This window comes from Anomaloglossus baeobatrachus, chromosome 5, assembly GCF_048569485.1.
Source record: "Anomaloglossus baeobatrachus isolate aAnoBae1 chromosome 5, aAnoBae1.hap1, whole genome shotgun sequence".
NCBI lineage: Eukaryota > Metazoa > Chordata > Amphibia > Anura > Aromobatidae > Anomaloglossus > Anomaloglossus baeobatrachus.
This window is the reverse complement of record NC_134357.1, coordinates 441,034,177-441,163,380: the sequence shown is the minus strand read 5'-3', so window position 1 is coordinate 441,163,380 and position 129,204 is coordinate 441,034,177. Positions and strand designations below refer to the sequence as shown.

At 48.6% G+C, this 129,204-nt stretch overlaps 2 protein-coding genes across 3 annotated transcripts; both read right to left on the bottom strand.

Annotated features, from left to right (window-relative positions):
* Window positions 1-7,803: 7,803 nt before the first annotated feature.
* LOC142310279 (uncharacterized) lies at window positions 7,804-77,222 on the bottom strand. 2 transcript variants are annotated; one of them, XM_075347780.1, is made up of 15 exons: window positions 77,126-77,222; window positions 73,767-73,858; window positions 54,943-55,137; window positions 47,377-47,475; window positions 45,729-45,815; window positions 43,173-43,239; window positions 42,872-42,950; window positions 41,351-41,417; window positions 40,902-41,050; window positions 39,475-39,763; window positions 13,224-13,290; window positions 12,898-12,976; window positions 12,714-12,780; window positions 10,752-10,900; window positions 7,804-8,466 (listed from the first exon to the last, which is right to left on the bottom strand). In XM_075347780.1, the coding sequence occupies exons 2-15, from the start codon at window positions 73,767-73,769 to the stop codon at window positions 8,142-8,144; spliced, it is 1,722 nt and encodes a 573-aa protein (XP_075203895.1). In that variant the 5' UTR covers window positions 73,770-73,858; window positions 77,126-77,222; the 3' UTR covers window positions 7,804-8,141. The 2 variants fall into 2 exon arrangements, with proteins under 2 accessions (XP_075203895.1, XP_075203896.1); XM_075347781.1 differs by lacking the exon at window positions 54,943-55,137.
* Window positions 77,223-91,301: 14,079 nt separating this feature from the next.
* Window positions 91,302-105,510, bottom strand: MRGBP (MRG domain binding protein). Its single transcript, XM_075347779.1, has 5 exons — window positions 105,312-105,510; window positions 100,361-100,482; window positions 99,912-99,993; window positions 93,167-93,241; window positions 91,302-92,996 (listed from the first exon to the last, which is right to left on the bottom strand). Exons 1-5 carry the CDS (start codon window positions 105,448-105,450, stop codon window positions 92,806-92,808), a joined length of 609 nt encoding a protein of 202 aa, XP_075203894.1. The 5' UTR covers window positions 105,451-105,510; the 3' UTR covers window positions 91,302-92,805.
* Window positions 105,511-129,204: the final 23,694 nt, after the last annotated feature.

Here is a 129,204-nt window from a genome sequence, read left to right as displayed (position 1 = left end):
GGCTGAAGGAAGGGTTAAATGGAAACAGGAACGAGGGGCAGGTGTGCCGGGTGTGAGGGAGTGATCACAACTCCCTGAGTCTCTGCTGGAGAGACATGTATATTGCTGTGGATTTTTGTTTGGACATTAAACACCGTGTGCTGTGAAACTTAATGCCTGGATCCCGTGTCTTCTGCTGCGCAGCCGACCGCGCTACCTCACATATGGTGGAGAATGCGGGCATGCCAGCCCGGTGAGGTGTACTTCCTTTTCTGGTGATCCGGTAGCACATGTCCTGGATTCAAGCAGCTATACTACGGCCCAAACCCAGCGACGCCATGGAGGACATACTAAGGCATTTGGCGCAGGCTAATGCACAGCAGCAGCAGGCTAATGCACAACAACAAGAGGCTAATGCACAGCAACAACAGGTGAATACCCACCTGCTCCGGACGTTGGAGCAACAGCAGCAACAGCACCAGCAATCCTTGAAATTGCAGGAAAAAAGGCACCAAGAACAGATGGTTCTCCTGGCCAAGTCAATCCGTGCCGGACCGGCAGCAACAACCCCGGGACCGGGTGACGACGGCAGCGTCCGGAAAGCGGTGAGACAAGCGTTGCAAAAGATGACCCCGGGGGATGATGTGGAAGCGTTCCTGGCAGTGTTTGAGCGGGTGGCCGAGCGGGAAAAGCTGCCGACCCCCCAGTGGGCTGAGGTATTGTCGCCCTATCTGACGGGGGAACCCCAAAAAGCGTACCTGGACCTCGGTACCGAGGACGCCATTGACTATGTGACCCTGAAAGCCGAAATACTGGCTCGGTTGGGGGTGAATACCTATGTACGGGCTCAGCGGGTAAATCGGTGGTTCTATGAGGAAGCCAAACCCGTACGCTCCCAGGCCTATGACTTATTACATCTTGTAAAAAAGTGGTTGCAGCCTGACACTCTGAGCCCGGCGCAAATGGTGGAAAGGGTAGTAGTGGATCGTTTTGTGCGCACTTTACCCGTCACCGTTCAACGGTGGGTAGGACAGGGTGACCCGAGTACCCTGGACCAATTAGTGTCCCTGGTAGAGCGGCATGTGGCTACGCAGGACTTGATACGGGACACTGAGACTTTGCGTACCGCCCGTCGGTCCGGCCCCTCCAAGCCTAGGGCCAAGGACCCACCGCCGACACCGGTACAGGAGTCCGCTACCATCCTGGCTGAGGCCGCGCCCGCCGTTCCTGAGGTCCGGAAGGCCATGTACCCTAAACGACAACTTGTCAAGGGGGTTTCCTTCCCTATTAGATGTTGGCGGTGCCAGCGGGTGGGACATATGGAAGCCCAGTGTCCCCTGACCACGGAGCCCATGGATTGTGGGGTTACCCGGCGGGGTTCAATGTATGCTCAGGTGGTGTGTACCGCTGACCTGGTTCCCCCAGAGACTGAGCCCCACTTGTGCCAAATACAGGTGAATGGATGTCCGGTTACAGGATTGTTGGATTCCGGAAGCTTAGTGACCCTTGTGCGATCCACCTTGAGGGCTAAAGTAAAGGCCACAGGACGTACCGTGGGGGTGGTTTGCATACATGGGGACCGCCGAGACTATCCCACGGGGATTGTCACCATCACAGCACCTTGCGGTCAGGTGCAACATGAGGTGGGACTGCTTAACACTCTTCCTTATGACGTGATCCTAGGACGGGATCTGCCCTATTTTTGGACTTTATGGAAGGGAACCCCTAGATCCCCTCCGATATTGGTCAGTCCGGGGCCTGAGCCCTACAATCCTGAATCCGGGACACCTGCCGTAGGGGTCCCCATGATAGGGACAGAATGTGAACCCGATAGGTCGCCCCTAGAGGTATTGGCAGGAGAGGCTGAGACGGTCGAGCCCATCCCGGACTTGGAGGCATCCCCGGATGCGTTTGGGACAGCCCAACTCCAGGACCCTACGTTAATACATGCCCGGAATAGGGTGTTAGTAATTGACGGGGTGGCCCAGCTGCCCGGTGCCCAGGTAAGGTACCCCCATTTCGCTCTTAAACAGGATTTACTCTACCGGGTAGATGAAATACGGGGCGTGGGGGTGGAGCAGTTGGTGGTGCCCCAGCCGTATCGCCGGCGGGTCCTCGACTTGGCTCATAAACATCTGATGAGTGGCCACCTAGGGGTCAAGAAAACGCAGGAGCGAATATTGCAAAGGTTCTATTGGCCCGGGGTCTTTGGGGAGGTAAAACGGTTCTGCGAAACCTGCCCGGAGTGTCAGCTTACCGCACCACTGGTCCACTTTCGCAGTCCGTTGGTGCCGTTACCCATTATAGAAGTCCCTTTTGAACGGATAGGGATGGATCTGGTGGGGCCCCTCGTAAAGTCTGCTCGAGGGCACCAACACATCCTAGTGATCGTTGACTATGCCACCCGGTATCCAGAGGCGATACCTCTCAGACATACTGCGGCAAAGCTTATAGCTCGGGAGTTGTTTTCTGTGTTCTGCCGGGTGGGGTTGCCCAAGGAGATCCTTACGGATCAGGGGACCCCATTCATGTCTAAAGTGACCAAAGAACTATGCCGGCTACTCCAGATCAAGCAGTTGCGTACGTCTGTGTATCATCCTCAGACGGATGGGTTAGTAGAACGATTCAATAAAACCCTGAAAACCATGCTAAAAAGGGTGATCTCCAAAGACGGGAAGGACTGGGATATGATGCTTCCCTATTTGATGTTTGCCATCCGAGAGGTGCCACAGGCATCCACGGGGTTTTCGCCTTTTGAATTGTTATACGGGCGACATCCTCGGGGATTGTTGGACCTGGCAAAGGAAACATGGGAGCAAGAGCCCACCCCCCATAAAAGTGTGATTGAACACATTTTAGGAATGCAGAACCGCATAAGCGCGGTCATGCCAATTGTGAAGGAGCATTTACAGGAGGCTCAGGCCGCGCAAAGCGGCCGCTATAATAGACAAGCCACCGTGCGGACCTTTAAACCCGGGGATCGGGTGTTGGTATTAATCCCCACGGCGGAGAGTAAATTCCTGGCTCAGTGGCAAGGCCCCTACGAGATAAAGGAAAAAGTCGGGGTGGTCAACTATAAAGTATTGCAGCCCGGTAGGCGGAAACCTGAACAAATATACCATGTCAACCTATTAAAACCGTGGCAGGAACGGGAAAGCCTGATGGTTGAGTTTCCCCCATCTCCCTCCTCTTCGGGTCGTTCACTCCCAGCTTCAGCGACCTCCGGAGAGGACGAACCGGAAGTAAGGATCGGAGAAGCCCTCACCAAGCAACAGAGGCGAGAGGCCAGACGGCTGGTTCAGCAGAGTCTGATACGACATGACATTGTCACCGAGCCCCACCTGAAGGTACGCCTGAAGTCATACCGCGTGCCGGAGGCTCGAAGACAAGCCATATCAGAAGAAGTGAAGACAATGCTACGCCTGGGGGTCATCGAAAAATCCCGGAGTGAATGGGCTAGTCCCATTGTCCTAATACCAAAACCCGATGGCTCCTTAAGGTTCTGCAATGACTTCCGGAGATTGAACGAAATATCCAAGTTCGATCTCTACCCCATGCCCCGGGTGGATGAGCTGATTGATAGGCTGGGACAGGCGCGATATTTCACCACGCTCGACCTGACCAAGGGGTACTGGCAGGTGCCACTGACGGAGTCCGCCAAGGAGAAAACCGCTTTTGTTACGCCGGAGGGTCTCTTCCACTATGTTGTCTTGCCTTTTGGGTTACATGGCGCTCCGGCCACGTTCCAGAGGTTGATGGACTTGGTGCTGGAACCCCACCAGGCGTATGCATCAGCGTACCTTGATGACATCATTATTTACAGCTCCGATTGGCAGACCCACTTGGAACAGGTACAAGCGGTGGTGGACGCGCTTCGAACAGCCGGATTGACAGCCAATCCCAAGAAATGTGCGTTGGGACTCACGGAAGCCCGCTACTTGGGCTACGTGATAGGCCAAGGAGTGATTAAGCCCCAAATTAACAAGGTTGAGGCGATCCAGAAGTGGCCTAGACCCCTGACCACGAAGCAGGTTAGGGCCTTCCTGGGTATCGTGGGGTACTACAGGAGGTTTGTAAAGGATTTTGCGGGACTATCAGCCCCCTTGACGGACCTTCTCAAAGGCAAGAAGTCCGTCATGGTACGCTGGACTCCGCAGGCCGAGGACTCCTTCCGGGCCCTGAAGGGGGTCCTGTGCGGACAGCCCGTTCTCGTACACCCTGATTTCCGGAAGGAGTTCATAGTACAGACTGACGCCTCAGAGGTCGGCCTGGGGGCAGTGCTGTCTCAGGTGGTTCAGGGGGAGGAACACCCCGTCACCTTCTTAAGTAGGAAGCTCACCCCTCCCGAGCGGAATTATAGCGTAGTGGAGAAGGAGTGCCTGGCGATCAAGTGGGCCTTGGAGTCCCTACGCTATTACCTGCTGGGACGGCAGTTTCGCTTGGTGACGGATCACTCTCCACTGGTCTGGATGAGGTCCGCCAAGGAACGGAATGCCCGGGTTACCCGGTGGTTCCTTTCTCTGCAGAACTTCCGGTTTACGGTTGAACACCGGGCCGGTAGGTTGCAGGGCAACGCCGATGCCTTGTCCCGCGGCCCGTGTTTGCTGGCAGGAGTTCAACCCCACTCGCTTGAACTGAGGGGGGGGGGTATGTGAGACTGTGACCGGGGTTATCTATGACGGCCGGTATGTCTCGCCCCGGTTGTGCTCACTCCATGATAGAAAGTAAATCCACTCTAGGGTTAATGCTGTTTCCCTACAGGCTGAAGGAAGGGTTAAATGGAAACAGGAACGAGGGGCAGGTGTGCCGGGTGTGAGGGAGTGATCACAACTCCCTGAGTCTCTGCTGGAGAGACATGTATATTGCTGTGGATTTTTGTTTGGACATTAAACACCGTGTGCTGTGAAACTTAATGCCTGGATCCCGTGTCTTCTGCTGCGCAGCCGACCGCGCTACCTCACAGTTGCCATCTCAGTCAGGAAACTAGGATTCCAGTTACCTGCTCCAGAAGGGATCAAAAATCCAGATTGTTCTTATCTTGGAAATCCAAGGATACCAAGATACCTATTCCCAGATAGGGAAATAGCAGCGGAGGACAAGTACACTACAACCATACAGCAGAGAAGCCAAACTCCCATCAGGGCAGGAAGGACTCCCATCATTGGATGCTGTCTTAATATACTGCTGAGCTCCAGTAAAAAGGTAAATGCTCCCTGTCCTGTCTCTGACTGAATTATGCCCTGCTGCGCCATCCCTACCTCAACATATCCCACAGGAACCAGCCCTAGTTGGGGGGGGGCAAGAGGACAACCCTGTGGCACTGCGCTTCACCACCTAACTCTTGGGGCCCACCAGCAGTGCCTGGCCATGTTACAGCCGAACATCCCAACAGGCGTCACAAACTCTTTATTTATTTTATTTTTCTTTCTCCCCTTTTTAAATATTGTTTTCATTCCCCATTACAAAAAGCCTGTCGCCCTAGCCTGATACGGCCACATCACCACTCGGAGCCACCGCCGTGACATCAGAGGCCTCCGGGACGGCACACACTTCTAGACTGCTATACTGCTGAATGACATAGAAAATCAGGACCCAGTAACCTCAAAGGAAGGAGACACTCCTGACTATGAAAATAAACGGTTGTTTAGTAAAGGTATAGCAGGTAAGAGCTATCAAACTTGACTTTAGCATCTTCTGAAAAATACAGAGGTTCACGCTTCATTTTTTCAGGTGATGGCACATATTTTGAGAACAAGATCTTGAGCTTGTCTCTTCCACAGCTCTGTCTCTCGCAGTACTCTCACAGTGTAGCGAACATGGATATGATATCCCAGTATTACCATTGCTCCCAATTCTGGCCTGGGCTTCAACCTCAGCCCCTCCATTCCATTTTGCCGTCTCAGATTTCCCAGTAACCCACAGCTACCTTCTTTAAGATTTCCGGCTCTACACTTCAGAAGCTCACAAACAAGGTACCTCGGCTTGCCAGCTGTCTTCAGAAAACCTGCCATTTCTGATATCTCCTCCTTAACTCCTCCACCTGCATCTCCTCCTTAATGGGAACCTATCACCAGATTTTGGGCCAATAAGCTGCGGCCACCACCAGTGGGCTCTTATATACAGCATTCTAACATGCTTTATATAAGAGCCCAGGCTGCTGTGTAGAATGTAAAAATCACTGTTTAATACCTAAACGATCGCTGCGGTGGAGTTGGGTCATATGGGAGTCTCCTCTTTCGGCCATCTTTGTCGTCCTTCTTCTGAAGCCGGCGTGAATAACGCATCCTATGTAATCCACATTCGCCGGCATTGAGTTCTTGCGCAGGTGTGACGCCCTGGACCCCAGGGGTCACAGGTAACAACACCTACCACATTACACACACACACCCATCCCTTGTGAGGACACAACCGTCACCCGAAAGGGAGACCTGATGCCTCCCACAGAGCAAGTTGGGCACACCAGGTGGGCGGAGTCAGGTGGAAAGACACGCCCACCGAGGAGACTACTGTCCTGAGGCAGGAAATACAGTCAGTTTGGAGTTGATGGTTAAGTGAAGTGAAGGAGTAAAGCTGTCAGGGACCCGGGTTGGAGCCTGGGATCCCCGTAACGTCAGGCAGGCAGACGGTGGTGGCCTCCTGCAGGAGTACCGGTGTAGCGACCGGCGGAACCGTAAGGACCGGGTCAGGGTTGGAGCCCGCCGGACCTGAACCGGGGAGTCAACAGCTACCCAGAGCACCAGTAACCGGGTACTCAGACCCCGTCCTAGCTTAGAAGCCACTGAGTTTAGGCAAATTCACTGATTGCAGTCTGGACCTCACAGGTTCATCCTCACCCAAAGTCCCGAAAGAAGGCAACAGCCCACCGATACCGGGTGAGAGCCACCGCCAAGGGCCAAACACCCGACGGGCCAGCACCAGCGGGCAACCGAGGGCTCTTCCGGCAGCTAAACGCTGGGGAGCGGGCTACCACTGCCCAGGCAGGGGAGCCAAAAGTCAAAACAGGAGGTGCAAGGGAAAGGGGCCACCATCAGCCTCACAAGGGACACAAGTAGCCGGCTGCAGGACCCGACCATACCCGAACTTTGGTTTACCAGTGACTCAGAGTGTGAATTAATAGTGAGTACACCAGTGCCATCCGGGCACAACACTGCACCGCAGCACGGCACCCTGCACCCCGACATCATCGCCATCTCCCACCGGGCCCCGGGACACACCGCCCCTACCCACGGAGGGGCTAACATCTAGGCTGCGGCCACAACACTGCTCCCGGGAGCCCCCTTCATTCCAGCCGCAGCGGTGGTGCATCCCGTCACGACAACCCGTGGGTGGCGTCACGATTCATCCAGCAATAACGCGGCCTCCCGGATGCGAACCCTGTCCTACATCGCCAGCCCCCACTGCCTCCCCTTAACAGAGCGACGTGGCCCCCGGTCCGGAGGCACTCGAGCCACCGACAACCCGAGCCCGGACCTCGAGCCCAGGCACGGAGCAGCCGAGCCCCTCTCAGGGCGGTACACAGGCACACTTTGATCTTACCTGAGCAGGGTAGATCAAAGTATTGTAGTGCGCCTGCGCGGGACCGGCGAGTGTGTATGACGTAGGACGCGTCATGCACACAGGCTTCAGAAGGAGGACAAAGATGGCCGAAAGAGGAGGCGTCGGCACTGGAGAACGGAGACGCCCATATGACCCAACTCCACTGCAGTGACTGTTTAGGTAAGTATTATAAGTGATTTTTACGTTCTACACAGCAACCTGGGCTAACATTCTAACATGCTGTATATAAGAGCCCACTGGTGGAGGCTGCAGCTTATAGGCCCCAAATCTGCTGACAGATTCCCTTTAACACACATACTTATATATAGCAATGTCACCTTCTTCACTTCTCCTATTAACTACAACCAGGATCTAACTTCATCGCTCCACATATCCTCCTATTAACTAGGCTTGACTAATTTCTCACCCCTTTTCAACCCGCCCAATGTGAGATATTGTGGAGAATCATGTTACACGGCACATAACAATGTCAAATTTAGAATCATATCCTTATAAAACACAATTACTCCCTTTCGGGAGAATGTTTCCTCTTCCTGGTCACAAATCTATTCTCAGGTCAAAAAAGAGTGACAAGAAATGGGCAAAGAAGGGCAGAAAGACTTGAGTTAATGGAGGCAACTGTTTTTCCAAAAAGCAAACGCACGAGAGGTTTGCTTTCCCCAACGCTGTATCTTCTTGTCTTCTCCATTGACCTGTCTCTTCTTGGATTTGCAGGTCTGGTGGACAAAGTCCTCCAGCTTTCTATGCTCTTGGGCGTCCTTCACAGTGCGCATAAAATAGTCCAATGCGCTCTGTTTTACATTGGGTAGGTGGCTGTCACACAAGGTCTCCTGCAGAAAAAATTTGACTAGTGGGGCCTGGAAGTGATTGTAGCCCATTTCCCTCAAACACTTGAGTATTCGGGTGATCCTCATGTTGTTGTGGCTGTGACTGTAAACAAAGAGAAATATATTGTTCATCTGTATATCTGGGAGGTTTGGACGGCGTATAGATGAGGTTTGCCCACTGCCTGTGACATGCATGCTGCTGCACAGGGCTCAGCCAGGGCCGGCGTCAGCACCCGGCATACCCGGGCAAATGCCGGGGCCCTGGAGAGCCGGGGGGGCCCACTCGGCCTCGTCAGCTCTGGTGCACCTTGGCCGGGGCCCACTCTCCTTAGTTCTGCGGTCCCCGGGCGAGTTCCGGGGACCGCAGTCCTCGGCAGGAATCTGCGGCGCCGTCTCTTTAAGGCGCGCAGACTTCCTGGTTTGAACTTCATCTGTGGGCGGAGCTACAGACCGGCATCCTGCTCAGTCCCACAGATGAGAGTTGCAGTGCCAGCCAGCGACCCCCAGCACAGCGTGTCCCTCCGGCGCTGTGTGGGCCCCCTCTCCACCGTGACCTGAGCGGTATGTGCCCTCCCCAACCCCGATTTATGCCCCCCCCCCCCGGAGCCGCGCGTGTCTGTCTCTGTCTGTATGTAGCAGAGCTAGGTGTGTATGTATATAGCAGAGCTATATGTGTATGTATATAGCAGAGCTATGTGTGTATGTAGCAGAGCTAGGTGTGTATGTATATAGCACAGCTATGTGTGTATGTATATAGCAGAGCTATGTGTGTATGTATATAGCAGAGCTATGTGTGTATGTATATAGCAGAGCTATGTGTGCATGTATATAGCAGAGCTATGTGTGTATGTATATAGCAGAGCTATGTGTGTATGTATATAGCAGAGCTAGGTGTGCATGTATATAGCAGAGCTAGGTGTGTATGTATATAGCAGAGCTAGGTGTGTATGTATATAGCAGAGCTATGTGTGTATGTAGCAGAGCTAGGTGTGTATGTATATAGCAGAGCTATGTGTGTATGTATATAGCAGAGCTATGTGTGTATGTAGCAGAGCTAGGTGTGTATGTATATAGCAGAGCTATGTGTGTATGTATATAGCAGAGCTAGGTGTGTATGTATATAGCAGAGCTAGGTGTGTATGTATATAGCAGAGCTATGTGTGCATGTATATAGCAGAGCTATGTGTGTATGTATATAGCAGAGCTATGTGTGTATGTATATAGCAGAGCTATGTGTGTATGTATATAGCAGAGCTAGGTGTGTATGTATATAGCAGAGCTATGTGTGCATGTATATAGCAGAGCTATGTGTGTATGTATATAGCAGAGCTATGTGTGTATGTATATAGCAGAGCTATGTGTGTATGTATATAGCAGAGCTATGTGTGTATGTATATAGCGAGCTAGGTGTGTATGTATATAGCAGAGCTATGTGTGCATGTATATAGCAGAGCTATGTGTGCATGTATATAGCAGAGCTATGTGTGTATGTATATAGCAGAGCTATGTGTGTATGTATATAGCAGAGCTATGTGTGTATGTATATAGCAGAGCTATGTGTGTATGTATATAGCAGAGCTATGTGTGTATGTATATAGCAGAGCTATGTGTGTATGTATATAGCAGAGCTAGGTGTGTATGTATATAGCAGAGCTAGGTGTGTATGTATATAGCAGAGCTATGTGTGCATGTATATAGCAGAGCTATGTGTGCATGTATATAGCAGAGCTATGTGTGCATGTATATAGCAGAGCTATGTGTGTATGTATATAGCAGAGCTATGTGTGCATGTATATAGCAGAGCTATGTGTGTATGTATGTAGCAGAGCTATGTATGTAGCAGAGCTATGTATGTAGCAGAGCTATGTGTGCATGTATATAGCAGAGCTATGTGTGTATGTATGTGGCAGAGCTATGTGTGTATGTATGTAGCAGTGCTGTGTCTGTATGTATGTATCCAGCAGAGCTGTGTGTGTTTGTCTGTATGCATGTATGATGTGTATCTATGTATGTCAGTGTATATGACTGTATAGATGTGTCAGTTCTATATGTATTTTTGTGAGTTTGTCGTTAAATATGTATATGTATGTGTACGTATGTGTGTCTGCGTGTGGATGGGGCCCACTGGGACTCTTCCGCCCGGGGCCCACAAAAACCTGGAGCCGGCCCTGGGCTCAGCTGCTTTAGTCCTGTGTCTGCAGTTCACTAGTCTGCACAGAAATCTGGTAGAAATGTATAGATGTAATGGGAAAGAAAACAGAATGCGGGAAGAAAAAGAAAAGAAAGAAGGAAATGGGAGAGCTGAAAAGTGGGATTGAAGTAAGGAAGTGACAGATAGCCATAGAATGAAGGAGGACAGAGAGAGAAAGGATAATACGGAGTATGTACCTGTTCAAGTTCCAAAATCTTTCCCTCCAGTTTTCTGCTTTCGTCACCTTCCCAGTTTCAGAGTCCTGGAGTTTGATGCCATAAAATCCCAGCATGAGATTGTATGCCGCCATAAACCTTCTCATGACTTCTCTGTCTCGCTTCATCATCTAGAATGTACAGTATTTCAGAATTTAGCAATACTGCACAGAATGGGATTTGAACTGTAAAGGTTGCCATATTTTGAATTCTTATAAATTCTTATAGTGGTAACTGGAGAATGGAGAAGATTGTGTATTAATAGTGCCTACAAGAAAGACATTCAGGAGGCCACTCTAATCAAAACAGGAGGTGGGACCTCTATCTATCATATCCCCTGCACATTTCATTAGATGGAAATACCCCTTTAGGCCCTGTGCGCACTTGCCGTTTTTTCCCGCGGATTTCCTGCGGTTTTGCTGCATGTTTCGCTGCATGTTATGTTCATAACATCTCTGCAGTGATTCACCAGCAAAACCTATGGGAAAAAAAAATGCTGTGCGCACTATGCGGATTTCGACAGCTGCATGTTTTGCTGCGGGATTCCCGCAGCAAAAACAATTGCATGTCACTTCTTTTCCGCACGTCGCTGCGGCATTTCAGTCCATTGACTGCCATGTAATCGTGAAATCCCGCAGGGAATAACGCAGGCAGCAAATTCTGTGTGGTTAATTGCGGTTTCCTGTGTTATTCCTTCCGGTATTTTGTGGTTTACCTGCGGTAATGTACATCGCTGCCTGCGGTTTGCAGGGAAATGATGTCATTATGACAGGAAGAGGAAGCAGAGTAGAGTAAACACACACATCACAGACAGATCAGATAGAATACACACATATCACACTCACACACAGACATATAGAGAATAGATCTATACAGAATACACATAGAAAGCAAACGGACATATAGAAAAAAAAACACGTGGGCTCCGCCGTATTTTTAGCGTCCAGCCAAGGTAAGCACACAGCGGCGGCCCAGTATTCTCAGGCTGGGGAGGGCGAGGGGCAGGGTTAATGTCCCCCGCCCCCCTCCCCCCTCCCGCAGCCGAGAATATCCATCCGCAGCTGCCCCCGGGACTGTCGCATCCATTATGCGACAGTACTGGAGTGTCCCCAGCTTTTCCTGTTGCCGTGACGCGGTGGCAGTCAGGGTAATATAAGGAGTTAATGGCGGCGGATCGCCGCCACTAAGTCCAGGCTTGATCATGGCAGCGTCTATGAGACAGCTGACATGATCAACCCGTAAGTAAAGTGAAAGAACACACACACCGAAAAATCCTTTATTTTAAATAAAACACACCGAAAAATCCTTTATTTTAAATAAAACACAAAAAAGCTCCTGGTTCACCCCTTTATTAAACCCCCCGAAACACACTGCTCCGGCGTAATTCACGTCCTGCGATGCTTGCATCCAGCCGCGACTGACACACTGCTGAATGCAGCCTCGCAATGAGACAGCACAGGTAACCACAGGTTATTTCCCACGGCTGGTAATGTGAACACATTACCGACCGTGAGAAATGCAGCGTGTGCTCACAGGGGCTCTATCTATCCCTCTATCTATCCCTCTATCTAATCTTCTGTCTATTTATCTATCTGCTTTCTATCTCAGAAAGAAATTACTTTTTTTTTTTTTCCCAATGTGCTTTATTGCATCGAATGCATTAAAGCACACGTACCAACCCGCACGCGGCAAAACCGCGGCAATACCACGAACAATGCCGCGGTAAAACCTTGGCAAACCGCATGCGGTTTTCGGGAGCGTTTGCTGCGTTTTTTTACCGCGGGTGCGGTAATCTTTCAGACCCTGCGGAATTTTCTTAAGAAAATTCCGTTTTCCAGTGCGCACAGGGCCTTAAGGCCAACATAAAAATGTAGCGGATGGTAGCAAAATGGCCCAGATACACATTCTGCAGGGCTATTTCTGAGCATGGAGATGGTCAAGTACCTGGATCTCATCGTTGGTCAGTGGTATGGCATTTGAATTAAGACCTTGTGTTGGTAGTGGAAAAAGCCTACAATAGAACAAGTAAAAATACATTATGAGAATACAGGCCAAAAACCAACTACAGGCATTAAAATGGCTGCCATATGTGAATGTTCCTGAGCAACTGCGACATGAATAAACTCACCACTGGATGTAGGAAGGATTCCTCTCCAATCTGTCATAGTCAGTCCTCCAGTCAGTAAGTAGCGTATCGATGTGCACTCCTGAAAGACGGAGACGGGGTCACACCTTATATACATCCTATAATGGACGCAGCACATCATAGAAGATCATATAACTACTACATGGATTTATAACTACCATACATAACTTGGGAGGATTTTCCATTCAGGACTCTGAAAAATCATTGTAATAATAGTGCAAACCATATGGTGGTCATAAAGCACACTGAGAAACATATGTAAGTAAGCAATGGCTAAATTGGCCACCTGAATATTGACCCTCACTGACCATTTGGCTTGAAGGGCTCCTTGTTTTGGTAGAAATCTAGATTAGGTGTAAGGTATGAAGATTTATCCTAAGAAAAAAGAACAGAGAAGTAACAAATAAATGATGCAATGATGCATAATGGGCAAGAAAACCAAATTTCCATGATTTAATCTATCGAAATGGAACATGCTTGGACATCAAGAGTGGTGAAGTAGTGGAATTTGTTAAAGAGAAACTGTTAGGACTAATAAGTTATTTACCTACAAATATAAGGTTAATCTGCAGGCTAACAGCAGTAAAAAGGTGCCCAGCTGCTGTACTGAAAGTGCGGGTCCCAGGAGAAAATTAACTGTATTCCTCCATGAAGATGCCAGCTTTCAGTCATACTGGTGGCTACAGTCTCCACTCACAGCACTGTGAGCAGTGGTTGTAAGTATACATCGGCATTGTGACTGACAGCTGGCTCGGCAGTATATCAGTGTAGAGCCAACTGTCCATCACAGTTCTGTGAGCCGAGACCCTAACCTCCATGTATGACTGAAAGCTGGCAGCTTCCAGGAGGAATAAAGTTAATTTTCTCCTGGGAGCCACATTTTCAGTATGGGGTCTGGCACTTTTTTAATGTTATTAATATGTCGATTATCTCCATATCTGTACGTAAATAGCATTATCCAACTTGACTGCTTCCTTTTAACAGTAATCTTCCTGGCTGAATGACATTCTTGGTGCTCTAGATTAATAAGAACATCCTCTAGAATATGAGAGGGTTAATGGTAACATACCTGGTGGTCTAGGGTTGTAGTGTGGCACCCCAGTGGTCCTGGAAGTCACAGTGGCATTGTTCTCATCACCGAGAGCAATGCCATGCTTGGAAACAGTGGGGAAATCTTTGCCAGGTACACTAATATGCAACACCACTTCCTTCTCCAGACCAGTAGGGCGAGCTCATAAACTGTGTTGAAGGGAGCCTCTCTGGACATACTGACTTGGAGGAGGGATTAGGGAGTAACAGGAAGCCAGACCTCAGAACAGTAGTACAAAGTAAAGAGGACGGTCACTGTCTGAGAGCAGCTCACCAGCTCTCCAGGACCGAGCGCATAAAGCGGGACACCGGCGTCCCAGGCTACTGGGTGCTAACGGATGAGTAGTAAGGCCGGAGGGCAGAATAGTTCACCTCCTCTGGCCCACCTAAAATCTGGAGGCAAAGTGGCAAGAAAGAGCCTGGGGTCACTGCTACAGAGTGGGCCCCAGTACCGACTCACGCTACCCGTCAGACGGAAGACTTAACACACTTAGAAAAAGGGATGCTGTGCAGCTTCAGGCCACAGCGACCTACAACTGCGCATAGAACGAGGTTTATAACCACCGAGCATAGAGAAACTCCCCTGCTGCCTCCAGGCTGACCGGGCCACCAACTCCTGGACTTCACCGGATACCAGTAAAAGGAGTATTCAACCTGTGTCGTCCAGTTCTTGTCGTCGCTCTCAGCCCTGCACCCCCAACGTATTATTCCGTTTCACCGTCATTTTATATCTGGGGCCTAGCTTCACCTGCGGGAAGCAAATATACCCCAACAGCAGAGACATCTGTGACGCCCTGGACCCCAGGGGTCACAGGTAACAACACCACCAACACCACACACACACCCCCATCCCTTGGGAGGACAAAAGGGAGACCTGATGCCTCCCTGAGGGCAAGTAGGGCACACCAGGTGGGCGGAGTGAGGTGGAAAGACACGCCTACCGAGGAGACTACTGTCCTGAGGCAGGAAATACAAACAGTGGAGTTTTGGAGTTCGAGTTGTAGAGTGACAGTGACAGGAGGTGTAGAGGAGTAGAGCTGTCAGGGACCCGGGTAGGAGCCTGGGACCCTTGAAACGTCAGGCAGGCAGACGGTGGTGGCCACCTGCAGGAGTACCGGTATAGCGACTGGTGGAACCGTAGGGACCGGGCCAGGGTTGGAGCCCGCTGGCCCTGAACCGGGGAGTCAACAGCTAATCGGAGCACCAGTAACCGGGTACTCAGACCCCGTCCTAGCTTGGAAGCCACTGAGTGTAGGCAAATTAACTGATTGCAGTCTGGACCTCACGGGTCCATCCTCACCAAAAGTCCCGAAAGAAGGCAACAGCCCACCGATACCGGGTGAGAGCAACCGCCAAGGGCCAAACACCCGACGGGCCAGCGCCTGCGGGCAACCGAGGGCTCCTCCGGCAGTTAAACGCCGGGGAGAAGGCTACCACTGTCCAGGCAGGGGAGCCAACAGCCAAAACAAGAGGTGCAAGGGAAAGGGGCCACCATCAGCCTCACAAGGGACACAAGTAGCCGGCTGCGGGACCCGACCATACCCGACCTTTGGTTTACCAGTGACTCTGAGTGTGAATTAATAGTGAGTACACCAGTGCCATCCGGGCACAGCATCACACCGCAGTATGGCACCTTGCACCCCGACTCCACCGTCGCCCGTCCCACCGGGCCCCGGGACACACCGCCCCTACCCACGGAGAGGCTAACATCCAGGCTGCGCCTTCAACACCGATCCCGGGAGCCCCCTCCACCCCTGCCGCAGCGGTGGTGCATCCTGTCACCACGACCCGTGGGTGGCGTCACGACCCGTCCAACGACAACGCGGCCCCCGGCTGCGAACCTCGTCCCACACCACCACCCCACTGCCTCCCCTTAACAGAGCGACGTGGCCCCCGGTCCGGAGGCGCTCGAGCCACCGACAACCCAAGCCCGGACCTCGAGCAGCTCGGCCCCAACCGAAGGAGCAGCCGAACCCTCTCAGGGCAGTACACATCCGCCCCAGAGGACAGTGACAGCAGCAGCGGCTGTTACCTGGCCGCATACAGCAGGTGGCGTCATGATCATCTAAAGACTTTCCTTCCTACCACCCGCCACCCTCCTTTCTGTACACCTAGGAGTTACGAAACCGGGTCAGGCCACCCCGTTATGACGCAGAGGATCTGCACCACCAGCCCGCGACGGGATGGGTTTAAACCCCTCGACCCCTGGGCGCTACATGAGCATGGTGTTTCATACTGGTAGGCTCCACCTGTTGCAGGAATGATCTCATCAAACTTCTTCACTGATGATTCTGAGAACTGTGGTCTGGACCAGTAATATCAGTCTCCCTTTACTACTGGTCTCTTTGTTCTCCCAATGTGTAATTGCCGCCCCACCTCCCCAAGCCCTCAAGCAATAGTTGATTTTCATGAGCTTGTATATTTTTAATGCAATTGAGGATTGTCTAATTTAGAAACCAGCAGAATATTTCTGCCACAAGTCATCTGTATTCGTGCAGCACATGATAAGAACAAATGCAGAAGCTACAGTACTCGATGTCTTATAGACTTTTCATATTTTGTTTTGCCTCAGTTAATGGGACATAAACAAGTCTGTGAACCTGGAGAGGTACTCTACTGAAAAAACCCTATAGCCGATAACGAGGGGTTGCCATGGTCGCACAGGCATGAAAAAGTTCAGTGAAGGAGTTTGCTGGTAAGGAAAGGGTTAACGTATTAGATAATGGTGAGGTGAGGTGACGTAACATGGACAGCTGAGTAAACTGGTTTGAACCAGCTGTTGCGCGCCTTTTTTACTTAAATATGATTGGTGGTTATGGTATTTGTACGGGAAAATATTGGTATATATATGAGTGACTAACCGGTCAGCTGGCAGTCCAGCTGATGAAGATTGAAGAAACAAGACATGGAAGATCTCCTGCAGCAGCTATTGAGAAGAGCCGGAGAATGAGGCGGCGAGGAATGGCTGAGATCCTGCCTGGAAGTCGCTGATCCGTCGGCATCGTTGGAGCTAGCTGAAGCGGAGCGGCTGGCGGACGTGCTGTCAGTCGTGAATGCAGGGGCGGCGGAGGAGTCGGCGGACGAAAATCTGCGGAGGAAGAGAAAAAGGATAGAAGCATACTCACGTCCGGCGGCTTCATCACGGAAGAGTACAGCCAAGCGGAAGAAGACGTCGGGAGTCAAGTCTCGTGGGGCGACATCGCGAGAGCGGCAGCGTCATCGATCCGGGACTGGCGCCACCCCGGCAGGAAGTGGCGCTAGGTCAGCTGACACGAGTGACAGGAAGAAGATGGCGGCGCCCAGGGAACTGGGGCGCAGCAAAGGCCAGAGTGTTCAGCCGCTGCCCAAGCAAAAGAGCAATTCTAGGGCAGCTGCGGCGGCACTCGGGGCCTGGGTAGGCGGAACGCCTGCTTCAGCGGCGGGGCATGAAGAGGAGCCTGGAGTCCGGAGTTGCCCTGAAGAGGATCTGTCTGCTGCTGGGACTGGGTCCAGTGACGACGGGTCGGATGGAAGCCTTCAGCAACAGGACGGCAGGAGGGGTGAGATGCCTTCTACCCCTTTCCCTGTGCAGAACATTTTCCCTAATAATTTTAAAGATGTTGTATTTAATACACTAGTGGATATTTTAAAAGGAAATAGTCAGGAGGTGCCTTTAGTAAACTCCTTGAACAGTAATAGAGTCCAGGGTATTCCTGATTCTTTCCTTAAGGAGGCTATCACATGTGATTTGTCGCCGCTTGGCTTTCATTTGAGTACCTCGGTTAAGGAAAGAATCTGGAATGGGGAATTTATTGATTTATTTACGTTATTACCACTAGGTAGGGAACAGCAGCAAAGGTCGGATAAGAGGGATGATAAGCAGTAGGCTGATGATAGAAAAAAGTCTTTTAAGTCATTTAACAGCTGGATCCAAGCTTTTTCGATTTATGCTGCTGTTCTAGGGGAAAAGAGGTCTGAATGGTGTAGCGGTTTATTTCAACATGTGGACATCATACTGGAGGCCTACCGCAATTTTGGTGGCATAGCATGGTTGATCTACGATGAATTGTTCAGGCAAAAGATGGCGGTTCATTCACACATTAAATGGGGGGTAAAATATGTAGGGCTCTGGTTAAATCTGATGCTCCCACAGAGAAACAATCCGGTAAGACATAATTCTCAGGGTATGAAGAAAGGGGTGTGTCGCGGGCGGGGAGGAGGGTGTCAGCACACTACGCTCACCCCTTCTGCTCGGGTCCGGCGGCTGCTGCTCAGTGGTGGCTCGAGCGGTGGGCCGGATCCCGGGGGTTTCTCGAGCGGCACTCCTCGCCCGTGAGTGAAAGGGGGGTTGTTGGGTGTGGGGATGATTATTGTCCGTGACGCCACCCACGGTTGTGGTGATTTCACCACCGCTGCTCAGTACAGGGGTCCCGGGGATGGTGATGCGAAGCAGCCAGGTGTTGTGTTGCCCCTCCGTGGGTAGGGGTTGGTGATCCCGGGGCCCGGTGATGGTTTGGGAGGTGCAGGGCCTGGTGGGCGCAGGGACGCGGGGGCAGCGCTGTGCCTTGCGGCACTGTGGTACTCACTCAGCCTGAGACGTTGACACAGTTTTTACGGTAAACCAAACGGCTGGTAAGACGGTCCCACGGACGGCTGCACTTGCTCTCCCGGTAGGTGACGGTGATGTCCCTCTTCCTTGCACCTTTGTGTACTTGTTGGTTGCGATGGGTCCCCACCGGTAACCCGCTCCCCGGCTTCAAGCTGGACCGGGGGAGCTCTACTCTTTGCCCGCAGGCGCTGGCCCTAAGAAACGGGTGCCTTGGCGGTGGCGGTGTCTCTTCTACACTGGCTGGGCTGTTGCCTTCGATCGGGACTTTGTTGTTGGGGGATCTACGTCCCCTTCACTGACGGATTCGGCAAATTATGGCGACTCCAAGCCTTGCCGGGGTCCGAGAGGCCCCTGCCCTGGTGCTGACTGTCCTTCGGAACACTGCTCCAGACCGCCGGGCACACAGCCAACGGGGTCCTTCCAGGAACTTCCAAACGGTCCCCCTCCAGACAGTCACCGCCGTCGCTCACCTTGCTGACCTGGTCCTACACACAGCTGGACCCTTCAGGCTTTTGCACGCTCTTTCTGTTCTGTCGCCTCACTTGCTTTCCTCCTTTTCCACTTTTCTACTCTCACTTTCACTTCCTTAGCTCATCTTAGCTGTCTACTCCTTCACTTAGCTCCTCACTCCTGCTCCTCCCTGAGCTTTCTGCCTGGTTTCTCCCGCCTCCAGAGCTGTGACCTCCTCGGTGGGCGGAGCCAACCGCCTGGCCCACCCCCTGGTGTGAATCATCAGCCTCTGGAGGAAGGCAACAAGGATTTTTGGTTAGCTTAGATGTTCCTACCTGGGATGTAGGGTGTGGTGGTGTGTGACCTGTGTCCCCTGGCTTGCCCAGGGCGACACATTCCCCCTTAGCAAAATGCAGACCGTCCGCGGGCTACCGTCCAACACCGGTTTTATTTTTTCTGAAAAAGATAACATAGTAATATAACATATTTACATTTCTTTTAACGTTGCATAACGGTTTACGGTTACGGTTTCCGCTCTCTCCCACCCAAGCAACCTGGCCCTGATGCTGCCCCTAAAGCCCAGGCAGCACCCCTTGACCCACAGTCCAGCACAAGTTACCCGAGCGGGATCTGTCCTTCCCTCCAGAGGGTAGCCACCGGTTCCTTTGGTGGCTGGGCCCCAGCCTGCTCTGCTGAGGGCCCTCCCTCCAACTTGCCTCTCCGGAGGCGGCATTGCGGAAAACGGTAACGGTAAACAACATATTTACAAGCCACTTAACGTTTGTGGTTGCCCTGCAAGTTCACGGGCTTGTCCATGGATAGTTCCCATGCAAAACTTTAAACGGTCCCCACGGGGACAACGGTGCCGGCTCCAGCCGGTTGAAAATCATGGTAAATCAGGTGAGGTACTTGGTATCATTTTCTTATCATTCTTTCAACTTTTAAACAAACAAACAAACAACCACTCCTTTTCATTTCCGGACCCCTTTTACTCACAGAACGGTCTCCCTGTACCTAAGTGGGGGTCTACCTAGGTTGGGTCGGGTGGACCTTCGGGGCCCGGTGTCAGTGGTGCCAGACAGTGGGACAGAGGGAACAATTGGTTCCTCCTCCCTGCTATAGTGTGGGGCAGGCGGAGGTGTAGGGGAGCTGGGTACAGGTTCATCCCTGGGCACTGGCACTGGTTCTGGCTCACGGTTAACCGCTTCCACTACTTCTTCATCCACGGGTTGTGGGAACAGTATCACTGGAAGAATCACCGCGCCGTTCTGTGTAGGCCAGTTTGCTTGGAAGTCACCCATTACAGTGTGGATTACCTCTGCTGCCTTCTCTGCTGGTGGAGGAACCGGTACTTCAGCCTCTGCCTTCAACGCTGGCGGGCACCTTTTTAGATGGTCCCGGGAAACTGTGGCCAGGGTGCCCCCTTGGTCACGGCTGATCTGGTAGGCTTTCCCATCTCCCCATTCTGTGGGTTGTATGACGTAAGGGACTTGCTCCCACTGATCATCCAGCTTGTGGGCCTTCCTCTTCCGTTTCAACACTACATCTCCTGGCTGGAAAGGACCCGCGGATGCCTTCTGATTGAACCGGTGCTCCTGCTGTTCTCGACTTCGATTGTGGTTTTTCTCCACATATTCCTGGATTTGCCGGTATTGTGCTCTCCTCCGACTTTCCCACTCTGCCGTCGACGGGAGTGCTTCTGGGGCCTCCAACCCCATCTCCAGATCCACCGGCAGGCGGCCAGGCCGAGCCCTCATCAGATACGCTGGGGTGCACTTCGTCGAGCTGGACGGGATATTATTGTACATGTCGACCAAGTCGGGTAACTTTTCCGGCCACATGTTCCGTTCTTCCAGGGGTAGCGTCTTGAGGAGCCCCAGGACCAAGTGATTCATTTTCTCGCACATGCCGTTGGTTTGGGCGTGGTACGGGGTGGTCCGGATCTTCTTGCAGCCGTACAACTGGCAGAATTCGTGGAACACCTCTGCTTCAAAGGCCGGGCCTTGGTCAGTCAGCACCTTTTCAGGGTACCCATGGGGTCGGCAAAAATAAGCCTGGAACGCTCGAGCAGCAGTTCGACCAGTCAGGTCCTTAACGGGGACCACCACCATAAATCTTGAGTAGTGGTCTACCATGGTCAATGCGTAGGTGTACCCACTTCGGCTAGGGGTGAGCTTGACATGGTCTAGGGCGACCAGCTCCAGCGGCTGATGGGTGATTATTGGATGCAAGGGTGCCTTCTGGCTAGTCTCATCCTTTCTCCTCAGCGTACAAGGACCGCACTCTCGGCACCAGGCTTCCACCGATTCACGCATCCCACTCCAATAGAACCACTCCCTCAACAGCATCTCCAGCTTCTTCCACCCGAAGTGGCCAGCACCATCATGATAGGCCCGCAGGACAGTAGCGACGTCAGCTTGAGGAACGACCAACTGGCATATTTTCTCATGGGTTTTCGGGTTGATCAGCTCACGGTACAGCCTCCCTTGGTGCAGGTAAAGCCGTTTCCATTCTTTCCACAAGCGTTGGGCTTCAGCTGGAGCGGCAGGGTCTATTCCCACAGCACCTTGTTCCACCAGAGTCTTGACAAGGCGAACAGCCGGCGCTTGGTCCTGAGCTTCCTGCCACTCTTGACTGGGCCGTGGGTCCAGATCCACCCGTTGCTGATGTACTTATACCCTCTCAGTAGGCGGCTGGTGAAACGCAGGCAACTCGATCTCCTCGAGGTCGTCATCCTCGCACTCCTCTTCTGACAAATGGGGCATTCGGGAGAGTGCATCCGCATTTATGTTCACACGACCAGCTCGGTACTTTATGGTGAAATCATAGTTGGCTAGCCGGGCTACCCACCGCTGCTCCAGTGCGCCCAACTTGGCCGTGTTCAGGTGAGTCAGCGGATTGTTGTCCGTAAACGCGGTGAATGTTGCTGCCGCCAAGTAGTGGCGGAACCGCTCCGTGATAGCCCATACCAACGCCAACAGCTCGAGCTTGAAGGAGCTGTAATTCTCAGGGTTCCTTTCGGTCGGCCGGAGTTTTCGGCTAGCATAGGCAATCACCTTCTCCTTTCCATCCTGGACCTGGGATAGGACCGCTCCTAGCCCCACGTTACTGGCGTCCGTGTGGAGGATAAACGGGTGCCCATAATCAGGGTACGCCAGGACCTCTTCTCCGGTCAAGGCCGCCTTCAACTGGCAAAAGGACTCCTCATGCTCGTCCTCCCACGACAGTGGGGCTCCAGTGGGTCTACCACCTTTGGTCTGTCCCACGAGGAGGTCCTGCATGGAGGCAGCCATCTTCGTGTACCCTTCTATAAAGCGCCGGTAGTACCCCACCAGACCCAGAAACTGCCTTACTTCCCTCACTGTAGTTGGTCTCGGCCAGCTCTGGATGGCAGTGATCTTCTCAGGGTCGGGAGCGACACCGTCCGCACTCACCACATGCCCTAGGTACTGCACCCTGGGTTTCAGCAGGTGGCATTTAGAGGGCTTCAATTTCATCCCGTACTTGGCAAGGGACGCGAACACCTCAGCCAGGTGCTCTAGATGGGCCTCGTACGTCTGGGAATAAACAATCACATCATCCAAGTACAACAGGACGGTCTCGAAGTTTAAATGTCCCAGACAGCACTCCATCAGCCGTTGGAAGGTTCCAGGGGCATTGCACAGCCCAAACGGCATGCTATTGAATTCGCAGAGCCCCATCGGGGTGGTGAAGGCGGTCTTCTCCCGGTCCTCTGGGGCCACGGCCACTTGCCAGTATCCGCTGGTAAGATCAAGGGTCGAGAAGTAGTTTGCAGTTCTCAGTGCAGCCAAAGACTCTTCAATATGAGGTAATGGATAGGCATCTTTATGGGTTATCTGGTTGATCTTCCGGTAGTCCACACACATCCGCATGGTACCATCCTTCTTCTTGACCAGTACCAACGGAGCGGCCCAGGGACTACAGCTGTCCCGAATAACCCCTGCCTCCTTCATATTCCTCAACATATCTTTGGCACACTGGGAGTGTGCAGGGGGAATAGGTCTATACCTCTCTTTGATAGGGGGATGTTCACCGGTGGGGATGTGGTGCTGGACCCCCTTGATCTGCCCGAAGTCTAGGGGGTGCTTACTGAAAACCTGTTCGTACTCCTGCACCACCCTATATACCCCCGCCCTGTGATGTGTAGGGGTGTCATCAGTGCCTACATGTAGCTGTTGGTGCCACTCTTTTGTCTCCCGCTGGGGTGGGGAAGTGCTGGTTGTAGGTGGGAGTGTGGATGGACTGGCTTCATGGATAGTGTGAGGGTCCAGGGTGAGCAGCTTGGCAATGGTGGCATACCGGGGAAGCCTGACTTCTTTCTCTCCACAGTTCAACACCCTCACAGGCACTCTCCCTTTCTTCACATCCACCACCCCTCGGGCGGCCATTACAGTGGGCCAGTGCTCGGAAGGCATGGGCTCCATCATCGCAGGGTAGTCACGCCCCTGAGGCCCTACTGCTGCCCTACACCAGATCATCATCTCACTCCTAGGGGGCACAGTCAATGGAGCAACATCCATCACTCTCACTCCACCAATCTCCCCTCCTGTTGAGCTTACATGCTGGCGGTACATCAGAGCTCGGATCTCACGCTGCACAGCTCTCTGCCGGCTCCCTGCTGCTGTGGCGGCCAGCTGTTGCAATAGGGTCAACACATCAGCCATGCAGTGTTCCATTACATTGGTTCCCAGCACTATTTTCGGGTTATGATCACTGGGTTCATTCATGATCACAATCATACCCTGGTGTTGTAGTTCAGCTTGCCCCACTGTCATAGCCACTTGTTTATACCCCACCTGGGTGAATGGAAGTCCATTAGCGGCAATCAACGTTATACTATTGTCTGGGGGCGCCAGCTCGTCTATGGCCCAATACCGCTGGTACAACGTGTACGGTATGGTAGTTACCTGTGATCCAGTGTCCAAGAGAGCCATCACTGGTATGCCGTCCACAGCCACGGGGATGATGGGGCGGGCCCCGATATATCGGTCTCGCCAGTCCGGGGGGCCACGGTGTTCTACTCCTGAGGATTGGCCCGGGGCCCCAGGGGTTGCTCGTTTAACGGGCACTGTCGGAAGTAATGGCCCGGCTTACGGCACTTGTAGCAGATTGGAGGTCTGCTCCGCGGGTTGTTAGCACTTTTCCGCTGCATCCAGGGAACATCCTCGGGACTGTCAGCAAGCTGTATCTGTGCTGGAGGCTGAGATCTGGTCAGAGGTTGCAGTGCAGCAAGGATTTTGGCAAGGTCTCCGTCCATTTGACGGACCTGGGCTGCCAGCTCTTCTACTGTGCTGCTCGGAGCTGCAGGTATTGGGGAGGTTGGTTTGGCTGAGGCCGCCACAACGGGAGCTGTCTCGACGGGCCACGGGACGGGTTCCAGAACTTCGGCAGCTGGGGGCTGTAGTGCTTTGATAGCCCGCTCCTTTAACACAGCAAAGTCCACATCAGGGTGTTCCAGGGCCCACAGCCGGAGATGTTTACGATCCTCAGGGGACCTCATCCCCTGCGCAAATTGCTCCACTAACATCTTGTTGCTGTCCGCCTCACTGATAGAGTTCACCCGCTTCAGCGTGCGGAGGGCGGTCTGCAGACGTAGAGCATAGTCCCGAATGCTATCCCCAGCTCGTTGCCGGCACTGGTAAAACTGCATCCTCAGCTCAGCTTCAGTCCGGGTCTCGAAGGCAGTCTGTAGCTTCTCAAAGATGGTGGCTACAGAGAGCCGGTCCCCCTCGGCCCAGGTCTCCGCTTCCTGCTCCGCCGCACCGGTTAACTGGCCTAGCACTATCGCTGCACGTTGCTTATCAGTCAGGGGGTACAGCTCTAGCAACGGGTTAAGCTTTTTCTGGAAAACCTGTAGGGCATCCGGTTTCCCGTCATACTGCGGTAGCCAGGCAGCTCCGGGTGCATAGGGCAAGGAAAACGGATGACCTGAGCAAGTGCGGGGGCCGCGGCACCTCCCGCCGGTACGGCCGGGACCTGGGCAGGCCCATTCCCATCCGCGGGTGCCGCTGCGGCTGCGACCACCGCTCCTCCAACGGCTCCGTCGGGCGCAGACATCTTGTTTCCGTCCCCCTTAGCTCTTTCCGGCCCCTCCTCTCTCGGGGCAGGGTTTTTGGCCTTCGCGCCTCTACTACTCGAGAAGACGCTCGAGCGGGAACTTTTCGCGCCAAAGATGGCGGCTTCTGAAATTTTCCTGCCGGATACCTCCGGCGGTAACAAGGCGCACCTCTACCAGACGGCAGAGCGGTAAGATCCTGTTCGTGACGCCAAGTTGTCGCGGGCGGGGAGGAGGGTGTCAGCACACTACGCTCACCCCTTCTGCTCGGGTCCGGCGGCTGCTGCTCAGTGGTGGCTCGAGCGGTGGGCCGGATCCCGGGGGTTTCTCGAGCGGCACTCCTCGCCCGTGAGTGAAAGGGGGGTTGTTGGGTGTGGGGATGATTATTGTCCGTGACGCCACCCACGGTTGTGGTGATTTCACCACCGCTGCTCAGTACAGGGGTCCCGGGGATGGTGATGCGAAGCAGCCAGGTGTTGTGTTGCCCCTCCGTGGGTAGGGGTTGGTGATCCCGGGGCCCGGTGATGGTTTGGGGGGAGGTGCAGGGCCTGGTGGGCGCAGGGACGCGGGGGCAGCGCTGTGCCTTGCGGCACTGTGGTACTCACTCAGCCTGAGACGTTGACACAGTTTTTACGGTAAACCAAACGGCTGGTAAGACGGTCCCACGGACGGCTGCACTTGCTCTCCCGGTAGGTGACGGTGATGTCCCTCTTCCTTGCACCTTTGTGTACTTGTTGGTTGCGATGGGTCCCCACCGGTAACCCGCTCCCCGGCTTCAAGCTGGACCGGGGGAGCTCTACTCTTTGCCCGCAGGCGCTGGCCCTAAGAAACGGGTGCCTTGGTGGTGGCGGTGTCTCTTCTACACTGGCTGGGCTGTTGCCTTCGATCGGGACTTTATTGTTGGGGGATCTACGTCCCCTTCACTGACAGATTCGGCAAATTATGGCGACTCCAAGCCTTGCCGGGGTCCGAGAGGCCCCTGCCCTGGTGCTGCCTGTCCTTCGGAACACTGCTCCAGACCGCCGGGCACACAGCCAACGGGGTCCTTCCAGGAACTTCCAAACGGTCCCCCTCCAGACAGTCACCGCCGTCGCTGACCTTGCTGACCTGGTCCTACACACAGCTGGACCCCTTCAGGCTTTTGCACGCTCTTTCTGTTCTGTCGCCTCACTTGCTTTCCTCCTTTTCCACTTTTCTACTCTCACTTTCACTTCCTTAGCTCATCTTAGCTGTCTACTCCTTCACTTAGCTCCTCACTCCTGCTCCTCCCTGAGCTTTCTGCCTGGTTTCTCCCGCCTCCAGAGCTGACCTCCTCGGTGGGCGGAGCCAACCGCCTGGCCCACCCCCTGGTGTGAATCATCAGCCTCTGGAGGAAGGCAACAAGGATTTTTGGTTAGCTTAGATCAGTCATGGCGAACCTTTTACAGGCCGAGTGCCCAAACTGTAGCCCTAAACCCATTTTTTTTTCCGAAGTGCCAACCAATCCTATTATATAAAGAATTGATTGTAACCTTACCTTTGCCGTCTTCTCCTCAGCAGGGGACATCATACTCATGCTTACCACACACTGAAGCTGAGCCCCTGCCCTTTCCAGACACAGCAGTTGGATTGATCTTTCTGGAAAAAATTGCAGCATATTAGTCAGAGATTTTAGCCTGGAATGCAATCAGATGTCGCCCTGTAATCCACATCTACATTTCAAAGTCTGAACACCCTGAAATCCCATGAAGACGTACGAGTTGCCCCCTCCCCTTCATTGTGGTGTAGTTCTGTCCCCCTTCCTGGCCACTTCCTGGTAAACATCACCCCCATCCCCATCCTGATATATATTTCCTACATTCTGGTATATTTGTCCCCATCATGGCCCCATCCTGGTAAATGTCCTCCACTCTGGTAAATGTACCCCATCATTGTAAATGTATCCCATCCTGGCATGTTCCCCCATGCTGTTAAATGACCCCATCCTAGTAAATGTACTTCATCCAGGCATGTGGCCTTATCCTGGTAAATGTCCCCTTTCCTGGTAAATGTCTCCTTTCCTGGTAATTGTACCCCTTCCTGCTAAATGTTCCCCATCCTGGCATTTGTCCTCATCCTGGCATGTTCATGTACCCCCATCCTGGCATATTTCCCCCCATCCTGGTAAATGTATCCCCCATCCTGGTAAATGTACCCCTTACTGGCATGTTCCCCTTCCTGCTAAATGTACCCCATCCTTGCATGTTTCCCCCCATCCTTGCAGTCATGTTTCCCCCCATCCTTGCAGCCATGTTTCCCCCCATCCTTGCAGTCATGTTTCCCCCCATCCTTGCAGCCATGTTTCCCCCCATCCTTGCATCCATGTTTCCCCCCATCCTTGCAGCCATGTTTCCCCCCATCCTTGCAGCCATGTTTCCCCCCATCCTTGCAGCCATGTTTCCCCCCATCCTTGCAGTCATGTTTCCCCCCATCCTTGCAGCCATGTTTCCCCCCATCCTTGCAGCCATGTTTCCCCCCCACCCTTGCAGCCATGTTTCCCCCCATCCTTGCAGCCATGTTTCCCCCCATCCTTGCAGTCATGTTTCCCCCATCCTTGCACGTTTCCCCCACCTTTGCAGCCATGTATGCCCCGTGCTCTGTTTGCCCCGGGCTCTGTTTGCTTGCCCCCGTGCTCTGTCGGTTTGCCACCGTGCTCCGTCGGTTTGCCCCCGTGCTCCTATGTTTGCTCCCCATGTGTCCCCCGTGCGCTCCATGTTTGCCCCGTGCTTGCTCTGTCCCCTGTGCTCCCATGTTTCCCCCGTGCGCTCCATGTTCCCCCGGTGCTGGCTCTGTCCCCTGTGCTCCCATGTTCCCCCGTGCGCTCCATGTTCCTCCGGTGCTGGCTCTGTCCCCTGTGCTCCCATGTTCCCCCGTGCGCTCCATGTTCCCCCGGTGCTGGCTCTGTCCCCTGTGCTCCCATGTTCCCCCGTGCGCTCCATGTTCCCCCGTGCGCTCCATGTTCCCCCGGTGCTGGCTCTGTCCCCTGTGTTTCCATGTTCCCCCGTTGCTGGCTCTGTCCCCTGTGCTCCCATGTTCCCCCGTGCGCTCCATGTTCCCCCGGTGCTGGCTCTGTCCCCTGTGCTCCCATGTTCCCCCGTGCGCTCCATGTTCCCCCGGTGCTGGCTCTGTCCCCTGTGCTCCCATGTTCCCCCGTGCGCTCCATGTTCCCCCGGTGCTGGCTCTGTCCCCTGTGCTTCCATGTTCCCCCGGTGCTGGCTCTGTCCCCTGTGCTCCCATGTTCCCCCGTGCGCTCCATGTTGCCCCGGTGCTGGCTCTGTCCCCTGTGCTTCCATGTTCCCCCGGTGCTGGCTCTGTCCCCTGTGCTCCCATGTTCCCCCGTGCGCTCCATGTTCCCCCGGTGCTGGCTCTGTCCCCTGTGCTTCCATGTTCCCCCAGTGCTGGCTCTGTCCCCTGTGCTCCCATGTTCCCCCGTGCGCTCCATGTTCTCCCGGTGCTGGCTCTGTCCCCTGTGCTTCCATGTTCCCCCGGTGCTGGCTCTGTCCCCTGTGCTCCCATGTTCCCCCGTGCGCTCCATGTTGCCCCGGTGCTGGCTCTGTCCCCTGTGCTTCCATGTTCCCCCGGTGCTGGCTCTGTCCCCTGTGCTCCCATGTTCCCCCGTGCGCTCCATGTTCCCCCGGTGCTGGCTCTGTCCCCTGTGCTTCCATGTTCCCCCGGTGCTGGCTCTGTCCCCTGTGCTCCCATGTTCCCCCGTGCGCTCCATGTTCCCCCGGTGCTGGCTCTGTCCCCTGTGCTTCCATGTTCCCCCGGTGCTGGCTCTGTCCCCTGTGCTCCCATGTTCCCCCGTGCGCTCCATGTTCCCCCGGTGCTGGCTCTGTCCCCTGTGCTTCCATGTTCCCCCGGTGCTGGCTCTGTCCCCTGTGCTTCCATGTTCCCCCGGTGCTGGCTCTGTCCCCTGTGCTCCCATGTTCCCCCGTGCGCTCCATGTTCCCCCGGTGCTGGCTCTGTCCCCTGTGCTTCCATGTTCCCCCGGTGCTGGCTCTGTCCCCTGTGCTCCCATGTTCCCCCGTGCGCTCCATGTTCCCCCGTGCGCTCCATGTTCCCCCGGTGCTGGCTCTGTCCCCTGTGCTCCCATGTTTCCCCGTGCGCTCCATGTTCCCCCGTGCGCTCCATGTTCCCCCGGTGCTGGCTCTGTCCCCTGTGCTCCCATGTTCCCCCGTGCGCTCCATGTTCCCCCGTGCGCTCCATGTTCCCCCGGTGCTGGCTCTGTCCCCTGTGCTCCCATGTTCCCCCGTGCGCTCCATGTTCCCCCGTGCGCTCCATGTTCCCCCGTGCGCTCCATGTTCCCCCGGTGCTGGCTCTGTCCCCCACACCTTGGCACAGCCGCACACCGCTTAAAAATAAAAAAAAAAACTCACCTTGCAACACCCGCGCCATCGCTGCGTCCTCAGTTCAGTTCCCGCGCGGCCACAAGATATCGGCACCGCCTACTGACGCTCCTCCGTCTCCTAGGCAACAGGCCTGCGGCCCAGGAGAGGAGGCGTGTCAGAAGGAGCAGAGATGTCCTCTGCTAAACACCAATTTGCACTGTTGGCGCGACCACACCAATAGTGTAAATTGGTGCAGTGTGGCGACAGCGCGCGTGCCAACAAAAAGGGCTCTGCGTGCCCAGTCTGGCACGCGTGCCATAGGTTCGCCATCACTGGCTTAGATGTTCCTACCTGGGATGTAGGGTGTGGTGGTGTGTGACCTGTGTCCCCTGGCTTGCCCAGGGCGACACAGGTGTGTTTTGCATATAATGAGACGACATGTAAATGGTTAAACAATTGTCAATTTCGACATGAGTGCTCATTTTGCGGGGGAACACATCCCATGGCTAAGTGCTTTAAAAAGAATGCCCAAACCAGTGCCCAAGGGACTTCACTTAAAGAACAACTTAGTAAAAGCATTGACGCCAGTGAGGGTGGAAAAAATGCGTCCATGGCTCGACCTTTTTCCAGACAAGGTGAAGCGTGAATTGGTACTGAAAGGTTTCACGGAGGGATTTTTTGTACCAGAGTTTAAGGGTTTAGGTTGTTGTATGTTTGAAAATCTGGCTTCGGTAAAGGAGCTTCCTAATATTGTGAAGGAAAAAATTGAAAAGGAAGTGGAGGCCGGCAGAGTTGCTGGGCCATTTAGTTCTCCTCCGTTTGCTAATTTTAGAGTCTCCCTATTAGGTTTAGTGCCCAAAAAAGAGAAGGGTAGTTTCAGACTTATTCATCATCTGTCATACTCGGTGGGTGGCTCTTTAAATGATGAGATTGATACTGCAAGTACGTCTGTAAAATACGCGTCTTTTGATATGGCGGTAGATTTGCTCCGACTTGTTGGTAGGAATGCTTTATTGGCAAACGCTGATATAAAAACAGCATTTTGTTTGTTGCCAGTGAATCCATCCGTTTTAATTCGTTAGGTTTTTGTTTTGAAGGTAAGTTTTATTTTGATATGTGTTTACCTATGGGTTTCTCTTTATCTTGTTTGTATTTTGAAGCTTTTTCATCTTTTTTGCAATGGGCGTTACAATATGAGGTTTCAGTAGGGGGAGTTATTCATTATTTAGACGATTTTTTGTTCATTGGTTGTAGTCAGTCGTCAGTGTGTTTAGAGTTCTTATTAAAGTTTATAGATATGGCTAAGTTGTTTGGTGTTCCGTTAGCAGACGAAAAGACTGTGTTTCCGTGCTGCAGGTTGGAGTTTTTAGGGATTGTGATAGATTCTGAAAAAATGGAGTGTAGGATACCTGAGGAGAAGGTCTCTAAGCTGAAAAGATTGATTGGTGAGATGTCTGTTAAAGAGAAAGTAGGGTTGAAAGATTTACAGTCATTGCTTGGATCATTGAACTTTGCCTTAGGGATCATCCCGATGGGCAGAGTGTTTTCTAGGAGCCTTTATGACGCAACGAGAGGGGCTAAATCCCCAAGGACGCATATTAGGGTTACTAGGAACATGAAAGATGATTTGGCTATTTGGATTGATTTTCTTCAGGATTTTAACGGTATAGCTTGTTGGCAAGAAGAGTTTCAGTCATCTGAAGCTTTGTCCTTTTCTGCTGGTGTCGATAGTTCTCTGGGTTATGGGATAGTTCTCCATAACCGCTGGTCTGTTGGTTGCTGGCCCAAGTCATGGGTCCAGAACATGGTGATTCAGAATGTTACGGTGCTGGATTTGTTTTTAATCCTGGTAGCAGTGGTGATCTGGGGAAAAATTTTAGCGAACAAAAGGATTATTTTTCTTTCCGACAACCAAGGGTTGGTCTTTTGTATCAACACACTGTCTTCAAAATGTTTTTGGGCGTCAAAGATATTGAGACATCTTGTTTTAATTTGCTTAAAGTTTAATATTTGGTTAAAAGCAGCATTTAATATGAATAAGAACAGGAATACTGTGGCTGATTGTCTTTCTCACCAGCAGTGGGCGAAGTTTAGGCATCTGGTTCCCGATGCCGATCAAGATGGCACCCCTTGCCCTCGTCATCTGTGGGACATTCTATAGGTTTGATTGGTGGGGCAATCAAAAATTCAGTGGCTAGTAGAACATGGGCTGGTTATTCGGTCGCATGGAAAAAATTGTGTGATTTCTGTTTTGTAAAGAATGTAAAGGTTTCTGCAGTAAATATGGATACAGCTTTATTATTTCTAAGTGTTTTATTAAATGAAAACATTAGTTATGCTTCACTGGCAAGGGTTATTGCCGGGGTTTCATTTTTTCTAAAACTGCATGGCAGTCCCCCATTGAATAGTTACTTTGCGGTGAAGCAGGTATTAAAGGGTTTAAAAAGATCAGGGTGTCACCCTGATAAAAGATGTCCAATTTCCTTTGAATTACTTGGGAAGTTATGAGAAGTATTACCATTTGTATGTTTTGACTCGTTCGAAACATGCTTATTTAGAACGGCTTTCATTCTGATGTTTTTTGCTGCATTGAAAATCAGTGAGTTAGTAGCTATTAGTAAAAATCAGTTATCTGGTTTATCGGTGAGCGATGTAGTATTATCTAATGACCGATTATTGATCACTCTTCGGAGATCAATTGGGTAAAGGTCGGGTCATTTCATTAAATAAAGTGCTGGATTCAGAGTTATGTCCGGTTAGTAATGTGCATAAATGGTTTCACTATCGTTCCATGGTGCCTGGCTCTTTTTTGGTTCATGCCAATGGGGAACCAACTACCATATTCCAGTTTAATAGTGTTCTAAAGAAATGTCTTGCTAAATTGAATATTAGCTCCCAAAAAATTTCTTCCCATTCATTTAGGATCGGAGCTGCCACTGAAGCAGCAATGCTCGGGCTAGGCGATGACACAATTAAGTGCATTGGCCGTTGGGAATCGAGGAGGTTCAAGGCATACATTCGTCCTAACTTATTGTTTTAATCATTTTCAATTTTAGGACCTTTGACGGTATGGATTGCAGGACACTCTTATATTTTTATATAGCAGGAGCTACACTGAAAATGTATCATTCCAACAGGAATCTATTCAATTTTTTTGGTTTGGGTTCAGGGGCCTACGGTGGGTAAATTTGGTTAATGTTTTGAATGACTTGATCTTGAAGGCCCCGCTTCCCGATTTAATCATCATTCATTTGGGAGGCAATGATATTGGTAAACTAAATACTCTCGAAATGTTATTTAGGATGCTTAGGGATTTAATGAGTATAAAAACCAGGTTCCCAGACACTGCATTGGTGTATTCTGAGATGGTACCGCGTTTAGTGTGGAGTATAGAGGGGTGCTCGTTCATGAACAAGATTAAAAAAAAGGATTAATAGGGAGCTGGAAAAATTGTTTAATGTTTTGTGTGGTTTCTCTTACCGGCACATTGATTTAGAGGGTTTTACTCCAGGGTTATTTAGGCAAGATTGGGTTTACCTGTCAGACATAGGTTTGGATATTTTTAGTCTGTGGTTGAGAAGTGGCTGAGTGGTTTGGGGGCGGGGGACTTTTTAGTCGTGTCCTTGTGGAAAAATCACCCAGGTCTCCTGGGTGGATTTGCTTGGTAATGGTGTATTTTTTGGTTGCATGATGGTGTAACATTATGCATTTATGTTTAAAATATATTTATAGGTTTGTTGGTATCTTTGATGTTTATTTGGATTGTATTGGTTACTCTTAATAAACCATCACGGCCACTTTTCATCCACACTCTGTCTGTGTCTATTTATTTATTTATTAAGATATTTATTTAATTTATTAAAGTAAATGGGTATTTAACTATGCCTTGTGCTACCATGTACAGTGGACAAAGAGTTCTCTCACCACTTTGGTACATAGTACACATCTTCAAATGGTGGTAACCGAGACTAGATGCCAATGAATTTTAGTGAATCTAAAATTCAGCCCTCTCAGTATTCATGGCTGGGATTTTATTGGTTGTTATGGATATAATCGGGGGTGGACGAGCCATCTGGTAAATACTAGATTCACTGGTCTGGCTGTTTTGATTGAGTCACTTTTAACAGTAGTGGCATCCTCAATACAATGGTACGTACTACCAACTGTGGTGAAGAACAGAGCCATAAGCTCCGTGTTCAATCATTTACTCTAGCAACATGTAGGCTACTTCCGGCCTGTTGGAGTCCGGCACCACGCAGGGGACGTCGAGCGGTGCTATGCCTCACTGCATGGCGCTGTCTGCATCCACTTCGAGACAGAAGATAGAATCAGAGATGGCAGCTGCAATGGTCGGGGTGCCTGTATTAGGTGAGTATAAGATTTTTTTATGGGCGGTATTGACAATGATACTGTTATGGGGGACCATCAAACTGTGGGTAGTACTGTGCATAGGGAAGCATTATATCTTGTGGGGGGGAGCTATGTGGAAGAACCTTAAAACTATAAAAGGGGGTTGTGGGAGGATCTTCATACTGTATGGTGGACTCTGTGGGACATAATACTGTATATGGGGCTGTGTTTGGGGAATTACACTATATGGGTGGCTGTGGAAGGATGATCATACTGTATTAGTGGTTATTAGAGAATAATCATACTGTATGGAAGGCTATGGAACGGCAATCATGCTGTATGCTGGCTGTATGAGGGGACCATCATATTGTAGGTGGGGCTGTGTGGATGGACCATGAAACTGTGTGGGGGGATCATCTTACTGTGCAGGTGGAGAAATGTGAGAACATCATTCTGTGTGGGGACATTTTTTGCGGAATCATACTCTAACAGAGCCATGGAACTGACACTAAGGGGTTACGGTATGGGCAAAATAACATATAAATAATGTAAGTGTGGCAATACATATACAGTACAGACCAAACGTTTGGACACACCTTCTCATCTCTAGATCTCTAGAACAACTGTTAAAGAGGAGACTTTGTGCAGCAGGCCTTCATGGTAAAATAGCTGCTAGGAAACCACTGCTAAGGACAGGTAACAAGCAGAAGAGACTTGTTTGGGCTAAAGAACACAAGGAATGGACATTAGACCAGTGGAAATCTGTGCTTTGGTCTGATGAGTCCAAATTTGAGATCTTTGCATCCAACCACCATGTCTTTGTGGAAAAGGTGAACGGATGGACTCTACATGCCTGGTTCCCACTGTGAAGCATGGAGGAGGAGGTGTGATGGTGTGGGGGTGCTTTGCTCGTGACACTGTTGGGGAGTTATTCAAAATTGAAGGCATACTGAATCAGCATGCCTACCACAGCATCTTGCAGCGGCGTGCTATTCCATCCGGTTTGCGTTTAGTTGGGCCATCATTTATTTTTCAACAGGACAATGACCCAAAACACACCTCAAGGCTGTGTAAGGGATATTTGACTAAGAAGGAGAGTGATGGGGTGCTACACCAGATGACCTGGTCTCCACAGTCACCAGACATGAACCCAATCAAGATGGTTTGGGGTGAGCTGGACCGCAGAGTGAAGGCAAAAGGGCCAACAAGTGCTAAGCATTTCTGGGAACTCCTTCAAGACTGTTGGAAGACCATTTCCGGTGACTACCTCTTGAAGCTCATCAAGAGAATGCCAAGAGTGTGCAAAGCAATAATGAAAGCAAAAGGTGGCTACTTTGAAGAACCTAGAATATAAGACATATTTTCAGTTGTTTCACACATTTTTAAGTATTTCATTCCACATGTGTTAATTTATACTTTTGATGCCTTCAATGTGAGTCTACAATTTTCAGAGTCCTGAAAATAAAGAAAACTCTTTGAATGAGAAGGTGTGTTCAAACTTTTGGTCTGTACTGTACTTCTCAGGTATCTTAAAAAATTGTGAGGAATGACCTTCTATGGCTGCACTTATGTGCAGTGGTAGACTTTTTGGTGGCGTGTCCAATCATTCATATGTAGGCTCCTGCCCAGGAGTAATATATTGATATAAAGATGCATTGAGGGTTATTATCAGAAAACAGAGGAGTATTGTTGTTCACTGAGAGTGCATTATGAAAGTCTAGGGCAGTGGTTATAGCACTTTATGGTTAGACGTGGGACAATGTGAGGAGGGTCATAGAAAAGTAGTAAGCCAAAGTTGTCTCTGTGTTCCATTTTGCAGGGACGACTTATGGTGGAACAAGTGATCATGGTGGTCTGCACCAAATGGGAAAGAAAAGGGAAAGTTAATAACTAAGATCCTCCAGAAGATCACTGGTGAGGACCTGCACAGCAGTCACATATGATCTGCAGAGCACTGGTGTAGAACCGTAGGCCTTGTTCACATGCAGCATTTTTTATATAAAGGAGACGTTGATTTTTACAGTACAAGCAAAAGCTTTATTTCCCTGTGTGAATTAGAGAGCAGCAGTGTTTTTGAGATCTGCAGCATCTCAGTTCTTTAAAGTGGTTTTCCGGCTTATTTTACTTATTTTTTGTTATTTCACTATTGGGCTACATTGGAGCTAGTAAGTAAATAGTAACTACCTACCTGCCCTGCTGTCAGCCCCTCTCCCCCGGCCCAGAGCAATGTGACTGCTCCTGCCGGGATTTTGCTACTTCCTGTGATGATACGTCAACAGGAGCTGGACCTTGTTGACGGACATCACAGCTGACGTCATGTTGCCGCCCTGCAGCCGACCAGATACAGTGCGATGAGCTCCTGCCCCTCTCATCCTTCCCCGCCCCCTCCCCACATTCTGTACTCTCCCCCGCTCCCTGTGCGCTGCTATCTGTGCCCTGTATGTGCCCAGGTCCTGGACAAAAAGCATCGCCCTCTCTGTCTAGGACACTGTCAGCGCTGTTTGCCACAGCTCATTGTGATATACAGTATGGGCCCGGGTAACTGTGTCCCCCCCTGCCCCGTGCGGTATCTCTCTCCTCACACTGTGATGAATACAGCCAAGAACAGAGAGCAGGGACATCACTTGACACCAGTAAACAACAGCACTGAGCTCTGCATCACCTAGCTGTAAGCAGGCTGCACTCATCACAGCACGGAGGAGAAGATAAAGCATGGGTGAGAGAGGGGGTGCAGAGAACAGAGTGCAGAGGGAGAGAACAGAGTGCATGGGTGAGAGACAGAGTGGGTGGGTGGCAGAGAAGAGAGTGCAGGCGGAGACAAGACACTGCCCAGGTGAGAGACAGAGCGGGGGGCGGCAGAGAAGAGAGTGCAGGGGGAGAGAAGACAGTGCACGGGTGAGAGACAGAGGGGGCAGAGAAGAAAGTGTAGGGGGAGAGAAGACAGTGCACGGGTGAGAGACAGAGTGGGGGGGATGGGGGCGACAGGGGAGAGAGTGCAGCGGGAGAGAAGACAGTGCATGGGTGAGAGACAGCGAGGGGGAGGGCGGCAGAGAAAAGAGTGCAGGGGAAGAGAACAGAGTGCACGGGAGAGATACAGAGCAGGGGGGAGAGGGGGTGGCAGAGAAGAGAGTGCAGGGGAAGAGAAGACAGTGCACAGGTGAGATACAGAGCAGGGGGTGAGGCTAGGGGGGCTGGGAGACATAGCCTAACATAGTCAGTATATGGCGGTAATATCAGGCTTCATACAGTGGTCTTTTTACAATGGTTTATCAGTACTGTACATGCTGGTCATATGTGGTTATAGTCTGGTGGTACGTTCCCACGATCACTATTTGGAGAGTTTTTTTATGTTGTGGACTTTCTGCAGCACTTCTGCACCTATTATATAAATTAGGTAACCTGTCAGTGTTTTTTTTCACATTTTTTTTTACACGGTTTTTGTCTTTTTTTATCATGTTTTAAATAAAGTTGCTTTGTTTTTGATACTTCCTGGTATATACTTAGACAAAACTTTACTGGTACACTCTTGAACATCTAATGCATTTCTATGGGACTGAGTGAGGGCCTGCTTTTTTGCGCCCTGAACTGATGCTTTTACTGACACCATTTTGTGGTAAATAAGATGTTTTCATTGCCTTTGATTGCAATGTTACAGCGTTCTAAGAAACATTTGTGTTATTTTTTTAATTGCTTTACTTTAAATGGAGCAAAAAGAGTTGTGATTTTAATTTTTAGATTTTTTTCATATTTTTTAAAACTTTATTTTTTTATTGTTTTTGTTAGTCCACTTATGGGACTTGAACCTGCAATCATCTGATCGCTTGTGCTATACACAGCAGTGCCTCTGTACTGCTATGTATAGCAAAAATCACATTCTCTTCTGAACGCCAGCTAAACAGTGGCTTTCACAAGAGACTGGTCATGACAAGCACACGTTAAAAGGAAGCAAAATAAAGATTAAAACAGGAGAATTATACTTACGGAGTCTCCCACGCGGCTATCACACTGCTTCCGGGCCTGCTCAATAACTCTCATGCATATTCACTGCTTTCCCTGCCAACCTTCTGTAACGGAATCTGTAATCGGTTGCAGTCAGACTGCCGGCATGCCTGTATCTGAGATTGATTGGGGAGTGGAAAAATAAATAATTTAAAAAATTACGTATGATCTGCTGTATATTGATACCCAGCGCAGATAAAGCAAACAGCTACATGCTGAAGCCCCCAGCTGTGCACGTTATCTTGGTTGTGTATCAAAATACAAAAGACCCCATACAGCTTTTTTTTTTAAATTATTTAAATAAATAATTAATAAAAATTGGCGTGCGGCCCCCTCCAATTTTGAGACCCAGCCAAGATAAAGCATACAGCTATTTGCTGCTATTCTCAGGCTGGGGAGGCCCAGCCTGAGAATTACTGGTTACATGGTTAAACTAGCAGCTTCCTGCCACCCCAAATTTTCTTGCATCCATTAGATGCGACAATTCTGGCACCTTACCCAGCTCATCCCTATTGCCCTGATGGGCAATTGGGGTAATAAAACGGGTTAATGACAGCTATGATTTGTCACATCCAATAGCTGAGGGCTGCTTGTTTTTTGGCTGGGGAGGGTCCAATAACCATGTGCCTCTCAAGGCTGAGAATACCAGCACCCAGCTGTCTGCTCTATCTTGGCTGGGTATTAAAGTTGGGGGGACCGCGCTCCGTTTTTTTAAATTATTTATTGCAATAATTAAATTAATTTAATTAATTAAAAACAAAAGCTGCATGGAGTCCCTCGTATTTTGATACACAGCCAAGATAATGTATACAGTTGGGGTCTGCAACCTGTAGCCGTCTGCTTTATCTGCACTGGCTATCAATATACGGGAGATCTTACGTTATTTTTTTCCAATTATTTATTTATTTTTACACCCAAAACCAATCACAGATGCTGGTAGTCTGACTGTGACCAATCACAGATGCTGTCACAGAGGGTGGGAGAGGGAAGCAGTAAATATGCATGAAAGTGGACCCGAAAGTAGTGTGACAGCCACACGGTAGACTCAGTAAGTATAATTCTACTGCTTTACAGCCCCCTATCCCTTACTAACACCATTTTACAGCACACATGTTCGGATCCCCATAGACTTATATGGGGTTCCGTGTCCAGGCTAATGTTCGGGTTCAAGTTGTTTTTTTTGCTTTTTTTTTTAAGACCGGCCGGACCTGAACATCTGCGGGGGTTAAATGTTATATAGCAGTATTATTGAAAACGTAGGTTTTGTAGGCAGGATAATATTCTTATTAGATTCCTGGCTGAATTTTAGTCCTAGTCCATCCCTGGGTATAATACTTACTTTTCTTAAATTTCTTTCTTGACTTACTTGCAGACCTCCCATCACTGCTTGTCTCCCATCCTTTTCGATAGTCACACAGAGAATTTATGGTTCATTACTTAAAGCATATTTATAGGCTTGATTAGTTTAATTTACAGAATAGCAAAAATCACCATAGAAATGTTTAAAATCAAAAATTTCACCAAATCATAAAAAATTATGCATATGAATCAGACAGAGAATTTCCAGATTAATATAGTAAAAGCAAAAATAAAAATCAACAAGATTAAATTGTAGGTCATTTTACGGGACAAAGGGGCTTGGGTCAAAAGTATCAACCAACTTGGAAGCTATGCGTATTCCATTTCTGTGACTTCTTTGCTTCTCCTCTGTCCAATCTCTCCATGGATTTATAGTTCTCTTGGATGAAGTCCACCAGCTTTCTGTGCTCCTGCTTGTCTTTTACGGTGAGCATGAAATGGTTTAGAGTGCTAGTTCGCACATTAGGAAGGCGATGGCCACACAAGGTCTCCTGCAGGAAAAATTGGACCAGAGGGGCCTGGAAACGATCGTATCCCATCTCCCCCAAACACTTGAGTATCCTGGTGATCCGCATGTTGTTGTGACTGTAACTGAAAGCAAAGAGAAATTACTTTCTGACTCTGTATTTGTGGAGTTGGGGGAGGATATAGATCCCTTCCCTACAGTAGGCCTGTAACATGCATGCCGCTGCGCAGGGCTTAGAGGCCGCCTCTCTTGTGCATTAGACTTAAGCGGGCTTTACACGTTAAGATATATCTAACGAGATGTCGGCGGGGTCACGTCGTAAGTGACGCACATTCGGCATTGTTAGTGATATCGTAGCATGTGACAGCTATGAATGAGCAGAAATACTCACCTTCTCGTTCATCGTTGACACGTTGCTCATTTTCTAAAAATCGAGCGTCAGGTTCATCGTTCCCGTGGCAGCACACGTCGCTCCGTGTGACACCCCGGGAACGATGAACACAGCTTACTTGCGTCCCGCCAGCAATGCGGAAGGAAGGAGGTGGGCGGGATGTTTACGTCCCGCTCATCTCCGCCCCTCCGCTTCTATTGGCCGGCTGCTGTGTGACGTTGCTGTGACGCCGAACGTCCCTCCCCCTTCAGGAAGCAGATGTTCGTCGCCCACAGCGAGGTCGTTTGGAAGGTAAGTACATGTGATAGGGGGTTACAGCATTGTGTGACACGGGCAAGAAATTGCCCGTGCCGCACAAACGATGGGGGCGGGTGTGATCGCATGACATATTGAAACGTGTAAAGCAGCCTTTACTTCTGAGGCTCACCAGTAGTCTGCTAACAATTTGGTTTGAACTTCAGATAGATTTGAAAGAAGCGAGGAAGCAGGAAAACAGAGAAGATTTGAAAAATCGATGTCTGAATAAAGCCTTATATGAATTCAGGTGTCTCTGTTTTTTCAGACCCAGTCTGAAAAAACTCGACGACATGTATGTTTTTGATCCATGTCTTGGATCAAACTTGCCCATTTGTATCAATGGTTTGTTTTAATTGATAGGTGGTTTAGAACTTTCTTTTTTGGATACAGGAAAAGCAGATGCCACACTGATGGTAGAAATTTAGGTTGGGAGCAAAAGTGGATGAAAATCTGATCCAGTACACTGATGAAAACAGTCTTTTTTTTTTCTTATACGCAAAAACAAGAGGCGTTGGAAAGGTGTAGAATGTGGGAGAACAGAGAATGAAACGATAATACGGAGTATACCTACGTACGTGTTCAAGTTCTCAAATCTCTCCCTCCAGTTTTCTGCTTTCGTCACCTTTCCAGTTTCACTGTTCTGTAGTTTGATACCATAAAATCCTAACATGAGCTTGTATGCCTCAAGAAACCTCTTCATGACTACTCGGTCTTGCTTCATGAGCTGAAAAAGCATTTCAGAGTTTGTCAATATTTAACAAAGTATGGGTGCATTGGTGTTCTTTTCGTGCTCTATTCAGTGGCGAGAAGACAGGCTTTTGGGGAACCTGGTTCTCAAGTTAAGATTAGACCGGCATCTTTCAGAAATATGCCTTAAATGTCTGAAATGGGAATATCCCTTTACAGCCCTTCTATCATGCATGAATTTGATTGGTGGTACTGAGAGTATTCCTGGTTCAAGATTGTGCTTTGGGCCCTAGACTATGTCTGAGCCAGAAATGGTCACTATATTAGTGTCAAGTACCTGGATTTCATCCGTGGTCAGTGGCATGGCACTTGGATTTATACCTGGTTTCCTTAGTGGAAAAAGCCTACATCGGAAAAAGAAGAAATCACAAGTGACTTAAAGATACAGGCCTAGAACGTGAGGCTACACTACAGTAAATGAATGTGATCATAGCATTGAGGTAAGGTACAAGTGCATCTCAATAAACTAGAATATCATCGAAAAGTTAATTCTTATCAGTAAATCAATACACAAAGGGAAACGCATATATTATATAGAGTCATTACAAACAGAGTGAGCTATTTCAAGTGTTTATTTCTGTTAATGTTGATGATTATGGCTTACAGCCAATGAAAACCCAAAAGTCATTATCTCAGAAAACCATCACTGATTGTGGAAGCTTCAAACTAGACCTCAAGCAGCTTGGTTTGTGGCCTCTCCACTCTTCCTCCAGACTCTGGGACCTTGATTTCCAAATTAAATGCAAAATTTACTTTCATCTGAAAACAACACCTTGGACCACTGAGCAACAGTCCAGTTCTTTTTCTCTTTGGCCCAGGTAAGACGCTTCTGGCATTGTCTATAGGTCATAAGTGGCTTGACACAAGGAATGCGACAGTTGTGAACCATGTCCTGGATATGTCTGTGTGGTGGCTCTTGAAGCGCTGACTCCAGCAGCAGTTCCCTCCCTGTGAATCTCCCCCAAATTTTTTTTGTGAATCTCCCCTTTTCTTAACAATCCTATCAAGGCTATGGTTATCACTTTTACTTGTGCACTTTTTTCTACCACACTTTTTCCTTCCACTCAACTTTCCATGAATATGCTTTGATAAAGCACTCTGTGGTCAGCCAGCTTCTTTAGCAATGACCTTTTGTGGCTTACCCTCCTTGTGGAGTGTGTCAATTACTGATTTCTGGACATCTGTCAAGTCAGCAGTCTTCTCCATGATTGTGTAGCCTACAGAACCAGACTAAGGGACCATTTTAAACACTTAGGAAGCCTTTGGAGGTGTTTTTGTGGTAATTATTCTAATTTTTTGAGATAATGACTTTTGGGTTTTCATTGGCTGTAAGCCATAATCATCAACATTAACAGAAAAAAAAACACTTGAAATAGATCCCTCTGCGTATAATGACTCTATATAATTTATGCATTTCCCTTTTTGTATTGAATTACTGAAATTAATTAACTTTTTGATGATATTCTAATTTATTGATATGCACTTGTATCAAACAGCAAAAGATTACCTCCATCTGTCTCTCTCCACAATGTCCCATCGTGCAGCTGGGGGAACTACAGTTCTGTTGGTTCATGAAAAATAATTCTAATACAAAAAAGTTGATGCTTAGGTCTTGTTAAAACATGGGTGAGTGTCTTTTCTCCACAAAGAAGCCGACCATTTATTTTTTGTTTATCTCTGTGATGCCCATTTTGAACCATTTGCATTTTGTGCATGTGTTATTTTTATTATATGTGTTTTTTTAGTACAACAACAAAAAAACAAACAACAGAAGGGATTGTTAGTTGAATAATCTCACCACTGGATGTAGGAATGATTCCTCTCCAATCTGTCGTAGTCATACGCCCACTTTGTAAGTAGCTCATTGATGTACACCCCTGAGGGACAAAAACCGGGTCACACCTTATATCCATCCTCTAATGGCCGCACTGCAGCCCAGAAGATCAGATCACTATACTGTGTGGACTTTTAACTGCATAATGTGGAGGATTTCCCACTCAGTATCTTGGATACAACCTAATAGCAACCATAGTGATAGTTATAAAACTAAGCAATGGCTGAATAGAACCTTAGCTGCTCGACCACTGGCTCTTACTGACCATTTGGCCTGAAGGGTTCCTTGTTTTGATAGAAATCCAGATTTGGTGTTAAATTTGAAGTAATATCCTACGAAGAAGAACAAAGATGTAACAGAAGCTATGCAGTGAAGCATCATAGGCAAGAAAATCAAATTGCTAACTTACCACTGAGTCTACTGACACCTACGTCAGAGGAGAAGTTAGCTACTTCCTATGTACGCATTTAACACACCAGTTAGGATTCCTTATCTATGAGGATTCCCACTCTATAGATTATGGGTTACATGTCCTCCTAACATACTTTATGCCAGGGGTAACCAACCAGTGGCTCATGAGCCTTATGTGGCTCACAAGCCCTAGATGTGTGGCTCGTGGCTGTATGGTTAGGCAAGTGACACCTTCAAATGTATTGTAACCACAAGGGGCATTATTACTTGTTAGGGGCACTCTGAACAATATTAATTGATTAGGAAGAATGAGTGCATGATTACTTGATAAGTGTCACATTGAATATTTCTACTTTATAGGGCGGTATTATTACATTGCCAGGGTGCACTTTGGGAATAATTTTTTTTTAAGGGGTACTCAGAGCAATATTACTTCATCAGGGGGCACTGAAGACATAAGCATGTTATACAGTGGTATCAGGCAATTACTACTGTTTAAGAGGGCACTTAGGCTATGATTTATTTATAAAGTTGCACTTGCAGCATTATTACTTTGTCAGTGGCCTATTCAATTGGGCACGAGATTTTTTTGCATATAATTTGGCTCACCATCATCTGTCAGAGCTGAATTTAGCTGATATGTTATCCCTAATCTTTCTGACTATGAGAACAAATCTCCTCCACCCAGCTCAGTGTCAATTGCAATTAAAAAATAAAGCCTGCAGGGGGATAAATTGGTGAAAATGTAAGATACAAGATATGTAATGGTCAGATATTGTGTTATCTCTCGTATACACAGGCCAGATTATTCTTAAAAGTTACTTGAAAGTAGGAATACCCTTTAAGGTGTCAGTAAATCTTAAATAGCTATCACCCATACGCTTACTTAGTCGACAGCTACAAGTGCATCTCAATAAATTAGAATATCATCAAAAAGTTAATTTATTCCAGTAATTCCATACAAAAAGGGAAACGCATATATAGAGTCATTACATACAGAGTGATCTATTTCAAGTGTTTATTTCTGTTACTGTTGATGATTATGGCTTACAGCCAATGAAAACCCAAAAGTCATTATCTCAGAAAATTAGAATATTTTATAAGACCAACTGAAAAAATGATTTTAAACAGAAATGTGTGCTTACTGACAAGTATGTACAATAAATGCCTCAATACTTGGTCGTGGCTCCTTTTGCATGAATTACTTTATCAATGCGATAGATTCTCCATAGGGTTTAGGTCAGGCGATTTTGCTGGTCAATCAAGCACAGTGATACGGTGGTCCTTAAACCAGGTATTGGTACTTTTGAGAGTGAGGACAGGTGCCAAGTCCTGTTGGAAAATGACATTTCTATCTCCAAAAAGCTTGTCAGCAGAGGTAAGCATGAAGTGCTCTAAAATTTCCTGGTAGACGGCTGCACTAACTTTGGTCTTGATAAAACACAGTGGACCTACACCAGCAGATGACATGTCTCCCCAAACCATCACTGATTGTGGAAACTTCACACTAGACCTCAAGCAACTTGGATTGTGGCATCTCCACACTTCCTCCAGACTCTGGGACCTTGATTTCCAAATGAAAAGCAAAATTTACTCTCATCTGAAAACAACACCTTGGACCCCTGAGCAACAGTCCAGTTCTTTTTCTCCTTGGCCCAGGTAAGATGCTTCTGGCATTGTCTATTGGTCATGAGTGGCTTGATTCAAGGAACAGTTGTAGCCCATGTCCTGGATATGTCTGTGTGTGGTGGCTCTTGAAGCTCTGACTCCAGCAGCAGTCCACTCCTTGTGAATCTCCTCCAAATTTTTGAATAGCCTTTTCTTAACAATCCTATCAAGGCTGCGGTTATCCTGGTTGCTTGTGCACCTTTTTCTACCACACTTTGTCCTTCCACTCAACTTTCCATTAATATGCTTGGATACAGCACTCTGTGAACAGCCAGCTTCTTTAGCAATGACCTTTTGTAGCTTACCCTCCTCGTGGAGTGTGTCAATGACTGCCTTCTGGACATCTGTCAAGTCAGCAGCCTCCCCCATGATTGTTTAGCCTACTGAACCAAACTGAGGAACCATTTTAAATGCTTAGGAGGCCTTTGCAGGTGTTTTGTTGTAATTATTTTAATTTTCTGAGATAATGACTTTTGGGTTTTCATTGGCTGTAAGCCATAATCCTCAACATTAACAGAAATAAACACTGGAAATAGACCCCTCTGTTTGTAATTACTCAATATAATATATGCATTTCCCTTTTTATATTGAATTACTGAAATTAACTTTTTGATGATATTCTAAATTATTGAGATGCACTTGTATTACTTACAAACCCCCTTCTCAAAATTTGGGGCTGTCTGCAGGTATCTTTATTGTCTCACAAACTTTTTAAAAAATGAGATGAATTTATAAAACGTACCTTGTGATAATAGTCTCTTCTTTCATGGTTGTAACCACTACAGTTTTCTGCTGAGGCTGAGGAGGATGATTGTCTTGGTCTGACTTGCTAAGATGATGGTAGAATGAAAAGAAAAAAGAAACATAAGTCACACAATCAAAAAAATAAGCAAAATAAACATTGGAGACATTGACCAGCCTCATTTTATGTTCTTCTCTCTGTGAGAGAAGCGGCTATGTAAGATCAGGTGGAGATTTCTTGGATCTTTCCTATGGGAATCCCTGTGAATGCAATTGTCAGTATCAGGCATGCCATGGGGGTCTTCCATGCTGAGTCTCCATTCTGTCCCTCTCGAGAGTCTTTGCTGATGTCTTGACTAAATCTGAGAAGAACTTACCGTAATTTTAAGTTTTCTGACATTAAAATGCAAAAAGGGCAAGGGAAAAAAGGCCACAAGAAAAGCTTAACCCCTTAATGAGCGTTTTGTATTTTTCGAATGTTTTAATGCACCTCTTTTTTGGGACTACCATAATATTTTTTGTTTAATTTTTTTTATGTGATACATGGGGATTTTTTTTATACAAATATATGTTCAGTATTTCTTATGGCTAAGGCTACTTTCACACTTGCGTTGAACGGCATCCGTAGCATTGTGTTGTGTGACGCATGCAACGGATGCGTTGCATATACAGTAGTGGCACAACGGATGCTACGGATCGTACAAAATAACGCAATCCGTTATAGGTTTTTTTCCTTGATTTTACACATCTGAGCATGCGCAGTTGTGTAAAGGCGGTTACGTTAACGGAATCTGTCAAATGACGGATTCTAACAGAATCCGCCACCATAGGCGTTCATTATAAAAACAACGGACGCCGACGGAATCCTGTAGGTTGCGTTTTTTTGACACTCCGCCAAGCGCAGAAAAACGCTACATGCAGCGTTCCCTCCGCCCGACGGTCACTGACGGTCAGCGGCAAAACAACTGATGCGCCGCGAGGCGAATGCAACACAAGACCATCCGTTGCTATCCGTAGCTAATAGAAGTCAATGAGGAATAAAACGGATTCCTGCAACGGTTACCGTAATTCCTCAAGGCCGCGGATCACAACGGATGCCGTTCAACGCAATTGTGAAAGTAGCCTTATGTAGACAAATTGGCACATGATACAATGATGTAAGAAAACCAAAGAGAAGATGCTTGTCCCATGTTCTGCCTCCTTAGGTCCTGCGCTAGACAGAACATAGTACATAAGTTTTGACTAGAAAAAATTTTTTTTATTGGTCTGTTATGCAAATTGGACCATAAAAAGGTGGGCTAAAGTGAATTTGCTTAAGAAACATTCCAAGCTGGATGTGCAAGCTTAAACTATGGTACATGATTTATCAATTTGGAATCCACTTACAACAAACTGAAGCACAATATTAAATCAAAATTGTATATACACAGGATTCCTGCGGCTCTCACAACTGATAACGGCACCGGACTTTCTGATAGCTCACTCTTCTACTGAGAGAGAAGCCATTGTGCATGATGGAGTCTAATTAGACATTTTAGGGTTCTTCTGCCTTAAACCCAACATCAAAATAGAGGTGGGGGATTTCTTCTTTGCCACAGAAACCTATATATATGCTACTGTCAATATCAGGTATACCATATGGGTCTTACATTTTGTGAATATCCAAGTCTGTCCCTCTGGGAATATTCATCTCTGTCCCTCTGGAGGTCCTTTGCCTTGTCTGGTCCTGGATCTCTTAAATGAGAGAACTAAAGAAGAACCTAAATGTAAGCTTTCATGAATAAAAGGACAATAACAGATAAAAATAACCCACAATAAAAGCTAAAAATAAACCTATTGTACTGAAACGCTATTAACTGTGACTGCATAGTTCTGAACCCTTAGAGCTCACGTACATTGCCGAGATTCACCAGTGCCCGTGTGTCACAGTGGGCGAATATGTGTCTGCAAGAATGCAATCACATATTGCCAGACACATTCCAACTAGATGTGCACGTCCTCTCTCAAAGCAAGTGAATTGAGTGAGTATGAGAAGTCTAGTTGGCATGTGACTGCGTGTATGCAAATTCCATACTTGTGGTCACAAGACTGCCTGCCCTCACTGCCAGCATAAGAGAATCGCGATAGCGTGCATTGTGAGAATTCAGGAGTTTACAGTCACATGGAGTGATTATAGACTGTTATCTCAAACCTGGCAACGCCTTTAATGTTAGTAGCATTGTTGTCCGGCTGCTGTACTGAAAGCCCGGCTAATGAGTAAGAATTAACTTTATTCCTTGAATGAGCCGCTGGCTATTAGTAATGGAGGCACAGTCGGAGCAGCTTCAGTTACCACTCGGTACATAATGATGTACACTTTGATTGCCAGCCGATACAGTGATACATTGCAGTGTATCGGCTGGCAATCATAATAGTTTTTGTTTAATTTTTTTTATGCGATACATGGGGATTTTAATACAAATGTATGTACAGTATTTCTTATGGCTAATGTAGACAAATTGGCATATGATACAATGATGTAAGAAAACCAAAGAGAAGATGCTTATCCCATGTTCTGCCTCCTTAGGTCCTGCGCTAGACAGAACATAGTGCATAAGTTTTGCCTAGAAAATATGTTTTTTATTGGTCTGTCATGCAAATTGGACCATGAAAAAAGAGAATTTTGTTACTTACCGTAAATTCTTTTTCTTATAGTTCCGACATGGGAGACCCAGACCATGGGTGTATAGCTTCTGCCTCCGGAGGACACACAATGTACTACACTCAAACGTGTAGCTCCTCCCTCCTAGCATATACACCCCCTGGTAGCCAGTCCTAGCCAGTTTAGTGCAAAAGCTGAAGGAGGACATCCACCCACAAGTAGAGACAGAGCAAAACCCGGAACAACCGGAACCTCTGTCTACAAGAACAGCCGGTGATAACACACGGAACAAGAAACCTGCCGACAGGCAACAGGGAGGGTGCTGGGTCTCCCATGTCGGAACTATAAGAAAAAGAATTTACGGTAAGTAACAAAATTCTCTTTTTCTTCATCGTTCCTTATGGGAGACCCAGACCATGGGACGTTCTAAAGCAGTCCATGGGTGGGAATAAACAGAAAACTGACAAGTAGGCGAAACCTAACTTCACAAATGGGCGACAGCCGCCTGAAGGATGCGTCTGCCCAAGCTCGCATCTGCCGAAGCAAGAGCATGCACTTGGTAGTGCTTCGAAAAGGCATGCAGACTAGTCCAAGTGGCAGTCTGACAGACCTACTGAGCCGTAGCCTGGGCCTGAAAGCCTAAGAGGGACCGACAGCTCTGATCAAATGTGCCTTGATCCCCGGCGGGAGAGGCACTTGAGTACACTGGTAGGTATCGGAAAAAAGGCCGACCTAACCCAACGAGCCAGGGTCGGCTTAAAAGCCGAGAGGCCCTTACGCTGACCAGCGGTCAGCACAAAGGAGAGGTGCACCGCCTAAGAACGCGGTGCGAGTCACATAGATCCGGAGCGCCCGCACCAAATCCAGAGTATGCATCGCCCTTTCAAGGCGATGAACAGGAGCCGGACAAAAGGAAGGCAGGAAAAATGCCCCGATTAAGGTGGAAGCAGCAACCACCTTAGGGAGAAAGTCCGGAGTCGGACGGAGGACCACCTTGTCTTGATGAAGGAGGACTCCGAAGAGAGTGCGGCCACAACAGAGACTCCCTTGAGGGAAGTTATGGCCACTAGAAAGACCACTTTCTATGAAAGACTAAACAAAGAAACCTCCCTAAGAGGCTCAAAGGGGGGTTTCCGGAAACCGTGAGGACCGAATTAAGGTCCCAGGGCTCCAAAGTCCGCCGGTAAGGCGGAATAATGTGAGATGCGCCCTGCATGAAGGAGCGCACCTGGCCCAGCCGGGCGATACGGAGCTGGCACAATGCTGACAGAGCCGAGACCTGTCCCTTAAGGGAATTGAGGGATAGTCCTAGCTGCAGACCGGACTGTAGAAGGGACAGGAGGGTCGGCAAGGCCAAAAAGCCAAGGATACTTCCGAGCTCGAGTCATAGTGGAGATGACTTCAGGAGGGATACCAGAAGTCGTCAAGATCCATGACTCAAACGCCACACCGTCAAGCTGAGAGCCGCAGGTTCTGGCGGAAAAGACGGACCTCGTGAGAGAAGGTCTGGACAGTCCGGGAGATGCTATGGCATCTCTACGGACAGACGGAGCAGGTCAGGGTACCAAGCTTGCCTGGGTCAGTCTGGAGTAATGAGAATGACCCGACGGCCCTCCTTTCTGATCTTGCGCAGGACTCTGGGCAAGAACTAGAGAGTGAAACACGTAAGACAGACGAAGCTGGGACCAAACTTAAACCAGTGCGTCTGCCGCAAAAACCTGAGGATCGTGGAGCCACGGTTTGACGGCTGAGACAATCTGCCTCCCAGGTTCCCACGTCTGAGATGTGGGCTGCGGATATGGTGGACTAGGAGTCCTCCGTCCACTGAAGAATGCGATGAACCTCCAACATTGTCAGGCGGCTGAGTGTCCCGCCCTGGAGATTGATGTAGGCAAACGCTGTAGCGTTGTCTGACTGGACTCGACTGTGCCTGGCCGCCAACAGATGGCGAAAAGCTTAGAGAGCTAGAGACACAGCTCTGATTTCCAGCACGTTGATCCAGAGGGCTAATTCGGACAGAGTCCAAGTGCCCTGCGCTCCATGGTGGAGATATACTGCTCCCCAGCCGGATAGACTAGCATCTTGGTGAGGATCACCCGGGACGGAGCCAGGAAGGAGCGTCCCTGAGACAGAGGGGCCGAAGCCACCACTGAAACGAGCCCCTGATCTGTGGCGAAGCCACCACCCCGTGGAAGGAGGAAGTCCGCTTGTTCCAACAGCGGAAAATATCCAGCCGCAGAGGACGCAGATGGAAGTGGGCAAGGGAATCGCTTCCATTGACACCACCATCTGATCCAGCACCTGCATTAGGTGCCTGATGGACCGACGTCGACCGCCAGCGGGGGTACTGCTGTTTGACTAAAGGCAGCTTCACAAGTGTCGACAGCGTCTCGAATTGCGTCCCTGGGAATATGAACTTCAGGGTTGAAGTCAGAGTGGGCTTGGCAGAATGACAAACCACCCGAATTGTTAGAGTGGCGAAAGTGAGCGAGGCACTCCGCTAACAGTTTGCACTGGATGAAGCCCAAACTAGAAGGCTGTCCAGGACAAAAGGATCACTGCCAAACCCTAGAGGTGCAGGCCCACAATCACAGCTGCCCCGCCCTTGAGAATACTCGAGGGACCGTGGCTACCCCCAAGGGAGGAGCCACGAATTGGACCACTCTGAATGCAAAACGTAGCCAAGGCTGGTGTGAAACTGCGATTGGCACATGCAGATAGGCATCTCTGATATCGATGGATGCTAGGGAATCTCCTTGGGTCATTGATTGATCGCAGAGACTCCATGCGACAATGCCGCACCTGAACATGCTTGAGAAGCTTGAGATCCAGGTGGGAAGGCATCGCCCTCTTCGGTACTAGGAATAGATTTAAGCAGAAATCTCAGAACCGTTCCCAGTCGGGAACCGGTACAATTACTCCAGTGGCCTGCAAGAATGCCACAGCCTGTGAAAAGGCGCGGCCTTGGAGCAGGGGGGAGTTGCAGAAAAAATCTGTTTGGCGGGCTGGATAGAATTCTATCCTGTAGCCGTGGGAGATGGTATCTCGCACCCACTGATCGGAGACGTGTTAAAACCATACGTCGCCAAGTGGGAGAGCCTGCCGCAGACCAAGGACGTTGCTGGCGTGGCCAGATAGCCAGGAGGAGGCTGACTTAGTGGCAGCATCTCCTGCGGTCTTCTCGTGCGCCATTTGGAGCCACCACCCCGCTTGGCTGAGCCAGTGGACGAGGCCGAGGGCTTAGAGAACGATCAGATGGAGGAACGAAAAGAACGAAACCTCGACTGATTCGTGTCCTGGACAGGTTTCCTGGTTTAGGTTTGTGGCATGGAAGAACTCTTCCCACCAAGAGCTTCCTTAATAATTTCATCCAGTTGTTCCCGAATAGACTGGTCCCATCAAAAGGGAGCCCAGCAAGGAACTTCTTTAGAAGCATCCGCCGTCCAGTTCCGAAGCCACAAGAGCTTGCGGATAGCGAGGAAATTAGCCGAGGCCACCGCAGAGCGGTGAGAGTCTCCAGCATGGCAGACATGGCATAGGATGAAAAGACTGAAGTCTGGAAGTTAAGGCAACCATTTCGGGCAAAGGGTCCCTGTGAGGGAATGCATCTCCTCCAGAGAAGCAGAGATGGCTTTAAAAACCGCACTGCTGCAAGAGCTGGGGAGAACGAGGCCCTTGCCGCCTCCATACAGATTTGGCCAGAAGGACAACCTGGCGGACAGCAAAACCATAAGTGAATGAGCCCGCTCCTTGACCACCTCTGGTGGAAAGGGAAAACTGCCATCAGAACCACGCTTTGAGAAGCGTTTGCCAGAGCAGACCCTGGGCTCGGTTACAGTGGCCTGAAAACTGGAGTGGTTAAGGAACACACTCATTGTTCTCTTAGGCAAGGTAAACTGGTGCCTTTTTGCCAGAGAGGGTTGTTCCTCTGATACTGGCGGATTCCAGTACAGAATTAATGTACAGTGGGATAGGGGGGTGCGGTGGGCCCACTTGGTGTGTAGAGAGGAGCATATATGTGTTGTGCTTCTCTGGTCCCCCCGGTTCAGTGGGTTTTTTATTGCCTGCACTCCGCACCCTGCTGTCAGCCACTGATACAACTATCCGGGCTGAAATACTAGACAACGGAGGGACCACCCTTGGTGAATGAGCCCACTCCTTGACCACCTGTGGTGGAAGGGAGAAAAGTCATCAGAACCACGCTTTGGGAGCTCTGTCAGGACAGGCTCTGGGCATGGTCCAGTGGGCGAAAAACTGGAGTGGTTAAGGAACACACTCCTTGTTCTCCGTAAGGTATACTGATGCCTTTCTGCCAGAGGGGGATACACCCCTGATACAGGCGGATTGAGGTCCAGTACAAATATAATGGACGCAATCAAATCATTAGCATCTGCATCACCTTTGGACAGATCAATGGCACATTAAGTAGCGTCCGAGCCCCCAGAAAAGACATCCTCCTTGTCCCGTGAGACAGCTCGTAAATCAGAGCTGCGGGACGGGGAGGACAGGGGACCCTGCGTCTCCATTTTAGGAGGACGGGGACTGAGACCAGAGGAAGAGTCCTCTGAGAGCTTGCTGAGCAAGCCGTAGCAGCAGAAGCGCCCTAAAGGGGGCTAATGCATGCTCAGCACCACCGGAGCAGCTGGAGGGACCACTGATGAGCCTCCAGGCTGAGGGATCACTGTGTTTATGTGCTCAGTACAGTCTACATGCAGTGCATATTAAGGACAGTCTTGCAGCCTTGCCCTGATGTGAGACATGCTGCAGAAGTGGGGGCTCTGTGAGGGAATGCATCTCCAGAATGACCCCCAACAGAGTAAATAAACAGAGAACATAAGCAGCTGCACAACTGGTGGTTGTGGCTGCCAGACCGTTTTACATACATTTCTGTGCTCTCCAGTCCCCCAGCCCAGGCCCCCATTTGTCACAATGTGGGCTCTCTGTGCCTATACAGACAGTGAGAACGCTGAGAAAATGGCGACCGGAGCGAGGAGAGGGGGCGGGGCCTACTCTGAGAGCGGGCAAATGATGTAGACAGGGGAGGGACTCTCTCCTCAGTGAGGAGTATCCGTTCCCTGTGCAGCACAGCCGCTGGGCGGAGCCACACTGTCCCTCTGCATAACTAATATGCAGGGGCAGTGAAACCGAAACTAGGCCTCAGGCGAAGCCGGGGCCTAGATTTAAACGTGCTGCCAGCGTGCAGGCACCATCGGCGCGGTTCTCCAGTGAAAACTGGAGAACCGGCCGGAAATGTTACCACAAACATATAACACACTCCCCCCAATAAATGAAGTACAAGGGACCCCTGGAAAGACCTGTGGTAAAGACGTCTCAATACTTAGCTTTTGAGACGCAGGGCCATGTCCCTGGGGGGGGTTAAACGCTCCGTCCGGCAGGATCCTGAACAGGGCTGCGGATGGAGACCGGTCTCCTGCAAAGCAGTGAGAACCGTGTTGGCTCCCACTTCAAGCCAGAGCCCCAGGGGGTGGTGAAGGAGCGCGGCATGTGAAGGCTCCAGCCTTGTAAAGTCAACCTTAACAGCACCGCCGACACAGTGGGGTGAGAAGGGACATGCCGGGAGTCCAGATTGGACCCGCTTTTCTTCCAAATCTTTGAAATCCAAAAAAAATCAAAAATCAAAAATCAGAGAATGCATGTGTGTGTGTACCTCCTGAACACAAAGCATTGAAACTGGCTAGGACTGGCTACCAGGGGGTGTATATGCTAGGAGGGAGGAGCTACACGTTTGAGTGTAGTACTTTGTGTGTCCTCCGGAGGCAGAAGCTATACGCCCATGGTCTGGGTCTCCCATAAGGAACGATGAAGAAAGGTAGACTTAACTGAATCTGCTTAAGGGCTCATGCGCACGTAACTGCTGAATATTCTGCAGCGATTTGACAGCACATGTGCGCTTCAAATCGCTGCAGAAACATTGCATAATGGATGCAGTTTTTTTGTTAAAAAAAGCCTATTTCATGCGCTATGGCTGCTGCCACCACCATAGACAGAGTGGGAGCTGCATCCAGAACGCACGGAATAATTGACATGCTGCTTTTATGAATGCACGGATTTGGGTCAAAATTTTAGCACCCAAATCACTGCATTCATAAAAACAATGTGCGCACGTATTATGCACAATCTACATAGATTGTGCAGGGGACGCAGGACGCATGCATTTACGCTGCAGTGCAATACACAGCGTAAATGCATGTAATTACGCAACGTGCGCATGAGCCCTTAGAGACATTCTCAGCTGGATGGGCAAGCTTAAATTATGGTACAGGCTTTATCAATTTGGAATCCACTTGCAACAAACTGAAGCTCAATATTAAATCAAAACTGTATAGACACAGGATTCCTGCGGCTCTCACAACTGATAACGGCATCGGGCTTTCTGATAGTTCACTCTTCTACTGAGAGAGAAGCCACTGTGCGTGATGATGGAGTCTAATTAGACATATTAGGGATCTTCTGCCTTAAACCCAACATCAAAATAGAGGTGGGGATTTCTTCTTTGCCACAGAAACCTATATATATGCTACTGTCAATATCAGGAATACCATATGGGTCTTACATTTTGTGAATATTCATCTCTGTCCTTCTGGGAATATCCATCTCTGTCCTTCTGGGAATATCCATCTCTGTCCTTCTGGGAATATCCATCTCTGTCCCTCTGGGAATATCCATCTCTGTCACTCTGGGAATATCCATCTCTGTACCTCTTGAGGTCCTTTGCTGTGTCTGGTCCCAGCTCTCTTAAATAAGGAAACTAAAGAAGAACCTAAATTTAAGCGTTTGTAACGGGGTGCCAGGGGTGCCTCTGGCCTTGTAGTCGTGGCCCTTGCAATCAGGCTTACCCCTGGCTCCACCGTCACTATGGGGACAGGAGATGATTTGGTGGGGCAGAGTGTGGTGGTGGTGTAGATGTTATCCGGCGCACAAACACTCCTCAGGCAGGGTACAATGCAATGAACGAACATTCTTTTATTCTTCACAGATAAACGTCCAGACAAAGCAATCCGGTCAGCAATAAATCTGGCAGATGACAATTCCTGTGGAGCTGGGGACAACCTGACCTTGCGCACCCTCTGGTGGGGATATGCCCAAAGTACTCCACTTCCTCCGGGCTCCCACTCTTCAGCCAAGCATACACCGGACCCACACCGGCAGAATAGGCTCTGAGGTTGCGTCCACCTCCTTATCTCCGGTGTCCCCTGCTGTTCCGCTCACACACTCTGCCCGACGTGCACACACTGCTGTCCCGGATGCTACTTCTCACAAAGTCCCAAACAAAGCCATAAAGGTGAGGATACACTTTCTTAGCTGGGGGAAGCCTGTCCTTGCGTCCCCTCCAGTGGGGATGTGCCTGACTACTCCACTTCGCCCGGCTCCCACTTCTGGCTACCCACAGCCCGGACCCACACCGGACTGCTTCACACTATGAGGTTCCGCCCGCTCCTTTTCTCACCGGCTTCCCTGATTTCCAGCTCCCTTCTTTCTTTCTTTCTTTCTGCCCACTCAGCTCCACACTCTGCCCCGGCTCTGCTGCTCCGCTCCTGTCCCCGAGACAACTGCTCCCTTGATCTAATCTTTTCCTCACACCCTTGCTCTCTCCTCCCCTTGTCTCTGCCGGCTCCTCCTCTCCACTGTGGTGACAGCCGTCCCACCCGGCCACTAGGGGGACCCTAACACAATACACATGCACATACAAATAAAACATTTTTATTAATAACATTTCCGGGTTAACTATGCTCCCTTTTGCAGGGGGTCTGCTCACCCACTGCATACCTCCCCTCTTAAAACCCGAGCCTCCCGGCACGGCTCTTACTTAAAACACACAGAAGCACGTAAAGTCTGCAATACCGTCCACAATAGGCGCAGCACCCACACAGAGGGCTCCAGTGTGCCCAGTTCTCCTCCTCTGGACGGCCACCAGTCCCGCGCCCGGCGGTTTCTGCAGCGCTCCCGGTCCTTCTTTCAACTAGCGCCCGGAGGCTCAACAGCGCTCCCGGTCTTAGATGGGCGCCCGGAGGCTTGGCAACAGCGCTCCCGGTCTTAGATGGGGCGACTGCCCGTAAAACTTTAAAAGAACTTCTGCCGGCTAAACGGCGCTGGACTTAAACAACAGATCAGCAGTGGTGACTTACTCTGGGGGCCAGGCCCTCTTCCATTCCTCCGCTTGGGCCTGGATGTATGCCCCCAGGGATTGTCCCGGCTGCTGACGGATCCTCTGGAAGGACGCAGGGGCGTAGGGTGGCTCCACAGGCGCAGCTGCTGCAGCTCCTCTCGGTGGTGAAGGCGTCGCTGCCCCTGACAATCTTGCTGGTAACGGCGGCGGTGTCAATGCTGAGACTGGGTAGAGTGGAGGCGGGTCCTCGTTTCCCGCTCTTAAACAGACTCCACCCCCAGCCCCACGCATCATCTTGACTCCTCCGCTGAGGTACTTCTTTTTCTTCTTCCGTGCCCTGGAGCTGGCGCCTCCCCTCTTTGGGCGGAGTACTCCATGCTTTCTCTTCGGCACCGGCCAGCCCCAGGATCTTCTTTCGGCGCCAATTCTTCGCGCCTTTTCTTCCTCACAGATAACGGCCTCCTTGCCGCCATCTTGTACCCGGTCCAACGCCACGGGCACTAGGCTCTCTTCCCACCAAGGGACTGGAAATCCTGTATCACGGTCCGGATCCTGTGCTTCAGGCACGACCCGATCTCCAGCCTCCTGGGTTCCTGGCAGGGGAATCGCATCCTGCCGACTACGCCACATGTAACGGGGTGCCAGGGGTGCCTCTGGCCTTGTAGTCGTGGCCCTTGCAATCAGGCTTACCCCTGGCTCCACCGTCACTATGGGGACAGGAGATGATTTGGTGGGGCAGAGTGTGGTGGTGGTGTAGATGTTATCCGGCGCACAAACACTCCTCAGGCAGGGTACAATGCAATGAACGAACATTCTTTTATTCTTCACAGATAAACGTCCAGACAAAGCAATCCGGTCAGCAATAAATCTGGCAGATGACAATTCCTGTGGAGCTGGGGACAACCTGACCTTGCGCACCCTCTGGTGGGGATATGCCCAAAGTACTCCACTTCCTCCGGGCTCCCACTCTTCAGCCAAGCATACACCGGACCCACACCGGCAGAATAGGCTCTGAGGTTGCGTCCACCTCCTTATCTCCGGTGTCCCCTGCTGTTCCGCTCACACACTCTGCCCGACGTGCACACACTGCTGTCCCGGATGCTACTTCTCACAAAGTCCCAAACAAAGCCATAAAGGTGAGGATACACTTTCTTAGCTGGGGGAAGCCTGTCCTTGCGTCCCCTCCAGTGGGGATGTGCCTGACTACTCCACTTCGCCCGGCTCCCACTTCTGGCTACCCACAGCCCGGACCCACACCGGACTGCTTCACACTATGAGGTTCCGCCCGCTCCTTTTCTCACCGGCTTCCCTGATTTCCAGCTCCCTTCTTTCTTTCTTTCTTTCTGCCCACTCAGCTCCACACTCTGCCCCGGCTCTGCTGCTCCGCTCCTGTCCCCGAGACAACTGCTCCCTTGATCTAATCTTTTCCTCACACCCTTGCTCTCTCCTCCCCTTGTCTCTGCCGGCTCCTCCTCTCCACTGTGGTGACAGCCGTCCCACCCGGCCACTAGGGGGACCCTAACACAATACACATGCACATACAAATAAAACATTTTTATTAATAACATTTCCGGGTTAACTATGCTCCCTTTTGCAGGGGGTCTGCTCACCCACTGCACGTTCATGAATAAAAGGACAATAACAGAAATACCCCACAATAAAAGCTAAAAAGAAACCTATTGCACTGAAACGCTATTAACTGTGACTGCATAGTTCTGAATCTTTAGAGCTCACGTACGCCGTCGGGATTCACCAGTGCCCGTGTGTGAGACTGGGCGGATATGTGACTGCAAGTATGCAATTTGCATACTGCCAGCCACATTCAAACTAGATGTGCACGTCCTCTCTCAAAGTAAGTGAATTGAGTGAGTTCGAGAAGTCTAGTTGGCATGTGACTGCGTGTATGCAAATTCCATACTTGTGTTTAGTAGCATTCCAATGTTGTCTGACTGCTGTACTGAAATGAGCCGCTGGCTATTAGTAATGGAGGCACAGTCGGAGCAGCTTCAGTTACCACTCGGTACATAATGATGTACACTTTGATTGCCAGCCGATACAGTGATACATTGCAGTGTATCGGCTGGCAATCATAATAGTTTTTGTTTAATTTTTTTTATGTGATACATGGGGATTTTAATACAAATGTATGTACAGTATTTCTTATGGCTAATGTAGACAAATTGGCACATGATACAATGATGTAAGAAAACCAAAGAGAAGATGCTTATCCCATGTTCTGCCTCCTTAGGTCCTGCACTAGACAGAATATAGTGCATAAGTTTTGACTAGAAAATATGTTTTTTTTATTGTTCTGTCATGCAAATTGGACCATGAAAAGTTGGGTTTAAGAGAATTTGCTTAAGAGACATTCCCAGCTGGACGGGCAAGCTTACATTATGGTACAGGCTTTATCAATTTTGAATCCACTTACAACAAACTGAAGCTCAATATTAAATTAAATCTGTATATACACAGGATTCCTGCGGCTCTCACAACTGATAACGGTATCGGGCTTTCTGATAGTTCACTCTTCTACTGAGAGAGAAGCCACTGTGCGTGATGGAGTCTAATTATTTTAGTGTCTAATATATTTTTGGGTTCTTCTGTCTTAAACCCAACATCAAAATAGAGGTGGGGGATTTCTTCTTTGCCACGGTAACCTATATATAAATATAAATATATATATATATATATATATATATATATATATGCTACTGTCAATATCAGGTATACCATATGGGTCATACATTTTGTGAATATCCACCTCTGTCCCTCTGGAGGTCCTTTGCCGTGTCTGGTCCCGGGTCTCTTAAATGAGAGTACTAAAGAAGAACCTAAGTGTAAGCTTTCATAAATAAAAGGACAATAACAAATAGAAATAATCCACAATAAAAGCTATCATCCCAAAACGCTATTAACTGTGACTGCATAGTTCTGAATTCTTGGAGCTCACGCTTCGCACGCCGTTGGGATTCACCAGCGCCTGCGTGTGACAGTGGGCGGATATGTGACTGCAAATATGCAATTTGCATACTGCCAGCCACATTCCAACTAGAAGTGCACGGCCTCTCTCAAAGCAAGTGAATTGAGTGAGTTTGAGAAGTCTAGTTGGCATGTGACTGCGTGTATGCAAATTTCATACTTGTGGTCACAAGACTGCCTGCTCTCACTGCCAGCATAAGAGAATCATAACTTGCATTGTGAGAATTCAGGAGTTTACAGTCACATGGAGTGATTGCAGACTTTTATCTCAAACCTGGCAACCCCTTTAATGTCAATAGCATTCCAATGTTGTCCGGCCGGTGTACAGAAAGCCTGGCTAATGAGAAAAAAAATTACCTTTCTTCCTCGAATGAGCCACTAGCTATTAGTAAGAGAGGCGTGGTTGGAGCAGCTTCAGTTACCACTCGGTACAGTGATATACATTTTGATTGCCGCAGATACACTATTACATTGCAGAACGAGGTATCAGAGTGCCCAGGTGGGCTTCCAGTTGCAACACACTGTGTACTGAGCAGTGACTGTTGATGCTCTGGTCACGCATAGACTGAAAGCTGGCGGACAAATATAGTTCATTTTACTGAAAGCTTTTCTTTCAGTAAGGCGGCTAGACAACATTAGAACACTATAAATTTGTAGATTAATCCTATACATATAGGTTAATAGGTTTGGGGACATGACAGGTTCCCTTTAACCCCTTAATGAGTGTTCGGGTTTTAAATGACTGCACATTTTAGAACTTTTGTCTATTTGTGGTATTTGTGGTTGAACAACCCTCCTTTTTTGACTGCCAGCATAATATTTTTTCTGATAAATTGGATTTTTTTAAACTATTTTTATAGAAATGTATGCTTTGTCTTTCTTAGTTTTATTAGTGCAATAGGCTACAGCACATAAATAGAAGGTTTGCAGCATCTTGTGAAAAATGATCAAAAAGGCTTTACGGGAAATCCATCAGATCCACATGAATTGGCCCATATAGAGGTCTTCCTCATATGCAATACAACTCCTCATGAAGCACGTATAGGTGGACCAGCTCCATCATAAATAGGGCTTTCTCAGTTTTGTTTTGGGTAATGCGTACAAAACAAATAAAATTTCTCTCAAAACTGATACCCTTGCTGGCCATTTTTATGGTGCACCCTTCTCCTGTGTAGGAATTGACTGGGGAGGGTTGAGTGGAACTAGAAATTTCTGCTCTTCGTAGCAAAATCTAACAAAATAATATGGTACCCTCATGGAGCTCTACTATGGGAACCCCTGTATATGTCGTTGTCAGTATCAGTCGTATCATAACAGTCTTGTATGATGGGAATTTCCACTTCTGCTCATCTGGGGGTCCCTTCCTGTGATTGATCCCCAATCTCATATATACAAATGTGAGAGACACTGAAGAACGTAAATGTGAATTTCCAAAATTTGCGTAGCAAAAAAAGCTTCAATAAAAACGTAATCATTAAGTGATCAGAGCGTGTTTCCAATTTTGAGCACATGGTGGTTTAGTTGTCCCAATTTTTTTGTGGAGCTAAAAAAATCATATTTGCTGTATAAGGGATCCACAATTATCTAACAGGTCTCACTTATTCAGGGGATAGGAGATGACTTGTTAACTTGGAATACCCCTTTAAATATCCTCAAACTCCGACATGTTTGTACTTCACTGCATCAATGAAGTTTTGTTGATAAAGGTTCGTGTCTTAAGCCTGCTTTACACGTTGCAATTTCGCATATGATATCGTATGCGATTTGCAACGCCCCCATCGTATGTGTGGCACGTTCAATTTGTTGAATGTGCTGCACAAACGATTAACCCCCGTCACACATACTTACCTTCCATACGACCTCGATGTGGGCGGCGAACGTCCACTTCCTGGAGTGGGAGGGAGGTTCGGCGTCACATCGACGTCACGCGGCAGCCGCCCAATAGAAGCGGAGGGGTGGAGCTGAGCGGGACGTAAACATCCCGCTCACCTCCTTCCTTCCGCATTGTGGGCCGGGAGCCGCAGGACGCAGGTAAGATCTGTTCATCGTTCCCGGTGTGTCACACACTGCAATGTGTGCTACCCCGGGTGCGATGAACAATCTGACGTGCAATTCTAGAGAAAGGTACGATGTGTATGCGATGAATGTTTTAACGTTCAATCACAATCGCACGTACCTGTCACACACTGCAATGTACCTTACGATGCCGGATGTGCGTCACTTACGACGTGACCCCGCCGACACATTGTAAGATACATTGCAGCGTGTAAAGCAGGCTTTAGTTAGCTTTTTTTGTTTTAGATGTATGGAAAAGGTAAAAAAAAGGTAAAAAAAATATCTATAAGGCATGCCTTTTGCTAAATATTATGTGCAGAGACAGACATGAGGAGGTAATGGGGGACTCACAATTAAGACAGAGTCTTGGGGAGGGGTCTCTGACTTCTAGGGGTGTGTTAACAGTCTTTTTGCTGAATTTTTGGAGTGCAAACTGAGCGGAACGTCTTCAAAATCCTCCTTAAATAGGTTGACGTTTCCACTGAGTGGCGATGTTCACACAAATTCTTCTTCAGGCAGATTCTCTGACAAAACGCGCCACAAAACAGACATGATGCACACACATGTTCAAACACTTTGCTGTGCACATGTTCAGTCTTTTCTTATTTCTTTGTTCTTCTTCAGGGTTTAGAAATAGTGATGAGCGAGTACTAAAAAGCTCGGGTGCTCGAAGCTCGGGCCGAGCATCCCAAGATACTCGTGTACTCGGGCCGAGCAACGAGCCCAATGTTATCCTATGGGAGACCCGAGTATTTTTGTGAAATGACCCCCCGGCAGCATGGAGAAACCCTAAAAATGTCACAAAAGTCTCAGAAGAGTGCTCAAATGACATGGCAACAGCATGGGGAAGACCCCTTGAAGCATTTATCACTGAAAAGTCACAGCTGTGAACAATTTTGTCCGCGTTTTACGCCATTTTTACGGACTCACCAGAAAACCTTCCAAAATGACCCCAAAATGATTTTTCATGGCGGAAATGTTAAGGGCACATACCCAATAGTGAGATAGAGCTGGTGTATGTTACTTTTTGAGATTAATACATGAAAGATTTTACGTGAAAACATTGTGTGGCACTCCGATGTCCCTGAGAAGAGACGTACATGAAGGCCTCTTGAGTCTAATGTGCCCATTTTGAGGAAGTGAGTCTTTGTAGTATTTTCCTTTGCCAGGGCAGTCCAAAATTGTGAGGTTCACCAATGCCCCTGCATACAGACGTGCATGAGGGCCTCAAAACATTAAGTGTCCATTGTCAGGAAGTGGGTGTATTATAGTATAGCCCTTAGGCAGGGCAGCCAAAAATTGGGAGGCTCCACATTGTCCCTGGATAGAGACGTGCATGATGGCCTGTAAACCTGAAGTGCCCATTGTAAGGAAGTGGGTCTATTTCAGTATAGCCCTTTGCCAGGGCAGCCAAAAATTGGGAGGCTCCACATTGTCCCTGGATAGAGACGTGCATGATGGCCTTTAAACCTGAAGTGCCCATTGTAAGGAAGTGGGTCTATTTCAGTATAGCCCTTTGCCAGGGCAGCCAAAAATTGGGAGGCTCCACATTGTCCCTGGATAGAGACGTGCATGATGGCCTGTAAACCTGAAGTGCCCATTGTAAGGAAGTGGGTCTATTTCAGTATAGCCCTTTGCCAGGGCAGCCAAAAATTGGGAGGCTCCACGTTGTCCCTGGATAGAGACGTGCATGATGGCCTTTAAACCTGAAGTGCCCATTGTAAGGAAGTGGGTCTATTTCAGTATAGCCCTTTGCCAGGGCAGCCAAAAATTGGGAGGCTCCACGTTGTCCCTGGATAGAGACGTGCATGATGGCCTTTAAACCTGAAGTGCCCATTGTAAGGAAGTGGGTCTATTTCAGTATAGCCCTTTGCCAGGGCAGCCAAAAATTGGGAGGCTCCACATTGTCCCTGGATAGAGACGTGCATGATGGCCTTTAAACCTGAAGTGCCCATTGTAAGGAAGTGGGTCTATTTCAGTATAGCCCTTTGCCAGGGCAGCCAAAAATTGGGAGGCTCCACATTGTCCCTGGATAGAGACGTGCATGATGGCCTGTAAACCTGAAGTGCCCATTGTAAGGAAGTGGGTCTATTTCAGTATAGCCCTTTGCCAGGGCAGCCAAAAATTGGGAGGCTCCACATTGTCCCTGGATAGAGACGTGCATGATGGCCTGTAAACCTGAAGTGCCCATTGTAAGGAAGTGGGTCTATTTCAGTATAGCCCTTTGCCAGGGCAGCCAAAAATTGGGAGGCTCTACATTGTCCCTGGATAGAGACGTGCATGATGGCCTTTAAACCTGAAGTGCCCATTGTAAGGAAGTGGGTCTATTTCAGTATAGCCCTTTGCCAGGGCAGCCAAAAATTGGGAGGCTCCACATTGTCCCTGGATAGAGACGTGCATGATGGCCTGTAAACCTGAAGTGCCCATTGTAAGGAAGTGGGTCTATTTCAGTATAGCCCTTTGCCAGGGCAGCCAAAAATTGGGAGGCTCCACGTTGTCCCTGGATAGAGACGTGCATGATGGCCTTTAAACCTGAAGTGCCCATTGTAAGGAAGTGGGTCTATTTCAGTATAGCCCTTTGCCAGGGCAGCCAAAAATTGGGAGGCTCCACATTGTCCCTGGATAGAGACGTGCATGATGGCCTTTAAACCTGAAGTGCCCATTGTAAGGAAGTGGGTCTATTTCAGTATAGCCCTTTGCCAGGGCAGCCAAAAATTGGGAGGCTCCACATTGTCCCTGGATAGAGACGTGCATGATGGCCTGTAAACCTGAAGTGCCCATTGTAAGGAAGTGGGTCTATTTCAGTATAGCCCTTTGCCAGGGCAGCCAAAAATTGGGAGGCTCCACATTGTCCCTGGATAGAGACGTGCATGATGGCCTGTAAACCTGAAGTGCCCATTGTAAGGAAGTGGGTCTATTTCAGTATAGCCCTTTGCCAGGGCAGCCAAAAATTGGGAGGCTCCACATTGTCCCTGGATAGAGACGTGCATGATGGCCTTTAAACCTGAAGTGCCCATTGTAAGGAAGTGGGTCTATTTCAGTATAGCCCTTTGCCAGGGCAGCCAAAAATTGGGAGGCTCCACATTGTCCCTGGATAGAGACGTGCATGATGGCCTGTAAACCTGAAGTGCCCATTGTAAGGAAGTGGGTCTATTTCAGTATAGCCCTTAGGCAGGGCAGCCAAAAATTGGGAGGCTCCACGTTGTCCCTGGGTAGAGACGTGCATGAGGGCCTCAAAACATTAAGTGTCCATTTTAAGGAAGTGGGTGTATTATAGTATAGCCCTTAGGCAGGGCAGCCAAAAATTGGGAGGCTCCACGTTGTCCCTGGGTAGAGACGTGCATGAGGGCCTCAAAACATTGTCCATTTTAAGGAAGTGGGTGTATTATAGTATAGCCCTTAGGCAGGGCAGCCAAAAATTGGGAGGCTCCACGTTGTCCCTGGGTAGAGACGTGCATGAGGGCCTCAAAACATTAAGTGTCCATTTTAAGGAAGTGGGTGTATTATAGTATAGCCCTTAGGCAGGGCAGCCAAAAATTGTGAGGCTCCACGTTGTCCCTGGGTAGAGACGTGCATGAGGGTCTCAAAACATTAAGTGTCCATTTTAAGGAAGTGGGTGTATTATAGTATAGCCCTTAGGCAGGGCAGCCAAAAATTGGGAGGCTCCACGTTGTCCCTGGGTAGAGACGTGCATGAGGGTCTCAAAACATTAAGTGTCCATTTTAAGGAAGTGGGTGTATTATAGTATAGCCCTTAGGCAGGGCAGCCAAAAATTGGGAGGCTCCACGTTGTCCCTGGGTAGAGACGTGCATGAGGGCCTCAAAACATTGTTCCCATTGCAAAGGAGCGGGTCTCCTGTCGTTGTAATGTCCATTCTGCAAAGAATGGGCGAAAAAATTTACCACTGGGGGTATACCTGAAACAAAGGCCTAAGTATTGCAATTTGTAACGGTCATCATCATGGTGGCGCATGAGGAGAAGGAGGAGCAGTCCAGCGATTATCCAAAGTCCAGAAGTGTGTACCCATGGGTGAGTGGAGGTACATGGCAAACTTTAAATTCCGCTCTCATTTGCTGGTGGTGTGGTGAAGTCTGGCCCAATCCAACCCTTGTTCATCTTGATCAGAGTCAGCCTGTCAGCATTTTCAGTTGACAGGCGGGTGCGTTTATCTGTAATGATTCCACCTGCGGCACTAAAAACACGCTCTGACAAAACGCTAGCAGCAGGGCAGGCCAGGACTTCCAAGGCGTAGAGAGCCAATTCATGCCACGTGTCCAGCTTGGATACCCAATAATTGTAAGGCACAGAGGAATGTCGGAGTACAGTTGTTCGATCTGCAAGGTACTCCTTCAGCATCTGGGCAAACTTAGGATTTCTTGTGGCACTACCCCGCACCTCAGGGGCTGTGGTACGTGAGGGGCTGAGAAAACTGTCCCACATCTTAAAGACTGTTCCCCTACCTCTGGCGGATTGGACTTGTGCCTCTCTCGGCTGTACGCCTCGGTTGTCCACTGATTCATGACCTATGCCGCTAGCGTTTTGTGAGGGGAATGCTTTGCCTACTTCCGTGAGTATGGCCTTCCGAAACTGCTGCATTTTGGTTGACCTCTCCTCCACGGGAATAAGAGACAAAAAGTTCTCCTTGTAGCGTGGGTCTAACAGTGTTACCAACCAGTAATGATTGTCGGCCAAGATGTTCTTAACGCGAGGGTCACGAGACAGGCAGCTTACCATAAAGTCAGCCATGTGCGCCAGACTCTTAACAGCCAGGACTTCAGTAGCCTGACCAACAAGATGACTGAACATGCTGTCCTCCTCCTCCTCCTCCTCCTCCTCCTCATCTACCCTGTCCTCTGGCCAGCCACGCTGAACCGAGGATATGACTGGTGTGCATGTCATATCCTCAATTTGGCCGGAGAGTTGCTCCATGTCTTCATCCTCCTCCTCGTCATAGTCCTCCACTGCACGTTGTGATGAGACGAGGCTGGGCTGTGTGTTATCACCCACACCCACTACTGTTTCTTGCTGCAACTCATCGCGCTCCGCCTGCAATGCATCATGTTTGTTTTTCAGCAGAGACCGTTTTAGAAGGCAGAGTAGCGGTATGGTGACGCTAATAATGGCGTCATCACCACTCACCATCTTGGTGGAGTCCTCAAAGTTTTGGAGGATGGTACATAGGTCTGACATCCATCTCCACTCCTCAGGTGTTATGTGTGGAGTTTGACCCATTTCCCGACGGCTTAGGTGATGCAGGTACTCAACAACTGCCCTCTTCTGCTCACATATCCTGACCAACATGTGCAGAGTTGAATTCCAACGCGTGGGGACATCACACACCAGTCTGTGAGCCGGAAGATGCAAACGGCGCTGAAAGCCGGCAAGGCCGGCTGAAGCAGTAGGTGACTTTCGAAAATGTGCAGACAGGCGGCGAACTTTTACCAGCAGATCAGACAGCTCTGGGTATGACTTTATAAACCGCTGAACCACGAGGTTGAGCACATGGGCCACGCATGGAACATGTGTCAGCTGGCCTCGCCTCAAAGCCGCCACCAGGTTCCGGCCATTGTCACACACGACCTTTCCTGGCTTTAGGTTCAGAGGTGTGAGCCAGTGATCTGCCTGCTGTTTCAGAGCTGTCCACAGCTCTTCTGCATTGTGGGGTTTGTCACCTATGCAGATTAGCTTCAGCACAGCCTGTTGCCGCTTCGCCGAGGCAGTGCTGCAGTGCTTCCAGCTTGTGACTGGTGTGGAGGGCACAGTGGATGAGGATGCGCAGGAGGAGGAGGAGGCTGAAGAGCATGACATTCCGGAGCTGTAGAGTGTGGGTGAAACACTGACTGAGGTAGGGCCTGCAAACCTTGGTGTGGGAAGGACGTGTTCCGTCCCTCGCTCAGACTGGGTCCCAGCTTCCACAATATTAACCCAGTGTGCCGTCAACGAGATGTAGCGGCCTTGCCCACAAGCACTTGTCCACGTGTCTGTGGTTAGGTGGACCTTGGGTGAAACAGCGTTGTTCAGGGCACGTGTGATGTTTTGTGACACGTGGTTATGCAACGCGGGGACGGCACACCGGGAGAAATAGTGGCGGCTGGGGACCGAGTAACGTGGGACAGCTGACGCCATCAGGTCACGGAATGCTTCTGTCTCCACCAGCCTAAAAGGCAACATTTCCAGCGCAAGCAGTCGCGAAATGTTAGCATTTAGAACTGTGGCATGTGGGGTGTTGGCAGTGTATTTGCGCCTGCGTTCAAAGGTTTGCTGAATGGATAACTGAACGCTGCGCTGGGACAAGGACGTGCTTGATGATGGTGTTCTTTCTGCGTAGGCAACTGCAGGTGCAGGAGTGGAGGAGGCTTGTTCGCAGGCAGCATGGACAGAGGATTGGCTCGCATGCACAACCAGCGAAGACGTAGCAGTGACATCAGCAAGCACTGCTCCTCGACTCTGTTGTACTTCCCACAAAGTCGGGTGCTTGGCTGACATGTGCCTGATCATGCTGGTGGTGGTCAGGCTGCTAGTTTTGGTACCCCTGCTGATGCTGGCACGGCAGGTGTTGCAAATGGCCTTTTTTGAATCATCTGGATCCAACTTAAAAAACTGCCCGACTCGGGAAGACCTAACATTTGTACAGGCACCTTGTGTCGTCGTGTTGTTCCGGGGAACGGTTGCCTGACTTCTGCCTGGGGCCACCACCCTGCTTCTTACTGCCTGTTGTGATGCTACGCCTCCCTCCCCCTGTGCACTGCTGTCCTCGCTCTGCATATCCTCCTGCCAGGTTGGGTCAGTTACTGGATCATCCACCACGTCGTCTTCCTCTTCCGCACCCTGCTCCTCCTCCTGACTTGCTGACAATTGTGTCTCATCATCGTCCACCACTTGTTGAGACACGTTGCCAACTTCGTGAGAACGTGGCTGCTCAAATATTTGGCCATCTGTACAGACGATCTCCTCATGACCCACTTCAATATGAGCTGGCGAGAGGCCAGAATGTGTGAATGGAAACGTGAACAGCTCTTCCGAGTGTCCAAGTGTGGGATCATTAATGTCCGAGGAGGACGTGTACTCAGCCTGGTGGTAGGAAGGAGGATCAGGTTCAGAAATGTGCGGTGCAGTATCACGGCTACTGACACTTGACCGTGTGGAAGACAGAGTGTTTGTGGTGGTGCCAATCTGACTGGAAGCATTATCTGCTATCCAACTAACAACCTGTTGACACTGGTCTTGGTTCAAGAGCGGTGTACTGCTGCGGTCCCCAAGAATTTGGGACAGGACGTGCGAGCGACTAGATGTGGCCCTTTGTTGTGGCGAAATTAGAGCTTGCCCACGACCTCGGCCTCTGCCTGCACCACCATCACGTCCACTTCCTTGTTCCTTGCCAATGCCCTTGCGCATTTTGCAATGCTGTGCACTGCTGACGTGTATATTCACTACTTGTGCGTTATATCAAAGTGTGTGGAAATTGCACACAAGTGCACCTGTACGCTGCCACCAACAGGCACACACGTGCGGTTTTAAAAACCAAGCACGGACGCAATAATAACCTAACAGGTTTTTTTGGGGAGCGACAATTACAGACAAGTCAGACACTATCTGGACTGTTTTACACTGTGTACACCAGCCCCAGATATGATGAAGGCTGGTATACGGTCACCACTACCCTGCCTGCCTGCCTGCCTGTATACTGGTACAATAGTCCTGACAAGGACTCTTTTGGTCACTAGCCTGTATTCAGACCTGGCTATACCCTGCCTGTATATAGCAACAGTAGTCCTGAGAAGGACTCTGCTACTGTACTCCGACCTGGCTATACCCTGCCTGCCTGTATACAACTAGAATAGTCCTGAGAAGGACTTCTGGTCACACTGTTTGCAGCCCTGCAACTGAAAAAGCTATAAAGGGCCGCAAAGCTTTCCCTGAATCAGCGACACTCTCCCTACACTGACTGTCTGAATAGCTGTGAGCAGAGCACAGCGCGCCGGCCGATATAAAGGCTCGGTCACGCTGTGCAGGCCGGCCAATCACTGCAATTCCACAACTAACAGGGCTGTGGCATTGCAGTGGTCTGCCAGCCAATCCCTGCATGAGGGCTGGCTCTCAAAAGAGCGCCAACATGCAGAAATGAAGACCACGAGTACAGCACGAGTATCGCGAGATTACTCGGTCCCCGCCGAGCAGCCCGAGTACAGCGATACTCGTGCGAGTACCGAGTAGTGACAAGCATGCTCGCTCATCACTATTTAGAAACTGTGGAGTGGATCAAAAAAAGTAACATTCATTCTTCGGCTTCCACTCCATTCTTTAAATGGAGACATAAGGGAAAAGATGCCGGCGGCAAGGTCACTGTTTAAACAACGATAAAACTGCTGTCAGAGCCATGTGAGGGGAAACGATACTGGCTTTTTAATGAAGTGGCCTCATAGAAGAAAACTTTAGGGACTTCGCCATCAGAATAAAGACACTGTGCGCACATTGCTAGTTTCTGCTCTAAAAACTCAGCAAAAATACTCAGTTTGAACACACCCTTAGGTTATGTGCACATGGCGTTTTTTTTAACAGATTTGCTCCAAAAAAAACTCCTCAAAATTTCCTTTAAAATGTAAAACAAACAAAAAAAAAACACGCCTGAAAGGCTTCCTATTTTTTTTTTTTTATTGTAAAACCACTTTTCTGTTCACATTCAGTGGTTTGAGCACTTTTTTTCTGCTTTAGGTTTTGAAAAATGCTTGGTGGGGAAAAAAAGTGCATGTCAATTCTTTGTGGTGGTTCCTTATGGAATCCGCTCCAAAAGGCTGCAAAAAAAAACACTTCAGGAAAAAAGGAACTCCTCCAAAATCTCCCCAAAGAAAGGGCATTTTCTGACGCAGTTTCCAACAGAAAACGCGTCATTTTTTACTTTATAAAAAACTGTGCTCCCATAGACTAAAGGGGGCTTTACACGCTGCGACATCGCTAATGCGAAGTTGTTGGGGTCACGCAATTTGTGATGCACATCCGGCCGCATTAGCGATGCCGTTGCGTGTGACACTGATGAGCGATTTTGCATCGTCGCAAAAACGTGCAAAATCGCTCATCGGTGACATGGGGGTCCATTCTCAAATATCGTTACTGCAGCAGTAACAATGTAGTTCGTCGCTCCTGCGGCAGCACACATCGCTCCGTGTGACACCGCAGGAATGAGGAACCTCTCCTTACCTGCCTCTCGGCCACAATGCGTAAGGAAGGAGGTGGGCGGGATGTTACGTCCCGCTGATCTCTGCCCCTACGCTTCTATTGGGCGGCGGTTCAGTGACGCTGCTGTGACGTCGCTGTGACGCTGAACGAACCGCCCCCTTAGAAAGGAGGCAGTTTGCCGGTCACAGCGACGTCGCAGGGAAGGTATGTATGTGTGACAGGTCTGGGCGATGTTGTGCGACACGGGCTGCGCTTAGCCCGTGTCGCACAACCGATGGGGGCGGGAACGCACACTAGCGATATCGGTACCGATATCGCAGCGTGTAAAGCGGCCTTAACACTATACTTTCAGAATCAGAAGATATACAATAATGCCTGACTACAGGAAGAAGATACATAATATTTGCAGCAAACAATTCAAGCTTTACAAGGCCTTCAATAAATGTCCATTTTTTTATGTTTTGTTTATAGTAATTGATGGCAATTGTGCGATAAAGGGGCAGAGTCCAGCAAGAATAATGAGTGCTGAACTTCCTTGTAGTAGTGCACAAATATATATATATAATTTAATCATCACATATCTCCACTATGTGGACAAGGGTTGGGTCACATCTCTTAGCTGACCTCCATGTTTTTTCATTACGATATATGTATAACATTCAGCCACTCTGCGTGACTTGTTCTAAAGAACTCACTGATACCAGCGCAGTCCTGTAATAGGACGTCATTGGTGTAACAAACTAGTCCATGACATTTCTCCCGTCCTATATATTCCACCATCACCTGTGAGTGATATTATTGCAAAGATTAAGGAACCGCAGCAATTCACATAGACCACGTAATTACAGAGAGGGGTCACCGAGTGCTGAGGAGCAGAGGGTATAAAAGTCACCAGTGTTCCGCTGGCACTGCACAGTCCAAACCTCCTCTAATATTACATATTATCATCAGCACAAAACTGTACCGGACCTTCATGACATGACGGATCATGGCCGAGAAGCTGCATGCAAGCCTTACATCACCAAGCACAATGCTAAACGTTGGATGAAGTGGTATAAACCACTGGGCTCCGGAGCAGTGGGAATGTGTTCTGTGGAGTGATGGATCCCACTTCTTTAGGCCTGAAACACACATCCGTGAAACACGTGCGTGTTTGGTCCGTTTCCGTGTATACTGGAGACACGGCCAAACGTGCACCAATGTTATTGTATGATAAAAGCTCCACGTGCGTTTTTGATACATGTCCGTTTGTCCGTGTCCGTGATCTGTACCTGTCTGCGTTTTGCACGGCAGCATGTCCGTTTTCTGCACGCAACACGGACCCAATCAAAGTCAATGGGTCTGTGCGCACGTCCGAGTGACACGGATGCATCTCTGTTTGCTCCCTGTACGTTTTGTGCTTTTTTCATGTGATGTCGGTCTTTTTTCTTTTTCTGTTTCGTTCTCTCCCTCAGTCCGTTGGTCGGTCTCTATGTCTGTCGGTCGGTCTCTCTGTCTTATCTGTCCCTCTAGCTGTCTGTCGGTCAGTTCCCCCCCTCTCATACTTACCGTTCCCCGATCTCCGGCGGCCGCCCATTAATCAATCTCGTATTCCCTGCTTTACCCGCCCACCGGCGCCTGTGATTGGTTGCAGTCACACACGCCCACCACGCTGAGTGACAGCTGTCTCACTGCACCCAATCACAGCAGCCGGTGGGCGTGTCTATACTGTGCAGTGAAATAAATAAATAAATAATTAAAAAAAACGGTGTGCGGTCCCCCCCCATTTAAATACCAGCCAGATAAAGCCATACGGCTGAAGGCTGGTATTCTCAGGATGGGGAGCTCCACGTCGGGGTTAATAAATTGGTAATGGGGGGGGGGCTCCCCATAACGTGGAGCTCCCCATCCTGAGAATACCAGCCTTCAGCCGTATGGCTTTATCTGGCTGGTATTAAAATGGGGGGACACTGCACGCCGGTTTTTTTTAATTATTTATTTATTTATTTTACTGCACAGTATAGACACGCCCACCGGCTGCTGTGATTGGGTGCAGTGATACAGCTGTCACTCAGCGTGGTGGGCGTGTCTCACTGCAACCAATCACAGGCGCCGGTGGGGGGAGAAAGCAGGGAATACAAGACTGTTTAATGAGCGGCCGGCTTTTTCAAATTAGAAAAAGCCGCCGGAGCAGTGTGAATGCCGTGCAGCGCCGGAGATCGGGGATCGGTGAGTATGAGAGAGGGGGGGACACTTCAGTCACTCGGGGGATTAGCGGTCACCGGTGAATCCTTCACAGGTGACCGCTAATTAGTACACGGCACAAAGACAGAGCCGCGGCATGACAATGAAGTCGGGTGAAGTTCACCCGAGTTCATTCTCATCCCGCTACTCTGTCTTCCGACATGTAGTAACGACATTTTGCATCACACATGTACATTTCACACGGACAAAACACACACATTACAGTTATTTCACTCACGCACACACGGACATTCCACACACACATACGGCTAGCATACGGGATACACACGCAGGCCACACATACCATAAAAACGGACCTAAAAAACGGAAAACGGACCCGAAAAACGGCCCGTTTTACACGGACGTGGTTTTCACGGATGTGTGTTTCAGGCCTTACCTGGAGTCTGATGACCGAGCCTGGGTTTGGTGCACTTTAGGAGAACGTCACCTGCTTGACTGTATTGTACATCATTTAGAGAGTAGGGATTCTACTTGTCAACAACGCAGAGACCCATCTTACCAGGCGGGTACAATGCTGCAGATATTTAGGTGGTCTGATCACTTCTGATATGAATATATGGAGTCATCATTTATTTAATCACCCCCATTATGTAAGCCATGCCATTCAGGCAGACAACTCTTATTTTCCACACACAAATGTAGCGAGTTTTGAACTCATCCTGCCTTTTGTGATATGTTGGCAAATTTGTATAATTTGTGCCATTTTTACTGATTGTAACCTCATCTCTGACGATCACATACTCCAATACTTTGTGTCATAAATTTAGTGCACATTTTAGGGTGCAAAGTTCCCCCAGTGTTTTTTTAGTACTCACCATTTTCTAAATCTTTGCTTCTGCTCCTGAGAAATCCCTTCTTCAGAAAAGCTTACAGTCGTTATACGGTGCTCCCAGGTATGGTCTCAGTGCTGATGAGACACAACATAAAGCAGTGACGGGAGCAGAAAGTTTTCTGCACTTTCAACCCCTCCCCAGACATTAATGGTTACTAACGGGCAATGTCAGCTTGGAGAAGTACACACAGCATAATTTCCTAGGAACCAGATTATCATAAATTACACAAGAACACAAGAGTTGGCAGAGCTAACAGTAGATCTTACTGCATAACAATGAGCTTACATAATAGTCCAGCACACTGATCTCCAACCGTTACAAAACTACAATGTCTATTGTCAGGGCATGCTGGGAGTTGTAGTTTTGTAGCTGTTGGAAAGCCATGACTGAGATCACTACTTTTACTCTAATTGAAGAGAACTGGAGCCTGCATAGAAATATTTACAGGCAATGCTCCATGGGAAAAAAAAGTATGCAAATGAGCGGATATGAGCCAGGAAGCCACAGCTGTAAAAAGTTGCTCATATAGCAATGCCCGTAGAGCAGTGTTCCCCACCGCCAGTCTTAAAGAGCCACCAACAGGTCATGTTTTCATGATTTACTTAGTATTGCACGGGTCATGGAATTTTCACCAGTGCAGGTCATGGAATGATCATCGGTGCAGGTCACGGGATTATTACCGGTACAGGTCGTGGAATTATCACCAATGCAGGTCATGGGATTATTAACGATACAGGTCATGGGATTATCACCGATGCAGGTCATGGAATTATCACCGATGCAGGTCATGAGCAAGCTCAACTTTTGGGGTCCCAGATCCAGATTAAAAGGAACTGTGGAGATGTGGCGCCCCTGAGGCTTCCGTCGCCACAGGTCATTGCACCCCATCCAGCGGTGTGATGCCCCATTCTGGGTGAGGAAGGGAGTGAACACCGGTCCCCTGGTAAATCTACACTACACCCATTGCTAGGAACACACTGGGACCAGGGATAGTGGCAGTTACCCTCCCATGCTGCATGCTGGGAGGGGCAGTAAGACCCATCCCTGCTCCTATAGGGTAGATCAGAGCAACTGGGGAGGTGGGAGGAGCCACATGAGAGCAGACACAGAAAGGAAAGTCTAGTGTGAGCAGATAGAGAGTGGGGAAGGAGGAGGAGGCCTGCAGGAGGCAGGCAAGGAGGAGAAGTGAAAGGAAAAAGAGCTCCAAGTCAGTCAGGAGCTAAGGAAAGAAAGAGACGCTTCCTGGTGAAGATCCTGGGACTCAGAGGGTCCAGGTGACACCAAGCAGAGAACAGAAGGGATCCCAGGGCCACGGGTAGCTGTAGAGCTGCGGTGGCCTGTTCCACAGGAACATCGGTGGAGGGATCAAGCTGCAGCAGGGGACGGTCCCTAGAAACCGGAGGAGTGCAAAATCATCTCCAAACAGTAAAAACCGAGGCCCAGGGAATGTTGTAAACTCCCCGGGCCACAGCCCACAGCAGAACTTCTAGAAAAGGGGATAATCAGCCGACAGGTGACCCCCCAGCCTGGAGGCTGTTGTGGAGGCCAAGCCAGGTTCATCCTACAAAGGCAGGTTTAAGGAGACCGCTGAAGACAGAGACACTTAAGAGAAGGGTACCGGGTTTTGCTCCAAGAATCACCCAGAAACGGCGGAGGTCCCTGACAGTGGTCCCAGCAGTCCAAGGGTTCCTGCCGGCCTTGACAAGAACTGTGAGTAAAGAACCTGAAACTGCACCCTTGGAGTTGCCTCTGTTATTTCATCTGCATAGACACTCATAAACACCAACTGTGCCCCGGGGTATTGCTCCACCTGTGGGGAGCAGTATCATCATTGCTGCCATATCATCACCCCGGAGGCCTCACACAGCAGCGGCGGCTTTATAGCCGCATACCACAGGTGGCGTCACGAACACAAACTTTAATTCAAGCCACATATTCTACTGACACCCACCAGGGCCACGGAGCCGGGCCCAGCCACCACTGACGACCCCCGGACTAGTCCGGCCTGGCACCGGGTGTCCCATAGCTCTGGGGTGGGCGAGTCAGAGACGCTTAATGAGCAACTGTCAAAAGAGGACATGAGCACACCAGAGTGGGTGAGATCATTCCTCTTTATCTAATAATGACTGTGCCCAAACAGAGATGTTAATCTAGAATCTAAGTGAGATATCTCTGAGCACTACCTGCTTTATATCTGAATCTGTCCCAAATTAAATGTATACTACTGATTCAGTTTGATATATTATGGTACATCATTGCCATCCATGATTTACTGAGGCACCAGTAGATAGGATGCACTGGTCCCACTGAACCCACAAGGGACAGGCGACTAGAGAGCTGTACTTGGCGTTTTATTTTGAAAATTTTAATAGAGGAAAGATGATTCTTGCTTCCTTTTAAGGAATAATATTAAAAGTTATATTTTAGGTATTTTTGCTGTATATTTGATCTATAATTCTAAATACCATATCAGTGGCTGATTTATATCAAATTTACTTGTGCCTAGATACCAACGTCAAGGTGCAATTCTCATCTGGGTCCTACTCTAAATGCCATGCCTCTCTTATTCAAACGGAACTATTATATGGGCTAGAATAGAACCTGCAAAAGTAAAATTAAAACACCTGAAATAACCATTTACATTCTTGTCTTTTCTCCTTCCCTTTACTGGAGTGCAACTGCTATTTTTGAATATTGTATGTCATGTTCAGTATGCCGGCAATTCTTTCTAGTTTGTATTATGCAGATCATGGAATTATCACCAGTGCAGGTCATGGGATTATCACTGGTGCAGGTCATGGAATTATCACTGGTGCAGGTCATAGGATTATCACCGGTGCAGGTCATGGGATTATCACCGATGCAGGTCATGGAATTATCACTGGTGCAGGTCATGGAATTATCACCGGTGCAGGTCATGGAATTATCACTGGTGCAGGTCATGGGATTATCACTGGTGCAGGTCATGGAATTATCACTGGTGCAGGTCATAGGATTATCACCGGTGCAGGTCATAGGATTATCACCGGTGCAGGTCATGGAATTATCACTGGTGCAGGTCATGGGATTATCACCGGTGCAGGTCATGGAATTATCACTGGTGCAGGTCATGGGATTATCACCGATGCAGGCCGTGAAATTATCACCGGTGCAGGTCATGACATTATCACCAGTGCAATACTAAGGAAATCCAGAAAACATGACCTGTTTGTGGCTCCTATGGACTGGAGCTGGGGAACACTGCTGTAGAAGACACACAAGGGGTCCCGTATCACATGATCATGTCCTCCAGGGCGACCACACCACCGGTCTCACACATCAGTACTGATAATCCGCTTTACCTGATTGTTTTTTGCTTTTCGGTTCTCCGGCTCATTCCTCCTGAGGTACTTGACTTTGTGAAAATACTCTTTTCTTAATAGAAAGTGAAAGTGAAGGGTGGACGAAATCTCGGGTTACACAGCACCTTCCTGTTTAGCTTCTAAGTTAAAGGCAAAGTCCACGGCTGTTTGTCACAGTTTGTCTATGTATCCAAAACTACGGAATAAAAAAGGTCTTAATGTAATATTGAAACTGTGACCCAGTGGCCGGTGACGGATGTGTCATTCTGCTGATGTGTCTGGTATTTTCAGTGTATTCGTTTTGTCCACACTTATGTCTTCTTTTTGTTTTTTGTTTTTTTTTTAAACATGTTCAATATAATTTGATGCAGCAAACGGACCCTGTTTCTCTTGTCTTTACTGGAGACGCCCTATAACATGTCACCTAACCACAGAATAGGCGATAACTTCAAAATCAGAGGGAATCTGACCACTGGGACCTAAACTCGTCTGCAGAATGGCAAACTTTTATCCCTACTAGAATGGAGCAGCAGTGCTCAGGCCCGACCTCCGCTCCATTCATTCCTTGTAGGGTTACCGAGCATTGCGCCTCACTTCTTCGAGCAGCCCCATAGGGAATGAGTGATCGGACTTCCACTTATCTTCACTAGTCAACCCCTTTAATTATTGGATCTGTCAGGTATACAGTTTTGGGATACAATTGAGGCATCAGATAAGGGTCTGATTATCTTCTCATAGACATGCAGAGAATAGGTAATAGATGTATGTTCACTGGGGGTTGAATTCCTTGGACCCTCACTGATCTCAATGGGGTCACTGAGGCCCTGCAATTTTTTTTCCCTCAAAATGGAGAAAGTACAGTTTATTTTTTAACATTTTCCAATTCTCTAAATTCACTCCTGGCTTTAACAAAAAAGGTTAAAGTTGGATACTGCTCACAGATATCACATAATCCAGGCCCAGCTACAGACATAGAAAACAGCTGACACATTTCTGCAACTTTCCACTGGGTGTTAAGGAGCAAAATAAGACACAGACCCATCATCAGACAACCAATTAATATATCCTGAAGCCCTGGCTGTACTTGGTATAGTAATTAGCAAATTGTAGGAATATTATCACCTTCACAACATATGACGTACATGTACATTATATATCGTGTTCCTGCCTTTGATGTGGGCTCACACACCGAGCCTACACCTTTCTCCACACATGATGGCTGATTTAATTTCTGACAGCAACATTTAACAAGTGACAACACGGGGACACGTCATTCCATGTGGCCACCGGTGTGCCCGCAATGTGATCGCAAGGAGCCAATGTGTTGTCATGACCCCCATGCCTGTCATTATGATTCTTCTGTGATAGGAGATTGTGATTTTGAATTAATCAACAAGCCCTAAGGGCTCTAAAAGAAGACGAGAACCTTACCATCAAACCCGATTTAAGGAGAAATGCTATAGTGGTCATGAATCGCTCTGATTACTTAGAAGAAGTATTTAAACAACTGAAGTATACCTCCGTCTATCAACTGCTGTCTTCCGATCTAACACATCAACTCAACCAGCAGATCATTACCACTCTTAACAAATAGCTTGCTGAAGGCATAATTGATCCCCAAACTTACGACTATTTACATAAAGAACATCCAGTAACCCCAGTATTATATGTATTAACAAAAATTTATAAAAGATTAGAAAAGCCACCTGGGAGCCCCATCGCCGCCTCCACTGACTCACTACTCATCACTCTATTTTTCGGGAAAAAAATTCTGACTCCCCTGATTAAATTGATCCTGTCTTTCTTTTTTTACTGAATACTGGTGCCTTACATGAAACTATAGACAACCTAGATGCAATTACCATAGATGCTCTGATGATCACATTAGATGTCAACAGCTTATACTTTCATCCCTCATGATAAATGCATTGTAGCAGTCCATGACTTAATCTGTTGATCCTCCACAGACCCCATACATCATTCCTGTTTGCATTGACCTTTTTTCTTTTTCAGGATCGTTTCCACCTTCATAAGCAGGGGACAGCAATGGGTTTGAATGTAACACCCCCATATGCAAACAACTACATAGCATCTTTGGAAGAACTGGTGGTATACCCTAACCCCCTCTTTATACAACACTCACTTCTTTGGAGAAGATATTTTGATGATTTCTTTTGAATATGGGGGAGCTCAGTCGAATAACTTTCTGATTTATTTTTTACGGTCCTAGATATGTCTTGGCCAGGCCTAAACTTCCCTATGACCTTTCACAGAAACCATAATAATTTTTTAGATACCACCATTCTTACAAAATTAAAAAGGCCACCTATCCATTAAGAACACTGCCTGAAATACCCTATTACACTTTAAGAGTTTCCATCCCCTTGCTATGAGACAATCCATACCCATATCACAATTCAATAGAGTAAAAAAAAAATAGTCAGTGATCCCACTACAAGTATACAATGTCTTAATGAGATGAAAAAGTTTGTCATGGGGGTTATCCTACTTCTTCCCTCGTACATTCCATGATTGACAGGCAGAGCATATCCCATCTCCAAACATTGGACAGTGTACCCTTTTTCCACACCTGCCATCCGTATGCGTACATATTACATGATGAAATTAGAAAACAATGGGATATTCCAAAAACACCCTACCTCCAGGTGAATTTCAGCTACCATTCCTCCCCTGTTTGAAAAGACCCTCAAAACTCAGAGACAACCTAGTAAGGGCTGATTTTGGTCCTACTAAAAGCTCTCAGATACAATGGTTTTTGTTCAACCTAAATATGGGCACATCCCCCTGCCATCAATGTAACAATGTCCTCAGGGGTAACACCATCCACCACCCTTACAAAGGAAAATGATAGTCACCAAATAATTCTTTACCTGTGAAAACTCTTGTGGTATATCTCATCAAGTACCCTTGTGGTCAAATCTATATAGGGGAAACCACACAACCCATAAAGGACAAAATCTCAAAACATAAAACGACCATCCATTGTAAGACTACCCTGCTACCTATTCCTCATCACTTTATTACAAGTGAACATACAATGGCACAATGGAAATTCTAGATTATAGAGCAGCTCCACGCTCCACGTAGAGGAAGCGACACTATCTATCTGCTTAAATGCAGTGGGGCATTCTGGATACACAAACTGAGGTCACTTGCCCCAAAGGACTTAATAGGTACTATGATCTCCAGGCCTTCCCCTAAATTCCTCAATATTGAGATACATTTTTGTAAAATTACTTACACTTCATGTCATTAGATTGTGGTAATCATCTAGCTGACCCTATCGTCTCATGTTAACATTGATTTAACTAGCGATGCATTCTACTCTAACTATGCTGCCATGACCTCTCGCTTCTCTGGGTACTCCGCTTAGCTATTAGGATCCATCACTCTTAATACCACTCCATTCTTTTGGTATTGTCCCATGAGAATTAAAATGTTCATCACAGACTGTGTTCACATTATCTAACCAATTTGTCTCAAATACAAGTATTGCGCTTTTACTTTATGACTTCTGTTTTCATGTGTTATCATAGTGAATTACAAATCTCTAACAATATATTGTTATTTGCCCTCAGAGCCGTATATGACGTTGTCCATGTGATTCCTGTGCCCACAGTTTTCCTGCTCTGCATGCAATTCACACAGAACGTGTCTCCTCACAGGCTCTGCATAGATGCTGGACTGCGATCCCCGTACAGCTGGACACGGCCCCTCACATATGTGAGGATACCATCCCCTTACAACGAGCCACTCACAGGCGCCCATCATTGATCAAGCTCTGGTGCGATCTCTTGAACCCACCCACTCTTCTTATCTCACCACACTCTAGTTTCACTCTCCAATGTGCTAGACACCATCAAATGTGAGTATTTGTCCACTCAAGTCGGATACGATGATGAACTGCAGTCAGGTGAAGACCCCGATGAGGATGACAAGCAGCAGATATGCTTCCCTGAGACGGTTTCTGAAAGTTTGTTCAGAAATTCTTTGGTCATGCAAACCGATTATTGCAGCAGCTGTCCAGGGGGCAGGTCTCAGATGATTTTGGAGGTGAACATACTTGATGTTGAGGTCCTGGGATGGTGTGGTTACACGTGGTTTGTGGTTGTGAGGCCGGTTGGCTGTACTTCCAAATTCTCTTAAAGGGCGGGTAGTAGAGAAATGAACATGCAATTCAAGAGCAACAGCTCTGATGGACATACCTGCAGTCATCATGCCAATTGCACGCTCCCTCAAGACTTGTGACATCTGTGAAGATTGTGCTGCGTGATAAAAAGCACATTTTAGAGTGTCCTTTGATTGTGGCCAGCCTAAGGCACACCTGTGCAATAATCATCATCTTGATATGCCACAACTATCAGGTAAAAATGTATTTTTTCATTGTCATGGTTCAATGTGAAGCATTTGTGGGTTCAAGCTGCTCACCACACATCTAGATAAATTCCTTGTGGGGTCTAGTTTCCAAAATGGGGTCACATGTGACGGTTTACAATGCTTAGGCACATTAAGGGCTTTGCAAACATGAAATGGTGTCCGCTTTCTGTTTTAGACAATTTTATGTTCCAAAAGTCTAATAGTTTTCTTTTCCTTCTGAGCCCTGCCGTGCAACCAAACAGTGGTTTTCCACCACATACGCGGTATCGGCGTACTCAGGAGAAATTGCACATCAAATTGTATGGTCCATTTTCTCCTGTTAACCCTGTGCAAATTAAAAAATTTTTTTGTGGGAAAAAGTAAAATTTGTTTCCTTCCATATCGCTTTAGTTCCTGTAAAGTAAGCACCTGAAGGGTTAAGAAACGTCTTGGATGTGGTTTTGAGCACTTTGTTTTAATAATGGTGTCACTTTTGGGTATTTTCTGTCACCTAGGCCTCTCAAAGTCACTTCAGATGTGCTGTGGTCCCTAAAAAAATGGTTTTGGACCAAGATTTTATTGAAGTGGATTTTCCTATTTTTTTCCTATTGACAAAGATGGTATCTAGTGCATGGGCATTGAGTGGGCATTGACCTTGGCTTCATCTGTGCCAAGGTGACATAACCAGCCTGAGGAACACCAATCATTCCAAAATGATGAGTTACCCGCATGACAGTGCAGATGAGCCATTTTTAACATACAGTTTTTATATTATGCTGTAGTTATATATAGATGGTCATCATGGCGGTTTAGGAGCCTTCATTCTCCTTACAACGTCGAGTTTAAAGGAAACCTGTCAGGTCCAATATGCACTGAGAACCACGAGCAGTTCTGGGTGCATATTGCTATTCCATGCCTAACCGTCCCGGCATACACTAGCATAGACAGAAATACCTTTTCTAAAGATCTCTTTAAAGATCTTTTATCGTATGCTAATGAGCGCAGGGACTAGTCCCCTGGGCGTTAGTTTCCCTGGCTAGTCGGCCCCATTAGCATTTAAGCACGCTCCTGTGGGCATGCTAACATGCTAATGAATGTGCAGCATCAGTGGATGATCTCACTCACTTCTCCGCTGCCATGGGCGTCTGACTCTGGATTTCGGCTCAGTGCGCATGACCCCAGAGTTTCGGTCATGCGCACTACTTCAGTTTGAAGCCAGGATGCGTACACCCGGCTTCATAGTGCGCATGACCGAAACGTCGTAGTCATGTGCACTGAGCTGAAATCCAGTGTTGGGCGGCGATGGCGGCGGAGAGGTGAGTGAGATCATCCTGTGAGGCTGCGCATTCATTAGCATGTTATCAAACCCACAGGGGGCGTACTAACATGCTGATGGAGCCGACTAGCCAGGGGAAGTAACGCCCAGGGGACTAGTCCCCTCGCTCATTAGCATACGATAAAAGATCTTTAGAAGAAGGGAATTTTGTTTACTTACCGTAAATTCCTTTTCTTCTAGCTCTAATTGGGAGACCCAGACAATTGGGTGTATAGCTACTGCCTCCGGAGGCCACACAAAGTATTACACTTAAAAGTGTAAGGCCCCTCCCCTACTGCCTATACACCTCCCGTGGGATCACGGGCTCCTCAGTTTTAGTGCAAAAGCAAGAAGGAGGAAAGGCAATAAACTGGTTTAAGCAAATTCAATCCGAAGAAATATCGGAGAACTGAAACCATTCAACATGAACAACATGTGTATACAAAAAAACAGGGGCGGGTGCTGGGTCTCCCAATTAGAGCTAGAAGAAAAGGAATTTACGGTAAGTAAACAAAATTCCCTTCTTCTTTGTCGCTCTATTGGGAGACCCAGACAATTGGGATGTCCAAAAGCAATCCCTGGGTGGGTAAATTAATACCTCATGTTAGGGCCGTAAAACAGCTCTTTCCTACATGGAGGCAATAGCCGCCTGAAGGACTCGTCTACCTAGGCTGGCGTCCGCCGAAGCGTAGGTATGCACTTGATAATGCTTGGTGAAAGTGTGCAGACTCGACCAGGTAGCTGCCTGGCACACCTGCTGAGCCGTAGCCTGGTGCCGTAATGCCCAAGACGCACCCACGGCTCTGGTAGAATGGGCCTTCAGCCCTGAAGGAACCGGAAGCCCAGCAGAACGGTAGGCTTCAAGAATTGGTTCCTTGATCCACCGAGCCAGGGTGGATTTGGAAGCTTGCAACCCTTTACGCTGACCAGCGACAAGGACAAAGAGTGCATCCGAGCGGCGCAGGGGCGCCGTGCGGGAAATGTAGACTCTGAGTGCTCTCACCAGATCCAACAAATGCAAATCCTTTTCACATTGATGAACTGGATAAGGACACAAAGAAGGTAAGGAGATATCCTGATTGAGATGAAAGGGGGATACCACCTTAGGGAGAAACTCCGGAATCGGGCGCAGAACCACCTTGTCCTGGTGAAACACCAGGAAGGGAGATTTGCATGACAGCGCCGCTAGCTCGGACACTCTCCGAAGAGACGTGACCACTACTAGAAAAGTCACTTTCTGTGAAAGGCGAGAAAGGGAAACATCCCTCATAGGCTCGAAATGCGGCTTCTGGAGAGCAATTAGAACCCTGTTCAGATCCCAGGGCTCTAACGGCCGCTTGTAAGGAGGGACGATATGACAAACCCCTTGCAGGAACGTGCGTACCTGAGGAAGTCGTGCTATGCGCTTCTGAAAAAATACAGATAGCGCAGAGACTTGTCCCTTAAGGGAGCCGAGCGACAACCTTTTTCCAATCCGGATTGCAGGAAGGAAAGAAAAGTAGGCAATGCAAATGGCCAGGGAGAAACTCCCTGAGCAGAGCACCAAGATAAGAATATCTTCCACGTCCTGTGGTAGATCTTGGCAGAGGTTAGTTTCCTAGCCTGTCTCATGGTGGTAATGACCACTTGAGATAATCCTGAAGACGCTAGGATCCAGGACTCAATGGCCACACAGTCAGGTTCAGGGCCGCAGAATTCAGATGGAAAAACGGCCCTTGAGACAGCAAGTCTGGCCGGTCTGGTAGTGCCCACGGCTGTCCTACCGTGAGATGCCACAGATCCGGGAACCACGACCTCCTTGGCCAGTCTGGAGCGACGAGGATGGCGCGGCGGCAGTCGGACCTGATCTTGCGTAGCACTCTGGGCAACAGCGCCAGAGGTGGGAACACATAAGGCAGCCGGAACTGCGACCAATCTTGAACTAAGGCGTCCGCCGCCAGAGCTCTGTGATCGTGAGACCGTGCCATGAAGGCCGGGACCTTGTTGTTGTGTCGCGACGCCATTAGGTCGACGTCCGGCATCCCCCAGCGGCGACAGATCTCCTGAAACACGTCCGGGTGAAGAGACCATTCCCCTGCGTCCATACCCTGGCGACTGAGGAAGTCTGCTTCCCAGTTTTCTACGCCCGGGATGTGAACTGCGGATATGGTGGATGCCGTGTCTTCCACCCACGTCAGAATCCGCCTAACTTCCTGGAAGGCCTGCCGACTGCGTGTCCCTCCTTGGTGGTTGATGTATGCCACCGCTGTGGAGTTGTCCGACTGAATTCGGATCTGCTTGCCTTCCAGCCACTGCTGGAAGGCTTGTAGGGCAAGATACACTGCTCTGATTTCCAGAACATTGATCTGAAGGGTGGACTCTCGCTGAGTCCACGTACCTTGAGCCATGTGGTGGAGAAAAACTGCTCCCCACCCTGATAGACTCGCGTCTGTCGTGACTACCTCCCAGGCTGGGGGTAGGAAGGACTTTCCCTTTGACAATGAGGTGGGAAGAAGCCACCACCGAAGAGATTCCTTGGCCGCCTGAGAAAGGGAGACGTTCCTGTCGAGGGACGTCGACTTCCCGTCCCATTGGCGGAGAATGTCCCATTGTAGTGGACGCAGATGAATCTGCGCGAAAGGGACTGCCTCCATCGCTGCTACCATCTTCCCAAGGAAGTGCATGAGGCGCCTCAAGGGGTGCGACTGGCCTTGAAGGAGAGATTGCACCCCTGTCTGAAGTGAACGCTGTTTGTCCAGCGGAAGTTTCACTATCGCTTGGAGAGTATGAAACTCCATGCCAAGATATGTTAGCGATTGGGTCGGGGTTAGATTTGACTTTGAAAAGTTGATGATCCACCCGAAACTCTGGAGAGTCTCCAGCGCAACGTTCAGGCTGTGTCGGCATGCCTCTTGAGAGGGTGCCTTGACAAGTAGATCGTCCAAGTAAGGGATCACAGAGTGACCCTGAGAGTGCAGGACTGCCACTACTGCTGCCATGACCTTGGTGAAGACCCGTGGGGCTGTCGCCAGACCGAAAGGCAGGGCTACGAACTGAAGGTGTTCGTCTCTTATAACGAAGCGTAGAAAACGCTGGTGCTCTGGGGCAATCGGCACGTGGAGATAAGCATCCTTGATGTCTATTGATGCTAGGAAATCTCCTTGAGACATTGAGGCGATGACGGGGCGGAGGGATTCCATCCGGAACCGCCTGGTTTTCACGTGCTTGTTGAGCAGTTTTAGGTCCAGAACAGGACGGAAAGACCCGTCCTTTTTTGGCACCACAAACAAATTGGAGTAAAAACCGTGACCTTGCTCCTGAAGAGGGACAGGGATCACCACTCCTTCTGCCTTTAGAGAGTACACCGCCTGCAGAAGAGCATCGGCTCGGTCGGGAGGCGGAGAAGTTCTGAAGAATCGAGTCGGAGGACGAGAACTGAACTCTATCCTGTACCCGTGAGACAGAATGTCTCCCACCCAACGGTCTTTGACCTGTGGCAGCCAAATGTCGCCAAAGCGGGAGAGCCTGCCACCGACCGAGGATGCGGAGAGAGGAGGCCGAAAGTCATGAGGAAGCCGCCTTGGTAGCGGTTCCTCCGGCTGTCTTCTTTGGGCGTGAGTGAGCCCGCCAAGAATCTGAGCTCCTCTGATCCTTTTGAGTCCTTTTGGACGAGGAGAATTGGGACCTGCCCGAGCCTCGAAAGGACCGAAACCTCGACTGTCCCCTCCTCTGTTGGGGCTTGTTTGGGTTGTGCTGGGGTAAGGATGAATCCTTACCCTTGGACTGCTTAATGATTTCATCCAATCGCTCACCAAACAGTCGGTCGCCAGCAAAAGGCAAACTGGTTAAGCACTTTTTGGAAGCAGAATCTGCCTTCCATTCTCTTAACCACAGGGCTCTGCGTAAAACCACGGAGTTGGCGGACGCCATTGCCGTACGGCTCGTAGACTCCAGGACAGCATTAATAGCGTAAGACGCAAATGCAGACATTTGAGAGGTTAAGGACGCCACTTGCGGAACAGATGTACGTGTGACCGTGTCAATCTGCGCAAGACCAGCTGAAATAGCTTGGAGTGCCCATACGGCTGCGAATGCTGGAGCAAACGACGCGCCGATAGCTTCATAGATGGATTTCAACCAGAGCTCCATCTGTCTGTCAGTGGCATCTTTAAGTGAAGCCCCATCTTCCACTGCAACTATGGATCTAGCCGCAAGCCTGGAGATAGGAGGATCCACCTTGGGACACTGGGTCCAGCCCTTGACCACGTCAGGTGGAAAGGGATAACGTGTATCCTTAAGACGTTTGGAGAAACGCTTATCTGGATAAGCGTGGTGTTTCTGGACTGCTTCTCTGAAGTCAGAGTGGTCCAGAAAGGTACTCAATTTACGCTTGGGATACCTGAAATGGAGTTTCTCCTGCTGTGAAGCTGACTCCTCCACTGGAGGATCTGAGGGAGAAATATCCAACATTTTATTGATGGACGCTATAAGATCATTCACCATGGCGTCACCATCAGGTGTATCCAGATTGAAAGCGGTCTCAGGATCAGAGTCCTGATCAGCTACCTCTGCCTCGTCATACAGAGAGTCCTCCTGCTGGGACCCTGACCAGTGTGATGAAGTCGAGGGTCGCTCATAGCGAGCTCGCTTAGGCTGTCTGGGACTGTCGTCCGTGTCAGAGCCTTCCCCCTGGGATGCATGGGACACCCCCGGAGCACGGGGTTGTTCCAACTGAGGGGGACCAGGGAATTCGACAGAGCCCCTGGTCTGAGTTACCGGTCTGGACTGCAAAGTTTCCAGAATCTTTGTCATAGTCACAGACAATCTATCGGCAAAAACTGCAAACTCCGTCCCCGTCACCTGGACAGTGTTCACAGGTGGTTCTCCCTGGGATAGCAGAGAACCCGGCTGAGCAAGTGCCACAGGGGCCGAACATTGCACACAATGGGGGTCAGTGGCACCAGCCGGTAGAATGGCCTCACATGCGGTACAAGCAGCATAGAAAGCCTGTGCCTTGGCACCCTTGCTTTTTGCGGACGACATGCTGTAGTCTCCTCTGAGCAATCTAGGAGGGTATATAGCCAAGAATCAATAGCGACCGTACAGTGCAATGTATAGCATGCAAGCATAAAAACACAAATGTACACTACGGCACTAGTGGGGTCAGCACCACAGGTGCTGCTTACCGCCCGCTAAAACGCGGGTGTGTGGTCGCCAGAATCCCGTGTCTGTGTCTCCCAGAACTTGTCTCCCTTCTCCACTGCACACAGGAATGGCTGCCGGCGTCCTGTGAAGAGGGGCGGGCCGTGGGCGTGCCCCAGACAAAGTGCGGGAAACTGGCGTCCCACTGTGCCCAGTGAGGGGGCTGGAGTATGCAAGGCAGACTCCAGCCCTCGGCGCTGACGTTTTTGCACAGCGTCCCGCCCTTCCCCTGACTGGCAGGCCTGGGGGCGGGAAAGAACGAAACTAGGCCGCAAAAGCCGGGGACTCGATTTGTAATCGCGGCCGTCGTATAAGCACGGAAGTCCCCGGCGCACCACAAGTCACAGCCGCGCCGCAGTGTAAAACTGCCAGCAGCGGCCGGCGCGGCAGTTCCTAACACATTAATTCACTCAGCAAAGCTGTAGTGAATAATAGCACAAGCGCGCAGCGCTACTGTCCCCGGCGCACTAGCACACCCAGCAATGCTGCAGTGTGCTGTGCGCAGTCTGTTCGGGGACACAGAGTACCTGTAAGGAGCAGGGCCCTGTCCCTGACGATACTCAGCTCCATTCCAGCAGGTTCTCCGGGTCTGTGGATGGAGCCCGGCCTCAGTGCCTGGAGACCGGTAAGATCCCACTTCACCCAGAGCCCTAAGGGAGATGGGGAAGGAAAACAGCATGTGGGCTCCAGCCTCCGTACCCGCAATGGGTACCTCAACCTTAACAAACACCGCCGACAAAAGTGGGGTGAGAAGGGAGCATGCTGGGGGCCCTAGTAAGGGCCCTCTTTTCTTCCATCCGACATAGTCAGCAGCTGCTGCTGACTAAACAGTGGAGCTATGCGTGGATGTCTGACCTCCTTCGCACAAAGCTTGAAAACTGAGGAGCCCGTGATCCCACGGGGGGTGTATAGGCAGTAGGGGAGGGGCCTTACACTTTTAAGTGTAATACTTTGTGTGGCCTCCGGAGGCAGTAGCTATACACCCAATTGTCTGGGTCTCCCAATTAGGAGCGACAAAGAAATACTTTTTCTAAAGATCTATGCTAGTGTATACAGGGACTGTTAGGCAGGGATTAGCAATATACACCCAGAACTGCTTGTGGTTTTGGGCACATATTGGATCTGACAGGTTCACTTTAGTCAAATTTAAAATACAGAAAGTACTGTATCATTTCACGGTTTTCAGGATCTCTACTTGCAGCCAATCAATAAGCACTTTCATTTTAGCACACATTTTATTAATGAAAATTGATGGTTTTTCACTTTCTGATTGCAGATTTTTTTATTCTGTTCTTTGTACACGATTATGCAGTCAATCACCTAGCTGTTAATGAAAGACAACCTGTCATGTTGGGAAACATAGGCTATGCTCATGTGTTACGTTCCACCCCCAGCCACCCACGCATCTCCCCCTGATCCTCGTCCCTGCGGCAGCACACATTGCTACGTGTGAGGCCGCAGGAACGAGGAACCTCTCCTTATCTGCCACACGCCAGCAATGAGGAAGGAAGAAGGTGGGCGGGATGTTTGTCCCGCTCATCTCCGCCCCTCTGCTTTGATTGGAGCGGCCGCTTAGTGACGTCGCTGTGACGCCGAGCGACCCGCCCCCTTAGAAATGAGGCTGTTAGCCAGTCACAGCGACGCCGCCGACCAGGTAAGTACGTATGACGCTGCCGTAGCGATAATATTCGCTACGGCAGCGATCTTCACATATCGCCATAATGATAGGGGCGGGTGCTATCACGCTCGCCATCGCTAGCATCGGCTAGCGATGTTGCAGCGTGTAAAGCCACCCTTACAGTAAATCATTCACTAACCTGTGAGCGGCGGCTGTAATCACTCCCACGTCACTTGGCACTTTGATTGACAACACACACACACACGCTTCACAGCAAGCCAGGCAGTGATTACAGCCGCCGCTCACAGGATAGTGATTGGTCACTGTACACACTTTGTGTGCCTTCTCTAGGCCTGAAAGTGAGCAGCTACAGGGAGGATACAAATTCATTTTCTCCCAGTAGCCACGCTTTCAGTAAGGAAGACAGGCAGTATTATGACCCTACTTGCCTGCAGATTAACCTTGTAGCTGAAGGTAAATAGCATTTCCCAACATGACAGGTTCCCTTTAAAAATTGCCAGCAAAATCCACTTGCTACTTAAAAATGTGCAGTTTTGGATTTTTATGACCTTCGTGTCACATCCAGTCACCACCACATACACAAACAATAAGTGTCACAACGCATCTTCTGATCTTCAAGCCACAACTTTACTCTTAAGGGTGCTTTACACGCTGCGACATTGCTAACGATATATCGTCGGGGTCATGGTGTTTGTGACGCACACCCAGCGCCGTTAGCGACATCTCAGCGTGTGACAGCTAGGAGCGACGATCAACGATCGCAAAAACGTCAAAAATTGTTGATCGTTGACACGTCGCTCCTTTTCATAATATCGTTGGTGGTGCATGCCGCTGGTTGTTCGTCATTCCTGCGGCAGCACACATCGCTATGTGTGACACTGCAGGAACGCCGAACATCTCCTTACCTGCATCCACCGGCAATGAGGAAGGAAGGTGGTGAGCGGGATGTTCCGGCCACTCATCTCCGCCCCTCCTCCGCTATTGGGCGGCCGCTCAGTGACGCCGCTGTGACGCCGAACGCACCTCCCCCTTGAAGGTGGGATTGTTCGGCGGTCACAGAACAGGTAAGTGCGTGTGACGTTGCTGTAGCGATAATGTTCGCTACTGTAGCGATCACCAAATGTCGCACGAATGACTGGGGCGGGTGCTATCGCTCGCGATGTCGCAGCGTGTAAAGCACCCTTTAGGGAATAAAACTCTGTCCGGGACACGTGATGTCACACATGAAGTAATTTAAGTCTCTAGTGAATGAAAGCAAGCAGACATCTTGAAACCGTATACATCTTTTTTTCCTGCCAGAATCTACTTGGGCTAGACTAATACACAAGCATTTTAATATGGATACAAGCGGCCATGAAAGGATCTGCTCCGCGTCAGATACGGCACCACGCCGTCCACGGCTGTTTGTGCTATCTCACAGCTTTGTCTTACCCACTTGAATTGAGCTGTGCCGCAATATCAGGGAAAACCCACTGACGAGAGTGGCACCGTTTCTTCTTTTTCTAATAGTAAACACTTTATTTAACCTATTAAAGTCATAGAGGCTTAAAAACGCCCCAGTATTTTATTCATTGCCTTTAATAGAGATAAGTGATCCCCCCAAACTCCCTCATGTCACAGTGCCACATGTATATAGGAATAAATGCAGGACACAACGCACTGGCTTTATATACAAAAAACACTTTATAAAACATTAAAAACGTTAAATATATTGCTGCAGTCCTGTGCACCAGTCCTTGGGGTCGTCCTCGAGAACTGCCCCCTAGCTATAAATATCAGCCCCTACTTATAATACAAGAGTCCCAAAAAATAGAAGGCACCGGGGCTCTGGTGTCCACTACAGCTAAGGGAAACAGACTGCGGTCTGCGGCTTTAGAACACTTCATAAGATGCAACATAACAGTAGGCCGGCTAAGAGTGAATGCTGGAAGTTGTAGTCCCACAACTAACTTACCTATGGCTATTCTAATACTTGGCTGCTCCTGCACTAGAAATAGTGCAAAACTGTATTTTGTCCTGATTGCTGCCGGCATGTGCGATTTCCCGAAAATGTAAATTCCCAATATACCGTCCCCAAATCTTTTCCATTTCAACGCTGGTTCCACCAGTGTTTGGATTGTGGAGTATTGGTATATCGTATATAATGAGGTCATGTGACCACAATGACCAATGCCTTGCGATGGATTGTGTATAGCAGTGTTTCCCAAACTCCAGTCCTCATGGCCCTCAACAAGTCATGTTTTCAGGATTTCCTTACTATTGAACATGTGATGGAATCATTATCAAGGCATCACCTGTGCTGTATTAAAGAAAATCCTGAAAACATGACCTGTTGGGGGCCGTGAGGACTGGAGTTTGGGAACCACTGGTGTATAGCCATCATGTATGACACCAGTATGGCATATAGGCACAAGAGCAGATCACTAAATCTGTCCTCCCCTTTGAGTGATGGATTCACGTCAGATTATATATATATATAAAATTTTGCTACTGGAATCTGTCATCTTCCCGCTGCTTAACCCTAGAACGCATACCTGGGGCCTCGCAGGCCTGCTAGGTCATTTGTTTTCTATGGTAGATTGAATTGCTTGCGCGTTCTAGGGTCAAAGGAACTTTCTAATATTTCACAGTTCACTGGATTTTAGTTGTCAACACCAACCAATAGTAATGATGCCTGGCAGCCGCCTATCCCCCACTTAAATTTAAATAGCATGTGCAGTTTTTTCTTCTTTATAAATAGGGGGTGGGGGTGGTCAGGGTATCACCCACCTTGAAATGTCTATGGCCAGCTATAGAGCAGGCATGATCTTCAGCCCCCCACCCACTCCTAAAACCACTAGTATTACAAAAGTTTCAGCACCAAAAAGATGCCCGGTCTTTGAACCCGTATTTAGGAGAATGTGGAATCCCCCTCTAACAACTATAACTACAGCTAATCAAAAAAACAAAAACACAAACTGGAGGGCCTGCCCCCCTCCCCCAATCAGAGAACTCGGTGACCCTTAAACAAAAGCCCCAACTTCTCAGTGTAAAAACAAGAACAGAGCACGCTCTCCGAAACGTATGTGATCACCGACGCAAACAAGACACCGGTAACGGGATCCTGTAGATGAGAAGCTGTGAGGTCACGTCGCGGTGTCCTACAGGCCCAGGTGGCAGATCTCGTCCTTACGTACGTCTCCGCTTGTTGGCATTGGGACTGGATGGATTGCTGTTGGCGTTAACCACCTTCTCGGTGAGGCGGCTGCGCTTTCTCTTATCACCAGACTCCTTGGAGCCAGATTCAGACAGCGTCCTCTCCTTCTCTTTGCTTGGTTTGTCTGCAGTCTTCCCTGAAGTTGTCGAAGAGTTTGTAAAAGCTGAAAGAACCAATTGTGAGATTGTGACATCAGAAATCACAGGGGATAAAAAAAAACCAAAAAAAACAAAAAACAAAAAACTTTCCCAGAACCCTGAGTGTCAATCCTTTACTACTGTCCATCCACACATTCATGCTGCCAGAGATCAAAAGGGAAAACAGCGGCCTCACCTTCTTCAGACGCCAAGTGCAGATCTACATCCTCCTTTGCTTCTTCTTTGATGTCATCTTCGGTGATCACTTTACCTAACAAACAACACAACATTAACAAAAATCACCATCTTGTGCCAAGAAAGACTCCAGATCTACCAGGTTAAAGGGAACCGGTCACATGCAATATGCACCCAGAGCCACGAGCAGGTTCTGGATGCATATTGCTAATCCCTGCCTAACAGTGCCTGTATCTATTAGCATAGATAAAGATATCTTTAAAAAAGATAAAGATCCTTTATGATATGCTAATAAGGCCAGTGACTAGTCGTAAGGACGTTACTTCCCGTGGGTGTGCTAACATGCTAATGAATTTGCAGCGTCAGAGGCATGGTCGCTCACCTCTCTGCTGTCACTGCAGTTGACACTGGTTTTCGTCACAGTGCGCATGTTCAGAAGTCCACGGACTTCCGGTCATGCGCACTATAAAGCCGGGTGTACACGTCCCGGCTTCAAACTGGTGTAGTGCGTATGACCGAAAGTCCAAGGACTTCTGATCATGCACACTGACTCCACGCCTAGCATTTTTAGGTGGTGCAACAGACACAGGTATGCGTGTCACTGCCGAGGAGGACGCTGGGCATTGAATAGCATGTTAGTACACCCCTGTGGGCGTGCTACCATGCTAAGAGAGCGGAATGAGAGCTGGAACTAACGCCCTTGCGACCAATCCCTGGGCTCATTAGCATATCATAAAGGATCAAAATACTTTTTCTAAAGATCTCTTTATCTATGCTAGTGTATACAGGGACGGTTAGGCAGGGAATAGCAATATGCACCCAGAACTGCTCTTGATTCTTGTTGCATATTGCAGCTGCCATGTTCCCTTTAAGATTCCTAATGAAGACCCCAAACAATCAGCTGGTCACACATTTGTAATGCAGGGTAAATGTTAGGCCAGATATGTTCTCCCTATGTTCGGACACAAAGAAGGGGGGGGTAGAAACCTGAGCAGCAGTGGACGTTCAACTTTGGCTTCCATGTGCTCTTGAACAAAATATACAGACAAAAAACTAAATAAATAAAGACACCCTAATGTTTAGATTGGATGTTTGTGTTACATGAGTTTTTTTGTTTTTTTTTTAAAAGGTTCAGCTATTTTCATATTACAATCTTTTTTGAAAAGCAAAAGTTAGCAAGCTTGCAATTTCCACTAGGGTTTTTTTTCCCTTTCTTTTTTTAACACTCATACTGCTTGTTTTTTTAAGGAAGAATTTTAAGCAGGCCCATTATAACAGGCAGGATTGCAATGAGAGGTAACACCTCTATCCACCATTCACAATAGAGGTCATCACAACTGACCCTGTTCCCCTTCCATCATAATGACCTTTGCTCATTAGATCCTTTAATACAAAATACAGGGGCAGAGTCTCTTCGTTGTTGCTAATTTTCTGGTCCTGAAACAGGATGTTAGGCTATGTGCGCACTAGAAAATGGATTTTTCTTAAGAAAAATCCGCACCCTGTGGCAGAATACCGTACCCACGGCAAAAACTGCGGTAATAATGCACCCGCGGTTTTTCCGCAGTTTGCCGCGGTTTTACCGCGGTATTGCTGCAGGTTGGTACATGTGTTTTAATGCATTCAATGCAATAAAGCACATTGGAAAAAAAAAAAAAAGGCATTTCTTTCTGAGATATATAGTAGATAGATAGACAGAAGAATAGATAGATGAATAGAGGGATAGATAGAAGAATAGATGAATAGAGGGATAGATAGAGGGATAGAAAGTAGGATAGAGAGAGGGATAGAGAGAGGGATAGAGAGAGGGATAGATCAATCAACAATCGGCACGCTGCAGTTCTCATAAGCGGTAGTGTGTTCACATTACCGACCGTGAGAAATGACCTGTAATTACCTCTCTGCAGGCTCGTTGCGAGGCTGCATTCTGTACAGTGTGTCAGTTGCGGCTGGATGCAAGCATCGTGGGACCTCGGTGGATTACGCCGGAGCTGTGTGTTTGGGGGATTAATAAAATGGTGAAAATCTTAATTACTTACCGGTAATGGGATTTTCAGAAGCCCATGACAGCACAACCTATATCTCAGGTGGTGCTGTCATGGGCGAAAGGGAAAAGAGGGGCTTTTTTGTCTTTTATTTAAAATAAAGGATTTTTCGGTGTTTGTGTTTATTCACTTTACATACGGGTTAATCATGAAAGCTGTCTCATAGATGCTGCCATGTTTAAGCCTGGAATTAAATGGCAGTGATGCACTGCCATTTAACTCATTATCACCCTGATTGCCACGGCATCACGGCAATCTGGAAGAGTCGGGGACACTCTGGGACTGCCACATAATGGATGAGACAATCCCGGGGCAGCTGCGGGCTCATGTTCTCGGCTGCGGGAGGGGGCATTAACCCTGGCCCTCACCAGCCTGAAAATATCGGGCCACCGTTGTGTGTTTACCTCGACTAGACGGTAAAAATACGGCGGAGCCCACGTTTTTTTTTTTTTTTATATGTACGTTTGATTTGTATGTGTATTCTATGTCTGTGTGTGTGTGTGATGTGTGTGTGTTTACTCTGTTCTGCTCCACTTCCTCTTCTGTCATAATGACATCACTTCCCTGCAAACCGCAGGCAGCGATGAGCATTTCCGCAGGTAAATCGCGGCTATACCGGGGGTATACCGCACATCATTTGCTACCTGCAGTATACCCGCGGTATTTCATGATTACATTACAGTGAATGGAGTGAAATACCGCAGGTACCTGCGGAAAAGAAGTGACATGCACATTTTCTCAAGAAAATTCTGCAGAAACAATGTTCTTGAGAAAAAAAAAAACGCAGAGTGCGCACAGCTATTTTTTTTAGGTTTTGCTGGGAAATGTCTGCAGAAAGATTACAAACATTTCTCAAGAAATTTCTGCAGTAAAACCGCAGGTATAAACGCAGTGTGCGCACAAGGCCTAAGGCTATGTGCGCACTAGAGCTTTTTACCTGCGGATTTACCCGCGGATTTGCCCCGGAAATTTCTTGAGAAATGTCTGCAATCTTTGTGCAGACATTTCCCATGAAATTCAATGAGAAAAAAAAATAGTTGTGCGCACTGTGCGGATTTTTCTCAAGAAAATTTCTTGAGAAAATTTTCTCGAGAAACTTTCTTGAGAAAATGTGCATGTCCATTAATTTCCGCAGGTACCTGCGGTATTCCGGGGGTATTCCGCAGGTAGCAATGATGTGCGGTATACCACCGGAATAGCCGCGAATTACCTGCGGGAATGCTCATCGCTGCCTGCGGTTTTGCAGGAAGCGATGTCATTATGCCAGGAAGAGGAAGCGGAGCAGAGTAAACACACGTCGCACTCCCTGGACGCCGCACAGAAGCACTTCCGTGCGACCTCCAGGTGCCCGTGCAGTCTGTGTCCTGCTCCGGCCTCGCGGCTGCCTGCACTGCAGTGTCAGTGTCTGCCCGCAGTGTCATCAGCCTGTCACGCGGCAGCGCAGGCAGACACTGACATCCTGCAGTGCTGGGAGCCGCGGGGATGACGATCGCTGCTGTCAGGAGGTGAGATCATTACCTGCTGTGACGATCTCCTGCCTCCTGACGTCAGCGCTGTCACTGCTGTCTATGCCCGTCTCGCGAGCGGCCCGAGACTGTCACTAGCGGTGACGTCACGGGCTCTCGCGATACTTCTGACAACGCGGCGGGCATAGAAGTCAGTGACAGCGCTGACGTCAGCAGTACAGGAGATGATCACAGAAGGTAATGATCTCATCTATGCTCCTGATGGCAGCGCTCGTCATCCCCTGCAGTGACCTGAGCTGACCTATTGATGTTAGCTCAGGTCACTGCATTGCTCTCCCAGCCAATGGGGAACATTCTGTTCTTCATTGACTGGGACAGCGACTATGGTATGGATCGCCGTGTCCCCCCCCCCCTTATTGGATTACGCCGGACGTGGAATTGATTGTGCTCTTTTCAATAAATTGGTTAAAGAGGGAATGTTTTGGGGAGTGTTTTTTCAAATAAAACTTTTTTTGTTTTCTATTTTTTAATTATTACTGACTGGGTTGGTGATGTCGGGTATCTGATAGACGCCTGACCTCACCAACCCCAGGGCTTGATGCCAGGTGACATGACACATCTGGCATCAACCCCATATATTACCCCGTTTGCCAACGCACCAGGGCGCGGGATGAGCTGGGGCAAAGCGCCAGGATTGGCGCATCTAATGGATGCGCCACTTCTGGGGCGGCTGCGGCCTGCTATTTTTAGGCTGGGGAGTGTCCAATAACAGTGGACCTCCCTAGTCTGAGAATATCAGACCCCAGCTGTCCGCTTTACCTTGGCTGGTGATCCAATATGGGGGAGGACCGCACGTTTTTTGTTTTAAATTATTTATATAATTTAAAATAACAGCGTGGGGTGCCCACTGTTTTGGATTATCAGCCAAGGTGAAGCTGCCAGCGGTGGTCTGCAGGCTGCAGCCGTCTGCTTTACCCTAGCTGGCTACAAAAAATGGGGGGACCTCACGCCGTTTTTTTTTAATTATTTATTTATTTTATGGCTAAATACAAGGCTAAGCACCCTTTAGTGCCACATGAAAGTCACTAAAGGGTGCCAGCTTAGAAAATGCAGGGAGGTGGAACATTATATAGGTTTTTCTCATCTATCTATCTATCTATTCATCTATCTATCTATCTATCTATTCATCTATCTATCTATCCCTCTATCTATCTATTCATCTATCCATCTTTCCCTCTATCCATTATCTGTCTATCGATTATCTTTATTATTTATTGCAGGGACAAACCTGCGGTAAATCCGCGGCAAATCCGCGGCAAATCCGCATGCGGATTTGGTGCGGATTTTTTCCGCAGGTCCGGAAATCTTTCACTGGCAGAAGTTTCTCAAGAAATTTTCTTGAGAAACTTCACATTTCTAGTGCGCACATAGCCTTAGAGTCAAAAAGCCTCAGTGGCCGGTGTGAGAATTGCAAGATTTCTATTTTTACCAAAAGGAAGGATAATTTTCTGTGCGGATGGTAAATAATTATTCCAAAAACGTGGTATGACAAATCTTGCAGTTTAATTCTCCACGCGTTTCAAGTCACATGGATTTCTTTCTCAGGAGAACCACAATTCTAGCAAACACAGATGCAATATAGGTTTAAACAGTTTCCAAAAATAGACAGTTTTCTTTAAAAATTGCTTATAATCCTTACCAATAAAAGTATGACGGAAAAAAGAGAAGAAAAGAAGAGTAGAATGGAGGGGAATTCAATATAAAAGGGAGGTGTAATTATAGAAAAAAATAATAAGGAGCATATATAGGGCTGAACACTACAAGGGGCTGCTGATAAGTCTTTGGCTTTGTGATCTTTTTTGTTTCTATGGTAACGAATGTTACATCACATGAAAGCCTTATGTGTCTAATATATGTTTTCAAAATGTTGTGTTTGTTGCTTATGGCAACAGTGTTCTACGCACACGGGAAAACAAAATGGCGGAGTCTAATGCGGTATTCACAGCAACTGAGAGCAGTGGAGAGATAAAATTCTTGTTTCTGCAAGGAAAGTCCACGGAGGATATTCATGGTGATATTTCTCAGATATTGGGGGATCAATGCCCTTCATATTCCACAGTTAAGAACTGGGTTGCCAAATTTAAACGGGCCACTTCAGCACCAATGATGAGGAACGTCCTGAACGACCAAGAGTGGTTGTTGTTCCGGAGATCGTCAATGCTGTGCACAACCTCATACTGGAGAATCGAAGAAATTCACCTAAAGCAATAGCAGACATCATGGGGATTTCCTGTGAACGTGTTTGTGTCATTAGAAATTAACATTTGGACATGAGGAAGCTATCTGCAAAGTGGGTCCCAAAATGTCTGACGACAGATCAGAGAAGCATGAGAGTGAAAACTTCCCGGTCCATTTGTCAGCGTTTACAGACTGATAAGAACCTCCTGGATCAACTGGTCACTATGCATGAGACCTGGATTTATATGTATGACCCTGAAAACAAGGACCAGTCAAAAGAGTGGAGGCACAGTGCTTCTCCTCATCGAAAGAAGTTCAGGGTGCAAAAATCAGCCACTAAGGTGATGGTGTCTGTGTTCTGGATAAGGAGGGTGTGCTGCTAGTGGGCTACCTTCAAAAGGGTTCCACCATCAATGCAAGGTATTACATTGAACTTTTGGTCCAACTGAACGCCGCTCTAAAGGCCAAAAGGTGCGGTAAGCTGTCCAAAGGAATCTTGTTCCTGCAAGACAACGCATCCACTCACACTGCACAAGCAACCACGCCAAAACTGGCAGAGCTGGGCTTCCAGCTGGTTGACCACCTCACCAGATCTAGCTCCCTCCGACTATCATGTTTTCATACCTGAGGAAACACCTCAAGGGTACCAAAATTTCACACCATTTCTGATGCCATGGCTGCTACGGATGCCTGGTTTGAGGCACAACCAAAATCCTTCTTTTTGCTACACTTACAGAACTTGGAATACCGATGTAAGAACTGTGTTGACATCAGTGGAGAGTTGTTGGAATAAATGTAAAGTTTCATCATCCTATCTCGTTTCTTTCTGGGTAAAGTCAAAGACTTATCAGCAGCCCCTCGTAAAAGAAGGAGGTGGATTATGTTAAGCAGGGAAAGATGTGTAACAGTGGAGCTATGGGAGACAGTGGAGAGGTCCATGGCAGGATATACAGTGGATGGGAGTGGGATGAGACCCCAATGTGCCCCTGCTACTCACCCTCCTTCACCTCCTGTATAATCTCCTCAGGCAGAATAAAGTTCTTCTCGGAATTTGGGAACGGCAGGATCTCCGATTCATGCTGAGAAAGAAATCACACGGTGAGGACAGCACTACATAGACCACAACTAAGCGCTGATACTGTATATCAGTTATTGTAGACCTTCTGACGGACTGTTGATTACAGAAGGGGGACTGATCAAACCAGGCTCAATACAAAGTCTACAGGTCCGTACCCCACTGTGTGACCGCAGGATTTGAGAGATCAGTAGAGGAGGGGTCTCAGGGCTGGGACACCCATTGATAAAGCAGGGTCTACAATACATTAAAAAAAATAGTTCCAAAATTGAGTGACGAAAAGGCCAGAAGTGACTCTAGTGTGCCCCTCAGGGTGGGATAAGCTGGGTGTCCCTTACTGGTCAGGATTGGCCTCCATGAGCCGCACTCACCAGGGCCTGCATGTCATACATGGTGCGCAGATGTTCCCATATAACCTTGGAGGAGATCTGACGGCCGATGTTCTGGCTGAACTTATCCCGAATGCAGATCATGTGGAAGTGTCTGTTCACACCTGCAGGGAGGAAGGGAAACAGTCAGCAAGGCCAGGGCGTGGTTACATCGGACAGGGTGTAATAACACCAATGGTCTGTCCTGAGGATAGGTCATCAATATGTCGAGGAGTCTACTGCCAGTCTATAGTGTCCAGCACAGTAAGCTCATTTTTAAACTAATTTCCAATAGTTTTTTGTTTACCAATTAAATAAAAAAACTACAGCTTCGGTGTCGCCGCATTGTTCTGACCCAGTCAGGCCATTGTTACCATACATGGAATACAGAAAAAAGGGGGATAAAATGGTGGAATTATGGGTTTTTTTCTACGATACTTGTAGCTTTTAAAAAGGGAATCGGTCAGCAGGTTTTGCTACCTCATCTGAGATCACCATGATGTAGGCAAAGAGATCCTGAATCCAACGATGTATCACTTAGTTTACTGGGTGCAGTGGGTCGAACACAATCAGAATTTTTAGATTTAGGAATGCAGCAGAGATGAGAAAGCTGCCCCCGCCCACACCAAGCTCTCTATGTACAATGTCTATAGACAGTAAGCTACCAGTCAGAGGAGGGAGCATGGTTGACAGCATGGCACAGCCAGCAAGTCACACCAATGATAACATCCTACTGCTTAAACAACTGTAGCACCCCTGAAGCTATCAGGGTGCTACAAGGTTCTGCATCCCCACAAGGATGCAGGGCCTACCCCCTAGGGTCCTGGGAGACCAGTGCCAGTAACACCAAAAACCCAGGTAATCCCATTTTTTCCCCAACAATCCCCCTTACAATGGTGCAAAGCTAGGGTCGGACCAATGGATGGCCGCCTACACGTGGAGCCACTCCAGTCCACTAGTTGACCAGGTGGGAGGGGCAGACTGTGGAGAGTAGAGGAAGAGGAGTGAAGGTGGAGACGTGCTGACTCGGGTTAACAGTAACCTGGTTCCTAGGAGAGTAGTTGCTGGTGGAGTACTCCCGGAACTACGCACCGACGGGGTACAGGACCTTAGTACAAGAAAGAGCTGTTAACACCTGCACAGTGAGGGGACCATCAAGGACCTCACTGACCCTAAAAATCCGAAGACTCAGTAGCAAAGGGAGAACCGGGGATAGGACCAGAGACTCCAACCCCACAGGGTTCACGTTACCGTCAGGCGGACAGAAGTGGACAAACCACCGGACGGGGACCCCCAGTTTCTCTATGCCACGGGGACCCATTTACCAGAGACAGGTGCAGGGAAGAAGGAACCAGAGTACTAAACTGGCACTAGGACGAAGGGGACCTGGAGGTGAAACCAGCCGACCTCGGGTAACCTGTTACCATCAACTAGCAATGAGTAAAAACCAGTTGCACTAAACCCCTTGTGTGAACTACCTTCTACCGACGCCCGTCACAACACCCATCCTCTGGGGCCCGGCCCTGCTTGCGGAGGGTCTAACATTCAGGCTGCTAATAACAACAGCCCCAGTAGTGGACATTGTGCAGCGGCGGCTCCATCCACATAGCTGCAACACCGCAAGTGGCGTCACGTATGAACACTTATCTATTCACCTGTAAAAACACTCCCATTACAAAAAGGGCCCAGGGCACGGAACCGGGCAACGGCCACCCCAGTGACATTCCCCAAGAGATACACTGCCCGGGATCGAGTACCCCATATCCCTGGGCGTGACACAAACATTGCAGGTAAACAGCTCAGATCTTGACGAGACAGGCATAGCTGAATCTTAATTGTTAACCCCTACATCATGTTGTTTTCTGCTGACAGATTCCCTTTAACTGCTTTTCAGCACATTGTATAGAAAAAAAATGAAAAGGGGCCACTGATTCACAATAAACAAGATCTGATACGTTGATGTCAACCGAAAAATAAGTCATGGCTCTTGTAAGGAAAAGACCCAAAACACAATGAGAGAGCAAAACTGGAAATTGGCCACGACACAAAGGAGTTAAAGGGACTTGGTCAGCACAGAAAGACTGTTCAAACAAAGCACATGCCCTCAGAACCCCTCTGGTGTGGCCAAACAGGTCGGCACCCCTTCCCGTCTACTCCTTGTAGGATTGGCAGTTTTTGCTTTACAGGAGTCAGAGAAAGGCAGAGATAGTTGGCAGGGTGCACTGCGCCGTTTGGCCAAACCAAGGGCTCCCTGAGCGCCTGTGCTTGGTTTGAACAGTCATTTCGTGCTGACAGATTGCTTTACACGGGGCTAAACTACAGAACTGCAATGGCCACCAATAATACTGTCAGTTACTGCAGAAAAAGAGCCACACAGCTCCAGCGAGCAGGCAGCACGCTTACTATGGGCACAGACATGTCTTAAGGTACCGTCACACATAACGAGATCGCTAGCGAGATCGCTGATGAGTCACGGTTTCTGTGACGCAGTAGCGATCCCGTTAGCGATCTTGTTATGTGTGACACCTACCAGCGATCAGGCCCCTGCTGTGAGATCACTAGTCGTTGCAGAATGGTCCAGGTCATTTTCTTCAAAGGCGATGTCCTGCTGGGCAGGACGCATCGCTGTGTGTGACAGGGTCAGAGTGACTGCTGAGATCGTTATACAGGTTGCTACTGCGACCTGTATTGTTCCTGCATTGTTGGTAAGACCTGACTGTGTGATATCTCACCAGCGACCTCCCAGCGACTTACCTGCAATCCCTATCAGGTCGCATCGTTTTCGGGATCGCTGGTAAGTCGTTGTGTGTGACTGGGCCTTTAGGGGCTGCTGCAGTTAAGCCTCATTTAAAGGGGCTTTCCCTTTGGATATTTTTCCACTGTCTGTGACACTGCTCCTCGCATTGGCTGCAGTGTTGGGGGAGGGGCTCCATCTGCACAGCGGAGCCACTAATCTTACTGATTGGATGCAGCGGTGAGGGAGGAGGTTCCATTTACATAGGCAGAGCCATAAACCAAAAAGACCAAATTACCTAAAAAACCATTTTATTCACATATATGCCACAAACACAGTACACATATTAAAAATATTAGTGATGAGAAGAAAGGTGGGAATCAATCTCCCCTAATCCTCACCCTTCCTGTCATACAGGAGTCGGCATCCTTAAGTTTATTGACGCCCCCGTTCCTCGTCGACTTGAGTCCTATACTGACCCTCCACTCACTCTAAGAGAAATACCATGTGTCTCAATTCAAAGTGGGTAAAGTGAAACACCCAAGATCAGACCCACAGAAATAGTATGTGACATCAAGTAATAAAGGTACTAAATTCTGTCAGTAGATGTCATGGAGTAACTGTGGGAAGGGTGTAACTCAGTCGACTGTCAATCATAAAAACATTTGCTGCATTCTGTCCAGGATACACCCCACGCGTTTCGCCCTCTTATTAAATCAGTAGGGCTCATCAGGGGTATGACAGCATAGATCCTTGACAAACAGCTACAACCATCAATATTAAGATGATATCAGGGAACTCATCTTGTTAAGATTGTTAAAGAGTTCCTCCACCAGGATCAGGACCAAGACATCAATTGTATCTGAACATCAATAGCGTACATATCCACACGCCTGAAGGCCTATCCAAATGTCCAAAAATCACACACATGTGCATCTAATATAGATGAGCATATATACGGACACAGGCTCATTCACATGTGTATCTCACACTGCTTCAGCACGTTTGAAGACTTAGCCACCAGTCTAGGCTCATTCATGCGTGTATAGATGAAATCCATCCACAGGAGACAATACCCCTTAAAGAGATGAATACGTATCCCCACAATAGGAATACCACTATGGTGAATCCTGATCCAGTGCGGCCAGTTAGTGGTGGGACAGACACCTCTGAATCAGAGTATCCGGATAACGATGTGTATCCAGTGTGGGTGTCTGCCATACATAGGCAGAGCCACTAAGCTCACTGACTGGCTGCTGAGCCATCGGCAGGACGTCAGCGCTGCAGCCAAGACTTAGCAATGGACCAGGGGACCGGGAATAAAGAGTGCTGTTATTTTATACCAAACTGCAGCTGGGGATCAGGATTTTTACAAAAGTGGACAACCCCTTGAAATGAGAGTGAATCAGACACAGTCCCTAAGCACTGCATGCCGCTGTGTCCACAGGGAGGGGATGCACCACTTGCTAGACAACCCCTTTAAGAGAGCTCTGCTGATTTCAGTGGGAGGGCAGGGATATTATGGGGCCTCCTGACTCTGCCCGGACAGATGATGAAGGAGGACAGATCAGGTATGTGGTCTCTGCTCCCACTGTTGTGAGGGGAGATAAGCCGCCATCACACGCCTCATCTCCCCTGACACCTATTGTGGTATATGGGTATTTACCCACATGCGGTTCGGCTGCCGTCAGTACCAGACCACCACCAGGACAGTACTGAGCCCGTGCAAACAGCGCCCCCAATGTACTGGTGGCTGTGTCTGGTACTGCAGCTCAGCCTCATCTACAGGAACAGTCCACAAGGACGAGCGCGGAGGCAGGAGTGCTCCAGCACTCACCAATTACACTGGGATTAACTTTTATAGTTGCCATAGAAACCATGTCTTAAAGGGACAAACAGCAGCATCTCTCATAATAGATTGGAAAACGTGAGGTGCTGCATGCCCCTTTAATGCTCATGTGACACTGATGCCCAGTACTGTCTCTCGTAGCAGCTCCTGTGTTACTATGGGATGGATGAGGGCCTGTACTGCGCATGCGCCCCTATAATCTGATCCCTATTGTCTCCTTATGTCACCGATTACATAATAACAATCCCTACTGCCGTCATGAGACACGGGACGGGACACCGGGAGGCCATACGGTCCTTCACGCCCATCCCCCACCCCTCCCGGTCAGGCGATCTACTTCAGCCCGGGGATCAGTTGCGGCCTTCACTTACCGACGGGTTTATGACCGAGCATGGCGTGAAACAGGCACACCTCTACTTCCGGGCTCCACAGCACCGGCTCCTCCGCTGGGGGTCCAGGGACCGGCTCCGCTCTCTCCACAACTCCTTCCCCGGTCTCCGTCTCACCCATCGCAGCCGCCACTACCGTGAAACACCGGAGAGCTGCGGCCTCTGCTGGAGGAAAGAGGTACTGCACACAACAGCGACATCTAGTGGTGGCTTTTACGTACTGCACACAACAGCGACATCTAGTGGTGGCCTCTCCGTACTGCACACAACAGCGACATCTAGTGGTGGCTTTTACGTACTGCACACAACAGCGACATCTAGTGGTGGCTTTTACGTACTGCACACTACAGCGACATCTAGCGGAGGCTTTCCACAGTACTGCACACAACAGCGACATCTAGTGGAGGCTTTCACCGTACTGCACACAACAGCGACATCTAGTTGAGGCTTTCACCGTACTGCACACAGCAGCGACATCTAGTGGAAGCTTTCACCGTACTGCACACAACAGCGACATCTAGTGGAAGCTTTCACCGTACTGCACACAACAGCGACATCTAGTGGAAGCTTTCACCGTACTGCACACAACAGCGACATCTAGTGGAAGCTTTCACCGTACTGCACACAGCAGCGACATCTAATGGAAGCTTTCACCGTACTGCACACAACAGCGACATCTAGTGGAGGCTTTCACCGTACTGCCCACAGCAGCGACATCTAGTGGAGGCTTTCACCGTACTGCACACAACAGCGACATCTAGTGGAAGCTTTCACCGTACTGCCCACAGCAGCGACATCTAGTGGAGGCTTTCACCGTACTGCCCACAGCAGCGACATCTAGTGGAGGCTTTCACCGTACTGCACACAAATCAAATCAAATAAGCTTTATTGGCAGGACCAAATACAAATTAGTTTTGCCAAAGCAAGTGTACAATAGGGACTGGGACTGGGACTGTGGGGATGGTGGGTGGGGACCATAGTAAGGATCTTAAGGCTCTGGCCAACTGATCCAGGAAGCCATTATCTATCCCCCATTTCCTTGAGATGGCTGGATTGTCATTGTAAATAAGCACTTGTACCTTGCCCCTCCCCCCAACTCATTGTAGATTGTAAGCTCTCACGAGCAGGGTTGCCTTTTTTTCCCCCCTTTAAATATTGTATCTTCTATAATTGTTACTTGTTTGTATATGTTTATGTATATGATATGTATATGAGCCTCCTGAATTGTAAAGCGCTGCGGAATATGTTGGCGCTATAGAAATAAAGATTATTATTATTATTATTAAGGATGGATGGGGCACATCTAGGAGACGTTGGGGGCTATGGAAGTCCATGGCTTATCATAGTTCTCTTTCTCGAAGTCTATGACATTCGCTCACATACTGCGCTGCTATCTCCACTGCGCTCTCTTCTTCCCCCAGCAGGATATATATTTTCTCTTCCTCCTTCATGGAGCTGAAATCCGGGAAGAGATGGGAGAGTCTCCTGAAGTGAGTGTCCCTCACTGCTGAGTACTTGGTGCAGTGTAGCAGGGAGTGGGTTTCATCCTCCAGGGCCTCCAGGTCACAGTGTTGGCACAGTCTGTCCTCCCTGGGCTTGTAGCTCTGCTTGTGTCGGCCGGATTCGATGGCTAGACTGTGGGCACTGAGTCTATATCGGCTCAGGGTCCTGTGGTCTCTGGGGTCTGGGAGTTTTTCCAGATATGGGGCCAGTCTGTAGTCTCTCTGTAGTCTCTGGTACGTGGTCAGTTTCTGTGAGGTGTTGATGTCAGTCACTGACATACCTCTCCTGGCCCTCGTCTACCATCTTCCTGATTCTGGTTCTTGTCAGGCTGCTGTGATTGGTGATTTTGTCCAGTTGGGTTTGGGAGAGCTGTGCCAGGGGTCCTGGTTCATCTGGCCCACGTATATATATCAGAGCTTTGTGGTGATGGGAGCTTGGATTGATACTCTATAGGTGAGCCCGAAATGATAGTGCCCTCTTCAGAACTGCTAGGTGTAGAGGGAATCTGCCCAGCTCAGCTCGACAGGCGCTGTTGGAGGTGCTTCGATGGACCTGGAGAAGGTGCTTACAGAATTCCAGGTGGAATATTTCTGTTGGGCTGGAATCCCACCTTGACCAATCTGGGTAAGTGTGAGGGCCCCATACTTCACTTCCGTACAGGAGGATTGGGGCGATGATGGAATCGAAGATTTTTAGCCAGACCCTCACTGGAGGCTTCAGATGATAGAGTTTCCTTCGGATGGCATAGAAGGTTTTGCAGGCCTTGTTTTTCAGGGTCTCTATGGCTTGTTTGAAGCTCCCTGACTGGTGAATGTCCAGGCCCAAGTAGGTGTATTTGTCTGTTCCTGTTAGAGTGCAGTTGTTTAGGACAAATGGAGGATGCTGGTCAAATCTCCTTTTTCTCTTCTGGAACACCATGATGTTGGTTTTCTTTAGGTTGATCGGTAGTGCCCATGTGGAGCTGAATTTCTCCAAGATTTGTAGGTTGTCTTAGAGGCACACAACATGGACATCTAGTGGAGGCTTTCACCGTACTGTACTGCACATAACAGGGACATCTAGTGAAGGCTTTCACCGTAGTCCACACAACAGTGACATCTAGTGGCGGCTTTCACAGTACTGCACACAACAGTGACATCTAGTGGAGGCTTTCACAGTACTGTACTGCACATAACAGGGACATCTAGTGGAAGCTTTCACAGTACTGCACACAACAGTGACATCTAGTGGCGGCTTTCATTGTACTGCACATACGGTATCAGGAACATCTAGTGGAGGTTTTTACATACTGCGCACAGCAATGACATCTAGCGGTGGTTAATAGATACTACAAATATCAGACCCTTTTAGGCCCTCTTCACACATACTGGAGACACGTTACTGCTCATCACAGAGTCCGCACAGTGCAGTGTGCGCTGAGACCGGGTGCTGCTTAAAGCCAATAGAGCCTCGTCCTGAGTTTCCATAGACTTTGATGTAGGTAATGGCATGGGAACTACTGGACTACGTCAGAGCTGGGAACGTTACTTTGTAATAAATGGCTGAATGATGGACAGTCTCTTGTTTTTATTTCTCTCTTTTTATGTATTTCAGGTTTCCATTGTGGACAGGGGCGTAACTACCGCGGTCGCAGCTTAGGGGCCCGCTCTGCAGACCACGTGGCCGCTATATATACCGATGTCGCCGATGACACCGGGCCCCCCTGCCCGGCATCATCGGCGGCGGCACTGGGCCCCCTCTCCCGTCATCGCGCACAGCAATGAAGCATACAGCGGCGCTCCATGCTCCATCATTCTCCCCCTGTGCACGGTGACGTCACTCCTGTGCGACTGCTGTGCTGAGAGCACAGAGCGCAGGACTGGAGACAGTGACCAGAGCAGCAGGGGAATGGAGGACAGAAGTGAGGACGGAGCAGTGGTGAAACGAACAGAGAGGTGAGTAATTTTTTTTTTTTTTAATCAGGGAGTACATGGTGGCCAGAGGCCTGGGGGTGCTGCATTATATACAGGGAGGACTGGGGGTGCTGCATTTTACACAGGGAAGCCTGGTGGGGGTTCTGCATTATATACAGGGAGGCCTGGGGGTGCTGCATTTTACATAGGGAGGCCGGTGGGGTTCTGCATTATATACAGGAAGGCCTGGGGGTTTTGCATTATGCACAGGGAGGCCTGGGGGTTTTGCATTATGCACAGGGAGGTCTGTGGGTACTGCATTATACACAGGGATGCCTGGTGGGGGCTGCATTATACACAGGGAGGCCTGGTGGAAGATGCATTATACACAGGGAGGCCTGGGGGTTCTGCATTATACACAGGGGGGCCTGGTGGGGGCTGCATTATACACAAGGAGGCCTGGTGGAGGCTGCATTATATACAGGGAGGCCTGGTGGAGGCTGCATTATACACAGGGAGGCCTGGTGGAGGCTGCATTATACACAGGGAGGCCTGGTGGAGGCTGCATTATACACAGGGAGGCCTGGTGGAGGCTGCATTATACACAGGGAGGCCTGGTGGAGGCTGCATTATACACAGGGAGGCCTGGTGGAGGCTGCATTATACACAGGGAGGCCTGGTGGAGGCTGCATTATACACAGGGAGGCCTGTTGGAGGCTGCATTATACACAGGGAGGCCTGGTGAGGGCTGCATTATACACAGGGAGGCCTGGTGAGGGCTGCATTATACACAGGGAGGCCTGGTGAGGGCTGCATTATACACAGGGAGGCCTGGTGAGGGCTGCATTATACACAGGGAGGCCTGGTGAGGGCTGCATTATACACAGGGAGGCCTGGTGAGGGCTGCATTATACACAGGGAGGCCTGGTGAGGGCTGCATTATACACAGGGAAGCCTGGTGAGGGCTGCATTATACACAGGGAGGCCTGGTGAGGGCTGCATTATACACAGGGAGGCCTGGTGAGGGCTGCATTATACACAGGGAGGTCTGGTGGGGGCTGCATTATATACAGGGAGGCCTGGTGGGGGCTGCATTATACACAGGGAGGCCTAGTGGGGACTGCATTATACAAAATGAAGGCCACCTTATACATGGACTATAGGGATGCATTTACATGGAGGAGTATGGGGCTGCATAATACAATATGAAGGTTTATGGGGCTGCATTATAATATATGGAGGACTATGGAGGCTACCTTATACATGGACTATGGGGGTGCATTATAAAACATGGAGGCCTATGTGGTGCAGTATAATCTATTGAGTACTATGGGGTGAATTATAATACATGGAGAACTATGGGAAATGCATTATAATACATGGAGAACTATGGGAAATGCATTATAATACATGGAGGACTATGGGAAATGCATTATAATACATGGAGGACTATGGAGGTGCATTCTATTATATCAAGGGTTATGTGGGACCCTTTATACTATATGGATGGCTATGTGGGGGCCATTACAGTATTTGGAGAACTATATACGAGGGGGGACAAAGATACAAGCATGGAATTCAAACGTTTCGTGCTGAGGGAAAAAGGCTCTTTCCCTCAGCACCCAGCTTTCCCATGCTCTGCTATAATCTTCTCTCAGCACCCAGCTTCCCCATGCTCTGATATGGGAAACCTGGGTACTGAGAGTAAGAGCCAAGTGTCAGTGTGATTATCATGTACCGCGAGTGCCAGTGTCATCCCGTATCCCAAGTGTTGGGGTACGTGGAGGGGGGAGGCCCGGGTCCGAACTTTGCACCGGGACCCATCAATTTCTAGTTACGCCACTGATTGTGGACTATGTGGGATTCTGTGAACTACTTTTTTTTTTATTTATTAATAAATTGGTGAACCAGGGAGAGAGTCAGGGAGTGATTTTTTTTAAATTAAATTATTTTTTGTGTTTTTTAAATCTTTATGCTTACTGGGTTAGTAATGGGGGTGTCTGATAAGCCTACTAACACGAGGGCTTGCTGCCAGCTGACACTATACAGCTGACATCAACCCCATATACCATTACTCCAATTGACAATGCACCAGGGCGATTAAGAAGAGCCGGGCAAAGGTCCAGAATTAGAGTATCTACTAAGATACAACACTTTAGAGGAGAATGCGGGATGGTATTTTAAGGCCAGGAAGGGGCCAATAACCATGGCCCTTCCCAGCCTGATAATAGCAGCCCGCAGCAAATAGGAAAGGGGGAGAAACAACTCGTTTTTTTCATTTAATTATTTATTTATTGGGCTAAATAGCTGTACTGTCTATCCATCTATCTAATCATCTATCTAGCCACATCTTTTACACATCCAAACCATTGATTTTAGTGTCATGTGTTTTTTGTTTTTTTTCCCCGTACGAGTCACACAGGGATACCACACACAGATTGTACACACGGATAGACAAAACGGACCGTGCAAATCGTGCGTTTTTTAAACAGAAGTATAAAGGAGGTTTTAGTTGTGGCTTATAGGTACTGAATGCAGATGGGAGACATGAGACTGGAATACTGTATAAGGAATACATCGCCACCTAGAGGAAAATTTGCTGCAGTACACATTTTAGTATGAAATTCATTGTATATGGAATAACACACTATGGGTTCTAAGGGTCACTATGGTTGGCACTTAGACCCTTTGGATTAATGGAGGCACTCTGGGTGGCACAGAGACACTTTGGAGTATTGGAGGGACTATGGTTTTTCCATTGGCACTGGATTATTAGTAGCAGTGTGGTTGGCACTAGGACATATGAGAATTCTGGGGGCACTATAGTAGACACCGTGACACTTTAGGAATTTTTGGGGCACTATTGATGGAACTGTGATACATTGGATTAAAAAAAACTATGGGTGAGGGACAATTCTAACTTTTAAGGCATTGTGGGGGGCACTGGGAAACTATGACTGTAACTGTAGGGGTATTGTGATCAGAAATGGGGGACTATTGTGACTGTTAATATTATGGGAACACTACAGAAAATAATCCAGGTATGATGATCTGTAGTGAAATTCTAGTTCTAGTGGTGATAATTAAAGAGCATAAAAAATTCCCATACTGATATCCCGCAACTATTTGCTACGGTTAGTACTTATATATTTGTACATAGAGGGCAGCATTATAATAGTTATATTATACATTATGCACAGTATTATAGTAGTTCTATTCTACATACTGGATCTTTTTATGAGGGGGTGACTGAATTAGCAATACAATCTAAAGCTTCCCTCACTGTAATATCAACATTCAATATATCTTTTTTTATGAAGCTGTGACCTCAGAATTTTTAGATTGTTTGAAGCAATAAAAACCTGTTTATAAAGACACCAGCGCTGGATTACTGCTTATTTCTCTGTACTATAATACTGCCCCTATATACAAGAATATAGCTACTATAATACTGCCCCTATGTATAAGAATATAACTAATATAATACTGCCCCTATGTATAAGAATATAGCTACTATAATACTGCCCCTATATACAAGAATATAGCTACTATAATACTGCCCCTATGTATAAGAATATAACTAATATAATACTGCCCCTATGTATAAGAATATAGCTACTATAATACTGCCCCTATATACAAGAATATAGCTACTATAATACTGCCCCTATGTATAAGAATATAACTAATATAATACTGCCCCTATGTATAAGAATATAGCTACTATAATACTGCCCCTATATACAAGAATATAGCTACTATAGTACTGCCCCTATGTATAAGAATATAACTAATATAATACTGCCCCTATGTACAAGAATATAGCTACTATAATACTGCCCCTATGTATACAAATATAGCTAATATAATACTGTCCCTATGTACAAGAATATACCTACTATAATACTGCCCCCTATGTATAAGAATATAACTACTATAATACCGCCCCTATGTACAAGAATATACCTACTATAATACTGCCCCCTATGTACAAGAATATCCCTACTTAATACTGCCCCCTATGTACAAAAATATAACTACTATTATACTGCCCCTATGTACAAGAATATAACTACTATTATACTGCCCCTATGTACAATAATATAACTACTATAATACTGCCCCTATGTACAAGAATATAACTACTATAATACTGCTCCTATGTACAAGAATATAACTACTATAATACTGCTCCTATGTACAAAAATATAACTACTATTATACTGCCCCCTATGTACAAGAATATCCCTACTTAATACTGCCCCCTATGTACAAAAATATAACTACTATTATACTGCCCCTATGTACAAGAATATAACTACTATTATACTGCCCCTATGTACAAGAATATAACTACTATAATACTGCCCCCTATATACAAGAATATCACTACTTAATACTGCCCCCTATGCACAATAATATAATACAAGACCATAGCTACTATAGCATTGCGGTATCTTAGTAGATATAGTCTTGTCCATAGAATAATTATAGTAGTTATATTTGTTTAGTACATTAATAATGTCATGAAGATATTACTCATCCTATTTACAGTATATTCTTCCTGCTTTGCTCCTTGACTGTTCTCTCTGGTGCTATGATTAGTGTGTGGAGTTGTGCTTCAGGTGGGTTATACTCCATGATGAGCAGGAGACATGAATACGGATTTATTAATATGTCTGCCTCTTCATCTTCTGTCATCCTCCTACACGTCAGCCATGGACCTCTAGTTACCAGGCTCTTCCACGCACAGGACACTATGATATGTACAGCTATTGTATCATAAGATAATAGCAATTTTTAATTTCATTCTGGCTTTCTTTCTATTGCCTGCCCAGCAATGTATTCAGTTTATGGCAGCATATTGTTGTAACTGTCTATAATGTAATGGGTATTAGGTAGAAACTGCATAACAGTATTATACAGTAAGTATTTTGGGCACCAAATCTTTGTTTTTTGCAAGCACAATATGACGGCATTATTTGGGCCATCCAGTTATCTATGAGCTGCCGTAGATCTCTGATATAATTCACTAATACACTATAAGGAACCAGGAATGTGCAAATATTAATTGCTCCAAATTATGCCCCTTTACACCAGATAAATTCCCCGAGTATGAGTATGTACGGACATTGTGTTAGCACGTTATGACAGTATTATGCGTACTGTATATGCAAAAATGTGAACACTAGGTATTATTTAATGACCATTATATTAGCACTGTAGGGTAATACTGAATAGTCACTGTATGAGCACAGTGTGACGGTATTATATGAGTACTGCATAGTGGTATTTTGTGGGGACTGTAAGCAGTAGTGAGAATTATATTAGCACTGTGGGGTAATATTGAATAGACAGTGTATGAGCACAGTATGACGGTATTATATGAGTACTGCATAGTGGTATTTTGTGGGGACTGTAAGCAGTAGTGAGAATTATATTAGCACTGTGGGGTAATATTGAATAGACAGTGTATGAGCACAGTGTGACGGTATTATATGAGTACTGCATAGTGGTATTTTGTGGGGACTGTAAGCAGTAGTGAGAATTATATTAGCACTGTGGGGTAATATTGAATAGACAGTGTATGAGCACAGTATGATGGTATTATATGAGTACTGTATAGTGGTATTTTGTGGGGATTGTAGGCAGTAATGAGCATTATATTAGCACTGTGGGGTAATATTTGTGTAAGTACTGTGTGGGTAGTCTACAACAGTACACTACAGACACTCTGTGGAGGTATGTGAGTGCTGTAAGGTAATTGTCATGCTAATGGGTGTGGACCCACTGCGCCACAGGCTGGGCTTACCATGGACTGGGTCAAGACTAAGTGACTACCTGGTTTTTAACTAGAGGTTTGGCTTGTGCTGCAGGTAGCCACCAGGTACCACTCCAGGGCAGTCCTTGATACTGTGACAGCTGACCCCAGGGGTCAGGTATGTACTATGGGTATATGACAGAACAGACTGGACAGCGGATACAGACAGATTGCCTGGCATAGGTAGGATGGCTCGTACAGACGTTTACACAGGACAGGTACTGGTTCAGTATCCCGGGTTCGGATTCACAGGACAGGTTCTGTATTCAGGAACAGAAGTTTGTGCACACATTAGCAAACGTACAGGCAAGCTGAAAATACATGTTTCTCACGCACCTCAGGCCTTAAGTACCCAATGCCTCTCAGCCTAAAGGCCCCTTTACACACTGAGACTTTCAGCGATCCCAACCTGGCCGGGATCGCTGCAAAGTCTCTGGTGAGTCTCTGGTGAGCTGTCAAACAGGCAAACCTGGCCAACGACGCAACAGCGATCCGGACCTGCAGAACGACCTAGCTAGTCAAACACTGGAAACGAGTGATGTGTCACAATATCTGTCAATCACTATTCTCTGTCAGTCGGTCTCTCCCTCTCGGTCTCTATTCTCTCACTGTCGGTCCGTCACTATCTCTGTCCCTCTCTCACAGTCTGTCGGTCATGTTCCCTTCCTCTCTCATACTCACTGATCCCCGATCTCCGGCGTGGCGCTGCACGGCATTCACACTGCTCCGGCGGCTTTTACTGTTTTGAAAAATCCGGCCGCTCATTAAACAATTTCGAATTCCCTACTTTCAACTCCCACAGGCGCCTATGATTGGTTGCAGTGAGACACGCCCCCACGCTGACCGACAGATGTCTCACTGCACCCAATCACAGCAGCCGGTGGGCGGGTCTATACTGTGCAGTGAAATAAATAATTAAATAATTAAAAAAACGGCGTGCGGTCCCCCCCCAATTTTAATACCAGCCAGATAAAGCCATACGGCTGAAGGCTGGTATTCTCAGGATGGGGAGCTCCACGTTATGGGGAGCCCCCCAGCCTAACAATATCAGTCAGCAGCCGCCCAGAATTGCCGCATACAGGAGTTATTGGCAGCCCATAGCTGCCAATAAGTCCTAGATTAATCATGTCAGGCGTCTCCCCGAGATACCTTCCATGATTAATCTGTAAATTACAGTAAATAAACACACACACCCGAACAATCCTTTATTAGAAATAAAAAACACAAACACATTCCCTCATCACCAATTTAATCAGCCCCAAAAAGCCCTCCTTGTCCGGCGTAATCCACGGACCTCCAGCGTCGCTTCCAGCTCAGCTGCATGCAGGTGACAGGAGCAGTAGAAGACACCGCCGCTCCTGTCACCTCCACGCAGCTAATGAAGGCAATAGCGCGATCAGCTGAGCTGTCACTGAGGTTACCTGGATCCAGCGGTGGATGCAGCGGTGGCCGCGGGTAACCTCAGTGACAGCTCAGCTGATCGCGCTACTCACCTCAGTTGCTGCGTGGAGCTGACCAGAGCGGCGGTGAGTAGCGCAATCAGCTGAGCTGTCACTGAGGTTACCCGCGGCCACCGCTGCATCCAGTGACAGCGGGTAACCTCAGTGACAGCTCAGCCGATCGCGCGGCTGTCTTCATTAGCTGCGTGGAGGTGACAGGAGCGGCGGTGTCTGCTGCAGCTCCGGTCACCTCCATGCAGCAGAGCTGGATGCGACGCTGGAGGTCCGTGGATTATGCCGGACAAGGAGGGCTTTTTGGGGCTTATTAAATTGGTGATGAGGGAATGTGTTTGTGTTTTTTATTTCTAATAAAGGATTGTTCGGGTGTGTGTGTTTATTTACTGTAATTTACAGATTAATCATGGAAGGTTTCTCGGGGAGACGCCTGACATGGTTAATCTAGGACTTATTGGCAGCTATGGGCTGCCAATAACTCCTTATTACCCCGATTTGCCAACGCACCAGGGCAAATCGGGAAGAGCCGGGTACAGTCCCAGAACTGTCGCATATAATGTATGCGGCAATTCTGGGCGGCTGCTGACTGATATTGTTAGGCTGGGGGGCTCCCCATAACGTGGAGCTCCCCATCCTGAGAATACCAGCCTTCAGCCGTATGGCTTTATCTGGCTGGTATTAAAATTGGGGGGGACCGCACGCCGTTTTTTTAAATTATTTAATTATTTATTTCACTGCACAGTATAGACCCGCCCACCGGCTGCTGTGATTGGGTGCAGTGAGACACCTGTCACTCAGCGTGGGGGCGTGTCTCACTGCAACCAATCATAGGCGCCTGTGGGCGGGGAAAGTAGGGAATACGAAATTGTTTAATGAGCGGCCGGCTTTTTCAAAAGAGGAAAAGCGGCCGCAGCAGTGTGAATGCCATGCAGTGCCGCGCCGGGGATCGGGGATCTGTGAGTATGAGAGAGGAGGGGAAAATGACCGACAGACTGTGAGAGAGGGACAGAGAGAGAATAGAGACCGAGAGGGAGAGACCGACTGACAGAGAATAGTGATTGACAGATATTGTGACACATCACTCGTTTCCAGTGTTTTAAGTCCCCTTTACACACTGAGACTTTGCTGCACAGCGGGAAACAAAGGACCAAAGAATGGTCCTGAACGATTTGTAGCGATCAGCAACTTCACAGCAGAGGCCAGGTCGCTGATGTGTTTCACACACTGCAATGTCGCTGGGGAGGTCGCTATTACGTCACAAAACCGGTGACGTTACAGCGATGTCGTTTGCGATGTTGCAGTGTGTAAAGCCATCTATAGGTTGGAGGCACTTCTGGAATAAGCATGCTGCCCCTTTAAGAGGCAGGGAGCATGCGCGCTATAAGCACGCTCCCAAGATGCCTGCGTAGTCCCTGGGAGCAGGAGATGAGTCCACAACAGCCCAGCCCGGATGGTGACCATGTCGGCATCCCCGAGACTCCAGCGTTACAGCAATATTTTTTTTAGGCGTAGTTATGTGGATAATATATGGGGGCATTTGTAGGTAGAACACGGTAGTGTTGTAAAAGCACTGTATTATGTGGACACCATGCACGGCAGTGTTATATTGGCCCCTTGACTTTATTCCTAATTTAAAAGGAATCTGTCACCAGGTTTTTGCTGCTTCATCTGAGAACAGCATAATGTAGCGTCAGAGACCCTTATTCCGGTCATGTACTGGGCTGTTGGTTGCAGTTTTGATAAAATCACTGTTTTACCTTCTGCAGTTCTTCAAGTGATCTGTATTACCCCGCCCACAACATGGATTGACACCTTTCTGTTTACACTGTGCATAGGCATAAAGCTGCCATACAGTGGTGGGGGTGGGGTTACATAGAGTTCATGATATGGTGGACCACATAGCAGTAGTGTCGCGGGCGGAGGAGGGGACGCCGCGCTCTCCCTCTGCTCGGGTCCGGCTGCCGCGGCCTGCTGCTGCTCGGTGGCTCGAGCGATGGGCCGAATCCCGGGGACTCGAGCGGCGCTCCTCGCCCGTGAGTGAAAGGGGATTGGGTTTTGGGATAGTCTATTGTCCGTGACGCCACCCACGGTTGTGGTGATTAAGTGGACACCACCGCTGCTCTGTCTGGGGAGCCCGGGAGTGATGGTATGGAGCAGCCAGTTGTTGATTTGCCCCTCCGTGGGTAGGGGTTTTGGTGATCCCGGGGCCCAGTGATGGGGTTGGTATGGTGGACAGGCGGGTATGGGGCCTGTGGAGGTGCAGGGGCGCAGGGGCAGCGCTGTGCCGCACGGCACGGAGGTACTCACTCAGCCAGTAAACACGACACAGTTCTCGGTAAACAAACGGCTGGTTGGACGGGTCCCTCGGACGGTTACGGTGCTGCGGTTCCCTGCAGTTAGCGGTGACGGTCTCTTCCCTGCACCTATGTAAAGTCTCTTGGTAGCGATGGGTTCCTACCGGTTACCCGCTCCCCGGCTTGGATATGGGCCGGAGGAGCCCCTCTCTTGCCCGCAGGCGCTGGCCCTGGGAAACTGGTGCCTTGGCGGTGGCGGTGTCTCCCCTTAACGGTCGGACTGTTGCCTTCAATCGGGACTTGGTTGTTAGGAGACAGAGGTCCCCTTCACTGACGGATTTGGCAAATTATGGCGACTCCTAGCCTTGCCGGGATCCGAAAGGCCCCTGCCCTGGTGCTGACTGTTCTTCGTATACTGCTCCGGTACCGCCGGGTCACCACCCGTCCGCGGTCCTTCCAGCAACCTCCAAGCAGTCCCCCTGCAGACAGTCACCGCCGTCTGCTGACCTTGCTGTCTCAGTCCGGGGCACACACCCGGACCAACTTCAGGCTTTACTACTCGCACTTTTCTGTCACTTCAGCTTCTCTCTTTAGCTCCTCTACAACTTCCTTCTACGTTCTCTTACTTTTCTTAACTGCCTGGTTCTCCCGCCTCCAGGGCTGTGAACTCCTCGGTGGGCGGAGCCAACCGCCTGGCCCACCCCCTGGTGTGGACATCAACCCCTGGAGGAAGGCAACAAGGATTTTAGGTTATCCCTGGTGTACCTGCAGGGAATGTGGGGTGCATGTGATGTTGTGACCTGTGACCTCTGGCTTGCCCAGGGCGTCACATTAGCTTCACTAGTCCTCAAGTGATAAAATCACAGTTTGATCGCTAGGAGATTAACAAAACTGCAGTAGGCCGCTCAGTAAATGACAAGTAGCTGGAATCAGAGTCTCTGTCCCTACATCATGCTGCATTATTATGCTGTACATTATGATAGTCTTCATGTTGGAGTAATGTTTCCCAAATCTTTAGCTACGCAGACAATACTTTTCAAGACGCTTTTTATGTCACTTCAGATGCTGTCTCAAAGCTTTTTGTGACATCCATCAGCGTTGTCAGTGTAATGTCTCTTCAAGCTTGTGCTGTCTGTAAAGACGCTTTATGTCCTTGTCATCTATCAGGACAGTTTGTATCTGCAGCAGATGTTCGGATTTGTTACATGGTTCTCGCTGACAGCTGAATAATGCACAAAGACGTCGATGTTACCAAGGTTGTCTCATGTTATCAAATGGATCAAAATTGTAAAGTGCTTGAAAAAACGAGTAACTACAATTTACCTGTTATGAAAATCCCCTCCGTTGTGAAGAATTTCAGATCTATTTCTGTAGTGAACTGCTTGTTGCTGTGGTTACCGGCCTCCTCTGCAGTCTATAAGTGGCGGTCAGTGTCGTAGGCTAGATTGCAGGATTCGGCCGGCTCCAGTGACCCTGCAGTCTTCAGACGCTGCAGAGGCTCTTGGGAGAACGCACAGTTTGCTCCAAACTATTAATTTTGAGGAGTACACCGCTCTTCTCCGGCAGCAGGAAGCTGGGAGGATGGGGAGCATTGTGCTCCTGAATAGTGATGCGTGGACCCAGACTGTAAAAGTCCAGACCTGCGTGGGTTCAAAGGTACCCAAGTGCCGAGCTCGGAAATCTCAGGGACTTCTGATTAATTATCCAGATCTAGAACTCAGGTAATACAAAAACATAAAGAAAAAAATATTAAAGCAAGCGGGCTGTACTTACCAAGGCTCCGGCGCGGCTGTAACTGCTTCCAAACCGCTCATTCACTTCCTGAGCCACACATTGCCTTCATTGCATATGCACTGCTTTCCCCGCACACAGGCATTTGTGATTGGTTGAAGACAGACCCGCCCCCAGCCTGTGTGACATCGTATCTGATGCTTCACAGGTCCTGTCTGCAGGTCTATATTGTACAGGAAAAATAAATAAATTGTCGTAGGGTCCCCTCATATTATGATTCCCAGCACAGATAAAGCCTATGGCTACAGGCTGCAGCCCCCAGTCGTGCACTTATCTTGGCTGTATATCAATAAGAGGAACTGCATGCAGATTTTTTATTTTTTTTTTATTATTTAAATAAATAATTAAAAAAGTGGCGTGCAGTGCCTCCCCAATTTCGACATGCAGCCATGATAAAACCCAACACCTGGGGGCTCGTATTCCCAGGCTGTTTGGACCCATGGTTATTAGACAACCTAAAAGTAGCAGCCTGCAGATTGCCTAAGATTGCGACAATCCCAGCACTTTACCTGACTCTTCCCGATTGCCCTAGCGCAGTGGAAATCTGGGTAGTAAGGGGTTAATCGCAGCTCACAGCTGCCACTAAGCCCTAGATTAGTAATGGTAGGCGTCTATGAGATCTCCCCATTACTAATCTGTAAGTGAAAATAAACAAACAAACACTGAAAAAAATCCTTTATTTGAAATGAAAGACAAAAAGGCACCCTCATTCACCCCTTTATTAACCCCAAACACCCCTACAGGTCCAACACGAGATCCAACGACGATTCCAGCTCTGCTACATTACTGAAGGCACAGCATGCGATCATGGTACATGACTAGCCACTGCAAACTTCAGGCAGAGACTGAACAGCAATCAGTGGTGACGTCACTGAGGTAAGTTGCGGGTACAGCTGGAGGTTCCCATGGCCCTCCACCTGTGACCACAGGTAACCTGACCTCAAGGGACCTCAATGGACTCAGTGACCCCACCTCAGGGGAAGTCACTGAGTTTCATGAAGTCGCTTGAGGTCAAATGACCTGCGCTCACGGGTAGAGGGCCATGGGAACCTGCAGTTGTGCCCGCAACTTACTGTACCTAAGTAAGTTTTATTTTTTTTAAGATTTTTTTTTTTAGTTTTTTTTTTACGAAATAATTTTTATTTATTTTTTTACTTGATAATCTATCTATTAAAAAAACTCTAGTGGCTTTGTGCAATAATATTAAGCATTATTTGTGTCCATTAGAGACATTATATGGCAAACAGTGGAATTCTTTTTGTGCTTTAAAGCTTCATATTTAATACGTATTTATAACAGTCAGCAAGTATAGAGGCATTTTAAAGGGTACACTGCAATTGAAGACTTACCTGGTCACTTCAGCTACCTTATTTGCACTAGTTGGCACCCTAGAATAAAGAAGTATAACACTTTTATGTTTGAAATGTTTCTGTAATAATAAATAATTAGTGTTTATTATCATGAAAGTTTGTCACATTATTTCCTTTGATTTTTATCAGGGGGGATTGTTTTGATTTAGTAACTAGGTTGTGGTGACATATGGAAATTAAGAGATGTTTGATAACTAATTAATCTGACTGAAGGCACAGTGCACGATCATGGTACATGACCGCCCGTAATTGGGAAGAGTCAGGGTAAAGTGCTGGGATTGTCGCATCTAATGGATGCGATAATTCTGGGTGGCTTCAGGCTGCTATTTTTAGGCTAGGGGGGCCCCAATAACCATGGGTCTCCCCAGCCTGAGAATACCAGACCCCAGCTGTCAGGCTTTATCATGGCTGGTATTAAAAGTAGGGCACACTGAATGCCGTATTTTAAATTATTTAAATAATGGAAAAAAAATCCGCATGTGGTTCCTCTTATTTTGATACACAGCTAAGATAATCGCACGGGTGGGGCTGCAGCCTGTAGCCGTATGCTTTATCTGTGCTGGGTATCATAATATGGGGGGACACTACACCAATTGTTTTAACACGATAGACGCACGTAGCGTTTGTGATTGGAAGCAGTCAGCTGACACGCTGACACTCAGTCAGCATCTGACTGTAACCAATCACAGACACCGGGGGGCGGGGAAATCAGTGCATATGCAATGAAGGTAATGAGGAGCCCCGGATGTCAATGAGCGGCCTGGAAGCAGTTACAGCTGCGCCGGAGACTAAGTAAGTATAGCACACAATCCCTATCCCCCTATCCCTTCTACCACCATTTTTAATTACCGGATTCTGGTCGTCATAGACTTATATGGGAACCAGCGTCCGGCCATATATCAGGACCAATCCTGGGCTAGAACCGTTTTTTTTTCCAACCCAGTTAGACCCGCCGGTGCCGATATCTGCGAGTCCGCCCATCACTACTCTAGAACAGAGAAGATGAGCACAGCGCTTTAAAAGAGCAGTGTTAAAGGGGTTGTCCGATCTAAATCGATAAGTCTGCAGTTACTCTTTACACAGTGTGTGTGATATGAGGATTCACATAGAGTGACTGCAGACTTGTGGATTTGGTGCGGACAACTCCTTTCAGATTCTGAGGTGTTTGTTCTGGGTCTCAGCCTTTAGTCACTATTTAAGTATCGGAAATGTAGGTGTTTATATTTCTAAAACTAGTTTTTATATTCCTGCAATGCATCTAAAATAATAAAAAAAAAAACACTTTTCAAATAAACCTGTTAAAAAAATGTACTAGGCTTGAGTTTATTCAGCAGATTTATGTGTATCTGTGCCGCCCCCGTGCCGGTGCCAGCAGCCGAGCTGCTTGGATCCGGATCCGCAGTGGCTCGAGGGTCTCCGGACCCGGGGGTCGTGCGGCCACTCAAATGAATGGGGGGTGTTTACAGGGGATGTATTACAGTTCGTGCCGCCACCCGTGGTATGTGGTAATTAGATGTACCACCGCTGCAGTTGGGAGTACCCGGGGATGATGGAATGGGGAAGCCAGGTGTTGTGACCCTCCACGGGTAGGGGGGATACCCCGGGGCACGGGTGGGAACGGATCCTGAAGGCTCCATTCTCCTCGGGTAAATTGTCAGGTTACTTGAAGCTACTCCCCGACTTAGGGTCCACGTACCCCGTCGTGCCTTGGTCCGAGCCCGGTGATGGTGCAAGGCCGCCGGCTGTCCTCTTCGACAGTTCCGTGCCCCTTGCCACGATCCCCTGCAACCAGGGGTCCACCTCCTCGAGGCCCAGACCACCGTCTGCCACCTAGATTGCTTCCCAGGAGCCCTGCTCCTGACCTCTCACTTTCACTTCTCAGACCCAACTCTCTACTTCTGACACTCCTGACCTCCCCTACCCAACCCCCCAGGTGGGCAACCCTATTCCACTCAAGCCGTCCACTGGTGTGTTTCGTGGGGGTGATGCAGGGTGCATCTAGGACTTGATTAGGCTGCTTTCACACATCCGGTTTGAGCCGTGCGGCTCAATCCGGCTGTGAAACCTATGCAACGGATGCGGTGAAAACACCGCATCCTTTGCATAAGTTTTTTACATGCGGCCCGTCCGGTTTTTGCCGCTTGCGGCATGCTACTGAGCATGCGCAGAGGCAAAAACCACATGCGGCGGCCGTATGCGGTTTTTGCCGCATCGCGCCGCATCCGGCATCCATAGGGATGCATTGAGAAAAGCGCCGCATCGGCTGGATGCGGCGCGATGTGGATTTTTTTGCCGCACAAAAAAACATGCCAGGTAACGTTCCATCCGGCCGCCGCATCGGCTAAATCTGCTGCATGCGGCAAAAACTGGACCAAACGCAAGGCCATGCGGCACAATGCGGCACTAATTAAAGTCTATGCAGGAAAAACGCAACCGGCAGCAAAAAAAAACGGTTGCGTTTTTCCTGCAAAGTGCCGGATTGTGCCACATAGCAAAAAACGGAGGTGTGAAAGCAGCCTTAGGCCGCTTTCACACATCCGGCTTGAGCAGTGCGGCTCAATCTGGCTGTGCAAGCTATGCAACGGATGCGGTGAAAGCACCGCATCCTTTGCATAAGTTTTTCCCATGCGGCCCGTCCAGTTTTTGCCGCTTGCGGCATGCTACTGAGCATGCGCAGTGGCAAAAACCGCATGCGGCGGCCGGATGCGTTTTATGCCGCATCCGGCCGCCATAGGCATGCATTGAAAAATGTACCGCATCGGCCGGATGCGGTGCGATGCTTTTTTTTTTTTTGCCGCACGAAAAAACGTGCCAGGCAACGTTCCATCCGGCCGCCGCATCGGCTAAATCTGCCGCATGCGGCAAAAACCGGGTGGAACGCAAGGCCATGCGGTACAATGCGGCACTAATTAAAGTCTATGCAGGAAACACGCAACCGGCAGCAAAAAAAAACGGTTGCGATTTTCCTGCAAAGTGCCGGATTGTGCCGCATTGCAGAAACCGGAGGTGTGAAAGCAGCCTTAGCTGATGTAGGCAACACCATATAGTTGGGGACCCTAAACCAAGAAGGAGGTGGATACTGCATGGCAGGGCAGGTTGTGCAATACCCTGTGACGACCTGATAGTCCAGGAGCGTCATATATCCATGGATACAATGTTTCGCTATTAGTAAGAAGACGAGGAAACAATTGAGGCTGCAAAAGTCGTAGCCAGAAGGTTTGTTCCTTCAGTATTCTCAGATCTGTTAGTCGGATGTTTCTATGGTTACTGAATTACAAATATCAGTATATTATAGTTTTTTGTTAAACTTTTATTGACAAATCAAAGCAAAACACAAATGTAGGATAGTTGAGTCAGGATTATGGCGTGAGGGGGCATAATGTAGTATGGACATATTTTTGGTGCAATCTGTGCAGCCACACAGGGGCCCCAGAGGTAAGGGGGTCCATTTACAGCTCCAGAACAGGTGGAATTGAGCATTATGATAAGCTATTAGATTGCAAAGGGCCCATATATTACCCTTGCACAGGGGCCTCTTCTATCCATATCCACTCCTGAGCCAGACCCCTCTAGTCTGCATTACAGATACACTAACAGGTCCATAGTAAATTATAGCACATGGTCCCCACGCGGCACCCCGGCACATTCCTGCTCCCATGCCTTGGGGGCGCCGTTCTTCTCATCTGTCTGGCGGTCCCAGGCGTCACGTTCCTTTCCCGGGGCCTGCCGCGGCCTCTTCCTGCTTCCAGGCCACACACAGATCTTCTGAGAGTCCCCAAAGTGTGCGTGTGGCCACGCCCCTGTTACTCCCGGGGCAGCCGGGCTGCTCGGATCCGGCCTGTCCGTGGCTCGAGGGGTTCCGGATCCGGGGGCTCTGTCGACCAGTTTTAAATGAAAAGAAAAAGAAAAAAATAAAAATAGTCCGACTACGCCACTCGCAGTTTGCGGCCAGGGATGGTGGGGCCGCTGCTGCGGGTTCCCACTGGGGATGACGGATGGGGGCAGCATGGATGGTGGAGCCCTCTGCGAGCAAAGCTTTTCCCCAGGGATAGGTGAAGGGTTAACATGGAGGCGCACGGCAATAAGTCAGTCCAGACAGGGAGTGCAGTTTGATTGTCTTTACTTACTGGCTTCACGCCCTGGAGACGTACTGGACCCCAGGTGCATCCATGTCCTTATAGCTGTGCCAGCCAACCTGGTGCCACTCTCCACCTTTGCACTCTGGTGTATGTGGGTCCTCCCTAGCGTGGAGCACTTGGAGGTCCTCCTGGTGTCTGGGTCCTGCCGCAGGCAGCTTGGACTATTTAAGGGAATTTCTCCCGGTCCCCTCTTTGCTGCTGATGCCTCGGACGTTAGTGGTGGCAGATGAGTCCTGAAAACCCACCCGCCTGGCAGAGTTAACATATGGCTCAAAGTCCTGGTCTGTTCTGGGATCTTCACCCCGTGCGTGCAAAGTACTGTGAGCCCTGGATGTCCACCCCACAGGATCCCTCTGTCCTTGGAGCTTGCTCTCTCGCTCTCCAGCTACTTTCCTCCTCTCAGTGGCTGATCTTTCTACTCAGGTCTTTGCGGATTCTTTGCTACTTTCTCTGTGTCTCAAGAGTCTGTGGTCTGTCTTGACACCTTTCCTTTTGCTCCTCTCCTCAACTCACAACTCCTTCCTTTTTCACTTCCTTTCTCCGACTGACTAGCCACACTTCCAGGTCACTCTCTCCTCCCCCAGATCTGGTCTCTTCCTCCCCAGTTGGCTGCCTGTTAGCTCACAGTGCCCAACCCTGTCACCTGGTCTCTCACCCTGGTTATGAGTGTAAATGTCTTGGTGTGCTAGTGTGTGTGTAGTGAGTGGCATAGTCATGTTGGACCTGAGCTGTTACCTTGTTTTTGTGACACCTGGTTACCGCAGGGGCACCACACCCCTTTCTTAAAGGGCTGGCGTCTTATTACCCGGAAGTGACCCCTGAGGTCAGCAATCATACTGTAAGTATTTAAGGTATTCTCTCCTTAGGGACGATGCCTGAGCAACGTTGCCTATTCTTAGTGTGTTGCTAGTTCTCCGGTCCCGTACCCGTTACTGTGTCTAGTCCGCGTCTCATATCCTAGTACCAGTTACCTGTGCCCACTACCTTGTATCTCTTCTTTGAGCCTGTAATTACCACCACCTCCGTGCTGCCACATCTGAATTACCACCACCTCCGTGCTGCCACGTCTGAGTCTAGGAGCCCTTTTTTCAACATTACACTAGGCTACATGTTGCTCGTGCTACTGTTAGCAGCCTCCAGGCCTAAATGTATAACTATGGCCGGCAGTATTTGAGTACTAATCTCACCAATTGCAGAGGGAGCTGCCAGCAGTGGATCTTGATGATTTGCCCAAGTACTTTCAGCGTGACAGAACACTCCACAGACAACCATTAATAACCTCGATGATAGTGTGACGCCCTGGCCGGGCCAGGTAGTCACAGATAGGGCCCCGCATTACACCAGTCACCTAACAAGGTGACAGCTGCCAAACACTAAAACCCTAGTCACACCCCTCAGTGTTTGATGGACACACCAGGGGGCGGAGCTAGGCGGTTGGACACACCCACCGAAGAGTTTGGATGGCCTGGGGCGGGAAAAGTAGTCAGATGAGTCTTGGAGGTGAAGTAGAGTGGAAGCAGGCCTGTGTGTCAGGTCTGCAACTTACTGACAGCTGCCAGGGTTGGAGCCCAGGCACCTTTGGCTAGGAGGCATACGGAGGCCTCTGTCTGCAGGAGCCGAGAAAACGGCTCGGTGGAACCGTGGTGGACCGGGACAGGGTAGTGGCCCACCGGTACCGACCCGGGCAACTGACTCGGAAACCGGAGCACAAAGGGTGGTACTCAGACCCTGAAGCTAGGTCCAGAAGCTACTGGGGGCTAGCTAATTAACTGATTGCGGCCAGGACTAAAGGTCCTGTCCCACCCAAAGTCCCGACTGAAGACAACAGCCCAACGAGGGGGATAGAAAGCCACTACCACGGCAGAGAGATCCCACGGGCCAGCGTCTGTGGGCAAAGGGATCCTCCGGCAACCACAAGCCTGGGAGCGGACTCCTGACATTGCAGGCGCAGGTAGTCCGCCATCACACAAACGGTGCAGGAGAAAGGCAGAGACCACCAACCGTGTGGGGGACCAGACTGCAGACGGCTGCGGGCACAGACCACCATCACCTTGGTTTACCAGAGACTTGTGTGTGTTACTAATCGTGACTACATCAGTACCCTCCGGCCGCCCATCTCCCTGCACCACCCACCTACTCCCCCAACGGGTCCCGGAGCCACCATCCCTACCCACGGAGTGGTTAACAACTTGCTGCGCAACATCTCCCCCAGGTGCCCTGTAACCGCAGCGGTGGTGTCCACCTTCACCACAACCCAAGGGTGGCGTCACGAACTCAAACACGGCTCCGGCCGTACATCTACATCTCCAAACCGCCAACCCTTTTAGATTGGAGTGACCGTGGACCCCTGGGTCCGGAGACCCTCGAGCCACCCACTGAAGGTCCGGACCCGAGCGGCTCGGCAGTCGCCGAGCACGGGGCGGCACAATAGCAGCCAAGGTGCGTAAGTGTGGGGATTTCTGCACATGACACTCATACTCAATATTGAATAAATTGAGATGTGAACATTTTATTTCCATTTTCTCATGAATGCTTATCAATAACATGTCTATCTATTCTGTTCTTTCCTTAATTTCACGAGGTTTCCTTGGTGTTGCAATTTCAATGTTGATGAGTGTATCTGTCTATTCTTTATATTCTACAGTATCTACCCACAGGTTGGCCTACAGGGCTCAATATGGTGCTAGATGTTGGACTGCACAGAGAACAGACTGATCACCAGATAATTAACTCAGAAATTGTCTAATGTGTTCTATTAGAACGAAGGAAGAATGTGAACAATTGAAAATCCGATTCTTTTCCGTACAACAAATGTCAAGTAATAGAACTAGTTTCCCCTAAGGCCTAAATAGAAGCTTCAGGGGAACAGAGATTTCCTTTAGATCCAAGTAAATGTATTGTGAGAAGAAAGACTTTCATATAAGTGTCACCTAAAATAAACATATAGCCCTATTGGTTTGTAGGTTTATTCTTCTGTTACCTGAGAAGTCATAGTTAATGTTCATCAGACACGATTGCACCATGTTTACATCCTGATATTTCACTTTTTCTGTTTATCAATTTCCAGCACTGTTCTGCTCCTTTTCTCAGTGACATCAACACTTTTCAGACTTTCCGGTCCACACTGTTGTCTACTTGACCCAGAAGTGGCTTTTACAATTTAAGTCTATAGCACGTCAGAACAAGGCTCCATAGACTCACCTTGTAAAAGCCATTTTCTTCTCACGCATAGCGTGATCTGGAGAGTTTGAATAGCGGGGATGTCACTGAGAAGAGATATAGAGCTGAATCACAGAGAAGGCGGCGGTAAGTGAGTATATTAATACACTCACACTACACTAGATGCATATACAGCTGGTGAAATGAGTATTGAATACCTCACCAATTTTGTAAATAAGTATATAAAGCTGCTATTGAGTTGAATTTCTCACTAGATGCCGTTAACAACTCGGCCAATCCACAAGGCAAACAAATCAAACCATAGATATTCATGAATTATGTGTAATAATGAGAAATGACACAGGGAAAAATAATTGAATATGCTTGTGTAGCACCCAGGGATATGAGGTACTCGGTTCCGGGCCGTGTACGTCTTGGGAATGTCACAGTGG

Coding starts and splice junctions, on each gene's coding strand:
- MRGBP (XM_075347779.1), bottom strand. CDS start 105,450: ATGGGTGAGACGGAGACCGGGGAAGGAGTTGTGGAGAGAGCGGAGCCG. Junction 99,994..100,360: donor TGTATGACATGCAGGCCCTG/GTGAGTGCGGCT, acceptor TTTCTTTCTCAG/CATGAATCGGAGATCCTGCC. Junction 93,242..99,911: donor TATACAGGAGGTGAAGGAGG/GTGAGTAGCAGG, acceptor GTTGTTTGTTAG/GTAAAGTGATCACCGAAGAT.
- LOC142310279 (XM_075347780.1), bottom strand. Junction 39,764..40,901: donor AGATTTGAGAACTTGAACAC/GTACGTAGGTAT, acceptor CTTTGCTTTCAG/TTACAGTCACAACAACATGC. Junction 12,781..12,897: donor AATCCTTCCTACATCCAGTG/GTGAGTTTATTC, acceptor GTTCTATTGTAG/GCTTTTTCCACTACCAACAC.